General features: G+C 50.4%; 4 protein-coding genes across 6 annotated transcripts; 2 read left to right on the plus strand and 2 right to left on the minus strand.

The window, feature by feature from the left end:
* Positions 1-23,655: 23,655 nt before the first annotated feature.
* On the minus strand, positions 23,656-41,096 carry ZDHHC7 (zDHHC palmitoyltransferase 7). Of its 2 annotated transcripts, none has more exons than XM_080936725.1 (8): positions 40,880-41,096; positions 33,062-33,146; positions 29,187-29,517; positions 27,848-27,972; positions 27,345-27,441; positions 26,848-26,929; positions 25,731-25,861; positions 23,656-25,226 (listed from the first exon to the last, which is right to left on the minus strand). In XM_080936725.1, exons 3-8 carry the CDS (start codon positions 29,499-29,501, stop codon positions 25,050-25,052), a joined length of 927 nt encoding a protein of 308 aa, XP_080792851.1. In that variant the 5' UTR covers positions 29,502-29,517; positions 33,062-33,146; positions 40,880-41,096; the 3' UTR covers positions 23,656-25,049. The 2 variants fall into 2 exon arrangements, with proteins under 2 accessions (XP_080792851.1, XP_080792852.1); XM_080936726.1 differs by having other exon boundaries at positions 29,187-29,571.
* Positions 41,097-52,928: 11,832 nt separating this feature from the next.
* KIAA0513 lies at positions 52,929-98,265 on the plus strand. 2 transcript variants are annotated; one of them, XM_080936825.1, is made up of 13 exons: positions 52,929-53,069; positions 79,091-79,551; positions 83,448-83,547; positions 84,188-84,261; positions 85,255-85,325; positions 86,462-86,657; positions 87,517-87,557; positions 87,982-88,060; positions 89,565-89,642; positions 90,713-90,742; positions 93,257-93,337; positions 93,597-93,691; positions 94,470-98,265. In XM_080936825.1, exons 2-13 carry the CDS (start codon positions 79,223-79,225, stop codon positions 94,517-94,519), a joined length of 1,224 nt encoding a protein of 407 aa, XP_080792951.1. In that variant the 5' UTR covers positions 52,929-53,069; positions 79,091-79,222; the 3' UTR covers positions 94,520-98,265. The 2 variants fall into 2 exon arrangements, with proteins under 2 accessions (XP_080792951.1, XP_080792952.1); XM_080936826.1 differs by lacking the exon at positions 90,713-90,742.
* A 1,239-nt stretch (positions 98,266-99,504) lies between these two features.
* On the minus strand, positions 99,505-110,947 carry CIBAR2 (CBY1 interacting BAR domain containing 2; the record flags this gene model as incomplete). Its single annotated transcript, XM_080937151.1, has 8 exons — positions 99,505-99,621; positions 100,248-100,349; positions 101,415-101,528; positions 102,492-102,596; positions 104,480-104,581; positions 104,666-104,734; positions 107,802-108,036; positions 110,928-110,947. 8 exons carry the CDS (start codon positions 110,945-110,947, stop codon positions 99,505-99,507), a joined length of 864 nt encoding a protein of 287 aa, XP_080793277.1.
* LOC308436183 (cytochrome c-like) lies at positions 108,636-108,960 on the plus strand (the record flags this gene model as incomplete). The annotated part of the gene is made up of 1 exon (XM_080937015.1): positions 108,636-108,960. One exon carries the CDS (start codon positions 108,636-108,638, stop codon positions 108,951-108,953), a length of 318 nt encoding a protein of 105 aa, XP_080793141.1. The 3' UTR covers positions 108,954-108,960.
* Positions 110,948-141,770: the final 30,823 nt, after the last annotated feature.

Raw genomic sequence — 141,770 nt, forward strand, 5'->3', positions numbered from 1 at the left:
ACCTGCTGGTAAGAGCTGTAATGGGGAGACTGAAGACTAGGTAGTGGCTTTGATAACTGGGGATGGGGGGGCGTCCAAAATCAGGGTGCAGGTAGAGCTGGCTTCCTGGAGGCTCATGGTTCATAGTTTGTGTCTTCATGCTGTGCCGTTTATGGCAGGGCCTCTGTATGTGCCCCTGGCATCATTTCTGTAAGAACAAGTCGTGTCGTGACCCACATCCCAATATGCCCACTTCAGGGGTCAGAAGTCCAGCATACAAGGATCTATGACAGGATGTGATGAAGTCCAAAAGTGACCTATTCTTCAAAGCATGATCCCAGGGACAGCCCTGCCACCTTACTCCATGGTGGAGGTGGGCTTCAAATCCACAGACCCTGCCACCCTTCCTTCTTAGCCATGCTGTTGTATATGGATTGTACTTACCACTGTGCATGCAAACACACAACACACACACCAGCTACTCAGACAGAATGCCTGCCAGCCTCTTACCCTCTGCCCTCTGTACCAAGGGCACTGGTCAGATCACCTGAGCCAGAGACAAGAGGAAAGTCATGGAAGGACCACCCCCACCCATAACATCTTTGCCAGGGAAGAAAAAACTTTCTGGTTTCCTCTTGAGCCTTTTTTTGGCTGTTGTTTAATATTTATGCATAGTTTGATTAGTTGTTTGATAATTCTGTTGATTGATTGCTTGGTTATTTGGTTGTTTGGTGGGTTTGACTGATTGGTTAGCTGGTTGTTGGATTGATTGGTTAGTTCATTGTTTGGTTGATTGGTTGGTTGGTTAGTAGGTTTGGTTGACTGGTAAGTTGTTGATTGACTGGTCAGTTGTTGGTTGATTGATTGGTTGGTTGGCAACTTGGTTGACTGGCTGGTTGTGTGGTGGGTTTGGTTGATTGGTTGGTTGGTAACTTGTTGGATTGGTTGGTTGTGTAGTATGTTTGGTTGATTGGTTGGTTGGTAACTTGTTGGGTTGGTTGGTTGTGTGGTATGTTTGGTTGATTGGTTGGTTGGTAACTTGGTTGGCTGGTTGGTTGTGTGGTGGGTATGTTAGACTGGTTAGTTAGTTGAGGGGTTGATTGTTTAGCTGATTGACTGGTTGGATAGATGGCAGGTCTATAGTGATGGAGATTAAATCTAGGACCCTGTGCATACCACACAAGCTCTCCCGCTGAGCTGCATCCAGCCCTCAACTTTTATGTCCCTTTATACATGGGTCACACACCTAGCACACACATAGCAAAGAATCAGAGGTCAGAGAAGGAGGGCAGAAGGCATTGATGGTCACCTCTGCAGTCTGGGAAAGACTTGCCTGAGGTACTGGTGAGGAGCTGAAACCCATATGCCCCACTTTGCAGGTCTGACATTCCTCTTTGCTCACTGTGGGACACTGGGCAAGTACTGGAGCACATGTCACCTTGCCAGTCAGAGGCAGCAACAACAGTGTCTTGTTGTCAATGGTCTGGTGTGGTTATGGGTAAAATGAGGTTGACGTAAGCATCACTGAGCACATGGCAGGTGTGACAACAACTGTCACACACAGGGAGAAGCATCATTCTCCTGTGAGTGGCAGTTTCCGGTGGGTGTGTATCCCAGGGAGAGTTCACCAAGCACTGGAAAGAAAGTTCTAATGAGCAGAACCATCACATGAAAGTCACCATCCCCACCAGAGGACAGACTGCAGCTAGAGGAGCCTGGGCCTGGGTTGGAGTCCACCTTGTGGCTCCTCTTCTCCCTCGAAGCTTTCTACAGCACATTTGTCACAGTTGTGGCCTCAATGGCAGGTCTCTGCAGAGAGCCCTGCGTGCCTCACGTGTCTTGGGCATCTTCGCATCTGGAAAAGCGTGCTTGTCTTCTCTGTTCATGCTTTTGATGTGTACAGAACACTGGCAGATGGCCTGTAGAATGTGCCTTCAGCAAGACTGCAGTGTGAACTCACAGTAAGACACGGGGTGTGGACGCTGGACAGGAGCATCATGGGAGGAACACTCTGTCCTTCCTGTGTGTCACAGTGGAGGCCCAGTGTGCATCTGCTCTGCTCACTTGTTAAGAAATCCCAGATGGGAGACTCTGTTTCTTGTTTTGTTCTTATTTTGACAGTCACTCACTTTGTAGCTCAGGCTGGCCTCCAACTTGCCATGTAGCTCAGGCTGGCCTGGAACTTCTGCCAGTGTGGGTCACACAGTGAGTTTGAGGCCAGCCTGTGGAATACGAGACCCTACCTCAAAAGAGCAAAATGAAGTAAAAGGAAACAAACCGATAAAGGAATAGATCCATTGTACAGAGAAAGCTTGAGGGTGGGCATCCTGCTCTCTAGAAAACCATAGCTCATGGTTTAGCTTCTGTTGTCTCTTCCCTGAGACATCTTGCCATGACTGCAAAACAGTGGCCTTTTTACAAAAGCAGATCATTCTAGTTCTTTGTTGTTGTTGTTGTTGTATAAGAACCCTCTGTGAAACAAAAATCTTCTGTGGCCAGACATGGCGGCACATACCTTTAATCTCAGAATTTAGGAGGTGGAGGTAGGAGGACCTCTGTGAATTTGAAGCCAGGCTGGTCTACATTGCAAGAGCCTGTGATAAATTAATTGATTAAATTAAAAAAAAAACAAAACAAAAAACCTTGTTCTATGGTAGCCACAGCTGGAGCCTGGATACTCTGAGTGGATACCCTGGTGTGGGTTTCCACAAGATGGCTTGTGAGTTTCTAAAAGGGAGACTCGGTGGATATGGGGCTTTTCCAGAGGACAGAGTTCAGGTAGCTGCTGGTCTCAATGTGACGGTTTGAATGAGAATGTCCCTCATAGGCTCATACATTGGAAAGTTTAGTCACTACGCCCAGGAACTCTGAAAGGATTAGCAGGATTAGGAGGTGTGGCCTTATTGAAGGGAGTGTATCACTGGAGGTGGGTTTTGAGGTTTCAAAAGCCCATGCCAGGCCCAGTACCCCTGTCTCTGCCTGTGGATCAGGGTATGGCTTTCAGCTAATTCTCCAGCACCATGTCTTCTTGCCATGCTCCCACCACGCTCCCTGCCAGGAGGATGATGAAGTAACCCTCGGAAACAGTAAGCCACCCCCCAGTTAAATGCTTTCTTTTCGAAGAGTTGCTTTGGTTTCAGCAGCAAAACAGTGACGAAGACGGTATCTAAGATGGTCTCGGTAAAGTTGCCCAGGGTCACAGATATGTAGTAATTATCAATACAGGCCAGCAGCAGCAGCTTCTGGGAAACAGGAGCAGAGGTGATTCCAGGGTCCCTATGCAGTACCCCAGCCTTGCTCCCTGAGCAGCCTCTCTGCATGGAAACCTTGGCCCAAAAGCCTTAAACCTGGTCAGTCCACAGATGTACCACACACTCATTTAAGACACAAGGTTTCTGCTTCTGTGCTCCTGACCTTTGAGATCCTGCAAAGACTTGTAAGGCTGGACCAGTCCTACCCTAACCAGGAAGCAGAGTTCTCGGTCTGCCCTTGGCCCCTAAACTGACCATCTTCCAAACTCCAAACTTCCCCCTTCAAACAGTTATGTAAGTGTTCCTTGAGGCCTGGAAACTTCCAGATGGCTTTGAGATCCACCCCACCAGCTGCTCTGGGGATGTGAATGTTGGCTACTTCCTGAGGACATGGACCAGCTGTCAAAGATGATCAAGCATGCTGAAGGTGGACCTAGCCCAACCCCACAATAGTCTTTGTATCTTTGTGGCCCCTTGTAAAAGCCACAGAGCCCAAAAAGAGACCCAAGATGACCCCAGCATCTGGGCCACAGCCTCCACCAGCTGCCCATCAGCCTCAGGGGAAGGTGTGTGGGTGACCCCTGTGCAGCCCAAACAATGGCTCTCTTGTCCCTTCCTCTGACTGAGTATAAGTCCTGGGACCTAAGCCACCATCACCACTGTGGCCATGAGCCACAGGGCTCCCAGACTCCAGTGAGGCAGTCACTTAAAAAGTTTATGGAAGCTCCTATATGGGGACATCATTTATATGGAAGTCACAACTGGAGAGGGGCACCTGCCCAGCATGTACGAGGCCCCAAATTTGATCCCTTGCATCAAAAACAAGACAAACAAACAAACATCCAGAAATACCTAAAGGTAGAGCAAGAACCTAAAATATTGACAAGGGTCCAAGAGATTTGACCATTGCTCTTCAAAGTTTTTGGGAAGACCCTCCCCATCTCTACAAGGTAGGCGAGGACAGAGCTTTCCTGTCCTCTGGGTATGAACTTGGGATTAAAATGGTAGTCTCCCTGGGAAGAAGAGAATCAAAGATTTCTGAGCTCTCTCTCTCTCTCTCTCTCTCTCTCTCTCTCTCTCTCTCTCTCTCTCTCTCTTTCTCTCTCTCTCTCACTCTCTCACTAAAGTGCAAAGGGCTGACAGTACATCAGCCCCCCCCAATAAAAACCGAATATGAACACCCGGCTGTGAGATTCAGAACTTAGGAACAGTTAGCTTTGAGGGTCTCACACCTTCTCAATAGAGTCTATGTCTAGATGCCCAGGGCTAGGAGGCACAGAGCATCCAGGACAGTACACAAGAACCGACAGAGAGGGCAGAAGATGCCTCCTGCTGTGCCAGCTCCCTCTTCCTCCTCGCAGCTCATGACAAGTAGAACACCAGGGAAGAAGAGCTCAAGGAAGCAGCACTCTCAGTTTTCAAAGACAGGGTGTGCTGGCCGATTTTATGTTAACTTGATCCAAGGTAAAGTCATCAGGAAGGAGGGAGCCTCAGCTGAGAAAATACTTCCATAAGGCTGGGTTGTAGACAAGCCTATGGGACATTTTCTTAATTAGTTATTGATGGCAGGTGGGGGAGGGCCCAGCCCATTGTGGATGAGGTCACCCCTGGGCTGGTGGTCTTGCTTTGTATAGAAAGAGCAAGCCATGGGGAGCAATGCAGTAAGCAGCATCCCTCCATGGCCTCTGCATCAGTTACTGCCTCCAGGTTGCCGCCCTGATTGAGTTCCTGCCTTGATTCCTTCAGGGGTGGACTATAGAAGTGGTGTAAGCCAAATAAACCCTTTCTCCCTAATTTGCTTTTGGTCATGGCATTTCATCCTAGGGACAGTGACCCAAACTAAGATAGCAGGAGAGTGGGCTATTGCTTTGATAGAACCAATCATGTTGTTTCGATGAGGATTGTGGATGGGCTTTGAAAGTTTGGGCTAGAAAAGCCGTTGAGTGTTGAGAGCTCAGTGAGCCGTTCTGTGGGAGCTTGGCGGACTAGTGTGTTAGGAATAATGCAGACACGAGTCCTTTCTGGCTTGTGAGGTTGCAGAGGGAAGCAAAGGCTCTGTGGGGCCATTTGTGTGAAGAGCCTGTGGTTCCGGTCCACTGGTGCTGAAGGATCAGCTGTGACTAACAAGAGACCAGCATCACTGGGATGAGATCTTCTGGGAAGTGTTTCCTCAGGGTCAGAACACAGGAGATGTGGTCCAGAGGTGGCCAAAGTTGTACCTCATGTTGGCAGCTGGACTTGGTAATGTGTAAGAGCCACCCAGCTGGTACTGGTTTGAAGCCAGGAAGAGATCATGGAGAGATGCTGAGGTTTGGCACTGTGAGAGGCCATTTGGTGAAGGTGCAGCTGGAGCCCCAGGACAGAAGGGGTCATGGGGAAAAGCTGAGGCTTTGCACTATGAAGAAAATCCATGAGAGACTATTGCAGAAGTGCAGACCCATTGCTGCAGAAGACCCTAGTATTTCCGAGATGCCAATATCATGGGATGACCACCAAGAGCAACAGCAGCAGCAGTGGTGTAGAGCCAGCCAGAGCCTAGAAGACAGGCTATGTGTGATGCAGAGGGCGGAGAAATGACCGAACTCTTTGGAGGAGTCCCAGGAATCCCAGATACTGGATGTTGAGTTATTTACATTGTTGAAGTTTCATTTTGCTTTCTTTTGATTGTGACTATGCCTAGTTCTTCCCTCTTGAAATAAGAAAGCATTAATATTTCGAATTTTACAAGAGCCCTCAGTTAAGAAACTTAAAATTTTTTTAAAAAACTATTTATTATGTATACAGTATTCTGCCTTCATGTATGCCTGCACACCAGAAGAGGGCACCAGATCTCATTATAGATTTTTATGAGCCACCATGTGGTTGTTGGGAATTGAACTCAGGACCACTAGAACAGCCAGTGCTCTTAACTTCTAAGCCATCTCTCCAGCCCTGAGAAACTCTACATTTTTAAAAGACACTTTGGATTTTTACAGAGACTAAACTTTTGGAAGTGTTCAAATTGGTAAGGACTATAGAACTTTTAAGTTTGTAATATGTTTTAAACTTCTGATATTTATTAATCTGAGATCTTGGGGATGAACCAAAAGAAGGGTTGTATGTCTTAAAAAGTGTTATATGTCAAGCTGACAAGGTGTCAACTGTGCTGATTTTAACCAGGCTTAGAGTCACCTGACAGGAGGGAACCCTGATTGAGAAAATGCCTCCATAAGATTGGGCTGCAGCCGAGCCTAGAAAGCATGTTCTTAATTAGAGATTGATGAGGATGGCCTAGGCCATGACGGGTGGTGCTGTCCCTGCACTGGTGGTCCTGGGTCCTATAAGAAAGCAGACTGAGCAAGCCATGTGGAGCAAGCCAGCAAGCAGCATCCCTCCATGGCCTCTGCATCAGCTCCTGCCTCCAGGATCCTGCCCGGCTTGAGTTCCTGTCCTGACTTCCTCCTGTGATGAACAGTGGTATGGAAGTTGTAAGCCAAATAAACCTTTTCCTCCCTGAATAGCTGTTGGTCATGGTGTTTCATTATGGCCACAGTGACCCAAACTAAGACACAGGGCTCTTAGCTTTCTCTGCCCCCATCCCTCTCTACCCCCAAGAATCACTTGCAGCCCAGGTGTATAGGTGCAGAAAAGGGGCACAAATGAAACCTGTGCTGACAGTGAAACACAGCAACCTCTGTGTAGCTAGCTCTTTGAGCTGAACTGTTGAGGAGTAGACCTATACTTCCAGCAAGTCCTATACTAAGGTGGAAATGGAGACAGGAGTACCTGAAGCCCATAGGTCAGCTAGCCAGACTGCTATACACAATCTCAACAATAGACTTGTCTCAAACAAGGTAGGAGGTGAGGGCTAACGCCCAAGGCTGCCACATATGTGTCTGTGCACACACATGCATATACACACACACAAATACATGCATATAAACACACACAAAGAAACATAGATAGATAGATAGATAGATAGATAGATAGATAGACAAACAGACAGAAAGACAGAAAAGCAGAGATAGACAGACAAAGAGAGAACCAAACAAACATTCCTGGTTGTGGGCTGGAGAGATGGCTCAATGGTTAAGACCACTTGCTGTTCTTGCAGAGGATACAAATTTGGTTCCCAGCACCCACATTGGGTGGCTCATGACCACCCCTCCAAGGGATCCTGCTCCAGGTAGAGAGGGCGTAGACCTACCCCACGGTCACCAATATATCAGACATTTGCTTAAGGAGCAGGTTGATTTCACAGGAGTTGTGAAAATCTGGGGGTTGTGCATTTGGCAAACTTCTCTGTCAGTATCCACCCATGAGAAATGGAAACTTGTGTTCACAAAAGAGCTTGCACAAGGAGACTCACAGCCCGAGACACAAAAGCCAAGTGGACAGCTATAATCAAATGTGGAATATTATGCTGTCTATAACAAAGGAAGGCAGTCTGGCACAAGCTACCATTGCAGATGACTCTCAAAGACCCTGTGCAGTAAGAAGCCAGATATGACTCAGGCAGTGTGATACAGATGAACTATCCAGGGCAGGCAGAGTTGGGCCCTTGAAGCCCAGCAGAACAGAGCTGAGCCATCAATCGAATTGGGGGATTTTCCTCAGCCACTAGGATGGTTAATATTGACAGTCAACAGTCTAGAATTACCTAGAAGACAAGCCCCAGGCTTGTCTAGATTTAAGCCTATTGATCAGGGATTAAGCCTCTAGGCAGAGCCCACCAGCCAGGGGATAAGGAATGGTACCTTGACTGGAGGAAGAGAAGGGCACAAGACAGTCAGAATTTGAAGTGTTAGAGAGGTTAAGGGGAGCAGGGAACTTGTGAGTCAGAGCTGGTCCACCCAAGTTGGATAAACCCATAGCCACCAGGAAAGGAGAGCTATGCCCAGGCTGTGGCTGATCCCCAGAGCCCACCAGGAAGGACACAGTGAGGGCAACCTGGCCAGCACTCATGTTGACTAGGGCCCTAAGGGTCCTGTTTGTCATCCGCTCTATTGTAATTCTTCCTCGGCAGAATGCCTCGGCAGGAGCTATAACAACTACTCTGGGTCCAAAGATAAAAGTCCCGAGCAAAAGCCAGACAGGCAGCCCTGCCTGGCACCTGTCTTGCTCAAAAGTTTGTTAGGGTGTCTCTCCCTCTGCCGCTTGAACCAATATTGTATCGTAACTCGGACACGTGGCTCCAGGACTCTCTGCCTTGAATCCTGCCTGGTCCTGTGGAAATAGCTGGAGCTGTCGCTTAGGCTTTGTGCTTATCAGTCCCCCTGGGAGCTTATGGCCAATAGGAAAGCTTCTTGTCAGCTCAAGCCTTCCATGCCAGAGTCCGTGCTCTAGCAAGACCCCAGCCACCTGGTCACTTCACACTCAGGCACCTGCTCCGCTTGCTCCCCACCCCCAGGGTGACCTGAGTTTCCTGAAAAAAACTTGTCCATCCCCTGACCTGTCTGTACCAGGATCCTTGCTTCAGGCTCTGCTTCTGGGAACTCAGATTGCTACCCTATTGAGCTCCCTGGCTCCTCAGGGAAGTGGCTGGGATACTGGAGGGTCCCTGTCCTGAGCTCTATCTAAGCCTGTGCTCAATCCCGACTTTGAGTTAGAGCAACCCAGTGACAGCCTAGGCACCTCCCCAACACTTAGCTCAGTCTGCTGTTCCGCCCTGGCCCCCGTCCCCTCCAGCCAAGGTCATGGCCAGAGTGAGCAGCTGTGTCCTCAGGTGTACTGCTGGGAAGCCCTGGCCTGTGCCCATTCCATGCCCAATGCCAGACCCTTTCAAAGCCTGGTCAGCATCTTGGTGCTGGCTCTGCCTGCCTGCCTATCCTGGCTTGGTCTGGCCTTGCTTGGTTTGGAACCCACGCGCTGATCCTGGGCGCTGATTCTCGCCTGCACTTGCCCCAATGGCTTTGCTTGGCTCTGTCGATACTGACCTCAAATCACTCTCTTGGCCTCGAGCTCCGATCTCTCTCCTCTCGTTGCCACAGTGCCCTGACAACGTAATGGACTTACCAGGACGGCCCAGCACCCGGCCCTGAGTTCGGATCTGGCAGGAACCAGAGCTCAACCAGCCAGACTCAGGTCAGTGTGGACTTCCCTGGCCAGCTGGCCTGTCCCTTGGTGGCTCCATGCCAAGCTCAGGGTACCACTGGCATTTGAGTCCCAAGGTCATTGAAGGGTACAAGGCAGATGGCACCATCTTACTGCCACATGTGAGACTCACAGACCACCCTGGCTACTGGGAGACATGTGGCTGTCTGTCTGCCTCAGGTTAACCTGCTCTCTCAGCACTTGGCTGAGAGAAGGCTGAAGGTGGGCTTACCTTCCAGAAACCCCATTTCCTGTGCCTGCATCTCACCCTGCTGCAGCCCTGACTCACAGAAGGTTCTTTGGTCTATCACTTCCTAGAACTATCAAAAGACATCTGGGAAGTGGGGAAAAACAGGACGGTCTGTGAGAACAAAATGCACCCCCAATCTGTGTATGTGTGTGCACACATGTGTACCTGTGTGCGGAGGCCAGAGATCAACCTTAGGGGTCGATCTACAGACACTGTCACCACCACCACCCCTTTTGGAGAGGCATTATTTCACTAGCCTGACACTTGCCAACCAGGCTGGCTGCCAGCCCCAGGGACCCTTCTGCCTCTGGCTCCCCACTACCAGGATTTTAGATGCAGGCCACCATGTCTGTTTGAGCACTGGGGACCCAACTTAGATCCTCAGACTTGCATGAAAAACACCTTATGGGCTGCTCTGACCTTCATCTCCAGCCCCAAAGCCATTTTCTCCCCAAGGAAGAGAGGTTCAGTTTTCAGATGGAAAGAGTCTTCTGAATCGACCTCATTCATAGCTGACAGAACCCTCGATTATATGAAGCCCCCCCCCCCCATTTCCAGATAGTCTCATGTAGCACAGGCTAGCCTTGAACCCACTATGTAGCTGGAGATGGCCTTCAACTCCTGAGCCTCTTACTTCTACCCTAGTGTGGGGATGGCATGCCTGGCGCCCTCTCTGTCCGAGGTTCCTCTGTAATTATCCACCCCAGTCTCCTGCGTGTGTCCTGCCCTGCAGTCTCCAGTTCAGTTGAAGGATGATCGGTGCTTATGATGTGTGGAGCCCAACCTCAGCCGACACCTTGTGAGGTGAGCAGACTACCATTCCCACAGATAGAGAATGGCAAAGCTCAGAGAGGTTGAGTCAGTGTCCCAAGTATTCACAGCAGGCCTCGTACTAACCAGCTCTCTCATGGAGGACAGAGGTGTCCTGGTGACTCATTCAGGAATGTCTGTCTTCTTGTTGGTTTTGTTTTTCCAAAATGAGAACCAGTTGTTGTTGTTTTGGGCCGGGCTGGGTGCTGGTGACCTCGAAATGGGAAATCGGGGCCTTTCCAGAGTGCGTGGAAATGTTGACCCTATGTCTCTCAAATGTGCTCGCAGGAAATAAATCATATAGAATAACGTTAGAGAGGCTGGCTGGGCTTAACCCCCAAATTGCTTCCAGCCCTCTGGAAAACATTTTTCCTTACGTTTGTTTATTTCGACATTTTTTTCCTCTTGTGCAGAATCCCCAGACCTGGCTTTCAAGGCTGTTGACTGGGGCTTGTGAACCTACTCTGTGCTCACAAGAACTGCTGGCTCACAGTCAGCATCATGCCGGGGCAGAGAGCATCACCTGATTGTCTCACGGTTCTTAGGGTCCCTCCTGTGTTCGTGGGCGTTCTGTCATCTTAGGCCTCACAACCTTCCCTGTCAGAGTTGCCAACCCAGCCTTCTAGGGTCGTGTCCCTACTCCCCACCTCAGCTCTCTTAAGGAAATCCTGGATGGTTGGGTCCCTAAGTTCCCATTCTAGTGGACCTCATGTGACTTTACTGCACACCCAGTAGTATGTGGCTCCAACAACATCCCCATCCCCAGAGTCCCATCACTTTACATGGATAATAAAGTCGAGCTGTACAGTCAAGCCAGTGGTCATAAAGGCAGGTGGTAGTCAAGTGCACTCAGGCAGCAAAGAGAGCCTATTCATCTCCCACCATGGAAGAGAGAAGTAGGCTAAGGGTTTGGGAGTTCCTGAGGCATCAGAGCTCATTACAGATGATTGTGAGCCACCATGTGGTTGCTGGGAATTGAACTCAGGACCTCTGGAAGAGCAGTCAGTGCTCTTAACTACTGAGCCATCTCAACCACTCAGCCCGACTCAAAGTGTCTTCCCATCAATATTTCTTATTTACAAAGAGGGGAGTTGGAACTCATCAGCAGACAGACCTGGCTGATCCAGGCTCTATCAGTGACCACACTGATAACAGGTACTAGGACAAATCCCTACTATATGCTGCCTCATAAGATGCCCTAGGAGGACCCCATGACTCTCTGTGCTGGCCTTGTTTGAATACTTAAATCAGAGCTCACCTTGAAAGCTAGGCATGGTGATGCATGCTTTTAATATGAGCACTTGGAAGACAGAAGCAGGAAGACCTCTGATTTGAGGTTTGCTTGGTCTACATAGTGAGTTTCAGGACAGTCAGGGTAGTGCAGAGAAACCCTGTCTCAAAAGACAAGAAAGAAAATAAAAAAGGAAAAAAAATGCTCAGGGCATTGAGACATCTCATTCTGAGGAGAGACTGCAGAATACCTTGTCCGAACACTCAGAGATCAGTATCCCAAAGCCAAGGTGAGGACACAATAGATGGACCAGTGAGATTGCTTAGCAGGTAAGGTGCTTGTAACCAAGCCTGATGTCCAAGCAGGAAGATGTGAGTTCAATTTCCATGACTTGCATAGTGGACTGGGGGAACTGAATGACTTCCAAAAACTGCCCTTGACTTCCAGAAGCATGACCACACAGACACACACACACATACATAAATAAGTGTGAAAACTTAAAACATTTAAGAACAGGGCTGGAGAGATGGCTCAGAGGTTAAGAGCACTGACTGCTCTTCCAGAGGTCCTGAGTTCAATTCCCAGCAACCACATGGTGGCTCACAACCATCTGTAATGGATCAGATGCTCTCTTCTGATGTGGCTGAAGACAGCAATGGTGTATATATATGAAATAAATAAAATAAATATTTTTAAAAACATTTCAGAATAGAGAAGGCGAGAGCCACGTTATTTATTTTTCTAAATGGTGAGGTCATTTTTATTCCAATACTTGACAAAATACCCATAAAGTTCAAAACTTGAACCGTTATACAAAAATAGGTCTCTACAAGTGATATGTTGTCTTCATCACCAGTAGCAAATATATTGAGCAGAAACTTGTAAGTCCAAGAGTGTTGTAAGAAAAGCTAGTCATCCAGCAACACTGCATGTGAAAAAGTTTACTCTTTTCACCCATCTGATAAATACACAAAGTTTATAATTTAATCGCTTAAATTAGCATTCCACAAATATACATGTAACTTAATGATTACTGTGCATGAACACACACTCACAATGCTTATATATACAAACTCCAGTCTGTCTTCACGTGCTGCTAAGGATTTGTATACAATCATAAGCTGTGTGTGTATTGGTCCCATTGAGTATTCACAATACAAAGGCACAAAAGAGCCATTAATTTTCAAGAGGGAATCCATTTAATATTCAATTAATATTTCAAAGGATTATCCCCTCATGCCAAAATGAAATTGAGTAGTTGACCCTGACTGTATAACTCCAAGTAGCCTTTTCAGTGCCTCTAGCTGAGTGACGTAATCTGTCAGTGATTTATCAGGATTGTACTGGTGAAGTTGAGAAGAAGCCATTGAAGTAGAATTTAAGTCTCCTGGAGTACCTGGGTACCTATTCTGAAATTGTAAGGGAGACCCAGGATAGTCCAGATGGAATCTTGAGCGGTATGGTGTGTGTCTTGGTTCTCCATACAGCTCCAGCCCACCAGGAGAATGATAGAATGGATGGGTCTTTTCAATGCCTGGCCAAAGCCATCCCTGTTAATACTGATGGAATTAGTACCTGTCACTTGCTGCCACCAAAAATTTCATTCTTGAGATTGCAAGTATGTTAGGAAAAGAGGCCGCTTTCTAGGCTATTGGGATAGTTGTTCACGCCTGAGTGTGAGCTACACTACAAGCCTTTGATAATGGAACTGACTGTGGCAGTGTTGACCCCCAGTTGGTCCTTAAGCTGGGGTTTGTGAGAGGGCCTCGCTTCTTGGAGCTCTTCACAGAAGTGTCGGTGTGCAAAAGCATGTGTGGCTATGACCTGCTGTCAAGTGGCTTGTGACAAACCTATGTGTGTGAACACGTGTGTGTGTGTGTGTGTGTGTATGTGTGTGTGTGTGTGTGTGTGTGTGTGTGTGTGTGTGTGGTTGAAGGACTGCGGACAATGGTGATGATGAGATAGAGTCACAATCTAAACCTTCAGTGAGTGTGTGTGAGGCCGACTGGCCGGTTAGACTCGGTTTCTGTGAGTTTGAAATTTATCTGTGTAGCCTTTTCCTCAGAAGGGAACCGGTCCTTCCTCCAGGGAGGGCAGAGGCTCCTAAGACTCAATGACAGAAGCTTAGAAAGTTTCAAGATGTCCAAGGCTCCGCCCCATGCTTATATGAGCAAGACACAGTCTCTGGAGGACACTCTTCTGGGGAGCTGCCTTCAAGTTGCTCAGGGCCCGATGCCACCCCAGAATTCATTTTGGTGGTGAGCTGAACAGTGGGCTGCCTGAGTCACCCATGTTCTAGTGACCCCGGAAAGCTCACGCTGGACTTTGATGCCATATCTGAGGTGAACGGGTGTTTGTTCACGTTTCCTCAGGAAGTCACACAACATCAGAATATAAAGCTACTGTTTGGTTTGAACCTAAAATGTGTCTCCACCACGTTCTGAGGGCTAGGTCCCCAGCTAGTGACACTAATTTGAGGAGGTGGTAGAGCTTTTAGAGGTAAGTGTACCTGGAGGAAGTGGGGGGGGGGGATACCACTTAAAACACACCACCCTGCTGGCCTCCTGCCTCCTCCTCTTCCTGGTCAGTGTGATGTGAAGAGCCTCACTGTGTTCTCCCACAGCGATGATCCAAGCATGCTGTGCTGGCTGGTTTTGTGTCAACTTGACACAAGCTGGAGTTACCACAGAGAGAGGAACCTCAGCTGAGAAAATGCCTCCATGAGATCCAGCTGTGAGGCATTTTCTCAACTAGTGATCAAGGGGGGAGGGTCCAGCCCATTGTGGGTGGTGCCATCCCTGGGCTGGGAGACCTGGGTTCTATAAGAAAGCAGGCTGAGCAAGCCATGGGAAGCAAGTCAGTGACATCCCTCCATGGCCTCTGCATCAGCTCCTGCTTCCTGACCTGCTTGAGTCCAGTCCTGACTTCCTCTGGTGATGAACAGCAACATGGAAGTGTAAGCTGAATAAACCCTTTCCTCCCCAACTTGCTTCTTGGTCATGATATTTTGTGCAGGAATAGAAACCCTGACTAAAACACATGCCTTCTCATGTGATGGATGGAAGCCCCCATGAGCCTAACTAACGATTTCTTCCTTGATTCTGTCAGGCATTGTGGTCATAGAGATTTTTTTTTTTTTAAATCAACTAATACAGTTACCAGAAAGGAAGAAGAGAAAGGAAGCAGGGTCCTTCTGCCTCCTGGTCTGGACAAGGTCCGGAAGCTTCTCTGGCCTGGCATTGCTGCAGCCCTGTTTTCCTGAGGTTCTATTTGGGTCAGGCTATGTGTAGCCCGTAGCCACTGGCTGGAGACCTGGGCCTCTCTCCAAGTACTGTATCTTCTTCACCAAGTGGATTCAGGTTCCACTTGGGAAGACATTGTCCAGCCTGGAACAGCCCTGATCAGCTTCCTGCCCACTGCTCACTCAGCTGTGGCCTGGATCCAACACCATCCCACACATCTGTCTAAATGAGGTCCTGGCCCCACTGGCCCATCTTAGCTGCCTTTGGCCCCCTTGCCATCTGTAAGCAATCCACCACCTGCCACTCGGCTCTCATTAACAGGAGGCAAGCAGGAGGCCAGGCTACGATCCAGAGGCTGGGAGGGACCTTCCGGAACTGCTGAGCTTGGGCACAGGCTGCTTCTTTGTCTCCATCACAGTCTTGATTCTGCCTCACCCACCTGACCAGAAAGGCACGAGGCTAATGCGATGCTGTGGTGGCCCCAAGCCCACCTGTGCACCACAGGGCCTCTGTGCCAGGCGTGGGCGTGGAACCGTGCCATCTCCTTCATCTGCAGCACATCTAGCAGGCCAGACGTATGCTCCTGTGACATTTACCGAGGGGAAACCGACGCCACAGAGTCAGCCTGTGCCGTGCTGACTGAGGCAGCCAGGTGTTTTCCTCTCCCTTGTCAGGGTGAACTTATGAAGCTGCTTTTCTTTTTCTTTCTTTCTTTTTTTTTTTCCTTCTTTCTGTGCCTCAGACTCGGACCGCAGAGCTCACACATGCCACACATGTGCTCCACCAGTGAGCCCACCCTTGGTGTAATTGTTTTCCTCAAAAGCATCCGGAGCAAGTAACACACTCATTGCAGAGGTCAAAAACCCCAGGTGCCCAGCGCCCGTGATACAACTGCTAGACACTGTGGTCAGCTATAGGGGGCTCAGGGCAGAGTCCCTGCCAGTGCCTTGGGTTTCAGACACCAAAATGAGACACTCTGTACCCAGCCTGAAGCCAGTGATGCTGAGGTTGGGATGCTGAGGTTCAGATGCTGAGATGAGGATGCTGAGATGGAGATACTGAGAATGAGAAGCTGATATGGAGATACTGAGGTTCGGATACTGAGATGGAGATGTTGGGATAGAGAATTCTGAGTTGTCCAGTGTTACTGAGGTCAGTGTAGACTAAGTCCTGTCTTCAACCAGATTCTTATCCCATTATTCTCCATAAAGGAATGAGCAGACAGTGAAAGGTACAAATGGCAAGTACTTTTATTGTCATTTTATATTTAAATAAAACCAAGTGAGCTCTCAGTGGCAATGGGATGCTAGCCAGGAGCGGTTCCTGGCTGCCATGCTCACAAGTGCTATAGCTTGACCAGTAAACATCTTAAGGTCCATAGAACAACAAACAGAACCGAAAAGGAAAAAAAAAAGGAAGAAAATGGCTGGTGGGAGGCAACAATGGCTGCCTCATAAAACTAGATTTTCCCCTTTCACTGGGAGGCATGGAAGTAAGGCAGGCTTCTTAGCCTCCATTTAAAAAAGAAAAAAATTAAAGGCCCTCAAGTTTGGTGCACTCTGTCCTGTATACCCAGCACAGCTATCCTTCTGTCCTGTATACCCAGCACAGCTATCCTTCTGTCCTGTATACCCAGCACAGCTATCCCTCCATCCTGTATACCCAGCACAACTTTCCCTCTGTCCTGTACACCCAACACAGCTTTCCCCAGCCTCTCACATCACTATTCATCTCCTGACTTCCCTGGCCATCTTCAAATGCTACCCCAAGACCACCTATCAGAGGAGGTACAGACCCATTGCCTCTCCTCCATTGCTTCAGATAGGCCCCTGCTTCCCGTGTCTTGAGGAAAATACAGTGTGCATGAGAAGCCTTCTCCAAACCCTTCAATCACCCATTTGTGTTTGTTACCTTGTTATATTAAATGATCAGTTGGTGTAATAAGGTGATTAGTTCTTAGATGAGTAGAAATATTTTATGTAAGTCAGTATTATCCACTTCCAGCACAGGTGGAAGTACATACTGGCAGCACTTGGGAGATGGAGGCTGGAGGTTAGGAGTTCAGGGCCAGTCTCAGCTACATGAGAGCTACAAGAGACTGTCTCAAAATAACAAAACATCAAAACAAGAAATCAAAGTTATCTTCTTAAAGAATGCTTAACAGTGCTTTTCCAGACACGGTGTCAGGCATGGTAGGAACAGGAACCTGTACAGTACTTGGCAAGCTCTGTTCTCTGACCTCTGAGTGCCCAACATGAGCTTGGTATTATACCAACTCCAGCTGTCCCTAGACCACAGTACCCAGCAGCCTTCCTCAGCCCAGGTTTCTGGGCCCCATACCTCACTATTCTTGCCTCAGACAGAAAATGGGGCATCTCCTGGGAACACCCCCAAACTTGCCCACTCTCTGTAGCTGAGACAGTAAATATCTGAAGGTTCTGTGTTCTCCAGGTTGGGGGCAGCCCAGCAGAGGACATGACACCTGCCCATGTGACTTCACTGGAGGTGTTTTGAGAGACTCCTTTTGGAAAACCTAAAGAACACCTGGTGTCCTGTGGGCAAACAGATATTGTATGCAAGAGTCCCATGCCTGCTGAAAGCCAGTGTTGCTGCTACACAGCCCTCCAAGGGCAGGGACAATGTAGTTTTGAACCACGACCTCTGGTGGCTGTGTGGCAGTGCACCCTCAATGCTGGCAGTATTTGGGCTGTAGGAAAGCAGTCTGGATAGGGACTGACCTTCACCACTACAAGTGTCACAAAGATGCTGTCACAGGGATGGCAGGTGAACAAAGCTCACAGAGGCAGCCTCTGCACAGAGGCAACACCTGCACCTTACCTGCAGAAGATGTCCAAGAGAGCTGCGCCAATCTGTTCTCTGGGCAGCCTGGTACTCCTCAGCTGCTCTGAGCATTCCCAGACAGAAGGTCTGGCTGCTCCTTAGTCATCTTCCCCCTCCTTGCCCCCAATGCTCCTTGAGTCGGCCCTCTGAAGTTGAGCAAGGAGCAAGTGGAATGTAATTACCTTCCCAAGCCGTTCTGGAGGGGTTAGTTATGAGCCTCAGACTTTCAACGCACATGTGTATGGTTTATGTCCAGACAGATAGATGAAGGGATGGTTGAGCTATCCACCTTACAGGCCCTGCTGACCTGCCCTCTTACAGGCAGGCCTGGCTCTGTCTGAAGTCACAAAAGCTTATCACTGCTTGAGAGAGGCATTAGTCACTCCTTGGCATGCCCTCAAAGCCCGGCTTCAAGCAGAAGATGCCTATCTGCCCCTCTGCTGCCCCAGAGACCTGTAACTGGAACCAGTCAGATCTTCTGGAAAGTGAGGCAGGCGGGTTTGGATGTAGATCCAAGACCTGGTTCCTTTGATGCCAGGGCCTGGTTCTCTCCCCTTCCTACCCTGGGTGTCCTCCTGTGGTGAAGGTTTGAGAGACTCCATGACTTCCCCTGCAGCCCTCCTTTGAATACACATCTGTCCCCGTGCACAAGGGATCCAGCTCTGAGTCCTGTTGTAAATGGCTCCATTCCGAGGGAACTGAAGTCAGACATGCTGATGTTGGGTAGTGGGACAAATGGGTTGTCACCACATTGCACTCTCAAAAACAGATGTTCTGGGGGCTATAGCCAGGGCAGGGTGACAGGCTAGTCTCCCAAGCTGACCCCTATGGTCCTGGGCCAGGGTCAAGTCACCCCACCCACCCAGCAGGACACCCAAGTGCCTCTAGGTTTGATAGAAAAAAAAAAAAAAACAAACCAGAGAAAGGCACATCCTACAAGATTGATGGGCAGCAGGAGGCCTAGGGCTGCAAGTAGTTTGAGTCTTCCTGAGAAGAGGGAGAGGAGGAGAGGGAGAGGGCGGGGCCTGTGGAAATTTCCCAGGACTGTGCACTGGGAAGTAGGGGTTTGGCAGGCCTGCCTGTTTCCTCGGCCGGCTGCACAAGGTTTCATTGAATAGAATCAGAAACAGCAGGAAGATGGAAATGTCTGGGGGCACTGGTTCTGGTAGGATCAGAGGCAGAGACAAGAGTCAAGGGCCCAGGAATATAGGCCTTATGTGATCTGGGGCAGGGAAGGTCAGGGCTCCCAGCAGAAATGGGTCCTACCCATACCTGGAAGTCAGCCCTGGGGTGATATGCTTGCTGGACCCTGAGTCTGAGCATTGCTAGGCAAATAGCCACCAGCTCTCCCTACAGCCATCAACAGCAAACTCAACCGCAGCTCTCTGGTGCAGGTCCGGAGATGCCAGCCTCATCCTGGAGAACACCAAGTCTCTGGGAGATGGGCTGACACATCTAGCTAGCCTGAGGAGGTGGGAACCCTGAGCCACTGAGCACCCCCCGCCCACTGCTCCAAGGAAAGGGGGTACGCAGCCCTGCAAGGGGAAGAGTGGGTAGGTAGGGCTGACCTGGAGTGTTCGGTCAAAATTTCTCTGTCCTGTCCTCTTGTCCCAAGCATCACCCAAGCCTTGGAATGAGGCTGTGGGTGAGTGGCAGCTTTCTGTCCCTGTGACAAGACACCTGAGGACAACAGTCCACAGGAAGAAAGGTGTATTTGGCCAGGAGTGAGGGTCAGGATGTCTTTAATTCTAGAGCTTGGGAGGCAATCGGTGGATCTCTGAGTTTGAGGCCAGTTTGGTCGACACAGTGAGTTCCAGACCATCTAGGGATGCCCAATGAGACCCTGTCTTAAAATACATAAATACAACGTATTTGGGTTCCTGTTTCAGAGGGTTGGCCCAGCAGCAGCATGGTTGGAGCGTGAGTTGACTGGCAGGCCTCACGGCAGCTCAGGACACATGTGGAAAGGCTGGAGACAAGGTGTGCTTTGAGGGCACACCTCCCAGGGGCTTACATCTTCCAACTGAGACCCACTTAAAGTTAATGTGATCAGATCATGAGCCCCAAGGGGTGAGCCTGCTGACAAGGCACTTCCCCAGAGCCCCAGCCTGAAGGCAGCAGTGAAGCCCAAGCCGGCAGCGTAGGAGCCGACGGCAGGCATTCCATGAGTGGTCACCATAACTGAGTGTCCTCCAGGTAAGGACAATGTTTTGTACTGTCGCGTCATTTTTATTTTATTTTTTGTTTTTTGAGAGAGGGTTTCTCTGTGCAGCCCTAGCTGTCCTGAAACGTACTCTGTAGACAAGGCTGAACTCGGACTCTAATATCTGCCTGCCTCGGCCTCCAAGTACCGGGATTAAAGGTGCCATTTGTTTTTTTCTTTTAAGACTTCGTTTCATGTGCATGGGAGTTTTCTTGGCACACATGCCTGGGGCCTGCAGAGACCAGAAGAGGGCGCTGGATTCTCTGGGATTGAAGTTAAGTCTTGGTGTGGGCGCTAGACATTGCCTTCTGGAAGAGAGTGCTCTTAACTGCTGAGCCATCTCGCTAGCCTCCTGCCCCATAAGTGTCACTTAAAAATGGCTGCTCTTACACCATGCGAACTTTACTCCAGTTAGTTTTTTAAAAACCTGCTGAGACCCTGTCCTGGGAGATTCTGTCCGGGGACAACAGGACAGGGAGGCTATGGTCTGAATCCCTCATTTGCAGACCTTAGTGACCAATGGGAGGTATTAACACTTTGGGGACAGATCAGAGTCTTGGTTATCACTGTGCAACCTCAGCTAGAGATGACTGGGGTCATGTGGGGGCTGCCACACCTCGATCCTCAGCTGTGAGGACAGGGAGGAAGGTAGAAATGGAAAAGTACCTCGGCTCCAGAGGAGGGGCAGGGCAGGGCTGTGGTTTTCGATCTGCAGGACCTCAGCCAGAGGGAGATGCTCTCCAGGAGACCACAAATGTTAGCCCTGCTGGCGTGTGTTGTGAGTAGATTTGGTTTTGTTTAGTTGGTTGAATTTTTATTTACTTTTTCAAAAACCCACAAAAACCCTGACAGAACCATCTTCAATGAGGACACCATGTTACCAGGGAAGGCTGAGTTCACAAAGGCTGAGCTGGGCAGGTGGGGGTGGGGACCCACACACACCACCTCAGGTAGGAGCTGTAGGGAACCCCTCAGCCATCACTGGCTCGGGTTTCTTGAGTCTGCTGTGTGCCAGAGGTCCCCTTAGTTGTCTGTGCCTTCTTGTTTCTGACCCCAATAGCTGCCAAGGCAGGAGCTCTCTTGTGTCACTTTACAAAGGAATACGTTTTTGGCAGAGAAGCCAAGGAGCTCACCCTGAGTCACACAGCCAGGGAGCGGCAGATAGGCAGCCAGGTTTGCCCATTTCAGGCTGTAGAGATCTCAGAAGGCCTGCTGCCTGCGCCCAGGAACTGCCAGAGCCATTGTTTCTAACCGAATACTTTTCCCACAGATTGCAGCTCAGGAGGTCAGGGTGGCCTTTCTCACACTTGCCAGTGCCTGTGCCACCAACCTAGGGATCCCAGGGAGAGGAAAATGGGGAAATGCATCCTAGAAGGAAGCAGTGAGCTTGTTCACATCAAGGTGAGGTGGCTGATGGTTTGGTGCAGGAGATTCTCCAGGCAGGTGTGGTGCTTAGGGAGGGGAGATAAGGAAACACAAGAAACAGATGTTTTGTCCCTAGTGTAAGGGCTAAGGTCCCACGAGGAGCTCTGCAGCTCTGGTTGGGCTGCCTGTGGGCCAGCTGGGGTTAGCCTCCAAGGTCACCCAGATGAGCACTTGTCCCTGTGCCTCAGATGATTGGTTCTCCCATAAGTAGAGTCCTGAGGGCAGCTACTATCCACCCATGGACTTGGTACCAATAAAGTGAACATCCCAGCACCTCTGGTTTGAGAGAATTTCCCAGCTCTTATCCAGTGTTCTGAGGTCCCAACTATTCCAGATTCCACATGGGTGGGTGGACTACCACTTAGAACCCTCGCAGCCACAGCCTAGGGACTCCTCATCTGGCCCTCAAAGCTCTGCCTCACACTGAGGACCCAGCTGATGTACCCACTACTGTTTCAGTCCTGCACGTAACCTCTTCTTTTAGTGTTCTCACAAGCCTGAATTCTTGTGTGTGTGTGTGTACATTGGTGTTTTGCCTACAAGTGTGTCTGCAGAAGAGTGTCAGATCCCCTGGAGCTGGAGTTAGACAGTGGTGAGCTGCCATGTGAGGGCTGGGAATTGAACCCAGGTCCTCTGGAAGAACAGTCAGTGTTCTTAATCACTGAGCCATCTCTCCAGCTCCTCTCCCCCCCCCCCTTTTTTTAAAAAAAGATCTTAAGATTTATTTTACGTACACGCGTGCTTTTCATGGCTTCATATATGTGTGAGAGCCTGACCCCTGTGGAAACTAGCAAAAGGCTTTATCCCCTGGACCTGAAGTTACAGATGGTTGTGAGCCATCATGTGGGTCTGGGAATCAAGCCCAGGTCGGTCGTCCCTCCACAAGAGCACAAATGTTCCTAACTACTGAGCCATCTCTCCAGCCCCTCTCTCCCCTGCTCCCCTTTAAAGTTTTATTTATTTTCACCTTCTGTGCATGGATACTTAACCTGCTTGTATGTACATGCACCACTGTGTGCTTTGAGGAAGCCAGAAGAGGCCATCAGTGTCCCTGGAACCATAGTTACATATAGTGATGAAATGCACATGGGAGCTGGGACTTGAACCCAGGTCCTCTGAAAGTGCTAAACCAAGTGGCCTCTCTGCAAGGCCTGGTTTAATCTGGAGAGGTAGCTGGTTAGTTAAGAGCACTTGTGGCTCTCTAGAGGACCCGAGTGGATCCCTGCCAATCAGAGATCTCTACAGGGTCCACGCTCTCTCTGGTCTCTGCAGGCGCCCACACGCACAACACACATCCACATACATAACCAGAAAAGAGAAAACTCTCAGGGGTCTGAGAAGAATGCAGGCACATGCTGTCTCCATGTGCCCCCTGGTGGACACCATCTAGCTCTGTACAACCCACTTTCTTCCTGCTTGTTCCCAGAGGGAGGAATGTACCCACCCTTTCTGCATGTACTATCAGCCTTTAGGGTTTTCCTTTAGATCACTGTACATTTGCTTATGTGGGATGGAGGCACGTACACACATCACAGCATGTATACGGGGTCAGAGGACATTTTCCCCCCTTTAAAAACGTATATACGTAGGTACCTATGGAGGCCAGAGGAGGTGGGTGTCCGGTCTCCTGGGGCCAGATTTAAAATGGGCATGAGCCACCTTATGTGAATGGTGGAATCCAAACTCGGGTCCTCTGGAGCAGCAGTAAGCACCCTTAGCCACTGAGCCTTCTCTCCAGCCACAGAAAGATTGTAAAAATCAAGTTGTAAGGCCCTGGGCTTGGGACATACCTGCTATCCCAGCCCTTGAGAGGGGAAGGAATGCTTTTAAGGTCAAGGCCAATTTAGGAAGACCCTGTGTCTCAAAAACTGGATGCCTGTTTCTTGTTTGGTTGTTTTTTGTTTTGTTGAGACAGCATCTCTCTATGCAGCTCTTGCTATTCTTGAACTCATGTAGACCAGGCTGGCTTCCAGCTTTGAGAAATCCATCTGCCTCTGACTGCCCAGTGCTAAAAGGTTTGTGAAATATTTGCTCACCTGTTTGAGACAAACCCTGTAGGCAGACTAGCTGCAAAGGCATAGCAATCCATCCCTCTGTCCTAGTCCTGGGGCTGAGGCTGCATTCATTAGTTCCTCTGCTCAGAGCCAGTTTCATTTTAAAGAACATTTTAAAAGTTCCTCAAAGTTAATTGAGAGAAGTTAAGGGATCTTAGGGCGAATCCTAACTGGGTAACATCTACATGGGTGACACTGGGAGCTGTACCCAGATGCCCAGGTCCCCTCACAGGCACATAGCAGGTCCTGGAAAAGCAAGGCAGGCCACCAGGAAGAAGAGGGCTGCAGGAGGGTGAGAACTGTGGATGGGTTACTTTATTTCATATAAAATCACACCGAGGAATTGAAAAGTCAAGTATACTCAGCTTGGATTCACCGCCATGGACTCCACACTGGAGGGTGAGACCACCGGAGCCTATGTTCCCAGATACATGTGCAAAGGAACGCAGAGACAATCTGAGGCCCCACTGTTTGCTCACTGCATGAGGGCTAGGCTCAGGTCCCTGGGGTTCACCTCAGTAGCATAGGAGCCCAGATAAGGGCAGGGCACAAGCAACTGACACCAAAAGAACAGTCATGGTGTCACGGGGACAGAAAGGCAGCTGGTCCCAGAAGGGAAACACTGGTGTCTGACTGGGAAAAGACTCTCAGGAAGTCCCCAGTTTCTGTCAGACTGCTTTCACCCAGCAGCAAAGGAACAACCTACAAGTTTAAGGCAAGTCCCCTGAGGGAAGCTGTTTGTGTACTGACATTATCTAAGCCTGCACCAAGGCTCCCCTGACTGAAGTGCCATGGGCAGAGAAATAGTCACATGTCACCACTCTGACAGCTCAGGCACCACCGGGCTGTCTCACCCTGAAGCACCTGCCCAAAGGGGCCCAAGGCGGCTTGCTTCTCATGCTGAGCTCCCCACAGCCCCTTCCCACAGTGCTGGGCCTCAGCACAGGGCTACCACTTTCCTTGTTGAGAAACTGTTGCAGTTTGGCTGGAACAAGAAAACCCCAGCTCCACGCCCTCAAACACTAAATTTTCAGTGAAATAAAAGCAGGAGGCCGGGCCCATGCGCAGGCATGCCTGTTCTTTGGATCTGGACACTGTAGGATACATTCATAGTAGGCCAGCAAGGGCCAGCAGTGCGTCCCACTTCCCTGAAACACTGGAGTCTGAAAGACAGCTTGTCTACCACACACGTGCCTGAACAACACTGCTGATTCTGACACATGCGCACGCACACACAGCACACACACACACAATGAGCACACACAGACTTGCTGGAAGGGTCAAAGGATGGCCGTTCCGGGACAGCAGGGAGTGTTCTGGAAGCCGCTTTCGCTGTTCAGTGCTAGGTGTCGGAGCCCTCCCAGCCACAGTCTCTGTGGAGGGTGTGCTGGGGATGAGCCAGCAGGACTCCCAGCAGCTGCTGTGCTGGCTTCTTCATGACTGAGAAGCAGCTCCACCTGTGGGTGCTCACGGCCCACGTGACGTCCCAAGGGTCAGGATGGTGAGAGGATGGCCTCTTGGGACTGCATGCTTCTCCTTACAGTACACACAAGAAATGACAAGTGCCTGTGGCCCTAGGTCCATGAAGCTGCTCATGGCCCCATCAGCTGGCCCGCTCCATCTGCCCACAAGGCTGCTGTGCTTGCAGGCCACTGAGCATGGACGTCTGCAGACATTCCTGCCCTGAAGGCTCATACAGAGAACTCGGGGCCTCCTTTCCTGGTCCTCATCTGCAGCCGCCTGAATCGGAAGCCAACAAAGGGGTTCATCCAGAGGAGGGAGGGAGGGCCTCCGAAGACAGACTTCATCCCTTCCCACCGCAGCCTCCGCTCCCACGTGGGCTTCTCGCTCTTCAGCCTCTCGATCTCCTGGGAGCAGAAGGCAGAGTAGCAGTGAGAAGAGACCCTCAGACAGCCTGTGGCCACACATGGCTACACACGGCATGCTGTAGGCCTCCAAAGCCTGTGTGGAGCTGGGCACTCCTCCCTGTCTCGCACACACAGCCAAGCTGCAGCCATCTACATGGATCAGCCTCAAGGTCAACCTGGCTGTGGCTCTTATGGCACAGTGGCCTTTAGATGGGACCAACACTTTGCTTGAATTTCTACTTGATCTGTATTTAGGCAGCACCTTCTCCAGGCCTGCAAGAGTAGGAGGGCCTTCACGTTTCTGAGACCCAGAGTTCTGACCAGGAGCCTGCCTGGTTTTACCAACTTAAACCAATCCTAGGCCCAGAAACTATGCTGTCCCAATGGACAGAGCAGCAAAAATGGGCCTGGGAGCTCAACATCGGAGATGTCACATGTACATGTGGGCTGTTGCTGCTGACAGTGCCCCCCAGCCACCCCCTGCAGACACAGGACAAGACTCACTGTTTCGTCATTGCATATTGAGTGGATCTGGGTGCCGAACATGACTGCAGTGAATGTGAAGAACAGGAGGCCCTCAAGGCACAGGAAGACCAACAGGATTACAGTTATGGGAGGAGAGAAGTCGCTGCACTCTGTGGATGAGAGTGAGGTGCTCAGTGTATAGGAGGCCCTGCATAAGTGTCCTAGAAGAAACGTGTTTCTCCTACATAAGGCCCATTCCAGCTTTCTAAGAAGTTGGCACATAGCCCTGCCAGCCTGGCACACGGCCTCACCATCCTTGCCAGCCAGCAGTCTCACCTCCCCTGAAGTTTCTTACTGCACTGGGGACTATACCCAGGGCTTTACAAATGCCAGGCAAATACTCTACCTTCTCCCACTGTATACACCCAGACCTCTTTGTACTTTGATAAGGTATCACTAAGTTGCCCAGCTAGCCTTGAACTCTCCTGCTTCAGCCACCTGAGCAGCTGTGCATGTGTCCCCTGACTATGCAACTGTCCTGAAAGGACCTTCCTGTGTCTACACTGTGTGGCTACATGGGACATTCTACACTAGAGGCACTGCGACAGGAGTCTAGCCCCTCTTGCCTTTCTGTAGGTGCCAACAAATGCCTGTCTAGGGCACACCTCTCTGGACACCCTAGCAGGCCACGTCAAGACCGATGTGAACAGGGATCAACTAGGCGAGTCAGAAAGCAAACCCAAGGCGGATGCTAACAGTGGCAACCCTGCCTACCTCTAGTGTCAAAAGTCTGCAAATACCAGAAGTGATTTATCACAAGTTAGCCATGCACTGAGTGAGGCGTCAGCCAATGAGCAGGCTGGCAGGGATAAAGCTGCCACATTCTGATCTTAAGAAATGTTAACTCTTTACTGCCAAGGTGGCTTATACCTGTTACCCCAACACTTGGGAAGCTGAGGGAGAAGAATCATCCCTGAGTTCGAAGCCAAAGCTAGACTACAAAGTGAGACCTATTTCAAAATAAGAACCAAAAAAACTAAAACCAAGCCAACATCAGGTTATTAAGAGTAAGGCCTCTCTCCCATTCAGGGGCCCAGCTCTGCCTTGGGGTCTCCTCATACTGCAGGACTTTCAGAAATGACAGAGTCTTAGTTACCTGTCCACTGCCCTCGGACACAAGAGATGAACTGAAGCCCACAGAGAATCAGAGCATGGACTGAAGACAGAGCTATGTACATCTAGGAGGAGAGAGGCGGGTTAGCCATTGTCAACAATTTGTCATCCTGTAAGCAGGGGCTGGCCATACTTACTCACACACACCTCCCACCCACAACGAGGAAAACTGGCACGGCGGAGTAAACTGTAGGCAGTGGCAGCTGATCCGGCCACAGGGAGCAAGCCCAAGAGCCACACAACAGAGCAGAGGGGAAATGAGCTCTGTGCATAAAGGAGGCCCTGTGTATGACAATGGTGACAGAGAGGGACAAACCTACAGGCTACAGGTGATGCAACACAGTGGCATGGTCGCCCCTGGACTGTGCTCTGCATGTGCCAACACAGCCATTACCTGTGGCTAAATACCTCCCCCAACTCCAGCAGGTTCAATTCTCAGGACCTTCAGTTCAGTGCAATCTCCAGAAAATGTGCACTCACGGTGAAGAGCACGAAGAACCGCTGATTCCTCTCTCCTACGCAGTTGTTCACCCACGGGCAGTGATGGTCCATCTTTCGAATGCATCTCTTGCAAATACTACAAAGGAGAGGACACTTTTCAGCCTTGTGTTCTGGAAATACTGGTGACACCAAAGGAAATCCAAGGTGGGACAGGTTAAGGACATCTCTCTGCGCAACACCTATGACAAGTCTCTATGCAGCACAGGCTAGCATCAAACTCATGGGAATTCTCCTGTCTCAGTCTCTTCAGTGCTAGGATTGTAAGCATGTATTGTACCTTTTTCTAGTTTTTTTTCTGTTCTTGCCTAACTTTCCTGCCAACTGCATTTTGAAACAGTTTTCATCGCTGAGTGTATCCAGTGAGTACTTGGCTCTCCAGACTTCATAACCAGACCACTGTCAGACCTAGTTTGTTTTGCACGCCTCCCAATGCACCTGCCAACCCAAGAGCTTCCAAACTGTGCCCAGCTCATCTCCATCACCTGCAGTGGTGGGCACGCTCCGGCTTGATGCAGCAACACTTGGGGCACTTGTAGATCACCTCGCCCGGCTTCAGCTGCAAGCTCTCCATGTATTCCTTCGTGGCGTTGCCTTTGGGAACAGCCCCCTGTCCACACAGATTGAGTTCAGGTTGGGTCAAAGAAGTTAGAAAAACAAAACAAGGCTCAACCCATAACTCTAGCACTCTTGAGGCAGGATGCCAGCCTGGTCTACATAGTGAGTTGCAGGCTAGCTAGAGCTACACTGAACTACCCTTTTTTCTTTTTTAATATTTATTTATTTATTGTGTATGAGTACACTGTAGCTGTCTTCAGACACACCACAAGAGGGCATCAGATTCCACTATAGGTGGTTGTGAGTCACCATGTGGTGGTTGGGAATTGAACTCAGAACCTCTGGAAGAACAGTCAGTGCTCTTAACCACTGAGCCATCTCTCCAGCCCCTGGAATACCCTTTCTTAACTCCCCCACATACTACAAAAGATCTACAAAATATGTCCATAATCCTCAGCACTGGGGAGGCAGATGCAGGAGGATGGCTGGGCTTGAAGCCAGCCTGGGCTATTCAGTGAAACTCTGTTTCAGGAAAACAAAAGGCTCCTGCAGCCTGAGTGTACGGAATTTGAGGAAGGCAGTTAGAATGATCAGAGGCCTCACAGGCAACTCAGGTCTGGCAAACAGTGCACCACAGGATGAGGCCTATGGCACAGCTTTGGTCCCTTGCATAGGCTAGCCAAGGCCACCTTAAGTCAAGAGAGAAAGCAAAGGTTAAGCTGTGGATTCTAACAAATCAGGGAGGCAGTCTGAGGCCAGGCAGCCTTGCCTCCATCTTAGAAGGCAACACAAGCTTACAGCAATGCTTTTAATGCTACAACCCTTAACTGGCAGACACAAGCACAGTCACTCTGTGTGCACAGACCAGGGATCCATGCCAGGGTCATAGTGCTGATAAGAAGCTAAGAACTTTCTTAGAATCAACACATGCCTCATACGCCCACATTGGCTGCCTATAGGGACTACTCTAATGAGGCCTTCAGACTGCCTCTGCCTGAAGGAAGCCCTGGCCCTGGTTCTGGGGTAGTTACAAAAAGAGTGTCTCAAATTTCTGAGAAGCAGCTATCCCTAATCTGGAAGCTCTGAATTCACCTTCACCACATCAGGAACCGAAGAGCTGAAGTTCATGTCTGCCTCATGTACTTCACCCACCCAACCCAATGGGAATCTGCCCCAGACAGGAGCCCATGTGTGTGCTCATCTGTGCCAATGCTGTGTGCTGCTCCTTAAAGCCCCTGCTCTAAGCTGGAGAGCCTGGGTACCCACCGGGTCAGTGAGCATGGTCCTTAGGTGGGAGGACAGCGCGAGCACCGCCAAGCAGTTGAAGAGGACTCCGTTCACCACGGAGTACCAGAAGTCTTTGGAAGGCAGCAGCATGACGAAGGTCACCACGAAGTCTGCATAGACGACGAGAAGCCATGTCATGACAGCACAGACCATGCCACAACCATCTCGGATGAACCACACCCTGTCTGCCATATCAGCCTCGGAGGATGAGGAGGATGCAGAGTCGTAATTGTCATTGTCAGTCAGGAGAGGATGGTGCTCGATGTCCCGGAGCCTGTGTCCTGACGGCTGCATGATTCCCTGACACACCCTGCAGAGGTGGCGAGAGTGGGTGAGGCTCCAGGGCAAAAACACGCATCCACATCTACAATTAACAGGAAGAGCCACATGTGTAAAGTCAGCTCAAAGACACTGACAGTAATATAAGCACCAAACTAGCCAAGGGCTCGGGCTCTGCTCCCTTCACCACCGTCCGGCGTGTGAGACCCAGTGGGCCCCATACTGTGAGTGTGCCTGTGCATGCAAAGCTGTCACCTACCACACAGAATATGAAAGGCATGAGCAGTACAGAATCACAGCACTGCACCCCACACAGCAGAGAGGACCTTGTTGGATACTGCTGTCCCCAGAGACCTGACCTGTCTGTGCTCTAGACTCAATGCAGATGTCACGAAGGCATAGGGAAGAAAGTGTGGTCGAAGAACATTCTGTCCTCTCACTTTTAGGGGCTCACCAGGCTGAGCACCCCCCTGGTTTCCCTCCACCAGGTTAATGCGGGTGTGTGAGTGCTTCTGTGGAGGGCTTCCTCTTTGCCTCTAGATTCCGCAATCATCTAGCATATCATTTTAACCTTTGTAATGTGTCCTCTGTTGATGAATCCATTTTTATTTCCAGACTTTTCCCTTTCTTCCTGAGGTCCCTCACTGCCAAGAAGACATAGGTCAGAGAAACTAAAGAATTGGGCTCTTTAGTAGGAACTGCTCCGCCCACAGCACCTGGCCTGCCAGGCTTGTCCTCTTATCGTGTTTGCTAAGGGTGGGAACACTCCTGATAGGCACAGGGAGGGAGGGAAAGTGCCTTGGCCTTAGTACACGAAGAGGAAACACCGACAGGCACCAAGGTGACCTGAGCCTCCACAGCAGTATGGAGGTGGGCAAGAGAGGGAGGGTGTTCTTAAGGCTCCAGCAAGCAGCAGCATGGCTTTTAAAGTTTGGACACATTTCTAAATTGCAATTGAAACACACTTGCTGGTGGGAGTCCCACTTGCAGGGTACGGAGTTTCCAGCAGCACAGACCAAGACAAAAAGGCATGTCAGTGTTTCCAGAGCCAGAGAAGAATCAGAGCAAAAGATCTTCATGATGATCCTGAGTGCAGTAGAGGGCAGGAGAAAAGGGCATCTGCACAGCCCGCCTCACATGTTCCATGTGCAGCTTTTCCAGGCTAGCCCCTGTAAGCCACACAGGCCCTTGCTTCTCTTGTCTGCAAACACCCTGCATAGTTTCTCTCTCCTGGACACCATGACTAAGGTCTCAGAACCTCAAGTACCATTGGCTGAGCCTAGTTTTGAGAGGCCAACAAGAGGCTGGGTGGCTCTGCTACACCTGAGCCTTGTCTGTCCACCAGCCAGCCTCCATCCACCTCCTATGACACCTGTCCCTGCCTGACATCAACCTGCTGGAGATGTGTCCCCTCCGAGATACCTGCAAGGTCTGTCTGCTTAAAGGCAAATGTGATAGAACCCTTGCCCCCCAACCCCGGTTAAACAGTCTCCTATGATTCCCAGTATCTTCCCCCGCCCCTGCTTTATCTTTTTAAAACACAATCACAGTATAGCCCCTGCTAACCCGGAACTAGTTCTATAGACCAGCCTGACCTCAGTTCCACACAGATCTGCCTACTTCTGCCTCCAAAGTGCTGGAACTAATGGCACATAGCACCACACTCAGCTAATTTCCAATGCTTTAGGTAAATGGTAATTGGGCACAGGGAATATCAAGGTCCCCAGCCAAAGGAGTCTACAGGCCAGGAGCCTTTTGCTTCCTGGTTTCCCTTGCAAGATGTGCTGTGAGAAACCTCCTGGCTGACATGTAGGGGCGAGAGGTTTTGGGTGGAAATTCCACCTTAACAGTCTGAGCTCTCCACAGAAGGCAGGACACTGCAAGTCAGGGGTCACAGCCACTACTGAGTGACACCAGCTCTGTTGTGCTTCCTGGCTTAGGTCCCATAAGAGCTGCCAGAGCATGGGATGTCCTGCTCCTACTGGGGTATCTATACAAGAATGGCATACCTAACAACAACCACAGCAGGCTGCAACGTGAAACATGCGCGTATGTACTGGAGAAGTGCCTGCAAAATCCATGGACATCGAGGGATTAAACAGCCCAAGATCCAGGTATCACTTCCTTTTCCTTTTTGTTTTTTTTTTTTCTTTGAATGAGTCAAGGTTTCATGTAGTTCAGGCTGTCCAAGAACTGACCCTCCAGCCCCTACACCAAGTGCTAGAATGACAAGCACGTGCTGCCAGGCTTGTAACTAATCGGGAAGAAGGCAGTCACTGAAGACAGGGACTGCAGCTGTCTATGAGTGTGTCCCACCCCAAGTCACTGCGTCACTGCCATTAGTGCGGTGGCAAAGGAGACAAAGAGCACAAGACAGCACCCACAAATGTGATGCTGAGCCACACGACCCACGGGAGCCATGACCCACAAAAAATATTAGTATCCGCTGGTCCACACTCTTGATAGTCAGTTCTGGAGAAGCCCTGAGAACACTGGCATATTAGGGTTCTCTAGAGTCAAGGAACATATGGACTGTCTCTATATGTTAAGGAAATATATTATAATGACTTACAGTCTGCAGTCCAACTACCCCAACAATGGGCAAATATGAATGGGAGTCCAAGAGTCTAGTTGCTCAGTCCCAGGAGGCTGGTTATTTCACCTGCTCTTCTGTAGAAGCTGGAATCCTGAAGAAGCAGGTTCTAACAGATGTGCTGGCAAGTTAAGTGCAAGCAGGCGAAGAAGGGCCAATCTTCCTTATTCCAATGTCCTTATGTGGGTCTCCAACAGAAGGTATGGCCCAGATTAAAGGTGTGTACCATAAGCCTGGATCTAAACTGTCCTTTACTTGGAACTTGTTCTGTCCCAGGAAGGTCTTGAACTCACATCTACTTATCTCTGGGATTAAAGGCGTGTATCACCTTGCGTGGGCCTAAGATTTTCATGGCCATTGTGCTTCAAGATCTGGATCAAAGCCCGTGTCTTTGACTCAAGATTGACTCAAGATCAGGTGTGCCTTCCATTTCTGGACTGTTGTTCATTCCAGGTACAGTCAAGTTGACAACTGGGAATAGCCATCACAACTCGTGTTTGTGAGGTGACAGAGACCACACCATCTTCCATGTCCATCAAGTTAGTGAGGCAACCTGCTCATGAGCCTGTACTCCACACAGAGTAAAGCTCATTGTTCCCGCTGGAGTAAAGCACAGACTCCTGGGACATTACAATTAACATCACAGATCTCCATCTGTGCTGGTCACAGCCATATCTGCAGCCCTTCCTCTTCCCTTGTAGTGTGGCTGGTAGTGCTGGCCAAAGGCTAAGGAGTCCATCAGCAGACTCCTCCCTGGGGCAAAGGCAAGCAGATGGGTGGAACGGAAGCCTGGCCTGCAGCTGCCTCTGGGCTTGACTACACACACCTTACCTGTTCTGCACCCCACAGCTACATCACAGTGAGCTGACCGGTGGCTTGTGCCCACACCCCAGCACTCAGGAGCCTTCGACAAGAGAATGGTCAGTTTTGAAGTCAGTTTGAGCTAGAGTGATACCCTGCCATACACCGGCTACACACTCACCTTACAAGTTGCTTCTAAGCATCATGGGAGCACTTGTGCCTTTTCTTCAGGACTGTAAGCCGCATGCTGTCCTGTTTGATGTGGCCTGCAAGATAAGAAACCCGATGACAGGTTACCTGCTGTGTGAGAGAGCAGCATATGCCGTGAAAGCTGGAGATCCCTGGATGCCACACACAGCCTACAAAAGCACTGTGGCTCTGCACCTGGGAACAACAAAATCACTGGGCTTCAGAGTTCTTGTCACCAGCAAATTAACCCTGGAATCAAAATTATTATTCTGTTACTTACGATTTTATTATTTATGATTTTGAGATAAGGTTTAATAGGTTGCCCAGGGTGGCCTCCAACTCATGGGCTCAACTATCAAACCATAACGCTAGAATCAGGACACACACTACTACAGCCAACCACAGCTGAGAGACATGGGCACATGAACTTATCAAAGCAAAGTTCACAGAGTAGCCTACTGTGGTGATACCTCAAGTTTGAGGTCAGCCTGGGCTACATAGTACGTCTAAAAAGAAATTTATTAAGTTTCTTTAATAAGTATGATTCCCTGTGTCTCTATGAGGAAGGAAGAGGGCTAACATGCCCGTGCAGCGTCTGGGGCAGTGCTGGAGGGAAAAGCTTCAGTAGACACGCATTCATGAGCCAAGGCTGCCTTCCTTTACTTCACTGTGACTTCCTCCTCTGCAGTCATGTGCACGTAAGCAGAAGGAACTCAAGAACTGGTATCTTTTGGTGATGGGTTCTGCTAAGGACCAGGAAGGGACATGACATCTAACCCTGTAATACCCTGAGTGCCTGCCTGGGACCCTGGCCTCATACTGAGCTAATCGCAGGGAAAGTTATGTCTGTTATCATCACATAAAACCAGTGCCCTACATACAGAAACAAAGCAGACCTGCACAAAGATAACCTTATCACCTGGGGCTAGGCATCCAAGTGCTAGCCTCTGTACAAAACCCCAGCGATGTGAACCCAAGGCCAGAGCTTCCTCTGCAGGGTTCCCAAACAATGTGCTGATTGATTCCAAACCAAGAGTAAAGGGATCAGAGAGACAGTGACAGTTCCTCTGGCTGGAAACCAGGGTGATGAGGAAAGATGACTGCCACAGAGCCTGAGAGACATGAAGTGGGAAGGGTACGACACATGAGAAGGGACTGTGAGGGAGCTGTGACCTAGGACAGGCGTTCTGAAGAGGCAGCACACAAACAGTACTTGAATCAAGGCAGGGTGAGGTTGGCAGGAGAAGCCTGTCACCAGAAGCTTATTGGCTCCTCTCACCCAAGCAAAGATGAACAGAGAGCCGGAAGAGTGGGGCCTGAGGAACCACTGTGCAGTCACAGGAAGAGGAGCAAGACAGTGAGGGAGGGCCAGGCTCACTGGCCTCTGGGACGAGGGAATTGCTGGCTGCTGGGGAGAGATGACGTGAGCTCACTGACCATGGGATGTTACACCGAGAATGTGAGCAGTCCAGGGAAGAGGCAGGGCAGGAAAGGGAACCAGGAGGGCTGGAGCAGTCAGCCACCACAGACAAAAGTTACTGGGCCACCAGGGACCTTGTCCTGGTACTTTCAGTGAACTGCTAAGAGCCTGGGGACTGCTAAGAAGGTTACAACCTTTTCCAGGGCCTCATGCATAGTAGGCAAGAAAAATGCAAACTTTTCACTGCAGTCACGAGAGGCATCTGAGGCTAGAAGGAGAAGAGGAAAACTCTGATTTTCAATCTCCCCAGGGTCCCCTCCTTCCACACTAGCAGGAGCACGGAAGACACTCTTGATCTCCCTACCTTAAGAAGAGCTTCTCCACACCCACAGCACCTTGCTATGACCATGCCACATTTTGCCAAAAAAGAACAGAAGCCAAGTAAGCCGACTAAGCCACTGGACGGAGCATGAGATAAGGCTTATCCCAGAGGCCCTTTTCTTTTGTCCTTGCTTTGATTTGTCTTATGGCTATCAAAGTGGTGCAGACTCACAACAGTTCTAATTATGAAGGAAGGGCGCTCACGTGTGCAGGCTCAGGGACCGAAGCCTCAAAGGAAAGAGAAGACAAGGAAAAAGGCAACCGTTAGAGGGTAGAAGGTGTGCCTCGCCCTGAGGAAACCTCACATCTACAACTTTAAGTGATCTAAAGCAGCAATCCCACAGATCCCTGCACGGAACATGCACAGCGTAGGTCCTCAGTGCTGAAGGGCAGAAGTCACCATGCACCCAAAAGGTGAGTGAAAGGCTGTCTGTGTCCCCATGATGCAGCTGGAAGACAATGTGTTCATGGAGACTCTCAAGAACAGTGTTAAGTGCACAGAAAAAGTGACCGCTGTCACACACTGAGCAAAGCAGAAAGCCCAGCTAACTAAACAGACCAGTAGCTACACAGGCTGGAGGGGTGGGTAGTGTGACCGTCCTCCCTCAGACTGGGATGGTGGCATGTAGCCACAGGACTTGGCTGTGAACTTGCTAAAATGTACAGTTGGAGGTGGCAGTACATGCCTTAATCCCAACACCCAGGAACAGAGTCAGAGGGTCACTCCAAGTTCAAAACCATTATAGTCTACTTTGCAAACTTCAGGTCTCCTAGAACTGACTGCAAAGAGACCCTTTCTCAAATAAGCAAACCCCAATACAACAGCCTTTGGCTGCCAGAAGAAGGGTCTGAAGAGATGCAGGGTGAGTGGGGCTAAAGCAGCCCACTCTCAGAGAAGCGGGCTGGGAGGCCAAGTAGAGCGAGGTTCAGGTACAGCCATGGAGCCCAGCATTCAGAGAACCCACGGTGGTCAGAAAGCACTGTGAAGGGCTGGCCTCTGCCAAAGGCCTTGCCAGGGCTCATGAAAGTCTAAAAAGGTGGCTGGCTAACAAGGAGCTGGTGACAGGAAAGTAGGTGTTGAAGGTAAGACTTAGTCTAGAGTTGCAAAACAGAGTTCAGGAGGGAGAGGCAAAGGCTCAAAACCTGGGCCGCTGACAACTTGAAATTGCTCAGGTTCCAAGGAGACCCAGCAGCAGATTCAGAGTGAAGGAAAATAGGAGTCCTTAAGACGAGGTGGACGTGGGAATCCTGGGCATTCAGAGGTACGTACCAGCACAACAGACTCCTGTGGTCAAGTAAACCTATGCCTCTAACAAGCTTCCTGGGCATGTCGCCAGCCAGGTGAGAAGGGCACCTGAGTCAAGGTGGAGACAACTTCAAAAGGAGACAATCCTCAATGTGCAACCTAGAACAGTGCTCATGGAACGTGCTTCCAAAGTGTCCTTCATTCCAGTGTGCAGTCACCGGTGTGGGGCTGTCCTCCCACGCCATGCTGATCACCTCTGCACACGACTCTATTATTTTCTCCTCTAATTACTAAGTCTAAAAACTATTAACCTTAAAGAAAATATACACACACCCAACCAAAGCCAAGTGTCAACACATTTGCAAGGGCTATACACTGCAAGCCGTAAGTAGCCCAATTTAACCTTTCTAGAAGTGTCTTTTAAATGCTTAGTCACGATAAAACAGCAGTTGGAACCCCAGGCCACAATGGGGAAAGGTGGAGAACACAGGCACAGAAGCAGGGGTGAGAGGCACCATTGGAAAAAGTCACCTCAGGGGTGGGGCACACCACTGCGCTTTTCCCTCAGCAGCCACACTTGCCCACAGGTCTTCAGCCCAGGAGCACCCAGGATAGAGCCTGACTTCTCTCCCTCTGTGTTCTCTTAAGTGACTTCTTGGGGACGTTGGGAAGGAGAACTCAACCTTACAAATACCCACACTGGTGGCATCATTGTCTAGTCAACTGGCTACTAGCAAATTGCACTGCTGGAAGGTAGGAGCAGAATCCCACTATTAAATCTCATCTCTCATTTCAATAAGCACACCCCCTTCCTAGTCACCACAGTCAAATGCTAAGAACTCAACTTTGCTGGCCTCTTCCTCCAGGTCCCACGTCTAAGTTGTGAGTTAAGTTCTGGGGTCTTGATCTCCAGTACCATCCTAAATCTGACCACATCTTCCCCTGCCCTGCCCACAAAGATCCTGGGACTGTGCATTCAGCTTGCCTCCCAGCCTCCTACAGACTCAGTGCCTCTATCTACCTAAGCAGCCTGCCCCATTCGCATGCAGTACGCTTGAGGATTAATCCCGTGGGCCTGTCAATACCTACAGAGGAAGGTACCTCTCAGGAAAGCTGTCTGCCACAGACACAGCTGTCTACTACCATGAAGCCTGCCTACTGGTCACTGTCCACTCTCACCTTCAAGAGTGTCCCACACTATGTAGTGTCTCATCTGAACTCTTTCCCCAGGGAAAACAAGGAGCCCAGAGCAAGATTCCAGTATCAAGAGTTATTGTTCAAAACCACAGCTCAGTTCCCCAAATCTCCCCAGTCCCCTCAGTGCTGCCTTACTGAGCTCTCCTCCAGGCTGCTCTAGGCTCAGTCCTTCCACCTCTCCCACAAGGTGCTTCCTCCAGTTAAAATTCACTTTCATTCTCTCTGCCTAGCACAAGTATTCATTCACCATTTTCAAGCAGCCACTACATTCAAGACTGATTAGATACGGTATTGTTTAAAATAAGTCATGGTACACAGTCTGGATTCATTCAAGAAGTAACCGAATTCTTCGAAGGAATGGAACTCAGCTGTAAGCAGGGCTCGGAGCAGCAAGACAAGAAATGTTTGCAGACAGCAGCAAAAATGCAATGTGGAGATTGAAGAAGCCAGATGAAGACCTACGGTGCTGCTCAGGCTAGCCTCAAACTCCTGGGCCCAAGGGATCCTTTGTCTCAGCCTCTGGTGCCAGGACTAAGACATAAACTACCAGAGCCTACGTCAGAAGCTTTTGGATAGAAGGGACTGGAATGGACACACCTCTCTTGCTGTCTTAGTCAGGGTTGCACTGCTGTGAACAGACACCACGGCCAAGGCAACTCTTAGAAACACAGCATTTAACTGGGGCTGGCTGACAGGTTCAGAGGTTCAGTTGATTATTGTCAAGGTGGGAGCATGGCAGTGCCCAGGTAGGCATGGTGCAGGAGGAGCTGAGAGTTCATTTTGTTCAAAAGACAAACAGGAGACTGGCTCCCACATGGCTAGGATTAGGGTCTTAAAGCCTACCCCACAGTGACACCCTTCTTTCAATGAAGCCACACTACTCCAACAAGGCCACACCTCCTAATAGTGCCACTCCCCAGGCAAAGCATAATCAAACCACCACACTCACTGATCCCGTGTCCTCCACAATTTGGAGGGGACAGTTACCAGTCGGTGGCAAATCAAAGCCTTTCATTTTCAAGTAGGAAGAGTTGAAAAAACTAACAGTGTGTAAGTTGTGAGGCTGTGCCACAGTATCCACCGGCCTGGAAGGAATGCCACCTATTACACCATTAACCAACACGCCTCTGCGTTAGAGGAGGCTTGAGTTGGCAATACTCCATTTACTGTCGCACAGCAATGTCGGGGAGCTGAGACCCAATGGAGGACAGAGGAAGCTGATACTGAGACTTCTCTAGCTTCTGTTCTTCTCCCCTGGCCAGGTATAATTTGCAGTCTTTTTCTGTATTAAACCAACTGACTGCCATTCCTTTCCGGGAGCTCTGAGTCCTTCCTGTGAACCATGACCAAGCTGATGGCTTTGGAAAACCCCACCCCAACTTGCAATGTGGACGGTGAGGTTATTCCTTCTAAACTTTGTATCTCGGCAATGCTCATGGAGAACTTGGAACTCTCAGCTGGCACAACTGAAGCGTCCCATGGCAAGGTGCCAGCATTCACCTGCCCTGGAGTCCAGTCTAGGGGATAAGAACTTGATTGATAGTTTTGATTTTATGCATCTGTTCTGTCCTTGTGCTTAAAGCATTCTTTTAAACGTGTATATAGGCTGGAGAGATGGCTCGGTGGTTAAGAGCACATGCAATTTTCCCAGAGGGCTTGAGTTCAGTTCTTAGCTTACAACCACCTGTAGCTCCATTTCCATGGTGTCTGATGCTCCCTTCCCCCCCCCACACACACACACATACACACGTTTATACACAAACAAACAAATTCTTTCTTAAAACATGTTACTGGGGTTTTTTGTTTTGTTCTTTGTTTTTCCAAGACAGGGTTTTTCTTCTATGTAGCTCTGGCTACCCTGGAACACACTCTGTAGACCAGGCAGGCCTTGAACTCAGATAGCTGCCTGCTTTTGTCTCCCAAGTGCTGGAATTAAAAGCGTGGGCCAACAATGCCCAGCACATATGTTACTTTTATAATCAAAACATTTCTTTTAAAAAGTATCCCTCAAGACCTACCTTTAGTAAATCATTTCATATCACCACTCAGCAGGTACTGAAGCCAGGAAGTTCTGGAGTGACTAAAACCCACTTCCAATGCACCCAGAAGTCGCTTTTGTAGTGACTGACTTCCATGCAGGTGAATAGCTATCACACTGTCTTATATCTCTGACACCCAAGTGAGAAAATAGTAATTCCAGTAAGAGTGTAAAACCCTGCCTGTGCTTTTGACTAATCCAAACATTCACTTCACATATACTTTTGAATTGAGGGCCATCCCGGCTATATCTACCTACTCTTCCATTCTTGAAAAAGGCTTGGTTTTATAGCTGATTAGCAAGGCTACAGAACCCTAATTTGTTTGTTGTTGTTTTGAGACAGGGCTTCTCTGTGTAACCTTGGCTGTCCTGGAACTCACTACATAGTCCAGGCTGGCCTTGAACTCACAGAGATCACCTGCCTCTACCTCTTAAGTATTGGAACTAAAAGTATGCACCCACTATGTCCAGCATAGAGTTTGTTTATTTTTTTAATATATCAACCAATCAACCAAGCTGAGATACTCAAGAGTCAAATGTTGTTGAATAAATTCTGAGTGAAATTACCTCTTCATCTTTTTCCACTCTCGACCCAGAAGCCAGTGTGCCTTACCAGTAACTCCACAAAGTACATAATGCATGTTCAAATCAGCCTATTTTGTGCATTGTTCAAAAAAATCAAATTTAGTTAACACTCCCATTAGCCCATTTTGTAAAATATTTCCAAGGACCTTTCTCTTTAACTAATTTTGCAGGGGCAAATATCACAAGGTCTCTTTTTTTCCCCCCTAAATGTAGCTTTAGGTAAATGAAAGTTATAAACAACTTTGGGAAGATCAGAGTTCTGTGATTGGCAGATTGAAGGAGAAATATAAATGACCACTCACCCAAATCAGTAAAACAAGCGCATTCACTAAGGGGATAGCAAAGCAGACTGTAGCTTGGATTTGGACAGCACCACACACAGCAGTGAAAGCCACTATAGAGTAGACAGCTGCGACTCTGATTACTCCAATTTAATTGCCACAATAAACTGGCTGTTCACGAGCTAATAAAATGTGCCTATTTAATAGCTAGAAGGGACTTAGTTCTAGAAATGATGACAGCTCAAAAGAGTTGAACCTTATTGCCCTGAAAAGCTGACCTGCTTATTCCAGATGCCCTTCCGGGTAACTACCCTCCTAACACCATGGCCAGGGGCTTGAGGGACGAGAAGGAAGACCGGCAAAGAATAGATGAGAGACAACAGAATTGCAGAAGACAGACGTGCGACAAAGCGTGGCCATAAAAACTTCACAGCTCACAGATGGATGACAGCACTTTATGACAGCAACCCTGACATTAGCCACAGAGAACGCTTGACTCTGGAGCGGGCTGTCGCGCCCGAGGTCAGGCAAAAGGCTGCAGGTGCAAATGGGGTCCGATTCTGCGAGGTCCGCAGAGAAGACAGGAGACCCCCAGGGGGACTGGAGCGAGGAGGCCGCGGGGAGCCGCCTGGGGTCGCGGCCGCCACTCTCAATGCACTCACCCGAGGCCCGGGCGGGGTCGCCCAGTGCAGAGGCTCCTCGCGGCCGGCGGCTGCAGCGGCGCGGGCGGCGACGCATCATGCGGCAGCGCTCATGGCCGGACCGGGTGGACCCGGATCCGCTCGGTTCCGTTCGGGTCGGCTCGGCCGGGCAGCTGTGCGGGACGCAGCAGACCAGCAGAAGCGGGCGCCCGACGCGGAGCTGAAACAGTCGAGCGGAACGACCCCGGAACTGGACCGGGCGAGGTCAAGACGCTGCGCCTGCGTCCTTCCGGCCGCGCCGCCCGGGGCTTCCGGGAGGAGGCTCGTGAGGAGACTACGGCGATTTCGTCCAAGACCGGAGCTCCCAAAAACTCGGCGGTTCTTGGAAAGGAAGTAGCAGCATTTACAGCAAGACTACTAAACGGAGAGCTCCCCGCCCCCGAGAAGAGTGGCCCGGAAGGGAACCTCAGTGCCTACGGGGCGCCGCGAGGGCCACGCTGCGTCGCCATTCGTGTGCACTCAGCCGATAATGCTGCCCGCCGCACAGTAGATGAACTTAGTGGCGACTCATAATCTCTCTCAAGGCTAGCCTGTGCCAAGTGGAGAAGAGAGAGCTACGGAGACGGAGGACAGAGGCGCGGGGGTGGAAGCAACTGAGTCAGGGGGCGTTTGGGAGCCCGAGGAAGCACCCTGGACCTGGGATGGGGCGCCTGGGTCCAGGCTTGCACAGTTCCACACCCAGGTCGTTAAAGTGTCGCTGCGACCCCTTCCTGATGACCGGCCTGTCTGTTTTACAAAGGTAGAAACGAGTTGGTTTTTTTTTTTTTTTTTTTTTAAATAAGCCCCCGTCCTCGTCCCCTGTGCCATAGGTCCCCCGACAGACTTGGCACAGTTTGTTGCACAATTTGTCCAGGGCAGAGAAGTGTTTGGTAGTTAAACTGGCAAACGCAGGAAGTGCTGAAAAATTTTAAAGACTATAATGACAGTTCGGGGATCTAGACCGTTGGGCTCTGCACGCTATCTTCGCTGGGTTTGCCATCCCTGCGTCCAGAAACTGCTATTCAAGCCAGACTTTTGGAAGTAAGGGTGCATTAAATTAACTTTTCCAAAATTACAGCTTTAAAGGTTAGGCATGGAGGCGCAAGTCTAAGTCCCAGCACTTAGAGGCTGAGGCGAAAGGATTCTGAGTTCAAGACCACTCTAGACTACATAGTAATGCCATCATTTTAAAGTGCATCTGTTGGTTTAAAAATTTGTGGTTACATCTTTTTAATTTTATGTTTATGTCTGTGGATGTTTGCCCGCATATATACCCGAGTACCCGAATACATGCAGTGCTCTAGGGGGCCAGCGGAGGGCACCCTGGAATTAGCATTAGCAGTTTTGAGTTGTCTTATGGGTGCTGGGGAATCCAACCTAGATATTCTGGAAGGGCCACCAGCCCCCTTTGTAGTTAAACCTTGTGCTCTATATGTCCACTATGACACCAGCCTTCCAGTCACCCCCTGTTTGGCCCACCCTGGGTAGCTATTTCCTCAGGATGGAAATATTTGCTCTTAGAGGGAAAGGGAGGATTGGGACACTCACAAGAGTGTCCTTCTGGATCGTGTAAGGAGCACACTGTTGCTGGTTAGAAGAGACTTTCTGGAGCCTTGCAGGCTGTGTCATGAACTCCAGTGAGCATGTTTTCCCATGGTGGACTTCTCGGTGTTGGCGCTGCCTCAGTTACCCATAAATAGCCATGCACTTGTAGGTAACCCAATGAACTAACTCAGCAGTTCACTGAGGTGGACCTGAATGGAATTGAGGCAGACTAGAAAGACTGGGACATGAAAGCACGTGGGAACAGAAAGAAGACCCTTACACTGGGAGCTAGCTAACCTTTCTTACTGGCTAAGAGTCTAGAAGCCAGCAAAGTTGATAAAGTCCAGAGATAGTGTGCTTTCTTCAAGACAACACAAACAGGATGTTAAAAACAGGAAATAAATTGTGCACACTCACGGCCAGAGTGTTTGTGTGCATTCAGTTTAGCTGAATAACAAAATCACCCAATTCAGCAAGAGACCCTGCCCTGAAAATGCTCCAATCTCTTGAGGACCTCCGGCCTTTAATTACCCAGGCAGACATGCACACGCATGCACACACAAGAATAAAATATAAGTTAGACTTGGAGCTGGCTGGAAAGATGGCTCAGTAATTAATAGCATTTGCTGCTTTTGCAGAAGACCCAAGTTTGGTTCCCAACATTCATACAACAGCTAACAACCACCTGTGCTACAGTTCCAAGGGATATGATACCCTCTTCTGACCTTTGGGAGCACATGGTGCACATACACACACACACATACATGTATGCAAAGCACACATACATAAAGTCAAAAATTTTAAGTTACAAACTCATAAATTTTGCTTAACATTTACTTATTTAGTTATTTTGAGGCAGGATCTTATATAGTCCAGGTTAGCTCCCAACTTACCATGAAGCCTTGGGTTCTATCCCCTGTACTGTATAAACATGGGTGTGGTGGTGGTCATGATAACTCATGCTTGTAATTTCAACACTTGGAAAGTGAATGTGGGAAGATCAGAAGTTCAAGGCCATCCTAAACCCTTACTATACTTTAAGCTTTGATTAATCTTTAAAGCTTGTAACGACATCTTTTGGAAAGTGTAACTTAAGAGGCTGTAGGTTCCTATGTGTGGCCACTGTGAAGACAGCTAAGTACAGCTTTCTGGAAAAGCCTACACACCGGCCTTGAGAGTGTGTATTATCCTTCTCTGTGACTGTCTCCATACTTAATAAACTCACTAACTTAGCTCTGTCTGCCTCATTCTGAATTCTTTCCTACAGCCAAGTCCTTGTGTTGAGAGCCCTGAGCAGGAAGGGAACTCCCCGGGCTGATGCCAGCTGCTGGTTTATCTCCTACAATTGTTCTTTGGTCTGTTGTTGGTGTGCTATCTAGGGCGAGCAGATACTTGTTCGTGTCTCTCCAGAAAACGTCATACCAGCAGCCTGCTGTCCTGGTAGTTTTTGACTCCATGACACTAGCTTGTGGCCAGGCTTTTCTGTATCTAGTCAGGAATGAAGGTGTTGTTCCTCTGACACCAAGGCTGAGTGGCCACTGTAAGCAGCGTGTATTTTCAAAGAGCAAGGTGAGAAGCTTTTCATTCTACAAAGGCAGTACCCCGGTTTGTACAAAGTGCTATGAGCACACGTCAGCGTTCAGTGCGCTCAGAGAAGGCTCAAGAAGACAAACACATGAGTCCTTCATCCGGAATGCTGAGATGAATTGCTTTCAGCAAATAGAAAACTGATTTTCGGGGGAGGGAGAGGCCGGCTAAACCTGCATATGACTGATTCTTCTGTATGTCTGATGTCTGCGGACAAGAATCTTCCGTGACTGGGGATGCAGCTCACTGATGTAATCCTAGCAGGAATTACATTAGGATAAGGCAGGGAGATTGCTGTTAATTTGAGTCTACTCTGTGCTATCTCAAAGAAGCCACAAAATGAGTAGCAAATGTGATAAGAATCTTTGCACTAGCAATCTGAGAGAACTCCACCCAACCAGGGACCTAGAGAGGCATTGCAGACAACGCTTTCTCAAGATACCTTAAAGAGATCAGAACACGTCACCCCAAAATACACCTAATGTCAAGTTTATTTTGAGCCAATGGTCACTGAAAAGCTCTCTGCCTCCCCCACTGCCTGCCTAATGACAGTGAAGTCATGACTGGAGGCTTTAGACTCCTTCACCCAGGAGATTGCAGAGGAGCCTCCCGTGCATCGCTGAGAGGACAAATGACCTGTCTGACCTGCTGCCTTGAACCCCAAAAGAGCTCTCCTTCATCCTGCCCTCCTGCGTATGTATTCTTCATAGATAGTGGTAGAAAAGCCCTTCTTGGGTTTTCTGCAAGTGTCAAGTGAGGTCCGTGAAGATAGATGCCTCCCTGTTTTTCCCCTGGCAGTCTTTGTTTCAGGGCTCCAGCCCAGACCTTAGGAGGAGGAAGGAAAGGGCTTTCTTCCTCTCCTATGTCCCCACCCTTTGGACCCATCCCAGCATTTGCACAAAAATATGGAGATTGAAAGGGTCATCCTCTTAGCCTTGTGAGTCACACTCTTTGAGAGCCAGAAACCTCTAAAGTAAAAAGTGTGGTGCCCTCTTAGAAATGCCAGCCAGAAGGAGATGCAGTTTCTGGGGCAGGTTCCCCCAACACCTGGTCTCGGTCAGCAAATGTTCCCCTGGACCTGAATTAAACTTTTTATTTGTTTTTCATTTATTTATTTTGTTTTACGAGAAGGAACACAGTTTCTCTGTGTAGTCCTGGCTATCCTCAAGTGCTGGGATTTAAGGCTCACACATGTAATCCCAGCCACCATCACCCAGATAGCTTTTTTTTTTTTACTGAGGTAGGATCTTACTTGCTACCCTTGGCCAGACTCAACTTGCTATGTAAACCTAATGATCTGTGCATGCGTGTGCATTCGTGTGTGTGTGTGTGTGTGTGTGTGTGTGTGTGTGTGTGTAGGCCAGAAGGACAAACTTTGGTGTCATTTCTCAGGAGCCATCCACCTTGTTTTGGGAGACAGTCTTTCCTAGATCTGAAACTCATGACTTGGCTAGAGCCAATGAACCCCAGGGGATCCTCCTCTTTGTCACCCCTCCCCCAGCATTGGGTTCCCAGGCATGCCTACACCTGACTGCAGCGGCTTCCAGTGATGGGACTCTCATCCTCATCCTGGTACAGCATCCACTTTATCAGTGAGGCTGCTACGAGCCCAACTCATCACCTCTAGCTCATTCTCAGCATCGATATCTGAGCTGCCAGTCACTTCCCACTCCTAGCCAGAGCATTTTAAAGGGGCCAGACAAAGCTCCACAGCCAAGGGTGAGACTTGATTCCTAAGGCTTCTTCTAGTTTTGTGACTGTGGTCTATTAGTCTCATTGAGTCCTCTGAGGGCCTTGGGGCTGAGACCCACTTTTTAATGTGTGTGTGTGTCTTGTGTGTTGGTATGCACACTTGTATGGCACACCCAGTATCCCCTGAAGCTGGAGTTAGAGGGAGCTGTGTCTTGCCCTTGATGTGTGTGCTGGGAACCAAACTTGGGTCTTCTGCAACAGCAAGTGTTCTTACGGGCTCTTCCGCCTAGGACCCCATAATGTTGACACTGGCAGAAATGACAAGCAGGGTTTCCTTCTGATAGGTGACTCTTGTTTACTGGTTCAACAAACAAGAACTGGTCCCCAGCAGAGGGGCCTTCCCACTCCCTTCCCCTGCCCCAAACAACCTTTTGAGGTCCCATTCAACAGTAGAGGGAGGCAGGACAGTGTACTATTGGACAGCATAGACAGAAAGGTTCATGGTACCCTGTGCTGGCAAGACAGGCTGTTAAGATTTGTTCATCTCTCCAGAGAATGCTAGTAAGAGGACTTCCCAGAATGTGAGCGTGCACACCCTTTGATCCAGCTCCTGGGAATTAATGTGTAGAAACACTTCTGTTTGCTTAAATGTGTTCACCAGAGTACCATCAGCCGCATCCCATGTGCCCGTCAGCATGTCAGTGTGTTGCGCTCACTCCAGGGTCTAGACAAGCCTTAAAGGCAGCTGTTGTCATGAGTTGATATTTATGGTCCTAAAGATACCTTAATTCTGTCATATAAAGCTGTCTTTGTGTGAAAAGAGGAAATGAGAGATATGCATGCTATATAGTCATAGAATGCCTAGGGAAAGATGTAAGAAGTAAGCCTGAGGCAAGAGAGATGGCTCAGTGGATAAAGGGATAAGAGGCCAAGCCCAACAGCCTGAATTTCAGTCTCTGAACCCACATGGGGCATAGAACTGATTCCCTTGGGTTGTCCACTGACCTCATTCTACACTTGCTGTGGCATATGCATGAACACACATGCACACACACATACACATTTTTTAAAAAGGGAATAGGCCTGTAATGTCAAGTAGATATAGATAACTTGATGTCTAAAATCTAGTAGCTGGAAAGATGGTTCAGTGGTTAAAAGCATTTGCTGCTCTGACAGAGGAGCAGGGTCAGATTCCCACCATCCACATAATGGTTCACAATCCTTATACCCGCTCCAACGCCCTCTCTCCTGACCTCGAGTACCAGGCACACATGTGGTACATATACATTCAGTGAGGCAAACACTCATGAACATAAATATTTTTTTCAATCTAGGATCCACAAATGAGAGAAAACATACAATGTCTAGACCGGTGTGACTAACTTTTAATGTGACCGTCCCCGTTGTAAGCATTTTTCTGAAAATAATGTGGCTTTACTCTTTATGGCTGAACGCAGTTCCACTGTGTGAACCCACATCATCCTTAGCTGTCTTTGGTTCTTGCACACCTAGGTGGTCCATTATGGAGTTGCTAACAGTGCTACAATAAACTTGTGTACGTGTGTCTGTACGTGTGTCTGGGACCCATTGACATGGAGTCATTTGAGTCATGAGTAGTGTAGGGGGACTTCCACACAGGCTGAGAAGCCTTCATTGCCAGCGGTACATATGGCCTCCTATTGTCCACATCCTCTCCACCGTTTCTTGTTTTCTTAATGACTGCCATTCTGGCTGGGGTGAGATGGACTTCCCCTGTACTTTGGGTTTGAGTTCCTCAGATGGATAGTGAGGTTGGACATTTTTTTCATGTGCTTATTGGCCAGCTTTTAAGTGTGTTTTTGAACCATGTAGGGAGGGGCATGTGGGAGATGGAACCAAGTGCTCTGCCCATGAGTTCCACCAAACCCTTTTTAAAAAACTATTTATACATATGTGTTTGTGTAGATCAGCTTTCGAGAGTTGGATGTCTCCTTCTACCATATGGAACCCAAGGATTGAACTCACGTGGTCTGGCTTGGTGGGAAGCCCCTTTACCTTCATGCCATCTCACTGGTCCAGAGCCTATTTTAAAATGCTTCATATGAATAAGAAGCCAGACAGAGCTATTGGCCAAACTTGAACAGGTCATCTCAGAAGAGGCATTTCGAAGACACTACCTGGTACTCACTTTTGTCAGCCAAACTCCAACCACAGTGAAGCTTCGATCACATCACTCCAGAAAGACCTCGATGAAAACCACAGGGACAGCAGCAACCGGAGCTTCTGCTTTCTGCTGGTGGGAACAAAACACTGCCCCTAAGTTCCCCATGTGTGACATAACCTAAAGTCCCCGAAGTGCAGGGAAGATAAAGAAACTTCTGTCAGTTGTATGGTAGACATCATAAAAAATGTAGAAATAGTCTACAGTGAGGAGAAGGTGACAGCATGAATCACAAGATGTGATGTTTTGTAGAAGCTAAGTGCCAAGAATGCGTACAGCATTCCTTTCAAAAACCCGCAAAAATGGCCTCAACAAAGCCAAGGCTGTTGTGGCTCCATTGGAGGAGAAGATGCAGGACACAGGGTGCTCTGCCCTTTGGCCTGGGTGTTAGGAACAGTGTTGTCTTGATGAGAACCCACTAGGCATTGGGGTTTGTAGCTCCTGTAAGCAAATGCTAAGGAGACAGCCCTAAAGACAGCACCGTGGGGAAGCAGAAATGTGTTCTGGAAAGGTGCCTGGCTTGTTTGACATTTTCCACTGGGTTTGTGGAGGTAAATTTGTCAACAGCCAGATTAGGAAGGCCCGGTGACTGAAACTCCACACCCCACAGTGTTGAGCAAGGCCCCGGAAGCCAAAACCCTGAAGTGAGGCAATGTGTTCCTCAAATCTTTTGTTCTGAGCACTTCACCTCACCCGTGGGCAGCGGCTGCTAGGAGCGGCCAGCTTGGCTTAGGTGCTGGATGAGATGGGTCCTTAGAGGGATGCGTGCTTAGGAGTACTTAGGTTGGGTACTTAGGAGGGCAGGTGTTTGGTTGAACCATGTATGCTTGGGGCTAGGAATGACTGCTCACTGAAAGTTGAGCCTGTCCTTGTCATTCTTCCTTTCATGCCACTCACTGACACGTCCCTTAAGGGTGGACTAGAGTGCTCTCCTGCCTGACCACCTGTAGAATTCCCCTCCCCCAGTCTCACTCCTGAAACATTTCATTCCAATCCCAGAATTCTCTGCCTTTGAACCTGTCATCTCTGGTCACCACCATTACCTTATTCCTTTCTTCCCTACCACACAAGTCTCACAGAGGCTATGGAGAGGTTAGAACCTTAGTCAGCACGCTGTCCTAGGTAGCTGTGCCTGCCCCTGCCCTCTTCCGGCAAGAACACCTCTATTTCCTGGAAATCACCTTTCCCTTACACCAGTCAGCGTAGTGGGGCTGGCCCATGCCGCTCTTCAGATTCATCCAGTCCCGTTGTCCTGGTGAGCTGGCCCTAGGGACAGGCTCTAAGGATGGCTCACTCCCACCAAATTATGGGATTTTGCTGGAAGAATCAAAAGAGAAAACCCTTTTGTCCACTGGGCTGCCAAGGTGAGACAGTATAATCCTGGAGCTGCTTGGCCATATATGAAAAGAGCCTGATCTGGGGAGGAAGTCAATCTAGGCAGTGTCTTGGTTAGAGTTTCTATTGCTGGAATGAAAACCATGATCAAAAACAACCACATTAGCACATCGATGAAGAAAACCAGGGCAGGAACCTGGAAGCAGGAACTGAAACAGAAACCCTGGTGGAGTGCTGATTACTGGCCTGTTCCTGGCTCCCTCTGCCTACTGTTCTAGAGTTCCCAGGACCACCTGCCCAGGGGTGTCACCTCCCACAATGACCTGGGGCCTTGCACGTCAATCCAAAACTGCCTCACAGGCCAATCTGGTGTGGGTGTTTTTCAACCGAGATTCCTACTTCCCAAATGACTAGCTTGTGTCAGGTGACATAAAATTGACCAGCACAGGTAAGACAGAAAGAGATGTGTTCTAGTATCTTTTGTGCAGCTAGATCCTGTTGGGCTTTTTAATTATGGTACCCCAAAGAGGCCTCTTCAAAGGGGCAATTTGAATAGAGTCCCCACTCCATAGACTCATGTGTTTGAATGCTTGGCCCACAGGAAGTGGGACCATTAGGAGGCATGGCCTTGTTGGAAAAAGTGCATCACTGTGGGGACTGGGTTTGAGGTTTCCTGTACTTAAGCTGTGCCCAGTGTGGAATTCCAGTCTCTTCTTGGCTGCCTTCAGATCAAGACATAGAACTTCAGCACCAAGTTCACCTGCACGCAGCCATGCTTCCCACCATGATGATGATGGACTGAACCTCTGATCCCTTGCTCATGCTGTCTCTTCATAGCAATAGATCCCTAAGACCTGCTTATAGAGCGCAAAAAACTCTAATAACTGTCCTTTAAGGCAAAGAACCCTGGCAGGTCCCATCTGTCAGTCAAGAGTTCTCAGAGGAGCAGAACAGAATATGGGCTACACGGAGGTTTGTTAGGTTGCCTTATGTGACAGGGCCTGGACGGCCTGACAGTGGTCATCTGCATGCTAGAAAGTCTGAGATCTTGGTGGCTGATCAGTCCTTGAGGCTGGGTGCTTCACCAGTCCCAATCTGACATTGAAGGCTGCTGGTCTTCAGTCCATATTTGAAGGCCAGAGAAGCCAGGTTCTGACATCAGCAAAGGCTGGTGGCAGCAATAGCATAGATGTGCTCACCAGCAAGCGACAGAGGCAGAAGCAGAGCCATTTCTCTCCCTGTGTCTTAACTGGTCCCCGCATAGAAGATGCCACCCATGCTGTAAGAAGGGCTTTCCTCCTAAGTTAATCCTTTCTAGAAAAACCCTTATACCTGGCCAGAAGTCTGTCTCTCTTAGTTGATCCCAGATCCAAGTAAGCTGGCAGCCAAGGTTAACTATCCTGCCTTTGTTTGGAGATGGCATTCCCACCGCAGCCCCTTATCTGTATGGTCACAACAGGAAATAAAGCAAACCAACCACCAAACAAACAAAGCAAACAAAACACGTGGTTTTGCTTTGACATTGTTGCTGTGACAAGGCTCTTGTCTTCTCAAAGGAAAGAATTCAGTCAAGAGACACAGACAGTTTAAGTAAAAAATTTATCCAGCAAAGCAAAGCCATACTTCAGAGAAAGATTGGAGTGGGCTGTCCCAATGGGTCTGCATTATGGATTTAAAGATCTTATGATTTTTTTAATGTATTATTTTTTTATTTATTTGTTTTTGTTTTTTTGAGACAGGGTTTCTTTGTTTAGTGTTGGCTCTCCTAAAACTGGCCTCAAACTCACAGACATGCCCCTGCTTCTGCCTCCCAAGAGCTGGGATTAAAGGCATGTACCACCTCTGCCTGGCCGATTTTATGATGATAAGGTATGAAGTCTCTTTTCCATTACCAAATCATGATTGGCCAGATATCCCTTTTAAGATATTCCCATGATCCTCTTGAAGAGCCCACAGAGAGGCACACCACCATAACATAAATGACAGCATGATAAAGTGGGGGTCTGAAGATGCAGACCTCTGTTAATGCCCACATGTGGCAACCTTAGTTTCTGACAAAATGGAGGCCCTATCTGCACATTCAAGGATGTTTACCTGCAGAGGAGCATCTTGACCACCGGAGAACTTAGCTGCCAAGATACAGCCCCAGCCTCCTTTGTTCTTCATATCTAGCTCCCTGTGACTCCTGTCTCTGTGCTTCATTTTCAGAGGGTCACAGATACATGTTCTGAGTCATCCGCCCTGAACACTTCCCAGGTTGACACCAAGTTCACCAGACTGTGGCTTACAGAAGGTCCTTCCTCGTTCTTAAATGTCATGTCATCTGCCTCTCTCCAACTTCCTGAGGAGGTCAGAGGCCTGTTAGAAGGCAGTGCAGGTGCCACTGAATCTCATAAGGGGAAATGGGATTTAACATGACCCCTTAGTGAGTTCATTTGTTTTCAGTGCTCCTCAACAGTTGTCTGGGTGAGGTCAGGGTTACAGAACTTGGTGCCTAGTGCCATCTTCCCTCACTGAAGCAGGGAAGGGTTCCCTCAGCCCTGGGGCTGTCCTCTTACATTCTACAAGTTTTCTGAGCCTCATCTATAGTCTGCTGGAATCTGCAGAGCACTGTCTCAGTGTCCACACAAGGATGAAGGCTATCAGCCACCCTTCTCCTCCAGACCTAGCACCAAGCTCTCACACCCAGAGGTCTAGGTATGAGACCTTCTCCTGGGGTGGCCACGTGTACCCGGAAGGTTCTAAACTCTCCAAGAACTGCAGCTCCCAGCGTTTTTCTCAGGATATCTTGAACTTTCCCAAGAAGTCTTAGTGGGATAGATCTTTCCATCTTTTGCCAGCAAAGAGCAGGTGCTTGGTTACCACCACCTAGATCATCTTCCTGATTGGCAGAACCCCATTCCCCCTGCCTAACCCTCACGGCTTCAGAAAAATCCCTGAAGCTCGACCTTGGTTTTCTTTTAATATTTCTTTTCCTCCCTGGCACTGGGCATGGGAGCCAGGACCTTGGCCACGCAGAGCTGCTGAGCTCCACCCCCGGCCTCTTTGTGTTTCTTTATTGAAGAGATGTGGGAGAAGCTGAATGGTTGGACGTTGTGCCCACTCCTATTTATGAAAAGAGCCAAATCTACTGGCCTCTTAAAGACACGCCTTTCGGAAGACGAGCGGGACTCAGCCTGCCACTGGCACCTTCAAAGGCGTCTCGGTCTCTGGGACTCTGCTACCTCAGACAAGACCAGCCTTGAGGGACATTTTCCTCTCCCAAACCACTCTTGCGCGCAAAAAGGCCGCGCCCTGGTCATCCTCTGCTGGAACTCTATTCTGGAGCGAACCCGCGCGGCTGTTGGAGACTCAGGGAAGAAGGGGCGCTCCTGCGCCTGCGTACCGGAGCTAAGCGAGGCCCGGCGCTCCCTGCAAAAGTGACAGCTCGCGAGTCACGTGGTGCTCTGGAGGCGGGGCTCCCGGCTGGCTCCAGGGCTCTGGAGAACTCGCACGTCACGCGGCGGAGGAGGGTGGGACTGGGCGGGGCGCTCCCTGCTGACTGACAGCTCTCTCTGCGACTCTACAGAAGGATCCGGCTGCTCGCGCGTCACGTGCTGCTAAAGGGGCGGGGCGAGCCCCGCCGACTGACAGCTCGCTCCACCGAGCCTCAGAAGGACCGGGCACGGCTCATCGCGCGCGGCGCATCCGCGGCAGCTGCGGCCCCGACGGCGTCCGCCCCCTGCCGGGTCCTGCGGGCCGCCGCGGCGAGAGGGCCTCGGGCTGCGGTGCTGCGCTCGCGAGGGGCTGTGCGGTGTGGCTGCGCGGGGACCGGTGAGGAGGGGTCGCGGGCGGCGTGGGCGGGTCGGCTGGACGGCCGGTGCGGCGGGCAGGACTGTCACTCCGCCGGCCTCGGACTGGCCAGAGGCCACGACCGCGCCAGGGCCTCCAGGGACCCCGAGGATTTGGGAAGACCGGACCCAGTCTTGCACTGGTCTGCGCTGTCCGGAGTTGCGGGTTGATGAGACGTGGGAAGGTGACAAGGGGAGGAGGAAGCAAGGCTCGGCGGTCCAGTGCCGCACACGGGTGCGACCCACGAAGAGAGCGGGAGCGCGGCTCTGCCGGCGCAGGTGCGCTAGCACGGGCTGGGTCCCCGACGTGGAGCTGTCCCGGTGGTGAGTCAGAGGTAGAGGTGAGCTGGCAGCTGTCAGGCCTGGCTACACCTCGCCCCAGCTGGGATCTAGCCTGTAACCCGATGCTGAGGTCTGATTCATTCCCTTGGATCTGCCTCCTCCCTAATTCTGAAAACAGGACAGCGACACAGCATGAACCCCAGTTAGTGAGCCACATCCCTTCCCTCTTTCCCACGCTGTGGTCAGAAGTAGGGATCCTTCAGCCTTTGAGGACCAAGATGGCAATCTGTTTCGACGGGCTCAGTGGAAAAAGTTGACACCTGAGATTTTTTCCCCCTCAAACACTGGTGATTTCTAGTTGGTGATGATGGAATATCTCAGTCTCTGTTGCAATACAGAAATTTCATAGAATGGTTGTCTTTTGGATGGTCTGTGTCAGTTCATGTGGAGTGGATTCTTATCTCTTGAGAATGTCACTAGTATAGCCAAATCACAAGTCTTAAAGAAATTTAGCATCTCCATGGATGCTAATGCAGTTCTAGCTTCATGAAAATGTTTGTTTCTTCAAAGGTAAGTGGTTCTCTAAGAACCCCAAATGACGCTGAAGGAGCTCCTTTTAGGACAACTCCCCAACCCCCTGCATCTCTAGGGAGCTATAGAGTGAGTGGGCAAGTCATATGAATACCTGGCTCTCTTTCCCTTTCTCCCTTTGCCGTATTCCTTTCACAAAAAGACAATCATCGGGTTAAAAGAACCGTCATCAACAGGCTGGACAGAATACATACTGATCTTTGAAAGGACCAGAGTTCAGTTCCCAACACCCACCTTAGGGGACTTCCAGCCACCTGTAACCCTAGCTTCACAGAATCTGATGCTCTCTTCTTGCCTCCTCAGCGCCTACTCACATGCATACAAAAATGTTAAAAAATAAAAACAACCAAAGAATGAAATTTAAAACCAGATGAACTGGTATGGGCTTATACTGTTAGTATTAAATCTGAGGCAGGAGTATCATGGGTTTGAGGCTACCCTGAACTGTGTAACAAAACCAAGTCTAAAGAGGGATCAAAACTGAATGACAGCCCACTTCAGGAAGGAAAAGCAACAGGAGGATGACTTCCACTGTCATGGTGTTCACTTTCTTTGGTAGCTTAAAGAGTACTTGCAACAGGATCTCCTTGTTCATCTTCACCATTAATTTGGGAGTGGCAGGTGTCATTCTTCCTGTGACATAGATGAAGAAGCCAAGACTCGCTTGTCTAGGGCCACTTAACTGTTGGAGGCAAAGAAAGTTCCACAATAAGTTCTTTGCTAAAAGTGCTGGGTATAATAGATTATCACCCAAGAGGACATGAGATGGGCTGGAGGGCTGAGTGGAGCATCCTTCTCTGCTCTCCTTGCCTCACTGACAATCAGCCTGGCTGGCCAACCAGCATCACCATACTGTTACATCTCCCTATACCCTCTGTGGCAACTCAGATTTGTTTCTAGGCTTTGAGAAAGCCAGTAGGAAGTGCATTGCAGAGCATCTTTGCTCAAGTGCTTAGTTTCCAAACAGGTCAGGTGTCCTCAGCTATGATGCAAGACAGCATGGCAGTTCCAGGGAGACCTGCCCCGATGATTTTTGTTTTTATCTCCCAACTGGAAGAGATGCATGGTGAAATCGATGGAGCTGCTGCTGACTCTGCTACATCCACCTAGACTTTGTACGTGGCATTGTTTGAGGTTTTGTAGATTTTTTTTTCTATTTTTAGCCTACACAGCTGTTCTTGTTAGGGAAGAACAAGCTTTTTATCCCATTCTCTAAATCTGGGCAGCACCACAGGACTGCAGGGGGTTACCTTACGGCTGTCTCTGAAGATCAGTGGTTCAGGCCAGACTGAAAGCCAAAACAGTCTTGGGTTCATGTATCAAAGCCAAGGTCTGACCTGAAAGGTTTCATTTACTGCATGCCTCCAGGACTGTGTTCTTTTCTGGATAACACATTTAATGAAGGTCACAGGAAGCCATTCAGAGTACTCATTGTAAGTTGCTACAGAGGTGCAGGAATTCAAGCTGGTAAGCCAGGAACATCTTGATGGCCAGAATTACAGAACATTCAGGGCTGTTACTGGTAAGATCCCAAGAAGCAAAGGACAAACAGTACAGTTAGAGAGGCTTGTTTGAAGAATGCTGTGGTCTCCCAGGATGCAGTTCAGACTTCTCTTAGGCTGCCAAGTAGTGAGACAGGTGCTGACTGATCTCACCTGTATCTCCAGTGTCAGCAGCTACCCCAGTCACTCCCAGAAGTCCCCCCTTAAGCATGCCTAGTTTGCCATGCCACAGGGACTGTACACTGGGTGTTCCTCCTTCCAGATTTCCTTGTAGGTACCTCCCTGTCATTCAGGTAACCACTCCTATGTCACATGTTAAGTGAGACCTTCCCTGATAATCAAAATGATCTTCCTGTTTCCTCTGGTCCCCAGCCCCACTCCCTTCAGCACCTTGCAGTATTCTTTATCTGTATTAGAAATAACCTTGTTTCTTTGAGAATATTCTTATTATCTGCCCACTGTTTTCTGCTGTATCAACATTCCCAGAACAGTGGCTGGCTTGTAGAAGTACTCCGTGCATACTTACTGTAGGACTGTCTATACTGAAGCCTGCAGGAGGTGCTACCGAGGTGGGCACTGAATGGGCTTCTCTAGTGGGAGATAGCAGCCTAGCAGCTGACCAGTGGGCTTAAGAGTTCAGGCATGGTGAATGGGGAAAGAAGCCAAGCGATGGGCTGTCAGCCTCCTGGAGGAGCTAGCTATAACAAAGTCCCATAAACTGGGTAGGTATTTCAAAACAATAAAAACGTATTCTCTCAGAGGTTCACAGACCAGAAGCCCAAAGTTGAGGCATTAACAGGACTGTTTCCTTTTCATTGACTCAGACTGCATGTGTCTTTCAGCTGCTAGTGGTTGCTGGTGAGCCCAGGTATCCCTTCCCTTATAGCTGAAGCACTCTAGCTAGCCTCTGCCTCTGGTCACATGGTTGTCTCCTCTTGTCTCTGGGCCTTCTCTTAGAAGGGCACCAATTAGACTGCAGTTGGGGTCTATTATATTTTATAGTTGTCTCAACAAGTCACATCCATAATTATCCTTTCCAAATAAATTTACACTCACACATCTGGGAATGAAACTTCAACTGACATTTTTTTTTTTTTTTTTTTTTTTTTTTTTTTGGTGTGGGCATAATTTAACCTCCTACAGCTACAAGATCTAGTGATCTTTAGTTGGATGCAGTGGTGCTCACCTAGCACTTGGGAGGCTGAGGCAGGAGGATTGCAACAAGTTTGAGACCAGTTTCTTAGTTTGAAGTCAGCACTATTTCAAAACACTAACAAGCAAATAAACTAAATAACAACAAAACAAAAAGCCCACAAAATATAGTGACATTTTAACAGGACAAATTTGTGGAAGGTGCTTGGCAATGTTTAGGAACAGTGACAGTGATTTAGATGCTTTCTTGGAATGCGTCCATGATTCTCCCATCTTCAGAAGAAGGATGCATGTATGCTTCATGGCAGGTCCTGGGACAGGATTTCCTTCCTTGGCTTTTTGCTGGATTCTGTCCAATGGAGTACAAATAGCTTGTCAGTGTCTAGCAGGTAAAGATATTCTATCCCTGTTCTGTTCACTGTGGATGTCACACCTCTGTGTGGAGGAGGCACTGATGCCAGGGAAGCTGTCCCCTCCCTGTGTCATTCCCAAAGACAGCTACCAAGCCTGTTGGGACAGGCAGTCTCTGACCTTGACCCTTGACTTAAGTACAAACTCTTCAGGAGTTTCTGACAGGATGATGTGTAGTTTGTGGTGAAAGAACCTTGCCCTTCTCTCACTGGCTTTCTAAATCCTTATCCTGTTTCACTTTGAGATGGGATCTTGCTGTGTAGCCCAGGCTAGCCTATTGCTCACAATCCCCCCCTCAGTCTTCTAAGTGCTAGGATCACAAATCTGTGCTACAATGTCTAGGTTGCTGGGGTTTTGTTGTTGTTGTTGTTCTTTGTTTTGTTTTGTTTGTGATTGGATAACCCATGTGGCTGGTATCAAATTCAAATGACATGCCAAGATGTTAGTGAAAAGTTGCTCTAATCTTTCTGCTGTTTCCTCACCCTCACCTCTACAGGAACTATTACTGTCAGCATCTTGGGGCCCCCTCCAGAGACCTGATGCTCTTTTTATGCTTTTGTTCCCAGTCACCACAGGGCTGCTGTTGTCTCTCCTTCCAGCCTTCTTTCCTCTTGCCTCTTCTGTGCTCAGTGGACTGGCTTGTTCCTATGTGTTCAGAGATGATGACAGTATCCCTGCCAGGAGTTCTATATTGAGAAGGAAAGTGCTAGAAGAAATGATTCAGTGATGCCACATTTGAGACAAATGTGAGGAAGTGCTCCTCTGGAGGGGTGGTTTTCAGTGTCCTGTTTCTTCACCCTCATTAGCTAGGTTAGTGCTGACAGGAGTGAGGAACCAGACCCTGTGAGCAGGGACAGCTGATCTTATGTTCCAAGTGTGTGAAGCTATCCAGAGCCTTATTATAGCTGGTGATTATTATAGGGTATATCTGCCGTGACAAGCGTCATGCCCAGCCTTATAGGGTTGTCATGTCAATCCTCAAAAAAACAGTCTGAGTAGCCACTGGTAATATCCCAATTTACAGTTGAGATTCTAGGTATACAGAAGGCAAGAAATTTGCAAATCTAAGTTCCCTGGCTCTAAATCTGGCCCCTCAGCTTGTCTAATCTGCTGCTGCCCTGGGCTAAGCCCAAGTCACCTGTGAGAGTCCCTGTTGGTTTGCTTCTGATGGGTGCTGGAGACTACACTAGTCCTCTGTTCTCTGTCCCTGGGCATTCCTAGTGCCCTGTGAGCCCTGGGATTTAGTCTCAAGGCCTTATGGACCCCTCCCCATCAAGAGCACTGTCTCACCTTCTTCACTCACCCACCCTACTCACTCTTTGCCTGCCCTCAGCACTCCCTAGCACTTTGGGGATGTGGAAGCTGAGGGTGGGAGGCTTGAAAGCTCTGACCTCTCAGAGCCTGGTTGCTGGCTTACAGCCCAATTCCTACTGTGAAGATGCTTATCTCTGGACTTCAGATCTAAGAGTTCACTCACTCCTCACCTTCCTTCACCCTCTCTTTGCATAGACTTTAAATAGCCTCCTCCCTCCCTTCTTTCTGTTCTGTCTCCTCCTTTCTTTAGGAGCTTGTAGAAGTACATTTTACACATTATAGAATCTACCCATTTCACGATTCAGTTATTTTTAGTAATGCTACTGAGTGATAAGACCATCATCATAGTCTAATTTTAGACCATTTCCATCACCCCCCAAAAAAAGCAAGTCGCTAGTGATAGCAATTACTCTTTGTCCTATCTCCCTCCCAGGAGCCATCATTTTGCATCCTTGCCATGGTTCTGCCTATTTTGGGCACTGGGCAGTAGGTGGTCCTTTGTGACAAGTGTCTTTTCTAGCTAAACCCTCTTGGAGCATGGTGAAATATGGACCAATCTTTGCTCCCATTCGGCCATTATTTTGTCCTGAGAAAGTGTGGTGCTTTCTGTCCCTCTGTCTTCCAGCATCATCTGCTTGAAGATATGCCTCCACAGATGAATGAGGGTGCCCTTAATGTTCTCACTGACTCAGCTGTGGATGTTAATTTGGGTTTTGGTCTAACATCCATGTATCTCTGGCTGGTTTGAACCCATGATCCTCCTGCCTCAGCCTCCCCAGTGCTGGGAGCACAGGCAGGTGGCACTAGCCTGGCTCAGACCTTGTTTGAATTGCTTAAGTTTGTCCATGAAAATCTTCTTTCTGTCCCAGGATCCTAGTTAGACTCTCTGTTGAATTTCTGACATACTCCCCTATGCTGGAACCTTTTTCTGGACTGTACACAGGCACACACACACACACACACACAGAGAGAGAGAGAGAGAGAGAGAGAGAGAGAGAGAGAGACAGAGACAGAGACAGAGACAGAGAGACAGAGAGGGAGAGAGAGACACACAGAGACAGAGAAACAGAGACAGAAAGAGACAGAGAGAATCAGAGAGGGGGTGGGGAGAATGGTAGTGCCTGTGAGAATCAGCAGCTCTGGAAAAGGAAAGGGACACTAAGACTGTACCTGAAGCTATCTGCTGCACTATGAAGGAAGGACTGTCAGGAATAGAAGCTACTGTGGCTCTTGGCCATGTAGGCTCCCACCAGAGCCCTGTCCAGCCTCAAAAGCCAGAATTGAGTGGCCAAGACCCATTGCAGGGCAAGGGTTGTCTTGCTCTTCGTTACTGCCCCCACCCAGGCTATTGTGCTGTGTGCAGACCATAGGCAGGGGCTCATGCACAGACAGGTGTGCTAGAGCCAGTTCCCTGGCCTTTTCATCTTAGGCAGGCATGATTCACAGCAGATGAGTCACAGCTGCAAAGTGGCCACCGAGTTTGCAGGGAATGGGGCACTGGAAAGAGCAGATCCAATGCAGATGGAAAATACCAAAGTAGAAAGGCACTAGTGGCTGGTTTGAGCCAATATGCTTGAGCTGGGAGGGGTGAGCTAAAACTGGGGTGCAGAGGTGGGGTTCCTGAGAAAGGTATGAAGGCCCTGGAAGAACAGGAACCCATTCTGATTAATTATAAATATTAAGGATGGAGAAAAGACTTAAATGAAATCCAAGCAGCCCCAAACTGAAATGTTCTCCACTGGTATTTTAGTTTGGATGATCCAAAGGAAATGGAAAGCCAGCTAATAGACAAACTTACTGCTGCTTTTATTCTGGGACCAAGAGCATGCTTATACCTGGGCATGGTAGCGCATGCCTATGACCCTGGCACTCCCAGCACCGCAGGTCTAGGCTCAGTGCCTCTTCTTTGTAGTCCTGATTTTGTTCTGCTAACATGCAGCCTGCTCCATGAGCCTGGGTCCTTTAGTCTAGCCTCCAGAACTAGCCTAGATCCCTCACAGCCCCAGTTCCTGCCCCAGGCCTTTGCCTCACAGGCAGGTTCCTTGCCTTCTCATGCTGGGGTCTCCCTGCCCAGCCAGTCCTTCTCACTCAGCACCATTCAGCAGAAATTCAAGGTAAGCCACATGAGTAAATAGTTCTAGAGCCACAGTAAGCTTCCTTAAATAAAAGAAACAGTGAAATGAATTTAAGATTTCTATGTATAACCAACATTATTTTCACATGATATAGTTCTTTATAGGGCTATTTATTTTTATGTGTACGGGTGTTTGCCTATATGTATGTCTGTGCATACATGTGGCCTGAGGCCCTCAGAGGCCAGAGGAGGATATCACATTACAGGCTGTTGTGAGCTACCACATATCCAGATGCTAGGAATCAAACCTTGGTCCTCTGGCTTTTAATGCCTAAGCCATCTCTCCAGTCCCAGAATAGAGGCTTCTGGGGGGTTTGTTGTTTTATTTTATTTTATTTTATTTTATTTTATTTTATTTTATTTTATTTTATTTTATTTTATTGTTCTTTTGAGCTAAGATCTTATTATGTAGTCCAAGTACTGAGATTCCAGGTGACATCACCGCAACCACCTTATGATAATAATTACAGAAAGACTTTAAACTCCTTTCTTTTTCTTGTGTGAAGTTAGAAATCCGATGGCCAGGATATCTCAGCTTAGGCAGGCACATGTTGTTACCCTGCAGCTCAGATGTGATCTGTTCAGATTCTTGTCTCATTCACAGCACTTACAGTAGTGCTGTGAGGTCTGCTTATTCTTTGGTGCCTCCAACTGAAGCAGAAGCTCCCTGTTTGTCTTGTCCCTTTCAGACAAAGCATGTCCTCCTGTAAGTGCGGAGCGAATTCTGCTCAGTAGCCCAGTGGGTGTGCAGCCAAGCACATACAGTCTCCACTCAGCCTGGAGTCAGCTCAGTGGTCAGTGCCGTTGATGACTTTTCTAACAGGGCAGCTTAATGTCCAGGCTTCCTTGTCACCAAAAAAGTACTACCCATTTTGCATAACAGTTGTATCGAGGACCTCCTGATTACTCTGCTCTTGAGGTTTTGGGGAACAGCAAAACTAGGGAAAAGTTCAACTTGGAACAACTCAAAGGGTCGGGGTTCTTTGGTGTATCTGTTGCTTAGGGCTAACAAAAATCAGGAAAACCTGCCTCGGGCAGTGCTTTGAGACATGTGTAATGTCACAGTGGCTCTAAGCACCCAACACTAGACTATACTGCTCTACAGACCACTCTGCTGAAGGCACACCATGCTACAGTGAGAAGCCTAGCTGTGATCACAGGAGAGTGACAGACAGATCCAGTGTACTGTGGAGAGATGCCCACTCTGCTGTAATCCATTGTGCCTGCTGTCACCTCTGCTGTCACCTCTGCTGACTGGGGAAGTCCTTATCTAGGAGTTTGGCAACTCCATGCAGACCCACATTCTCACTTTTGTCCCAGGTTGGGGTCTCCCAACCCAATGTTTCTTTCTCTCAGAGAACAGAGCCAATAGGAGCAACCTCCACTGAGAGCAGTTGAGCTAAGAGAAGGGAAGCCACCTGTAAACTGAATTAGCTTCTGCCACAGGCAGTAGAGGGGCTGCGTCTGTGCACAGAGTTGTCCTTGCACTATTTAGGTGTCCTGAGTGTTGGGATGACAGGACCCTTCTTTCTCATTCACCAGCCAGTGGCACTTGCCAGTTCTGTGCCTTCATGTTTCTGCAGAACATGTGAAAGAAGACTGGGGACTGACTCTTGTTTAGCTTTTGTCATATATGATTACCTGTAAGAGAGGTCCAAGCTGATTTTATTATGGTTAAGACAGTTGTCAGTTATGTATACAGTGAACTGTACAGTTTGGGGAATACTTCCAAATGTAAACTGGAGCTGTGCTAGGCTTCCAGTATTTATCCCTCCAATTCTCCACCTACATCTGAGTGAGTCTGCATTAGCTGTACGGGGGCTGTCCGTCCACCTCAGTCTTCTTGCTGCTGTGTGCCATCTGCTTTTGTGGCCTTAAATATCTTCTTGTGTCCAGCATGCTCAACTCAAGAAATGTAATTCATTCTCTCTCTCTCTCTCTCTCTCTCTCTCTCTCTCTCTCTCTCTCTCTCTCTGTGTGTGTGTGTGTGTGTGTGTGTGTCCATCCCCATGTTGATGTGTGAGTGTAGTGCCGTGGTCCTCACATGGAGGTCAGAGGACAACTTAGGTGTTAATCTTCACCTTCCACTCTGTTTGAGACAGGACGTTGTTAGTGTACATGCCAAGTTAGCTACCCACAAGCTTCCAGAAAGTCTCCACCCTTCATCTCGCCATAGAAACACTGGGATTTTAATTGCACACTACTTCTCATGGCTTTCTATAGATTCTGAGGTCCTCCTGCTTTGAACTGAGTTGGTGAGGCAAATGCTTTACCCACTGAACTAGGCAAATGAGGCTCTTAAGATTCCCCAAGGCAAAAATCAAGCTTCCACATCTGTGTTGCCATTAACATCTGCATCTAGAATGGTGGCATTTGTCAGGAGCTAAGATATTTCTGGAATGTCTCTGAGACCATTTCCCATTTATCTTCACATCCTTGGGGCCAGCAAGGACCTAATCAATTATTGTCAAACAAATTGCCTGATCTCTGGAGTAGTACCCGTATCCTCCCATCTGTGGAAAGGAAGGGAAGTGACATCAAGGCAGCAACTCTAGAACAGGACTGCTCTGTATCAACCAGAGTTGACTGCCAGTCCAGAGCAGGAACAGTCTCTCCTGTTAGTGTTCCACAGACTGGGGCCGCCAGCTCATCCCAGTGTTGAGGCCGACTGAAGGGTCCTTGTCTGTGATCATCAGCTTCCATTACTGAAGCACAGTACCAAAGGCAACTAGATAAAGAGGAAGGTTTGTTCAGCTCACAGGTTTAAGGCTGGGCCACATTGTTGGCTCAGCCTTTAGTGAGAGGAACATACCATGGCAGAGCCTATGCAGAGAGAGTGGTCTCACTTTTAGCCTGAGTAGGACAGGATGAACAGAGTCCTGATGACCTGAGTACCTCCCATTATGTCTGTCTCAAGACCATTCCCAGCCCCTTCCATATTGCCAGCCTGTGGCCTAAGCTTGGAACAAGACATATTCCTTGGAGGAATACAAAGTCCACCTAGCTGTAGTGACATCCACAGTCCCGCATAGCAAGGCTGTGCAGGCTCTGCCAGCTCTATTGGGACGTCTGCAGTAGCTGTTTGGCCCCAGGCAGCCGTGTAGCTTTCTAAACCTTAAGGATTCTACACGCACAGACTGATATAGCAGGGGATCTGGCCTGTGTGGCTTGGTGCCTGGAGGGTTGTGACAGCACAGCGTTAGTTGCCATTACTTTTAATAACCAAATATCTCTTTATAATCCAGAAGCCCTTGCCACTGCAGCAGTATGAGCTGCAGCTGGCTTTGACTCTGGGGTGACTGGTGATCTGTTTACACAGCATGCAGAGGAGTACCCACGTCACACAGTCCTGAAAACAATGCAGCAGGGTCTCCCATCAACCCATTCTTCCATCAGGTGCAGTTTATCCAAAATATAAAGAACTATAACTGAGCGACATAAACATCTTTGAAATGTTTAATAAGGGAAATGTAACGTGCTGGTACACAGCTGTGGTTTCAGCTACTGAGGAGCCTTAGGTATTAGAAACACTAAAATGATTGAGTTCAAGACACATAGTGAGACCTTGTCTTCTCTGAAAATCCAGAATTCAATAGTATCTCAGATACCAAGTGCTGGTAAGCAGTAAAGTTCCTGTTCTCTGTCTCCATTTGTGTGTTTCTAACTCTCTCTCTCTCTCTCTCGTGTGTGTGTGTGTGTGTGTGTGTGTGTGTGTGTGTGTGTGTGTGTGTGTGTTCTTTCTAGCTACTGGTATGGCTGGCTAAGAAGTCTGGTCTTATCAGAAGCATGTAGAGAACTGGCCCTCTCCACTCCTCCACACCGTGTTACAGGGATTCTGACCCATGACGTCTCTGGTATCAAGCTGTCTAAAGGATCTGGTGTGGCATCTTAGGAAGGTGTGAAAAGGAGCTCTGTCCCCACCCTGGAATCAGTACAGGACATGGAGATTTATTATCCCTAAATCCCTAAAGGGGTAGGGGGCTTGGCTGCAAAGTCAGCTGCAGAAGCAGCAAGCGAGCAAGGAAGAGCAACAACAATAGAAGGAAAAAACCAGAGGAAAGGGGGGAGTCCATGCTAGGGCTAGTCAGTAAAACCTGACTGGACATATTAGGCAAATAATGAATTTTGACTGTTGGACATTGGTGTCTAGTCTCAGGCATGAGTCAGTGGCCAAATAATCAAATAGACCTTGGTGGCTAGCTTTAGGAATGCATCTGTTCTCAGCAAGGGAGAAAGGGGGTAAAAGGGCAAAACCTGCCTGAGGTGTCTTCCATGCTCAGGTCTGAGGCCCTTCAAGTCGTCTAAATTTAGTATTCTCCAGCAAGAGGCATCACACTGGGGTGGATCACTCCAGGAAAAGCTTATAGAAAATGAGACCAGTGGGGCAGGAAGGCAGGCATAGACTGTTAGACTTAGGCCTCTGTTCCTGAGCCTTGCTGAACCCTGCCTGCTGTGACTGCTCAGGACCCAGCCCCAGTGTGGAGCCGGTAGTGCAGCTCCTCTGCCAAACAAATGCCTCCCCAAAAGGACTAGGGTGCTCTGGTGTCTTGCCTGGCCATTCTTGCTCTTTTCTTTGAGTTGTTCTGCCTCACTCCTGTGGAGGTGTTTGAACAAATGAAGTGCAGTGGACAGGCACAGCATTCTCCAACACACTTCCCCAGTGGATGAGGCAGAGGCAAGTTCTGTGTTGCTTATCATTGTCTGTGGCTCTTACTCTTGGGCAATCAGGGGTGAAGGCTGTGTCAGTGGTGTTGGTATGGGGAAGGAAGGGGATGGGTGGACGCCTGGCACAATGCAGGAAATCACAGTGACCTTCCGTGACAACCACGGTGGGCCGTGGTATTCAAGGAGCTGGCTGGAAATGGAGCTCCTCCCAGGAGCCTGCAACATATGTTGTTGCTCCTGGTGAGGACTGAAGCTCCTGCTGCCCCAGCAGCTCTAAAAGCATCTGTTCTCCCACCCTGAGAGAATAACACTCATCCTTGAAGTAGTTCCCCTTCGCATCCTGTCAACAGTCGGTGGTGCTAGGACTCATCTGTGACACAGGAGCCCTGGAGACGCCTGGCACAGCTTACTGCTCTGACCCCCACACTTAGTGTGGACTTTCTGTGCTGCTCTGGACTCATAGTTGAGCCACTGATGCTGAAGGAAGACAGCCAGCGGGGGAATAGCCTGTAGACTGTCTAGCGGGGGTGTTACAGTGTCAGTGTGCAGGGTGGCTTCTCAGACTCAAGCTGGTTACGGTCCTGGCAATGGTGTATCTAGCCCGTCAAGTAAAAGAGGTATTTCTCTTGTTAGCCCTGTGTCGTTGGCACTTCCTAAAGAAGCCTGGTGGGACTCATTCTTGTCCTTGTGAGTTTTGCCCCTCATTCTCTCACTCTGCATCTTTCTTACTGTGCAATGCTACCTCTTGTATGCAGCCACCTTCTCTGAAGTTGCCTGCCTGTTCTGTTCAAATCTAGTCCACTTCTGAGCATGGATGCTTCCCTCCCCATTGGCAGAGGATGAGAACTCTGGCATGGGGAGCATCAGCTCTCCTCCCTCCTCCCAATCCAACCTCCAACCCACCTGGCAGGGAACTTGTAATTGACCTTCCTCATTTCCAGCCCCTCTCCAGCTTCCAGACCTTCACTGAGCTCCAGTGTTGTTATGAGCAAGGGAGACTGTAGGCGGGAACATCTTTGTTCTTTGTGGGGCTGCTGATGACGGAGCCTGAGGTGACACATACTCTCAGAGGACCAGGGTTAGAACAGCCTGTCAGGGAGGGCTGTAGCTGAGGTCGCTCAGGACAGTGGAAACCTGGGAGAAAGCTGGGTCTGAGTACCAAGTCCAGGTCCCATGTGGGTGGGCATATGGTGAAAGTGTGCAGCTAGCTGCAGATTCTGGGCTCTCTAGAGCCCCTCTTTCTCTTTGTTCATTTTTTCTTCTAACTTTATTTTGTGATACTAGGTAAGTACTCTCCTACTCCTCCAGACTCCAGCCATTTTCCTAAGAAAAGGGAACTGCTCAACCTAGGCTATGTCTTGGGCACTCAGCTGCCTTTGCTGATCCTCTTCCTTATAATTATCATGCAGTATAGTAGACATCTTTTGGAGTATATTTTAAAACACATAGACTCATGCAGTCACTGCCAGATTCAACTAGGAAGCCATTTCTATCACCCTAAACTCCCGATGACAATGCCCCTTCCCATCTCTTCCCAGCAATGACACCTCTCTGTCTTTCAGAAAATGTCTCACAGATAAAATCAGGTGAACTGTCAAGGAGACTCCCTTCATCCTGCTGAGGCTCACTGAGGTGTTAGTGCCTGTAGTCTGGAGTGAGGGCATGCCCAAGTGTCCACCTGGCCACTTGGTGGTAGGACCTTTCTGTTTCTAGCTCTTAGCATGAACACTGCTGAGCAGATCTGTGAATGTGCTATTCCCCTCAGAACAGGGCACACCTCTGACTGGAGTGATCTTGCCAGGCTCTACCATCACTGTGTTTAGCTCTGCAAGATAACCAGGCTTCCCATGCAGAAATCCCCAGAGACCTATACAGATGATCTGTTCTGTGTGGGTAGCATGTCCATCATGCCTCTCAGGCAGGCCATGAGCAAAACAGAAGAGATAAGACATTAATTCCTGTGGCTCAGCAGTTAAGAGCATCTGTTGCTTTACAGAGGACTGTGGTTTAGTTCCCAGCACCTGTGCTGGGTGGCTCACCCCATCTTAACTCCAACAGATCTGATGTTCTCTTCTGGACTCCACAGGCACCTATGTACACATAGTACACATGTAGACCCCTACCCCAACACACACACACACACACACACACACACAGAGAGAGAGAGAGAGAGAGAGAGAGAGAGAGAGAGAGAGAGAGAGAGAGAAAGGAGAGAGAGAGAGACTGAGATTGAGATAGAGACAGATTGAATGAATGAATGTAATTCTGCACAGGAGAAGCCTGGCACAGGACACAGCAGCTGCCCAAGGCCACCATACATTCAAGGCAAGTGTAGTGAGAGAGAAATGACTTGCTCCAAAGTCTACTCACTGCATCCCAAGGCTATTTCTTTTCCTCTCTTTGGATTTTTGGCAACAGGGTCTCACATCCTCAGACTCAGCTGAGGATGCCCTTGAGCTTTTGATCTCCCTGCCTGTACCCCCCAAGTGCTGAGATAACTATAGGCATGTGCTACTGTGTGATTCGTCCATCTGCTTACCTGTGCTTTCATGCTCCTTGAGATGTCCTCTTCTACTGTTGGATTATATGTGTGTGATGCATGTATTGTGTGTGGGTGTAAAGGGGGTATGAAATGGATTCTCTCGAATTAGTCAGCTTTTTGGCTCTATGTAAGCCATAGCTTTGGGTGTTTTTTTTTGTTTTGTTTTGTTTTGTTTTGTTTTGTTTTTCCTCTCTGTCTGTCTGTTTCGTGCTGTCTTCCTTTCCAGCACACACATATTGGACCCTTTGATGCTGTCCCTTGGCTCCAGGCTCAGCTCATTTCCTCCGCTTTTCTCTGTTGCTGGGATCAGGCGCTTGCTGACCTTTTGGTGTTCACTGATTCTGCTGTGTTGTCCTGTTCTACTGCTGAGCCTCTCCAGTGAGTTTTTAATTCTCCATCTACAAGTTCTGTTTGATTTCCCTTTATCTTCTCCTCCCCTGAGACTTTTAAATTTTTCCTTCAGGACCACCCTGCTTTGCTTCCTGGAATAGTTTTTAATAATAGCTATTCAGAAACCTCTCAGCTGATTCCAGTCCTGGTGCCCTTTCAGGTGGTCTGAGCGTTTTCACTCCTGTCAACTTTCCCATTTCTTTGTTTGCTGGGTAATTTGTGATTAACCCTGAGTGTTCCCCATGTTAAGTTTTAAGAAGACTCCAAGTCGGGTTTAACTCTCAGGGAGTGTTGGTATCTTGGCTTCAGCAGGCATTAGCCCCTGCAGGTTTTACATTGGGCTGTGTTTCCCAAGACTTTGCCCAGTTGTTCTGATCTTCCCTAGCCAATATCTCCATACATTTGTTCTCACTGATGCCTAAACCCCTAATGCTATCAAACCTAAAGCTTGCCTTATAAGTCAGGCACTCCAAGAGACTAACATCAGCAGTACAGTGAGCAGTTCCACAGCGCTGTAATGAATGGCCAGCATGTGGCCTTTTTACTTGGAGGCCATTACTGAATAAAATAAAGGCCATTGAGACGCAGGACTGGGTCCTAACATGGTGGATCTGATAAACAACAGGGCTATCGAGTGACATCGAGTGGGTAGTAGAGACAGTCTGGGATGCTGGATCTCTCAAGGAGATGGAACAGTATGTCAGGAGGTCCTAGCACACCATTCAGAACAACACACAGTTTAAAAACAGGAATTTTATTTCTGAACATTTCTATTTGATGTTTTCAGACTGTAGTTTACTGAGGGCAACAAGGACAGCACAGATAAAGGGAGGCCTCTGAGTTGTCCTCCCCTCTACTGTCCTTCAGGGGCAGGGCCTTACCAGGCTTCGTTGTGTTTTTCCTGCCTTTGTGCTTACTTCCTTGTCCCAGTAGACTTAGAGGAAAAACAGTGGGGTTTCCACCCATTTAGACTTTTCTAACAGAAAGGGCTGAGGGACCTGGACACAGGCTACCTGCTGCTTAGAAATGGCCTGGGGACTGGGCCACTGGAGAGAAGAAAATAGAGACAAGGCAGCAGGGAAACCTTGGGATTTGGCTCTCGGCCTGGGAAGCAAGCCACCTTACTTCTACCCCTAAGTCAGAATGGGATGGTCAGACCCCTTCCTCCCCATGCTTCTTCCAGGTAGTGGGCTATATTTAGTCTAGGCTGAGGACAGCAGGGGCAGAAATGACAGCCTCCTGCCACTCTGGTGGTAGTCACATATTGATCTCTTCTCTGCCTGATTGGCCAGAATTAGATTTTCAGAGGTACCAATCCATATTCTCTGCAGGTATCAGAGGCATATTTGTGGTGAGGCAGGTGACCAGGCACTTGTCCAAAAGTACAAGGAACCTAGAAGCCCCAGCCTGCATAGCATGGAACAGAGAACCTGGACTGAATAAAGAGAAGGGATGTCACTGCATGCCTGGCCAGGAACAGTGTGGCTTATGTGGGGGAAGAGAAGCAGGGTGGATGGTTGGACAACGCTAAGTGTTGTGCTGCTGCTCAGGGGCTCTCTCCAGCTCCTTTGTGAGACAGCAGCTTTTGTCTTCACTGAGTGAGCAGCCTTCTGGGCTAAGCTAGTGAGTGATACCAAATGAGCCTCCTGCATGATCTGGAAATCTAAAATCCCCAGTCCTTCAAACTCTAATACCTTCGACACCAATGAGACACTAGAGCAGACCTTAACCTCATGTGAGGGTTCAAGTCAAACACAGGCACACAGAAATACTGTATACAGTTACCTTTGGGCTATGTATGTAAGGCACATGTGGAAAACGCACATATTCAAAGGCATGACGAATCTCAGATCAGCCGCAGGCAGCCTATAGTAGACAGTTTTAGGTGGAGATGTTGGGAAACTTCTGAGAATGAAGACTTGAACCCAAGATTAGGCCAGTCTAGCTCTATAAAGAAACCAGTATCTCGCCAGCACTGGAGAAGGTATGGCAGGTGGTTTCCAGGTTAACCTAGGCTGCAGAATGAGATCCTGTCAACAACAGCAACAATAATAAAAGTTCTCAGTGTGCTTGTACATGCCTGTACTCCCTCTTCTGGATTTTTTTTTCTTTTTTCTTTTTTAATTCTCAAAAAGCCAAGCTAAAGTTGGGTGTGATGGTGCACATTTACATTATATGTAAGGGAAGAGGATAGTCCCTTTGAGGTTGGCCTGAGCTACCTACCAAGTAGCTAGGCCCACCTTGACTAACTACAGTGTGCAATCTCACCTTAAAACAAAAAAATAGCAGACAACCAAGAAACAACCAAAAGCCCAGGGTAGCCTAGTCGGTAGAGTGCTTCTTAGCACGTTTAAAGCCTACATGAAACCCTATCTCAAATTGGGGGCGGCAGCTTTTAGTCAAGAACAATTCTCACTGGTTTATAAAACGCTCTGAAGCACTGTATTCAGTCCCCATCAGTGAATAGTCACCTGCACATATTTCCCATAGCTGTAGGGTTCTCCTCACTGGATTCTCACAAAGAGCCCCCTTCGGGCACCAAGCATTAGCATGCTGCTGAGTATTAGCTCTTGGACAGGCCTCCTCCACACCCATTTGATCCCTACAGCAACCTACGAAGGCAGCCAGGCTGCAGGGGCTGTGGTCCCCCTTTGAGCCCTTTGAGTTGTAGTCTCATTTTCATTCAGCATTAACATTTTCCTTAATGCCCTGCTGTCAATGTTGCCCTCCTATTTCAATGAAGCACCAGAATTAATGGAACAATGTTTACACAGTGTTTTTATTGCACGTTTTGGTTACTTTCCCATCTTCGATGTGTGTTTAGGTTATTGCCCTAAGATAGACTGAGCATGCAAGCGTGGTGACATGAGGTTGTCAGAGGCCCCCATGTGAGGTTTCTGCATGTGGTAGAGCAGGCTTCCACATAGCTAGGGATTTAGCTAGAGGGAGAGGCAAACTAGGAGAGGAAGACTGGCTTGAAGGTCGGGATGTACAGTAGTGAAGTGGTGAAGGTTCAGAGTTGCTCAAGTACCTGCCTGAGGTTGTTTCTGAATAGTAACATCTCTGCCTTTGTCCCTGGGGAGCTGTGTGGGCAGCTTTGACAGAGATGACAGGTGTCCTGAGTAGGCGGAGGTGGACACTAGTGGCCTTTCCACAGAGGACTTCAGGCAGCCTGCCAGGGCTTCCTGCTTTCAGGACAGTAGCTTAATCTTTCCCCTCCCACGGGACACAGATGTCCTCTACACATGCACAGCTTTGTGTTTGACCCTTCCTGGGCCAGAAGATATCACTGAATCTGAAGAAAATAAACCATCATTCAATCCCATCATGCCCTCCCATCATGCCTTCCCATCATGCTCTCCCATCATGCCCTCCAGTGGGATTTTTAGGAAGGCATAATTTAAATCCCATGGGAGGCAGTGTGTCTCCATCTGATGATGGCCAGCTCTTCTCTCCATACCAAAAGGCAGACACCATACATTTATTTTGCCAAATTATCCAAAAGGATGGAAAGTCAAGCCAATCAGCCTGAATTGCATCCAGCTGTTCCAGTTGTTAGTTTTTCCTGTTAAAAATTTGTGGCTGGCCAGGCACTATGGCACACACCTTTAATCCCTGCACTTAAAAGCCAGAGACAGGTACATCTGAGTTCAAGGAAGCCTGGTCTATATAGCAAGCTCCAGACCACCTAGAGATACAGAGTGAAAGACCCTGTCTCAAACAAACCAAACAAACCCAGTAGCTGTTTACAGAGGCAAGACTGACTGGAGCATGTGGTTATTGTGAAAACAGTGGAGTTGAGAAACAACAGATGTGCCTAAGATAACAAAACCATCACCTCATGAGTTTTAAATGGCACACAGAAGCCCAGGGCTCAAACTTGAAGGAGCTAATGCTTGTAATCATAATTCCCATCTTCTGCTTCATGGCCACTTGGGTTGTTAGACTTCTAGATCATTCTGAATAGTGGCTGTGGGGTAGTGTTTGTTCTAGAACTTTCAATGGTCACAAAATCAAGAAAAAGGGAGCCTACCTCGGTCATGCCACACTCCCAGCCTGTGGCACAAATCCTGGTTCATGTAGGCATGGACCATGGCTGTTCATGGAGAATATTACTTATCATTTTCTCCCTCTAGATTAGAGACCAACAGTCAGGCCTCTCTTTTTCCCATGGCCTTGAAAATATGTTAGCCAACTCCTTCCTAGAGATACTAAACTTAACACCCCTTTGCATGTAACATGATGAGGGAAAAGCTGGGTTGATTTTCACAGAGAAACATCTCAGAGTACAACAGGCGCTCCTCCCTGTTGAAACCTTCCTGTGGGCTTTCCTGGAAAGACAACCCAATGTTCAGGACCATACTGTTCAATGAGCCAGCCTTACCCTGTTTGAACCCCACAAGCCACGAAGAGCAGTCTGGTTTCTCCTGTCCAATCCTTCACAGATGGAAGGCCACAGTCTCATCTCCAAATAGCTGTCCCCAACCATGAGATCCACTTTTTCTCTGGTGTTCCTGTGACATGATCCAGCCCCATGGCAGCTCAGCGTGGTGTCACATCAATGTCTTTGGATGCTAGCAGCTCTCTGCTTTAGCCTTTCATCTTTTTAAAGTCTTGTAAATGTATCAAACTAAAATACCTTTGAAAATCCACTATTCTGTAAAATTGATGGCTCCAGGGTTACTCCGGACTCGGGGTGGAGGTTAACAACGTATACAGATAGGCCCTGGCTGCATACAGTATTCCCATGGAAAGAAAGCTGATTGCTCCTTCCAAGGTGTTTTTAGCATCACAAGCAACATTGTTACCTGGCTTTCCATCAGAGGCTTGTCAATGCATCTCAAGATGGATCTTGTGGCTGTTGCCCCCACACATGGGTTTACCATAATGATGTCATCCCACTTTGAGTACCTTTCAGTGTGGTATTTCTTCATGAGCCTTGGCTGTTCTGTCCTTGTGGGACTCTCTTGGCAGTGTGGTTAGAGTTTGTATGCTTTATTTATTTTTACTTAAGAAATAAGTGAATTCTTGTCACCACACTGTGACAGGCACTTCATGATGGGTCTGGGGTGATGTAATTCCACATTAAAGTAAAAGACGTTTCTGTTTCAGAGCTCCTTTTTATGAGAATGAGATCTTTATGAGAATGTATCCATAAATCACTTAATCACAGTGTTATTTGTTGTTGCTGCTGTCCTATCGTGAGTCTGCCACTTAAGTTCTAAGCCTGATGTGCTGTTTCCGAGGCAGTGGGCTATGGCCTATGTGTGGGCAGCACACTCAAACCATTGGCCTTCCCAGATCTTACCACTCCCCCTTTGTACTCACTGCTCTTCCTTGACGTGACTTATTCTGAGATTCTACCTGAACCCTACACAGGTCCTCTCCTACCCATGCTTCTCCCCTTGCCTGAGAGGAAAAGGTGCTCTGTGTGACCCACCAGGGGCCAGCTCTGGCTCCTGACTAGCTGTGGTCACAGTTCCATGCCAACCTTAACTGGGCTCTGAGAACAGCTGCCACTGCTCTGTGCCCTAGACCTGCCTGCTCCCCCATCTCCTCCAATGTGTCCAGCTCTTGTGTTGTCCTGTACATGCCTCTGGTTCATGACCTTCACCCACTTCTTGAACCTCCCTGGAGCTACTGCCATGTTTCACCTTCAGCCTCATACTCAGGACCATCGCTGTGCTGTGGTGGGTGGTATGTCAGTCTCCAGTTCAGATCCAGGACCCTGAATGAAGACCCTGAACTGGCTAACTCCTCACAAGGCATATTGCAGTTAGTTCTCTTTTGCATGGCTACTTCTTAGCACTTCCCCGTACAGTCTCTAGTTTTCAGTGGAGCCCATGACACAGTTGCTCACAAGGTCACTCTGCAGCGGCAGCCCTTGCTAACACTGTTTCAGGCCCACTTATGGGCATTGTCACATCCTAGATGTTATTCCCTCTCTGTCTTTCCTTACCACAAAGTGACCCAGCTGGTTGATGCTATTCATGGTCTTCCCTGAGATCTTTTCTCATGTGCTCCTGGCCTCTCCTCAGTCTCCTTTTCCCAAGCCTATTCATAGTGACAGCCTCTTTGCCCTGCTGCCCATTATGTAGATCATTGCATTGTCCCCACCAGTAGTGTGCCTTTGGAGGCTGGGAGTGAGGTAGATGTCGGGAGTGTTTTCTTCTACCCTCCTCCACATACGAGTGTTCCCTACAGATGTATAAGGTGTTGTTGATGTCTGGGGACATGGCCAAATTCCTACTTTCACAGCCTCATGGTGGCTCCTTCCCTAGCAACTACAGCACCACTCCTGTTTTGGCTACCACCTTACTGAGCTGGCACTGGAAACACTCTGAGAATGCCAGCATGAGACATCTGGCACCTAATGGGAGGCTCACAAAATGCCTTTCATGTCTTCCGGCCTAGAGGCAGTCTCCAGCCAGGCAGATCCCCATTCCAAAGACACAGGAATTGGGTGCCTGCTGCTCTCTAGACTCATTTAAAGGTGCATTTTTGTCTCTGCCTTGTTAGAGATTTTGTTATTGAGACAACCAGGATCTTTGTACAGAGAGGGAGGGAAGCAGGGAGGCTCAGCAGGTACTTGGAGAAAGTGACTGTGGGCCTCTGGCAGGATAAGAGTCTCAGCACAGCATGTGTCACCTTTGGCTGGGCCACCAAGAAACTCATCTGTCACTTAAGGGCAGCAATGGGTTTATGTGATTCTATAAGTCTATAAATTGCCATGAAGCCATATTAACTGGGTATAACTATAAACAGCTACAAGTACACCCCTGCATCTAAAAGAACATTAATAATATTCTACATGCTTACATTCATGGGAACAACTTCTGTTTCCTAGCCCAGACAGCTACTACTTCCCACCTCAACTAGCCATAGGTCCTCTCCCGGTTCCACAGTCTCTTCTCCTCAATGAGGAGCTGATTGGTTGGCCAAGATCTTTGGAGGACCAAGGAAGCTGAGGTGCCTACTTAGCATGTCAAAGCAAGTGAATGCCCGCTGCCACTTCTCTCTGCATTGTCAGTCCCTACCTGTTACATGGCTCTCCTGGCTGGCATACCTGCCTCCTACCCTAAACTCCAGCCCAGAGGCTGAGAAGAGCTGCCTTTCCCCGTCTGCTCTTCTCTATATAAGCCAACCATTTTGGTTACTCTGCTCTCTTTGGGCCTCCTGGCTGCTGCACCTGGTTCCCTCCTCTCCTCTTCCTTCCCCTTCCCCTCCTCACATGCATCAGAGCCATGTCCACTCTGGACTCTCCCAGATGTCTCTGCTTTCCCTCTTACCCACAATGAACTTTCTCCTCCACCATATCTAGGAGCAGTCATGTCCTTTTCTTTTTTCTTTTTCTTAAATTCAGGTTGAACTCATTAGCTGGCAGAGTTGAGAGTCCTCTTTTGGTCTTAATGTAGGTGGCTTGTTTTTTAACTTCTCCAGTGACTGCCATCTGGTTGGGGTACTGCTCCCCAGGGCTTTGTCAGGGACTGTGTCATGGCACTGTGTCACAGCCTTCTGGGGTCCTTATTAGGTCAGGATGGGTGTAAGGGGAGGCTGTAGGAGTGTATGTCCAGAAAACACAGGAGTCACAGGTAGCAGTGTTGGCAGCAGGCTGGCTGTGTGTATGGCTGAACTGAGGTCCTGTGAGCCTTGTGACAATTTCTGTTCTCCCCTGCTGTGCTTGCTGTGGTGTACAGCTGTCCAGAGCATCTCAACTGCTCTCTGTTGCTGTGATAAAATAGCAGACAAAAGCAATGTAAGGGAGAAAAGACTTAGTGCAGTTACAGCTCATTGCAACAGAGAAACCAAGGCAACAGGAACTTAAAGCACCTAACAGACTGAATGAAATAAATGCTGGTGCTCAGCTCACATTTAGTCTGACACCTCAGCCAAAGGAATGCTGCTGCCCACTAAAGTGGGCATTCTCTTTTCTCCTAACCTAATCAAGAAAATCCCTCACATCTTGCCAGAGGTTAACCTAGTCTAGATAATCTGTCACAGGTATACCAGAGACTTATCTCATGAGTGCTTCTAAGTCCTATAAAGGTAACAATTGCACAAGGTCATCACTCAAGGTGAGTAGGTTAAGCACCTGAAGGAAGCAAGATGTTGGACTCAGGTTTCTGTTCCAGGAGTCTGCCAACAACTACATTTACATCCAGATCAGCATAGTCAGTTCCCAAAAAAGCCCCTTGCAGGGCATCAGGGAACACTGTTCAGACAGGGCCACTGGTGTGTTTGCAGAGAGAAACAGCCACTAGCTGGAGGCAGAAGATTCAGTTGTCTTCTAGTGTTGAGCAGGACAGGCAATGGGTACAGGCCGGAAGGAACAGGCAGAGGGGGAGGGCAAGTTGCCTTCCTGCCTCCCAGGTGCACTGTCCAGTGTTTAAGGAAGGCACTGGAAGTCTTTAGAGTCTCCAGAGCTTGAGTGGCCAATCGGGGGAAGCAGCTTTTACGGGCCACTATAGAAGCCTGTTAGAGCCCCACACACGTTGGAAAGGGGATTGTGATAGGAACCAGTCGGGCTCAACTTTCAAACTGCCTTCAGGTCTCAGTAGCTTTTTCTCTGGTTCCCTGGGGGTACAAGAAATACCCAGATGTCTATACCTGACAGGTATTTCTGTGCTAACATCTGTCTTCCTTCCTTATTGCTATTGGAACAAATGACTGTGTGCTCAGTGGCTTTAAAGCAGCTCACATTTACTGCTTTACTGCTGTGAAATACAGTTTTCAGATGGTTTATTGGGATAGTCAAGGTGCTCGAAAGATTCCTTCTCAAGGCTGCATATGTTTTCCTGCTTCCCCGGCTTCCCATGGCATCTCCCCACCCTGCTTGGCTTTTAGTTTTTCTTTATCATCAACCCAGCAGCCTAGAGTCATCCTCTCTTTTCCTGACTCTGACCACCCTTATTTCTAAGGTCCCTGGTGATGACAACAGGCCACCTTCATAACCCAGGACCATGATGCAACCTTGCCAGCCCGCTTCTACTTATAGAGATTTACCTGCCTCTGCCTCCTGAGTGCTGGGATTAAAGGCATGCTAGATTGCAGTTTTAAAATTTTTGTACCTTGGTGCATAAGTGTTCTAATTTGTGTGATTTAAATTATTTTTCAGACAGGGTCAAATATAGTGACCTCAAATTCACTTTTTAGCTGAACTAAAAAGTAGCTTTTTACTCTGGATCTTTGTGTTTCTACCTGGGATTACAGGCATGAGCCATCACATCTAAAAATTTTGCATGCTTCTCTGTGGTGATTGAGACTTGTCTAAGCATTTAGTGACTGGGCTTCCTCTTGTGTGTTCATCTGAGTGGTTTGTGTATTAGTGAGAATAAAAGAATGAATCTACAGTGTGGTAGGATAGATTAACAGTGTCCCTGACCTAGTCGCTGCAAATGCTTTTCTTGTATGTTCTTCATGGGTAGCTACAGTCATGTGGCCATGAGTGTGGATTTTTGTTCTTTGGATAGTAGTAATGCAGTTCTACATCTAACCCAGTCTTGCTGCCTCACACAGGGAGACCTCCCCAGAAAGCAGGGCCATAGATAGGTAGCAGATGTTACTGGGAGAGGGAATCCTAGTGCCCTGCCCCCTCTTTACCCCATTCTCTTTGAGATGCCACACACTACCTTCTGACCTTATGGGCCCTTGCTATCGTCCTGGTCTAGACAAGAAGCCAGAGCCAAGGTTTGTGAGCTTCTTCTGCATCGAGGAAGGCTTTGTGGGCTCTTCTGCACGTGTACCACTGCCCTGGGCATGTGTGCATGGGGATGGTGGCCAGAGCCAGCTCTTCTGTCTTTCTGACTCAGAGAATCTAAAAATATCTTGGGCTGTGTGTTTAGAGGGAATCTATGATCAACCTGTGAGTGTGAAGCTCTCAGGAGTCAGCATGTGTGGGTTTAGACTGCACTTCCTCCAGAAGATGCAGTAATTACAGCGGAACAGATGGCAGTCCTGCCCCCTGCAGTTGCCTCCTGGGTATCTTGTCTGATAGGCCTGAGGAAGAGTGAGGATGCTCCCTCTACCCCCAAGCAGCACGGCTATCCTAGGTCTTTGCCATTTGGCTGCTGCTCCTTGCTCCTTAGTACTGATAAGAATGGCTTCTGAACCAGCACCAGAAACTGGGTTTGAAAGCTGAAATCTCTATCACAGCTCTCTGTTCTGTGTGACCTGCATCCCATGCTCTCTCAGCTCCACGAGCGTGTTCCCACTGAAGTGTGCTCATTCATGCACCAGATGCTCAGTAAGAGTCTGCATTTGCTCATACACATGTCTAGAAGAAATTGTAGTGCCAGGTCAGCAGGGACCATAATTAGTTTTGAATTGCTGTGGAGAGAAGCCTCTCAAAAAGATGGACACGTGAGCTTGGCCTTCAGGGTAAGCAGGACTCTGCAGTGGGAATAGGGAGGGAGGGAAAGGGGGAAGGAAGAGAGGAACAAAGGAGGGAGAAGAGGAGGAACTGCAGGCTTCATGATCAAAACACAGGAGGTGACTTACCATTGATATCCAGGTGGCCACAGCACAAGAAACCACTAAGAGACTGAGAAGCAGCCAGAAGCTTGGGCAGGCTTCAGGTCTGGAGGGAAGACTTAAGAGAAAGGAGCTCTGGGATAATGGCTTAGCAGGGTGCCGCTTCCACAGCTACTGAGGCCAGTGAGCCAACAGGAGCACTGTACCTGGTCAGTGTTTGCTGCCAGTGAAAATGGCAATCCTTAGCTCTGCTCTGCTTAGCTGGAGCATGTAGAGGTGTAGTGTGCTGCTTAGCCGGGAGGGATCCTGATGCTGGTGTCCCTGGGCTCCTTTAGTTAGCAAGTGCCTGCGCCATGTTTCTTCATAGCAGCAAAATGGACATGAGAAACAGACACTGGCTGTTGGCATCCTGGCTTCTGTAGGTACAGAGATTATCATCTGTGTAGGAAAAGTGTGACTCATGCTTTCCTCAATTCTATTTGTGCTCAGCAACTTTCCTTGGGGAACTGTCCTTCTCATAGTGACAGTGTTTATGTCTGTTTCTATCCCAGATGCCATAGGGCCTTTGAGCTGCTAGAGACTTCAGCCTTGGTGGCCAGAGGCTCCCAACACATCGCACGTGCTTGCAGCTTCAGGAAGCTGCTTCTCGGGCTGTGTACATCATCTTTGGCAGCCGGGCTATCATGGAGGCCCCAGAAGTCCCTGTGGGCTCCCTGATTGACTTTGGGACTGAACCACCTACCTCCCCTCCTTTGGAAGCAGCACCTTCAACACTGCAGGACCCAGATGGCTCCCTGGGTGATGGTGCATCTGAGAGTGAGACCACTGAATCTGCAGACAGTGAGAATGACATGGGCGAGTCACCGTCACACCCATCCTGGGACCAGGACCGACGCTCGTCCTCCAATGAGTCCTTCTCCTCCAATCAGAGTGCTGATTCAGCCCCAGATGAGGAGACCCTGGCACTTCGAGAGTTCATGCGCAGCTACGTAGAGAAGATCTTCTCTGGAGGGTAGGCCTTCTGTGGGATGGAGGGTAGGCCCTCTATGGGACGGATAGTTTCTCTGTGGGATGGAAGGTAGACTCACTATGGAATGGACAGTAGACTCTGTGAGGAGGGTGGGCCCTCTTTAGAATGGGGGTTAAGCCTTCTTTGGGCTGCAGAGTAGGTCTTTTAAGGACACGAGCCTGTTGTCAGGTCCCAGGGACCTGCTGTTTACTATAGGCTACAGTGGCTCTTTGCCATCCTAGGCTGCCTATAAAGTGACATTGGGAGGTTTTAAAAAGTTCCCATTCCTGGAGGGTAGGGGATTTAGCTTAGTGTTAGTTAGGGTTTCTATTGCTGTGAAGAGACTACAGCAATTCTTATTTTTAAAAAAATATTTAATTGGGGCTGGCTTACAGTTTCAGAGGTTTAGTCCATTATTATCATGGTGAAAACATGGTGGCATACTGTTGATGTAAATATTAAAAATGGATGGCTTAACCTTTTATTGGCTCCCGTGATCTCGCTCCATGGATGCCGCTGAAGTATAGAGCTGAAAGCATGGACTCTGTCACTCGGTCTGCAAGCTACACTCTCCATGAGATTCCCTTCATAGGCAGTTCACTCCACCTGCCCTGTTGCTTCTGTCTCGGGTGGATATGACCACCCCAGAGTGTTTCTTTACCCCACTGCCTAGCACAAACATGACTCTAAATCTTCATGGAAGGTTTATATATTAAATTCCCAACCCACAAACCCTCTACACAATAAGATTACATCCAATGGACAAAGATACAAACTGCCCTTTTAAATGAGCTAAAAAGACCTATAGACTCCCTTAAAAATATTTATATATACCTATTGCCAATTAAGTCTGCCTGGATCTAGGTCTGCTTTCTCCAGCTTCATCTTGTTTCTCTCCTGGAATCTCCTCCTCTTCCATTTTCTTCCCTTTTCACCACCTACCTCTCCACTGTCCAATCATATATCACCTTAACATCAATTCACAGCATACAGGCAGACATGGTGCTGAAGAAGGAGCTAAGAATTCTACATCTCGATCTGCAGGCAGCAGAAGGAAGACAGTGAGACATACTTGACATAGCTTGAGCACATGAGACCTCAAAGCCCACCCCCGCAGTCACACACTTCAACTCCTAAAAGGCCACACCTACTCCAACAAGGTCATACCTCTTAATAATTGCCACCCACTATGGGAGGCCCTACAGAGGCCATTTTTATTCCAAAGTGGTAGAGTGCTTGCTTCATAAGTTCAAGGCCCCAGGTTTTGTCCTTAGCTCTGGAAAACAACAAAAGATAAAGAGTTTCCAGTCCTGGGCTCCACCTTGGACCAACTAAGGCCTGTTTCCTGGAGCAGCAGGTCACGTCCCTACAAGCTGTCCAGCATTGTTTGGAAGACAGCTTACTGACAGCTGGTAGGTGGGATGCCAACACCAAGGGTGGCCACAGAGGGGATGGTCCTCAGACCTCTGCTCCCTGCTTATCCAGGTTGGCTCTGGAACAAAGGCTCAGAGTAGCTACTTCACCCATGTCCTCTTAGTTTTCTCACATGACTCCATTTCATGAGTGGCCTCCTGGGGCCTAAGGAGCCAGAAAAGAGACTGCCCACCGTGGTGTCCTCAGTAGCTTATAAGGTATGACTGCACTCCTGTTGCCACTTAGGCAAAAGATGCTGTAGAAAAACAATGACATGCTCTGTTAGGAGCTTATATACTCATTCCATTTACATCTTGGGACATAAGAACAAGGCATCTAGAGCTACCTGGGAATAGTGTGAGCATTTGAACCTCAGAGCCCAGCCCCAGTGACACATCATCTCCAACACACACTATGCATTTAAATATATTAGCCTATGGGGGCCATTGTCATTCAAACCACCACAGGGATAGGGTGTCTTTGCTAGGCAAGTGCCTTGCTGCTAAGCTACATCCACAGCCCCTCTACCTTTGTGTGTGTGTGTGTGTGTGTGTGTGTGTGTGTGTGTGTGTGTGTGTGCATGCAGGTGTGCATGCCTGAGAGGGGGCAGGGGCCAGAAGCTGATGTTGGCTATCTTCCCTATTCATTCTTCACCTCTTTGAGAGAGGGTCTCTTCTGAACCTGAGGATCCTTGGCTTGTCTAGTCTAGCTGGCCAGTGAGCCCTCAAGATGCCTTGTCCTCAGCACTGGAGTTACAGATACATTCTTTCGAATTCAGCTTTTATGTTGGTGCTGGGATCTAAACTCAAATTGTCTGCTTACCAGCTGGGCCACTTCCCAGCCCTGCTCTTTGTGCCCTACTATGCTCTGCTGCTGTCTGTGGGCTTGCTTCTGCACTCTTGGCTCCACTGACATCTGTCTCACCTTGTTGTTGCTTTGGCCCCCCCGGCCACCTGATGTGTCCAGGGAAGCTTCTCCAGCTGTCTCAGGTCCTAGCTGGCCTGGAGGCTGCACTTCCTGCTGTAACTGAATTCAGAATGATAAAGGAAACAAAATCTGGTCACCCAGCCCTGGTGGGCTGTGCAGGCAGCTGATTCCTAAGTAGCTGTTTCCTCTGAGTCTCTCCCAGAACTTCTCTGTAGCCTCTATATTGTGGTTCTTTTCTAATTAATTAAGAGTCAGTGGGTTGGTGCATTTGGTGTGTGTGTGTGTGTGTGTGTGTGTGTGTGTGTCACAGAATAACTTTCAGGAGTCAGTTCTCACTTCTACCTTGCTGAGGCAGGCTCTCTTTTGTAATGCGGCTGTGAGGCTTACTCCAGACCATCTGACCCATCGCATCCAGCTTTTTACATGACTTCCAGGAATCAACTCAAGTCATCATGCTTGCACACGTAGGATTAGAATCTAGCCTAAGCAGGGATTCATGGGTGGGCTGTAGCTCTACCTGTCCACGTTACTGTTATGGGTACCTCATCTGGGACAGAGAGGTAGGTGCCAGCCCAGACTTAGAGGGTCCAGGGTCTAGTCACTGGTCCACAGCTACAGCAGCTCACCTGAACTTAGATTCATTTTGGATATTAGCATCTCCTGAGCTCGTGGAGATATAGAACTTAAGGCACTGTAGCTCCTTTGGGTGTGTACCTGGATTCTATCAAGCCTATTCCTATGGGGACAATCTGCCCACAGCTATAGCCTCGAGGAACCTGGTTTACAGTATGATTATCCACTTTCATTAAAAGCAAATGTTGACCCATTTGGCTATGGCTATGGCTTTTCTAGCAAAGTGCTTGCCCAGTGTACATGAGCCCAATGTACATTTAATCCTGAACAATGCAGAAACCAAACGTAGTGGCATATAGTTGTAATCCCAGCAGTTGGGAGGTGGAGGCAGGAGGTTGAAGAGGTCAAGGTCACCAAGGCAACATAGCAAATTTGAGACAAAGAAATCTATATATAAATATATTCTTAGTATATTTTGCATATTTATATTTTAGACATGTTTATGTTATAATATATTTAATATGCTATTTATTGATATATCAATTAACATATGGTAATATATTATTGTTTATATAATTAATATTATTATTGTCTGGTACAAATTATGTAAGCTGGCCAATCTCAAGCTTTCTGCCTCATTGTCATCTCTAAACTTGAAGAAATTATTTTGCTATTTGCAGGTAAGTAAGGGCTCTTAGGGATTGTGCCCTCATCAGGGCTCAGATCACCTGAGCAGGAGGCCTGCAGCAGAGAAGAAGATAAAATTCTCACTGGACAGGTCCCATTTGACACTCAAGCCATACATATATGGACCTTGAAGTCAGTCTGGTTTCAGAAATAGAGACACTGTTCCCTGGCTTTGTTCCTTGGAAGGTGCTGAGAGTTAGAAACAGCACCCCACTATCCTCCCCCCTCCCCATCCCATTTCCTCCTTGAGTTTTTGTTCTAGGAACTAGATCTTTGTTTTTGTTCTGCCCTTCCCCCAGGGAGGATTTGGACCAGGAAGAGAAAGCAAAGTTTGGGGAGTACTGCAGCGGAGAAGATGGGAAAGGCCGGGAGTGGTTCGCACGCTTTGTGAGCGCACAGGTGAATGCAGTGCAAGGGGGTGAGGGGACCGACAACCTGGTTAGTGCGACTCTGGTGACAAGAGTGGAGGGTACTAACCAGGAGAATGAGGTCAAAGACAGCTGGGGCAGGAAATAAAGGTCTTCCCCTAACTGGAAGCTCTACTTTGAAAGGCAAGCTTGAGAAGCCTCCCCCACTCCAATTTCTTTTCCAGAGACAAGCACATGGGCTGTATCCATGCATGTTTTTATTAAGTAACCTCTAGCATTCAAATAACATGGTCAAGATTGTGAAAAACCAGGCAAAAACCAAAGGTATGGGGAAAGCTCGGGAAAGAATCACATCTTGCATGTTTCTACTTGTAGGGATGTGTTCTTCATGGAGAAATTAGAAGATGCACAAAAAAGTAATTAACAAACTCAGAAATAGCCAGTGTTGTCATTTGGGGTTTTGGATCTCTATACTTCTTTCTTCCCACGGGGAAGCTGGATGTGAGGATGACACAGAATACCTTCTGGTCTCCAAGGCAGAGGGCCCTGGGGAGTATCTGTGTCCTTCCCAGAGTGCTTGTCGAGGGGAAGTGGCCATTAGGACCCTTCCAAGTGCATGGAGACATACAGGGTGACGAGTCCCACTGACATGCCTGACTCTTTTTGCACAGCGCTGCAAGTCCAAGTGTGTGTCCGAGCCAACCTTCTACCGCCTGGTGCAGTCCTTTGCAGTGGTGCTGTTTGAGTGAGTAATGTCCTCTCCACAGCCTCCTGCAGCTGTCCTTTCCACCTTTCCCACCCCTGATGAGCCAGTTCTGAGTAAGGGCCACAACAGATGTCACCAACTCAGGGTAGAATCTGTGACCAGCATCTTCTGGGAGCTTTCCTGCCCCAATGGGAGATGAGGTCATTCTGTTTGCCCTTCTGAATCACAGTACAGCATCTCTAACTGGACTTGTAGAATTTCGTCCTTTTAAAGCTTCTTTCTCTCCTCTTGTTTGCTGAGTTGAATGGCTTTGTGAATGTCCCATTAATAGTTGGCTGTACTCTTTAGCATAGTACAATACAGTAAAATAGTCCCTTTTCAGAGTAAGAAAGGCATGCTGCTTTCTTGCATGCAGTAGTTTGTTTTGATTTTTCAACAAGTAATGTGAAAGAAATGAATATTTACCCTCTTATAGCTCACGAGTACTGCCCCTTCACCAGGAGTAGGAATAACAGTGGTCTGGGGTCTTAGGAGGTATACATATTCTTACCCCACACAATCACTGAATCAAGCCTGGGGTTATCCAGTGGTTCATGTCCTAACAGCCCTCCAGGAGACCTGAGGCTCCTTTGAGGGACAGCACTGAACATCCTGATGGGCCCTGAGAAACAGGAGCAATGGCCAAATAGTCTGCATTAGTGATGTGGGACCAAGGCTTGAGGTGACTTCTAGTCCTGCCCTGCTGGGATGCACTGGGCTGAGCTTCCTGGGTCTTGATTTGATCATAATGTGAAAGAGAGCAGGCCGAGGGCCACAGACACCTTACCACACCTACAGCCAGGCCGTGCATTTGCAGTGGCTCCCTGACCACTGGTTCAGTCATCACTGTGGCAGCATCTTGGTCCTGCTTCGCTGACTTGCAAGGGTTCGGGCCAGGGAGGCACACGCCTTTAATCTCAGCACTCAGGAAGCAGAGGCAGGTGAATCTCTGGGAGTCGGGGCTCTAGCCAGCCAATCTTGCTCCCACCCCAGATGCCACCAGATGGATGACTTCGGGCCTGCCAAGAACCTCATGACCATGTGCTTCACCTACTACCATCTGGGTGAGTAAGCCTGAGCAGAGCAGCTGCCCTGGCGTGGGAACTACGTGTCCTTTATTAACAGCGGGTGCTGGGTGGCATCCAGAGAGAAGGAGCTGATGTTGGGAGGAGGACAGCAGGCAGGAGACTCCCAGGGTGGGAGGAGACATGGGATGCACTTGGGGTCAGGGCATGGCTGTCCATGCTGCAACAAAAATGACAGGAGGCAGGAGTGCTCCATGTGGGGTCTCAGCTTTCCACTCCAGCAAAGCGGGATTCAGCCGACTATCCTGGGGAGCAGCCTAGGCGTATATCCTGGGAAGAGTCCAGGGAGGCTGGGGATGACCAAGCAAAGATACAGAGGCAGGAAGTCTCTTTTGGCTCATGATGTTGAAAGAGTCAGTACTCGGGAGCTCCAGGGTTTCTTGTGTTGAGCTCTACAGCCAGCCAGGAGAGACCAGTTCAGCTCTTCAAGGAGGGGCCTGGGCCTGGTAATCGGGTGGTCCCTCACAGCCACTGTTGCACCACTCTCATGGTGCAGCCCCTCCCTCCGCACCTGCCCAGGTCTCCTGCTCCTAGCATCCCCAAATGGCCTGATTACTACAGATCATAGCAGGCTGTGTGCTTGACGGCTACATCAAGTCTAATGGTGAGGTTTATCGTTTTCAGCCAGTCAGCATCCATGGTTTCTTTCACTCACTGCCCTAAGGAAGGAATTCTGGAATGCCCACCCACCTCTCCCCAACCCTTCTCTCCCATATTTACCTGATAAAGGCCTGTTCCAGATCCTTTGAGACAGGTCTGAGTCTCTACCCTGTACTCCACCCAAGACAGCCCCTTCTCCCGTTGCCAGTCTCTCAGATCTGCTGTGTGGCTCTCAGTGTAGACTTCTCGTATCTTCTTCCCAGATGCCAGTTCCTTCAGCCACTTCTCCCCCCTCACGGTTTTTGCCCACTTTTCTGTGTAGGCTGTGCTTACTGAACACCCCAGAGAGGCCTTGCCTGGGGAGCTTGCTGAGCACCGGCTGCTTCTGAGCACCCTGTGGAGGAGACTGAGGGCAGCACCTTCTGTCTGCAGTCCCTTGGAAGCCCCCTCAGGCATCCTCTCTCTCCTGGCAGAGCTGCAAACTGCTTCTTACTCAGCTTCTCTCCACTTTCAAGGCAAGCCACACCTGCCCCCTACGGAGCCCAGGGAGAAGCCAGCAGGCAGCATCGACTCCTACCTGAAGTCCGCTAACAGCTGGCTGGCAGAGAAGAAGGACATTGCTGAGCGGCTGCTGAAGAACACGGAGAACATGAAAGGCTTCTTCGGGGGGCTGGAGACCAAGCTGAAAGGACCACTGGCCAGGAAAAATGAGTGAGTGTGTGCACAGGCCTGAGCTTACTGGGGATGGGTTTGGGAGATGCAGGCGGCTTGCCTAGTCTTGGCCCTGCAGCTGTTCTTGAGTTGCACAGCTGACAGCCCAGCACGAGTCTGCACTCCCGGAACATCCCATGGCTTCCACATGCTGTCTGCTCATTGACACACGGGGTTCAGGAACCGTGTTTCTTGGGCTGACAGGAGCATATGGCTGTGCAGTTGGCAACAGGAAGTTGAACACTCTGTCCCTCCTTCCTCCTGTCACTGCCAGGCAAGTTAATGTGAGCAGGACCAGGTAGGCCTTGGGTTCCAGTGCCTCCAGGAGAGGCTGCTCTGGCAGACAGAGAATTTTTGTTGTTGTCGGTTTTGTTTGAGTCAAGGTCTCCATGTGGCTCAGGCTGTTCTAGAGTTTTCTCTGTAGAGCAGCCTGGCCTTGAACTCACAGAGATCCACCTGCCTCTGCCTCCCTCTCTGCTGAGATTAAAGTCATGAGCTACCAGACCTGGCCCCAGAGAGCTCTTGATATGAGTGCATTGGTCACAGGGGTGCTGAAGCTGAGACGGACACCTTGAAGACAGGACACAACAGTACAAGGGCAACCATCCAGGGTCCTGCATCGCTTGAGGCTCGGTTATAACCAGGGTACACAACCTGTCCCTCCATGTCCACACAGTAGGCCCACTGAAAAAGGAACCATGCAGTCTCAACACCACATTCCTCAGTTCCCAGATCTGCCGATTGACACTGTGCCACTGACCCCCAACCTCTCTTCAGAGGAGCTGCACAGAGAATTGGGCAGCATCTGCATGTGTGTGGTATGGGCTCCTTTTCACTGCTGTGGTCTCTCTCCCTCCAGGGAAGATGAGAACAAACCTAAGGACAGACAGACGAAGACTGGTAAGAACTCAGCTCTCTGGGCTACCTACGGGGTGGGACCTGGGGGTGATGCCCAGGACGAAGGGGTACCTGAAAAGGAAGGCAGAGCCTACCTCTCTAGTAACCATGACACACCATCCAGGACTCAAACTGGCTCACCATTAGCCAGCAAAAAACAAGCAAGTTGCAAATGAAAGGGCTTTGTTGCCTTTCTAAGCAAACTATGAAAATGCAAACTCCTTAGCCCCAAGGGAGTTAAACAAGATGTTAAGGGAGGGAGCCACTCCATGGACCACACAGGAAAGAAGCCCTAAACTAAGGCTGGCAGAAAGCTTCGTGGACTTTGGACAGTGTAACCTGATGTCTTGGGAGAAGCAGAACATTCAGAGGGGCTGCCCGTGGGGAGCCCAGCCCAGGCTGCCCTCAGATCTCCTTACTCCTGCAGTGACCGTGATCAGCCCCGAAGATGAACAGAAGGGGGAGAAGGTTTACCTGTACACGCACCTGAGGCAGCAGCCTATCTGGTAAGGCCCATGGGTAATGTCCATGCATGTACCCACACGGAAATAGGTATGGAGCTTTATAGCACACTGGTCAGAACAGTCCCAAATGGGCAAGGCCAGCTGGCCCTAACATGAGCGTGATGTGGTCTCGCCACATTGTGACATGTGGTGTAAGCCACACACAGATCACTACACAGTGCCCCACAAGCCGTTGTGCTGGTAAAGAAGGCAGACAGAGAAGAGTGTGAGTCATCCGATCCTGTTTGTGTGGAGTGAAGGGAACGTGGAGCCACAGTCGGTAAGCAGCAGAGACGGCTCTGACTGACTCCTTATGGGGCTGTGTACGTGCTCTGGGCTTACACAGCTGAGAGAGCTGCACAGTGGAATATACTTTAAAAAAATCACTAAATTGCAGTTCATGCTTACTTCTTTATTCAACTTTCTAAATTATTGTTATGAGTGCATGGGTGTCTTGCTTGTATGTATGTCTGTGTACCATATGTGGGCCTGGTGCCCTGGGAGGCTAGACTTGAGCACTGATCCCCTAGAACTGGAGTCACATTACAGAAGATTGTGTGCTGCCATGCTGGGAATCAGCCGTCAGGGCCTCTGAAAGTAGTAAGTGCTGTTGAGACCCTCTAACCATAAATCTTAAATCAAATCTTTTCTTTATATATCATTGTGCTAACACCAGCAGGTGTTAGACCAAGACAGCAGCAGTTAGGAGCCTTTTACTGTTTGGAGCCCTGGGATCCTCCCACCTCACATTCACTCACCAGTGAGGAGCAACTCTAACGTGGAACAGAACACCCCCACAACATCATCATGCCCCCTCCCTCAAAGGTCACAGTCCAACAAGAGATGTGTGGCTAAGAAATGCCATGGTCACCCCCAGGGCAAAGGGTGGAGTCTGGCAGAGGTCAGCACAGGGAAGCTGGACTTGAGTTAACTGGAGATGCCATGCAGCAGAGAAGGGAGGAGCTCACTGGGTCTGTGTTACCTCAGTGACTATACTGGGCCCTCAGGTTCCTAAAGTTGGTGTAACAAAGGGCCAGAAGCCATTCATGTGGACCCTGGGCCACAAGGTCTCTGTTCTCCCATATACTGTCTGGTGGAGTCCAAGCTGCTATGTGGAACCTTCATGTGTAGATGTAGACTGTAGGAGACCCCTGATCTTCCACAGAAGAACTTACTGATTCCATGTTCCTGTGACTGTGTCTCTATGACTGCCATGGTGTGCGGCTGCTGGGCTCCTATGCTGAGGAAATCCCGTTCAGCAGAGCAGGGGTCTAGTTGTCCACTTTCTCTTGGAAGCAGCATTGCTACCTACCTGAGCAACTGAGCTAGACGGCCTACTCCATCTTCCCACAGGCCTTTACAACTCTTCCATCCCCTGCCAGGTCCCCAGGGCAACACTTGATTCACATCTCAGGCTTCCCAGACACTCACAATATGAGAAGCTGTTGCTTCTGGTGTGGAGGGAAAAGAGAACCTGGGCAGATCTTTACCATGTCTCATCCTGCAGGCACACACTGAGGTTCTGGAATGCGGCCTTTTTTGATGCTGTCCACTGTGAGAGGCGGAAGCGATCCCCCACCACCAGGTAGGAGCCAAGAGTGTCTCCTCCAACCTTGGGGGAGAGGACCAAGTCTTGGCTCAGTCTCCCAAGTAGTCCTTGGGAGCCAGCAAAATGGCTGAGCTGCTGTTAATGGTTTCTTCCACCCATGTGTCCCAGAGCCCTGCAAGCTGCCTGAGGGGTCGGTGCTCACAGCTTTGGGGGTGGGGTGCTCAGCTTGCATGGTGCTTCCTGTTTTGGGACTCTGGCATGATATGGCCTGATCCTCCTTAAAATGCTACCTCTGCCCAAGGGAGACCACTGGCCTCCACTCCACCCCTCTGTTCACTGTTAGAATCAGGCCTGGCAGTGCAGCTGCCCCCTGGGCCTATTGCTGAAGCCTAAGCAAACCTTCCAAGCTGTGCCCGAGATAGTCCTGCATCTCACAAGCACTGTGGGACCCTGTTCAGAAAGCATGGGAAGGAACAAGGACTTGTCACCAGTAGCACAGAGTTCCTCTTTGTGTGGAATGGGCATGAGTTGCTACCCACCCAGTCAGCTACAGGCAGCAGCAGTCCTGTGGAAGCCAGGCTGGCCCTACTGGACCACCAAGTGTGGGACTTTGTAGCCAGTATTTCAGAGCTTCAGTTGACTATCACTAGGGAGGCCCTGGGCTTTAGCTGTGTTAGGGAGGGAGCCAATGAGCAGTGTCATCTGGCCATGGCTCCTCTGCTGACCAGTGATTATTTGAGGTAGAACCCTTCGTCAGAGGAGCAGCTGAGGCTAGCGGGAATGAGGCGGCTTGCCTTGAGTCCCATGACTGTCTGGTGGGACTGTTTCCTGGGGAAGCAGAGGGAGCAGGGGTGGGTAAGGCCCTAGACTTCCAGAAGACTCTGGGGGAGTTCCACTGTGTCTGGAGGCTTGGCAGCCTCCAGGCATGCCATTGGCTTCTTGCTGAGCTTTCCCAGCTCCTAGGGATCCATCTGTTCTGGGCTCCCTGTCTCTCTGTCCTCTCTGCTCCCACCTAGGATAATCCTCTCTGCTTGTTCTTTTCCATCCACATATCTTGCATGACGTTGACATGTGCCTTTGTTTACCTGTTTCTGCTGCCGCTCCAGAGGGGATGCTGGAGAGCAGGAGGAGAAGAGGTGTGTGTCCACGTGACTTTGCTCTGTTTACAGCTCTGGGTTTCTTCCAAGGCCTCTACCAGGAGGGGAGGGTACCCCTGGGGAGGCATGGCCTGTGCTAGGTAGGCTGGTGACAAGGCATGGCCTAAGACAGATTAGAACTTGCCAGGATCACAGCACCCCAAGATACTCAGAAAACAGGACACTGTGAGCTATTCAAGAGGGAACATGGCACTGTCCATGGCCCCCCTTGACCTGGGTCAGACACAGGAATTAATTCCACTTGCATGAAGTGACAGTTGGAGTGGAGAAGCTTCTTGTTTGCAGTTTCTCCCACTCTCACTGGAAGGGAGTATCACCTGATCTAGGGTCACATGAAAGGTCGGCTATCCCCTCTTCTTCAGCCACTGGATGGCCAGAAGAGCTGGGTGGTGGGCTGCCTTTGAGCCTACAGGGGCCTGATTCATGTTTCCTAGAATCTCCTTTGACACATATTTAGAGTAAAAGCCACACCCGTTATAAAGCATTTTGAACCCGGGTATGTTCCCTTGGAGCCTGAGTGTCCGTCATGTTTCATGGTTCAGAGCTGAGCTACTCTGATGAGCCTTGCTGCTGTAGCTTCACAGCAGCTGTGAGGAACACAGGTCTGTCATCCCCTCACAGTAGCAGGCCCTCACCATTTCTCAGAGTCCTAAGACAAACCACCTTCCAAGGAACAGCTCTGGCCAGTCAAAGCCTCCCCAGACAACTGAGCTGGCTCGTGCTTCTTGGTCCAGTGACCTATTCTGAATCCAGCTGAAGAAACTGCCAGCTGCCTGGGCTTCACAGGCCTCCTCACAGGAGCCCAAGCAACTAACTGGCCAGCTACTGGAGGGTAGCTCGTGTCCCCCACGCTCCAGGAGCCATCTTTTTCAGTGACATCTACTAACTGCACATTCCCTTCCATCACCCAGTCTCAGGGGTTTCCATCAAGTGCTGGACACGCACACATACACACATACACTTAGACACAAGTGTAGATTTGTGATCAATGTTCCATTGAAGGGACCTGAACTCAGCGCCCAGGAAGCAACTAGATAGCAGGCACCAGCCAGACCAAGTTCTCATAACCTTCTACTCTTTCATCAGAAGTCAGGTGACACCTTAGTTTTCTCCTTTCCATGACAAGGAGAGTCACTTCATCATGGGGTCAGGCATGCAGGATCAGGGCCAGTTTGCCACACTCGGAGAGCACTGTACTGTGCACATGTGCACGTGGCAGGGTACTGGGTGGTACACGGTTGTTTGTACCTAAACGGTCTCACAGCAAACGTTGGAAGGCTGCACCGTACCTCCAGTGCATTCTGGGATCTTTATAGACGTGCTGCCTGAGCTTGCAGAGGCCGCAGGTGAACTCCATCCTGCTGAACTGTGGCAGTCAGTGGCCTGGGCCAGGAGGAGCCAGGCCCGGGCTTTTGTCCCTTTGCTTTGTTCTCTCCCTCCCTTCCTTCCTTCTGCTTCTCCATGACTGGCCGCTCCTTCCTCCATGCTCCGTCTTCTCTCCCTGTGCTTTAATCATCTCTTGACCTGACCTTAGTTAGAGTCATCCATCCTGATGCTTTTCTTCGGAGGAGGTGGGCCAAAATGAGCTCCTCCTCCTCTCTGAAGCTGTGTATCTATCTCTGAGTACCAGGGTCTGACTTCACATGGGCAATGAGCACAGACACAGGGGGTTTCTAGGCCCTCTGAGGAAGTGGCTGCTCCAGAAGCCTCACCAGGAAGTGGAAAAGCCAGGGTAATGTGTGACATGTGACATGTCTTTCTGAGGTACTGGCAGGGTTGTTAACATAGACACCTTCCTGTCCTACTCCTGGGCCTTCCCTCTACTCAGGGCAGGTGGATGCCCCAGAGAACACTCCAACAGTACCCAAGTACCCATCCCATGCCGCCACCTGCTCAGTGCAGAGAACAGAAAGAGTTCTTAGAGGCTGTCCACCACTCTACTACTGAACTGGGCTCTAGAGTTTGGGCTGGCTTCATAATGGCCATGTGATCACAGGCCAGTGCTAGGAGGTCTATAGGAAAAGTGTGGAGTGTCTCCTCCATGGCATAGAGGGCAGGAAACAGCCATGTTGTGAGACAGGCAGAGTCTGTGTGGAAGGGATATTGTAGCTGTCATATATTTTAAGGCTCCCCATTGTTATGTCTTCAGTAGATGCTACCTTGTACATCTGGTCCCAGGACACTAGGCAAGGCCCTAGTCCCTCTGAGTCTCCTGGACCATTGGGTGAAACAAGTCCTTGGGAAGGTTGTGAGTGGTCAAGTCCCTCCCAGGTCTCTAGGACAATTAGAATGTTGTTAGCTTTGTTTTAGGCAGAGAATAAATGCCTAAAGATGTTTGGGACTCCCCGGGCAAGTGGCAGGCTCTGGTGCAAATTACCTGCCAAGGCAGATTCCTATGTGTTCAAGAGGCAGTGCAGACTACTAGCTCCACAGAGCAGGGAGGGAGGGTCTCAGGTCTTTCTGAAGCCCATCCTGTCCTTCCTGTGCCCACAGGGAGAAATGGTGCCACATGACCCAGGAAGAACGGGATGACAGCCTTCGGTTCAATGAGAACATCACCTTCGGGCAGCTGGGGTGAGAGCCAAGCTGTGAAGCCAGCCTGGGCCACCTATCGGGATGGGCGGTGTAGTGGGTCTAACTTCTTAGAAGCACAGGACTGGGTGCTCAGTCCTCCTCTCAATCCTGCGGGGCAACGTCCAGTTAAAAAGTATGGGTGGAGCTTTCGCCTGATACTGTTCCAGGTTCCAGGCATCCCGCAGTGTTAGGGCCCAGCACTGTGGCTCCCTCTCCTGGGCTGGCAGGAGGATAATGGTCACCGGTGTTTCTCCTCCAGCACATTCACCCACAACATGCTGGCCTTTGGCTTGAACAAGAAGCTATGCAGCGACTTCCTGAAGAAGCAGGCTGTGATCGGCAATCTGGATGAGGGTGAGCTGTGCCAGGGGTACTATGTGTGGGGAGTGGGAGCCAGGGCAAGAAGCCTACTAGTGCTTCCCACCCTATCAGAGGAGGGTGTCCGTCACTGAAACCTGTCTCCCTGGCTTGCCCTCTTCCCCAAACCCATGGAACGTGTACTCTGGCTGTACCACTGGAGGTGGTTTCTGCTGAGGGGTAGGGGGTGGCATGTGACACAGCCAGGTCAGAGATGAGCCTGTGCCACTTGTGCACAGCAAAGCCCTGGCCACGAGCTGGTACCTTCTAGAGTGCTGCTTGTTTTGCAGCACACCATCAGGGCAGCAGGGCAGCATGGGGGAATTCTGAGCTTGCCCTCTGGCCTCGGTGCTGCCACTACAGCCAGGTTTGTGTGTCACCATTTGCTGCTGCTGCTTTTGGGCCTTTTACTTAGACCTGTGTTCTGATGAAACAGTAACTCGGCCCTGCCCTCGTCCCCAGCCTGGAAGAGAAGCTGTGTGGGAGAAGGACATTTGCAGCCACTGGGCAGCCTCAGTGCCACAGCCCTCTCCAGGTGGCCATCAGAGCTCAGCATGCCTTCTTTTGGCTGCTCGGGGCCACACCCCACACATGGCACCATTCCTGTAAAGCCCATGTTCCTGAGAACAAATGCCCGCTTCCAAGATCCTGGACACACTCAGTGCGCTGGTGACATAGCCAGCAGCCTCATCTCTGACCTGTGACCTGTGAACACACTGAGCCAAGCCATTCCTGAATGCCATCTCCTCTGGAATAATCCTGTTCTCTTTTCCAGAGCAATACAAGCTGCTAAGTGACCACATTGAGCAAATGGCCACAGAGTAGGAGATCAGCACATGCTCTTCTCCCAGGAGCTGTCACCCCAGTGATGACCCTGCATGACACCAGCAGCACCCAGAGCCGCTCCTGCTGCCCTAGAACTAGCAGTTAAAAACTCCAGAAGCCTGTCTTCCCCTGCCTGTGTCTGCTCTCCCTCTATGTATAGTGTCCCTCGGGTTACACAGCTAAAGTGAGGGACCCTCTACCCCCACCCGTCCTTGAGCACCAGGCATATGAGATGAGACAGAGGATGGAGGAAGAGGTCATGAGGTATGGTCTCCGCAGCTCCTGCTGAGAGCCAGGGATATGTGGACACTGAGGTGCAGGAGGGGATCCATACAGCTGTAATATGAGGTCAAAATCAGTACTGTGGGTGACAGCCTGCCACTCCCTGCCACAGGACTTCCTGTGAGCATAAGCTATTTAGAAGGACCATGGAGCCTTCCTGAAAGGTCTTACCTATCTGCTCTTCTCCACCTCCTCATGTGACAGGAACTGAAAGAGAACTCAAGGGTTGTCACTTTCCTAGGGGTGTGAGCGTTCTGCCAGCCACAACCATGTCTCAGATTCAAGAGTTCTGTCAACGGAACCTATAAACTGTCCACTCAACACTGTCTCTCTCCTTCAGAGAAAGTCTTTCCGCTCCCAGGCAGCAGCGATATATGTTGTGGAATGCAAGAAGCATGGGGAAAGTTCTCTTCGGGAGCTCTGGGGCGACACCCTTGCTAAAAGCAGTGGCTCAGCCCGAGCACACAGAATGGATCTGTCTGGCTCAGGGAGGGCACCATGAGGAAGCAAAGTTGCCTGGTAGCTCCAGCCCGCAGTCCTCTCCTTCTGAAATACCCAGTGATCTGCCTCCTCTCCATCCTTGTACCAGGTCTGACCCTCAGCAACCAGTGTGCTGGCTCCAGAGCTGCCTGTTCCCATCCACCCCAGTGGCCTTGGTCCCTTCTGTGACAGCCATTCTGGTCACTGACCTTGAACTAGGCCTGCAGGCTCTCCTGTCACCCTATATCACCTCATCCTTCTCTATCCCTCAGCCTTCAGTCACATTTAGTCAGAGACTGCCTGTGAGCACAGCGGCTCTCTCCTGACAGCTGGGAACTCAGCTGGTGTGGGCGAGCCTTTCCTGTGGGAGGAGCCTCCCTAGGATGTCCAAAGAAGAGCAGGACAGAAGAGTGGGGTGACTGAGGCAGTACAGCAATCACTGAGCTGTTCAAGCAAATGCTGACAGGCAGATCAGCCCCTGATGGCATAGTATGTGTCACCGGAGCCAACTGGTACACCTAAACCAGCGTTAAGGTCCTATAGCCATGCCTGTCTCCACTGTTTTAGGGAAGTGACATAAAGTGAGACTGCCCTTGCTAAGTCCTGCTGTCCTCTCTAGAGCCTTCCTCAGTTGTGCAAGCATGGTAGCCTCTCTTTGCTCCTCCCAGCCTGCACCGGCACGAGTTTCAGATGTAGTAATACATGACTCCAAGGTGCTGTGAGATGCATTGTTCTTAAACAGCAGCACCTTTATGGTCTGACCTCTGCCCTGCCCCCATGAAGCTCTGTACTGCCTTAAGGGCAAGAGTGCTGATGGTTCCGACATGGACTTCAGAAGTGATTTTGAGACTGTCCCTACTGACCTTTTGAGATAGCCCCTTAAGGAAGACGGAAGGGTGGCTCTATTTTTTCTGTCTCTTGTTACTTATTGTTGCAGATCCAGCTCCACAGTCAGAAAATTCTGACCCACATTAGACCCACATGCACTGCTAAGGACATGGTAACCCCCTGGTGTCAGGGTGCCCCTTGATGGGAACAAAGCTTGCAGGTTCCTGGAGGTAGTCTCACCATTGCCTGCAGATGTCCTCTGTTCACAGCTAGGTTTAGTGAGCATTTCATGTCTGGAAGCCTCTGGCCAGTGTCTCTTGGAGGTCACTAACCCACCTGAGGTGTCCTGTTTTCCTGTCACCTCTCTCCTAGGGCCCACTAAGCAAGCGTGAACCGGGTTTACTGGCAAGCACTTCTCACATGCCCTGCTCACATAAACCACACACAGTTCAGATTACCTGGATGATCCCAAGTAGTATCTCCAGTCTTGGCTGGTAGTGGCCCAGATCTGCACAGGCCTATTAGCACACATTCAAACCTTCCTGGGTTGTGACCTTCAAGGCTGTATGAATCAGTGTCAAGTGAATTATTACATTTGCCCTCACAGGAAAAAGGCTGATTTTCAAGACTCATCTACACAGGAAGGAGGTCTTCCTAGCTGAGCCTATTGTTCATCTGCATTTCCTAGCTCAGGAGGTGGAGGCAGGAGGATCAGGAGTTCAAGGTTATCCTCAGTTACATAGGCGGTTCAAAGCCAGCCTGGACCCAATGAAACCTGGTCTCAAGGAAATAAAAAGGAAAAAAAGAAAAAGAAAAAGAAAAAACCACAATCAAATGAGGTCCTAAGAATGCAGGGTGGGCTTGGAGTCAGTGCCCCAGTGTCCCAGCTTCAGACCTGGCCTGATGCACAAACCTGCCTTGTCCCTATTCACCTGAGAGGAAGCACTGGGGGTTCTGTCCCTGTTTCTGCAGCCCAGGGACACAGGAGGCCTCAGGGACAGTGCCGGACTTAGAAACACCTGCCACTCTAGGGACCCAGGCTTCTGTGGTAAGTATGTAGAAAGCTGAGGTCTAATTGTGGTGACATTAGCAGTCCCAGGCCACAAGCTCACACCCAACCTTGACCTTTCTGGGTCACACTGAGCAGTTGGTTTTCCTGTTAGGGAGGAAAGGTCTGGGCCTGCTCAGTTAGAGCAGCTTTCTTCTGGTTTGCAGATTATATTCAGACTACACTCTAGGAGATAGTGCTGGCCCCACACCCTCAGGGAAATGACAGGACCCTTCTCAGCAGAGATTCCTTGGTCCCAGGCTCCTGCCTCAACTCCTCCCACCTTCCAAGCCAACTGCAGAGCACTCACTAAGGGCTGAGCTTGCCTCCCAGTCACTGCCTCAGGTCTATTTAGCTTGAGTAGCTACAAGTGGATACCCATGTTCATGGACCTCCCGTGAAAGATGGTGATTTGGAGACCAGCCTCACTGCAGACTCCAGGTTCTGACAGGCAATGGCATGGGCCCAGCTGCAAGCCATGAGCTATAACTCCAGTGACTTTGCACTTTATCTAGAAAGGACCCTTCCCCATGGATTGCCTGGGCTTTGACCCTGAGCTAAGACTGGCCCTATCCCATCCTTACCCCTAGATGATGGGTGTGTTAATGGGAGGAAGAAACGAGACCCTGCCTGGGGAAGAAGGTTGGCTCATAGCCACCCTTGCAAGAAGTGCTGGTTTAGGGTCAGCCAGGGGGAAGAGCCCTGGTCAGTGGCCTTGGATTGTCACTTCATTCAGGATAAAGATCCCTTGGGAGGGATGAATTGGCCAGTTAATGACTAGGATACTAGGGGCTCAGACAGTGGGCATATATCCCCATGGGGAATATGTGAGAACTTGGAGCGTCAGCTGCCTAGGCTATACCCAGTTTTTAATGTAGCTTTCTGTAGAGATTCTACCTGCGGTCTGTTCTTTCTCGGGGTTCCACATCCGTTTCTTGCCAGCAGCTCCCAGTGATGCTGCGTTTTGTATGTTAGTTACACAACTTTGTGTCCTGCCAGGTCATGTTCTAAAATTAAGGCTGAGAACAGTGTGAGGTTGAAGATCTCAGGCAGTGCTGTTTCCTGCGAAGAAAAAAAAAAGTGTGTGTGTGTTCATAGATATAGTACTTTGTCTTGTCAGGAGGTGAAAACTGAAATAAATTATCTTTTAAAAAGAAGTCAGATTCACAAAATGTGTGGTCACGTCACTGGCCTTGCAGAAGTAGATGCCCCACCCCCACTCTGACAGTCCAGAGGCTAGGTTAGGGTTTGCCTGAGGACAGAGTGTGGCCTGCTACATGGACAGGTGGGCCTCACTGGACCTGATCGCTACCTGTCATGTGACCAGAATTGGTGTCTGATACCTGTCACTCCCCAGGTGGGAGAGGGGAGTGTTTTGGCTCAGAGAGGAGGCAGGGTCAGGAGGCACCTTAATGGTGGTGACCAAACCTGACAGCTCACCCAAGTTGTCTATGGAACGAAGTTGCAAAGGACAGAGACATCTCTTCAAGTCTACAGCCCTGGGCATGTTCGTGAAGCCCTCGCACTTCCTAGGGAGCAAATCCTCCAGACACCCTGAAAAGTGTGCCAAAGGTTCACTTCACATGTGCTCCTGGTGACTGCCACCCATCCTCTGTCTACCCCCATTTCAGATCTCTGTGTGTCCATAGCCCCATGGCCATCGTATATATCATGGCACGTCTGTGTCATGGCTGAGTTCAGTACTCATCTGCCAACTTCATGTACCAGAGAGTTAAGCCCTGGGGTGAAGAGCCAGCCTATGGATGGTTTTTGTGAAGGGCTTGGAAGGCAGCCACTCTAGGGACCCTGATCTTGCAGAGGGGGCATTTGAGCACAGACCTTTGTGCTCATGGGAAGAACAGTATGTAGAATCAAAAGCAGACAGTGGGCATCATGGCCACAGGAACGGGCTGAGTATGACTGCACTTGCCAGAGGTCTGCACAGCCCCTCCTCCCTAGCCTTAGGACCTCCGACACCTGACACAGCTTGTGGCTTGCCCTCTGATACCTGATGTGGCTTGTGGCCTTCAGGCTGGAAGGTCCATGCTTCTGCAGCGTTAGCAGTACTTGACCAGGAAGACCTTAGAAACCAACCCACCATGCTTTCAGCATTAACACGTGTGTCCACTCCTGTCCCCCAGATGAAATAAAAACACAGACAAAGCACATGGATGCAGTTGAGATTCTCGTAGCTTTTACTGACTCGGGGAATATGGGTCTGCAGAGCAGCCTACTGTGCTGATAGAGTGAGGCTTCAGGGATCCCTGACCCGAGAACACAAGCAGAATGCACCAAGGTCCAGGCCAGCCCAGCCATTCCACCTGCCACTGAGATCCTCTTCCTAGTCTCAGTGTCCTTGCTGCTGTCCCTTGAGGTCCTCCAGGGGGATCTCCTCCACGGAGTCAGCCTCGCTCTCCTCATCTCCAGCCTCCTTCCCCTGGCGGGCCATAGTACTCTGAGCACTCTAAATGACAGAAAGAAAAGTCACAACCACAACACACAAACCAGGAGTGACAGTGGGTTGGAGAGGTGGCTCTCCTATACCACTACGAGCTGCTAGGCAGATGAAGCCAAGAGAGGGTGAGACTGCCTGACAGGGAAAGGGAGTTTGGAGAGAACCCAAATCCTTTGCCATGCTTGGAAAAGACCTTTCTGAAGCTCAGTGACAGACCCTTGCACTGGTCACCTCCCCTCACAATGGCCACCTCACTGTGACTCTGGGGCAATGCCTGCCCTAGCCACATCTTACTTGCAGGCACTGCTGGTTTCCCTGAGGTTGTTGGCCTAAGGCTGATAAGAGCAAGCCTTTCCCGACAGATGACGCTTGCTGAGCGTGCCTTATTCCTAACATCGGAGAAGTTCTGACTCTGCCCAGGTGAAATAAAGTCAGATCTGTCATGGTGTCAGAGCTCCCACCCCCACTCCACCGCACTCCCCTCAGTTGCCTCTGAGGTGACGAGCACACACATGTGGACGTGACAGACCCCCCCCCCCAAGCAGTGCCACCTGCTGCAGCAGCTGTCATCTACCCACTTCCCTGGTTTCTTCCCTTTGTCCCCAGATTAACTCCAGTGATGTGTAAATGCTCACCTGGCTGATGAGAGGCCAGGGCACAGATGGAGAAGGGTTGGTGTCTGTGAGTGGCCCAACTCCGCTGTACCCATAAATTCCATGCATCTTGGCTCTGAAGTCCTGCCAAGGAAAGATCAGGGTGACTGGATAGTCTAAAAGCACAGGAATGGGGTAGGAAGCAGATAAGAGGCTGTGAGGCCTCTCTGGGCACTTCCTGTTTGCTACTTCATGAACCCCAAAGCTGTCCCCCTGATCCTAATCCCCTCAAAGAGATGGGAAAACCGAGGTCTAAAGACACTAGGTAACAGTCGCACAGGGAAATTGCTGGTTGAGAACCCCTGAAAGAATATTGTAGAGCCACACGCCTGCAACCCTGGCTCTGGGGAGGCTAAGGCCAGGGGGATCATGATTAAGGCTATCATGGACCCTAGAGATGAATGAAACTTGGGAGAATATGTGTGTGTGTTTTTTTTTTTTTTTTCTATAGCCTTCTGTGTGGTTTTGAAGCTTATGTGCAAACCCTTTGGTGGATCTTTCATCTCACGCTCTGTTCTTGAGTGCCAGACTTAGTGGGCCAGCTGTACATCCCAACAGAAATGTACAGAGTAACTTCTTCTTGCTCCCCTCCCCCAAGGCTTTAATGCTCCCCGGCTGCTGGCTGGTGTGAACAATCCACCACAGGTGAACCTGGAGCACATGCCAGGCTGTGGGCTTTGTAGGCTCCGGTCACTAAGCTCTATACCTGTAAAACCCCACACTGCCTCCTAAGGCACCTTTCCCTTTGCAACAGAGGACAGCTACCTCCCACCACTATTTGCACACCCAGGAAGAGGCCTTTGAAACAGCCCTGCTCCAGACTAAGACACAAAGCCACAAGATAAAAACGGCAGGTGATTGGCTCCCAGCAGCGGGTTTGGGCCTGAGCTCTGCAGATGAAGCTTGCTTCGGATCTAATCCGTGGTGGCTTTGTGCTGAAAGCTAAGTGCCAGCCACAGAGGCTTTTATTCCCGCTGTTCCTCTTCACTACTAAACAGTCCTGTGATGCTGAGCAGATGACATCCCGGGTAACTAGAGGAAGAGTCCCCGACAGGGGTGGCACCCGGACCAGGTGTTTGAAATAGCTCAGCAGAGCGAGCTAGAGAGAAACCCACAAATGCCCAGCCAGCCTGCGCAGATTAGGCCCACCTGCAGGTCTCTTTCCAGGTTGTAATTCTCCAGAGTCTGGAAAGCATTGGAATACACCTCCACCGCCTTTGCGTGGAAAACCATCTCGATGGTCACAAAGTCAGAGAAAATTTTCTGTGGAAGAAAAGCCCATGTTGGTGGAGCAGCATCATAAGGGTCACACCATGGACCCCAAACCTGTTTTGGGCCATAACCCTGTACCTAAGGGCAAGAAGACCCCACAGGTACCTTTCACATTGCACCAACTGTGACCTTTTGGAAGGCCTCCCATCTAAGCCCGTACCAGTCCCTAGCTTCATTCATTTATATGCTCATTCATTCCACAAATAATTCCCAAATACCCACCACATATCCCAAGCCCTGGGTCTAGAGGCCAGGTGGTCTGGGGTCTAGCTGATTTTCTGGACAAACCCAATATAGGGAGCCTGACCCAGGACAAAGCCCTCTCTGAGACTAGGAGGAGCTTGGCTTTTGAGCCTGCTGGGCTGGGGAGCACAGGAGCCAGAAAGGCATGGGATGCTCCCTTGGGAGGCATTGTTCTTTGATCTTAGGACAAGGTGAGCCACCACAGAGTGACCCATCAGAGCTGTTGGTTGAGGGTGAAGAGTGGACAAGAGCAAACTGGAGAATGGGGCAGACAAGGACATCCATGATCAATCAGTCCTGCAAGAACTAATTCCTTGATACCTCTTACCTAGTCTTGACCTAGCCTTCCAGTGTTGGGGTCGGGGCGGTCTGGTGGAGACAAAGGGGACTCAGCTTGCCTCACAGCACCTCAGCACGCGGCTGCTTTCTAAAGGGTGTCTGGAGTCTGAGGGCATAGCTAGGATTTCTTGTGGACACAGGTGAGCAAGAAGAGCAGGTGCAGGCAGGGGACGATGGGGCAGAAGTGTACCTCAGCGTTCTCCTGGTCGGGAGCTGTTTCCAGAGCACCAAGGTGAGGAAGGATGGCCTGCCCTGAGCAGACAGCCTCTCGGCTGCAGCTGGGTCAACTCTCCCACAGCTGAAGGCAGTGTGGTCACAACACTGCGTGAGAACAACATGCGCACGCATTCGCACAAAGCTGCCACTGCCTACCCGGAGATCCTTCAGCTTTTGTTCCTGGAAGGCATCCACGGTCTCTGCCAGGTGGTGGGTAGAACGGTTCGTGTCCACCGAGGCTCTCTGCGCACTGGTCTCCGCCTGGCCTCGGGGTCACAAGAGGTAGAAAGTGTTACAGGGTGGTCCCAGTCCCCAGGTACTTACTATTCTGGGTGGTTCTTGGTCTTCTTTGGGGCAGGCTCTTCTGCCTCATGGGGTTTCTTGCTAACTTAGTCAGTGGAGAAATGGTCAGGCAGTACCATGGTAAAAAGGTGGTCATGGGTTGGACAGACCTGCTCCATTGCTGTATGACCCTCAGACGTCACTTAACTTCTCTGAACTTCAGTTCCCTTGCCTATAACTGGGAGATGGTGATGTTTTCAAAGTTGGGAGAATGAGATGTAAGAAGGTGAGGGGCCACTTCACAGTGTAGCCAGTGCTTTGCATGTGAAAAGCCTCGAGGGCCCCAAACCCATCCCCAGTCCCGCTAACAATTGTCATTCCAAGGTGGGCACCTGCAGGTCTGAGCTTTATTTCATGGGGCCTCCATATTCTCAGTAACTGGTCCTGCCCATGAACAGTTGTGGGTGAACGGCTTGTTCCCTTCTTACAGAGTCAAGCCACCTGCATGCCAAGCCCAGTGCCTGAGCAGCGTTCACTGGAACTGAGCTCTGCGTTTGGCATTTAAGGCCTTGTATGACACTGAGGAAGACACCTTCATGACACTCACTTTCCTCTTCTTTAGAATGTGGCCCTGACATCAAGTAAATGCTTGTGAAACGGTGGGAAGGGGGAGTGAGGGGCTGGCACCCAGAAGGTCCCCAACAGAGGAGGAGCTCTGGGCTCTAAACAGATGGGTGACCAGGAGGCAGAGTTCCTGGCAGGGGCTAGGATGAAATTGGGAAGTGCTCACTCCAGACTGAAAGCCATGCCTGACCCCCTTGCTTCTGACATGGTGTTCTTCATGTTACAGAATAGACACCAGGATGGTGGAATCAAAGATGTCTGCCTTCTAAGCCCTGCACCCTGCCCACAGGTCACCAGACATGGTAAAGCACATTGTAGGCTGAATCGGCTGGTGGACTGCTGAGTCACCTGACCTCGGTGCGTAGTGATCCTGAATTCTCTGCTAAACCAACAGGAGTGAGCTGGAAGGGAGCTAGAGAAAGGCATGACAGCAGAGGAAGGAGGGGACAAGGACTGAGGAGCCCAGAAGGGGTGTGGCTGGGACCAATACCCTAGATTCCCAGAGGAGTGGCCTGCCTCCCCGTGATGATGCCAGAGGGTTCCACAGTGGATTCTGACTCCAATTCTGTGATGTAAGCCAGCTAGACTGTGACTGTCTGTCACAGTGACACCCTCTATCGCCAAGCATGAAAGCAAAACTATGAAGGGCTACTCTGAATGAGGCCCATTCTTCTAGTGACAAGCAGGGCACAGGGCAGAGGTGACAAGTCCTCACAGCTCTGCGCCCGATTCATAGACAGGCAGGAGCCATGGAGAGAGGGTGGTACCACATCTCAGTGGGACTAACATTCATACCCAGCTTCTCTGAGCTTGGTAGGGCACAGGGCTGGGGATGGCAGTAGCTACCCTGGCATCAGGATGCGGACAACCCCACGACTGGGTGGCTCATTGGGCAGAGCCCAAATCTCCTGGCCTAAGCAACCACCACCCCCCTTTATCCTGCTGCACCACCCCCACACCCCCTTACCCCCGTGCGCTGGCCTCACCTGGAAAATCTGGCCTGCTCTTCCATGAGGTTATTTTTACCTGTCTAAAATGCCGAAAGGAAAGGCTGCCTGCCCGATACAATAATGTGACACATGACACTCACCTGGGACTGAGGAGTACTGTTAAGGATTCAGGTGAAGCCAGGTGGCCTGCAGGTGGCACCCCTTAGCAACCCCTGCCTAGTGGGTCCCGGTCCCCAAGCCCTTCAGTGCACCACGTGGAATGGCCACCCTGCCCAGCAGGAAGGATACGATCATTTGTCGATCTGAGGGTGACTTCTGCCTCAACTTCTCCAGCTTTTCCAGTTGCTTAATCTCATTATTTTGGACACGTTTACATTTCTTGATATCCGCCTACACAGAAAAAGAGAGCCGTTTCCTGGGCATCCTAAGGGGCCAGGCCCCACCCCTGTACGCCTTAAGGTGCACCCAGCTTACCCGGGTCTGCTTTATTTGGATGCCATAGAGCTTCAGGGGGCTGATGACCTTGGCTTCCAGCCTCTCAACCTTCAGGGCAGATGTGGCAGGGGGAGAAAGGCAGAGAAGACAGCTTTCATAAGCAGCGTCTGCACTGGGGGGGGGGGGGGTGACTCATGCTCTGGAACCCGAGCACCAGGCCTGGCTCTACCCTCAAGGGCTCTGGCCATGTTAGTGTCTAAGTTAGTGTCCCCATCTGCATGCTGGGACAGGGACTGTGCCCCAAGGCTGTCTCAGCAGGTCAGTAGGACATGCACAGAGTCTAAGAGGACAACACCAAGCACGGAACTTTGGGATGCGTGGCATGTTCTGGGAATCGTTTGGGTGGAGGGTCCCAGCATGACAGAGAGATGACTTCAGACCCTTCTCGTTCCTGGGTCCAGACTGCCTCACAGTGTGTACATGCTTGGAAGATGGAGGTTGCAGAAAGTAAAGAGTGGAGTAGGACTCCGAGCTGGGTTACTCTTCCTAACCAGTGCGTGCAGGAAGAAATGCAAGACCCTCAGACCTCTGGCACCATCCGGGCTTCAGATTCCAGAATCCCTTAGCAGCCGACAGCTCAGGAAGGAGAGAGAAAGGACAAGGTCCCCCTCTAGCCTCTAGCCCGTGGCAGTTTACATTGATTATCAACTTGACGGGACCTAGAAGACAAACTCCGGCCACATCTGTGGGGGCAGTTTCTAGGTTGGATTAGATTGAGACGGGAAGACCTACCCTACCAGTGGGTGCCCCGTTTCAAGGGCTGGAGTCTGGAAATGAAGAAAGAGGAAAGTGAGATGAGCAACAGCTTCTGCCACTCTGCTTCCTGACTGCAGAGGCAACGTGACGGGCTGCCTCACATTAGTCACTGTGACTTGACTTTCCCACCACGTGAGCCAGGATAAATGCTCCTTCCTTAGGTGTGCGGTGCTTGACCTTAGCAACCACGAGCTAACACGCTCGCAGTACCCCACAGGATAAGGCGATGTTCTGCCCTCCTGTCATGGCTCCTAGCATCTCCGCTGCTGGGCTTGCCAAAGGAGTGGGAGTGGCAGGAGCCCCCCCGCCCCCCCCACTAGACTACTCCTTTCCGGCCCCCTGATCCTTGAGAGGGATGATGACATGCTAAAGGATCATGGGAGACACAGCCCATCCTCTCCTCACATTCAGAAAACTCATTTGCAATTTCTTTCTCGGTCCCTTTGACGTCCTAAAGGTTTAGGAACAGAATGTTCTTCCGAGTGGCTGTATGTGCTCTTTCTCAGGCTCAGGGCCAGCTCTCAGCATGGAAGGTGGGGGAGAAGCCAGGCTCTGAAGCAGAGTGGGGAAGCTGGGTGAGGATGCTGAGGTGGGGATTCTGGGTGGGGATGCTGAGGTGAGATGCTGAGGTGGGGATGCTGAGGTGGGGATGCTGAGGTGGGGATGCTGAGGTGGGGATGCTGAGGTGGGGATGCTGAGTGGGGATGCTGGGTGAGGATACTGAGGTAGGAATGCTTAGGTGGGGATGCTTAGGTGGGGATGCTGAGGTGGGGATGCTGAGGTGGGGATGCTGGGTGGGGATGCTGAGGTGGGGATGCTGAGGTGGGGATGCTGAGGTGGGGATGCTGGGTGGGAATGCTGAGTGGGGATGCTGGGTGAGGATGCTGAGGTGGGGATGCTGAGGTGGGGATGCTGAGTGGGGATGCTGAGGTGGGGATGCTGAGGTGGGGATGCTGGGTGGGGATGCTGAGGTGAGATGCTGAGGTGGGGATGCTGGGTGGGGATGCTGAGGTGGGGATGCTGAGGTGGGGATGCTGGGTGGGGATGCTGAGGTGAGATGCTGAGGTGGGGATGCTGGGTGGGGATGCTGAGTGGGGATGCTGGGTGAGGATACTGAGGTAGGGATGCTGAGGTGAGATGCTGAGGTGGGGATGCTGAGGTGAGATGCTGAGGTGGGGATGCTGGGTGGGGATGCTGAGTGGGGATGCTGGGTGAGGATACTGAGGTAGGGATGCTGAGGTGGGGATGCTAAGGTGGGGATGCTGGGTGGGGATGCTGAGGTTGGAATGCTGAGGTGGGGATGCTGGGTGGGAATGCTGAGGTGGGAATGCTGAGGTGGGGATGCTGGGTGGGAATGCTGAGTGGGGATGCTGGGTGGGAATGCTGAGTGGGGATGCTGGGTGAGGATGCTGAGGTGGGGATGCTGAGGTGGGATGCTGAGGTGGGGATGCTGAGGTGGAGATGCTGGGTGGGGATGCTGAGGTGGAGATGCTGAGGTGGAGATGCTGGGTGGGGATGCTGGGTGGGGATGCTGAGGTGGAGATGCTGGGTGGGGATGCTGAGGTGGAGATGCTGGGTGGGGATGCTGAGGTGGGGATGCTGAGGTGGAGATGCTGGGTGGGGATGCTGAGGTGGAGATGCTGGGTGGGGATGCTGAGGTGGGGATGCTGAGGTGGAGATGCTGGGTGGGGATGCTGAGGTGGGGATTCTGCATGGGAATGCTGAGGTTGGGAAGCTAAGTGGCACTCAACTGCCCAGCATGGAACTGAAAGCTTCAATTCTTTCCCCACTGGTTAGACCAAGGAAGGATGCCTCATACCTGAAATCCTGGCACCTAAGAGGCCAAGGCAGGGGGCTGGCCTTGAGATCCAGACCAAACTGTATTACAGACTGATCGTGTCCCCACCAAAAAGACAGTGGGCATAGGCAGTCACCCAGGTGATCACATGACATCTCCAGGCACAGCTACCTCTTTCAGGGACAGTCACCCTCCGTCCCAAGAACTTGCACCTGCCTGGCTATGTGTGGGCGTAGCAGGAGCTGTCTGTCACACAACCTGTGTCGTGTGCACCCTCCCTGTAATGCTTGGCCACAGGGAACCTGAGCATTCTTCTCGGCCAGGCATACAGGGTGTTTCTGAAAAGTTATCTATTACTCTGCCACCATCTCCTTCACCCTCTAGATGGCACCTGGGAATCTATGGCTTTCACAGGGCTCCCAATAGGCTTCCAGGTCCCTTGACTCAAGTGGCCCTCACCCAACACTGTGAAGCCTCCTAGCTCTCTACCCTGTCACCAGCTTGACCACAAGGGGAGGGAATGTCCCAGCTCTCACCCCTGCCCAGAGCTGCCATGCTCACCTCCGCCTGCCGATAATCCTGCACTTTGGCCAGGTCCTCGGCGAAGTCTCGAATGGTGGTCCGCAGCTCAGGGTTCTCCGTGTTGGCGAAGTCGATCAGCTGCTTCACCAGCTGGTCCGCCTTGTCACGCAGCCGGGCCGTCTTGCGCGTGTAGGAGGCCAGCAGTGAGCAGAACTGACCGAAATACCTCTCTGCATTCGTCACCGTGTTCTCCATGGCTCTCACCTGGCTGTCCCTGGGTGGGGGTAATACTGCTAAGTGCAGAAAGGCCACTGTCACTGGAACCACCATACCTGCCTGTCCAGTGTGCAAGTCTGGTCCAAGTGTCTGGTCCCTGGGAAGTTCTGAGGGGTATCTTGGTCCCAGTGAGGCAGGAGACAAGACCTGTCTGTGCCCCATGGCTTAGCAAGAGTGGAGGATGGATCAGATAGGGCCTTAGTTCAAACCTGGCCTCTGTCCCTGGGGCTTGTGAAGGGCTGCAGCACCCCACACTCTCAGCCTCAGCTACAGAGGCTTCTCCTCCAACCCCCTCCACTCCCATGGGCCCATCCCATGCTCCTCCTCTTTCTCCCTTCTTAAAAGCTTTTGGGTTAAATGAATGACCCTTCAGGAGTCTATTTGAAGCTGACAGATATTTCAAGGGTCCAGGGAATCAGCTCAGTGGTAGAGGTGGGGTGGTGAATGCCACAAAAACTTGGAGACCTGAGTTCAGATCCCCACCACCTGTGTTAAATGGGGAGGGGGCACTAAAGAGCTGGCTCGGGAGAGGGCAGCGGGACGTCTGGCTGAGAGGCTGAGCGGTTGTGCTGTTGGCCAGCCTGGAGTGAATTTAAAATGGGTGATGTTGAAAAAGGCAAGAAGATTTTTGTTCAGAAGCGTGCTCAGTGCCACACCGTGGAAAAGGGAGGCAAGCATAAGACTGGACTAAATCGCCACAGTCTGTTTGGGCGGAAGACAGGTCAGGCTGCTGGATTCTCTTCCACAGATGCCAACAAGAACAAAGGCATCACCTGGGGAGAGGATACCCTGATGGAGTATTTGGAGAATCCCAAAAAGTACATCCCTGGGACAAAAATGATCTTCGCTGGAATTAAGAAGAAGGGAGAAAGGGCAGACCTAATAGCTTATCTTAAAAAGGCTACAAATGAGTAATTTCACTGCCTTAACAAAACAAATGTCTCATGGCTTTTAATGTGAACCATAATTTAATTCATACACCAAATTCAGATCATGAATGGCTAACAATGTTTTTGTTGGACAGTCCTGATTTAAGTAAAACTGACTTGTGGTTAAAAAAAAAAAAAAAAAAAAAAAAAGCTGGCTCAGCTTAAGCATGGCTGTTGTTCTTGTAGAAACACCCAAATTCAGTTCTCAGGCTCAGAACCACCTGTAACCGCAGCTCCGGGGAACCTGATACCCTCCACAGGCCTCCGCAGACACCTGTACTCCTGTGTACAAATCCACCTCTGTATATACATTTATACATTACTGAACATTTAAAATGTGAACTGGGCATAGTCAGGTATGCTTTTAATCCCAGTACTGGTGAGGCAGAGACAGGCAGATGATCTCTGTGAATTTGAGGCCAACCTGGTCTACACAGAGTTCCAGGACAGCCAGGACTACATAGAAAAACTCTACATCAAAAACAAAACAAGGCAAAATGCACGCACGCACGCGCGCGTGTGCACACACACACACACACACACACACACACACCATCTTTAACAAAAAGATCAGGATTGGCCCCTACAGGCACCCGTAAGTAACTCCTGCATTGTGGGACATGGAGACAGGAGGATGCCTAATTTGATCTCTGCCAGCCCAGCTCCTGATTCAGTGAGAGGTCCTGTCACAATAACTAAGGCAGAGAGCAATAGAGGGGACACCCAGTGTCTGCCTGTGTCCTCCACAGTGTGCACAGTGTGTTATAGACACATAAATACATGACTCATTTATACTTATAATTAAATGTATACTTAATTTTTAAGAGGACTGTTTTCACACCCTCTCCCCTTCCCAGTATCTTGTTTCTTGCAGTCCATTTGGTACCAGGGATGCTCCAATAGGGAGGTGTTGCTGTGGGTAGCTGTGATGGCTCCCACTGGGTGCAACATGGTGCCAGACGACCCCACCAAGCTCCCTGCAGGGTATTTGGGTCCTCTATCACCCTTACTCCTCTAAACAGTCTCTCCTCTCCCACCCATCCTGGGCTTCTCCACAGAGCACCTTGCAGACCACTGAGCACCGCACTCTTGCCCTCTCTGACACACCTCATGGCTCATGCCACCTCCCACACCCCACAACCTGCCCACAGCCAGCGTTCAGTGACAACCTGTGTGCTCAGTCTTCAGAAGAATGCCGGAGACTGTTGAAGTATCTGCCTCCTTAGGCCTCCTGCCACCTTCCCCTCCCCTCTGCCCCAGGTTCCTTTCCCTTGCTGCCCTCCCTCTCTAGAACCCAAGCCCCTCCTCCTACGCCCTCTAGTGATGCCCCGCCCCCTCAGCAGAACCTATGAGGGGCATTGTCTCAAGCCTGCTAAGAAGCTTCCACTTTGTAGTTTGCAAATGTAATGTTCACACTTCCCTAGAAGAGATTGCTGTTGACATTTTAAAATCAAGTAAACAGAATCCCAGAGAGGCAAAGCATCCTGCCCAAGGGCATACAGCAGACCAGACCCCAGGACTTCATCACTCAGATACAGTTATTCAGGTCTCAGGCTCTGGAAATCCGGCCCCATGGGGTAAGGCTGAAAGCCAGCTTTTAAGGAGCACTCTGGGTGCATCCAGGACACCCAAAGTCTGAGTCACAGGGAGACAGTCAGAGAGGGCAGGTGACAGTGAGTCTGGGGCCATTAGGCAGAGCAGTGGCAAGGTCTGGGGCCTTGAGTTTTTGAAGGAGTTTTTAGAAGGGACGTGAAAGCAGGGAACAGACCAGCGAGTGACTACAACTGGTCTTCAGGCAGCAAAGGTGAGGCAGACAGATTGGATTCTGATAACCTCTGTGGTTCAAGCCCTCCCTCCACTTAGAAAAGGGATGGCAGGGAGCTCACCTGCCCTCCTCCCAGATGTGGCAGACCGTGAGAATCCCACCTGCAGACCCCTCCCAGCAGCGCAGGCTGCTCACCTGGAGAGGACGACGTTCATTGTGGACAGAGGCACCTGCTGCCTGGGTCTTGGGGAATAAGGACAGGTCCCCAGGGGTCCACCAGTCAGAGAGAAACCAGCTAGTACTGGGCCCAGCTGTGTGGTCTGGCTAGGCTCAAAGGACTCCGCAGCCTGGTTGCCAGGCAACGGGCCATCCCCAGGCAAGCCCTGGGAGGAGCCCAGCTGGTTGCTAGGCAACCAGGGCCTCCCCTGCGGGGTGAGAAGGGCCAGCCTTGCCCAGGGGCTTAACTGCTCTCTGAAATGAATTGGAAGTGGGTCATAGAGCCTCCACATGCCTTTGAATATGGTGTTCTTGGGGTTCAAAGTGCTTGTATCAACCAGGAGGGGACAGGGAGATCCCTGAAGGCAGCTTGCCTGAGACTTCACCCTGGGCCCCGCTGTGTAGGCGAGTCCCCCCAAGGCAGAAGGCCAGGTGGGCGGGGCCTAGGAGCCAGTGTCACTGAGCGGGTAAAGGAAAGGGCGAAGGGAAGGGGAAGAAGTCAACCGAGGGAGTGAGGGGGCAGGCAGCAGCCTAGTGGATCAGGCGGTCCTGGGTCTCCCTGAGTATGCAACTCCCATTGTTAGATTTGGGGAAGATGACCCCAGCGTCAGAGAACTAAAACCCCCACTGACCCGGCTTATTTTACTCATGGTGAGGGGTCTGCGGGTCACAGACCCGCATTTCACTTGAGGTACAAAGCAGAACCTGGTGGTGGAAGCAGAGATCACAAGGCAAGATGTCAATAGCTCCCCCGGACGCCTGTCACGCTGGGTCGTTTGTGTGTGTGTGAGTGTGTATGTGAGTGTGTGTGTGTGTGTGTGTGAGTGTGTATGTGAGTGTACGTGTGTGTGAGTGTGTATGTGAGTGTGCGTGTGTGTGTGAGTGTGTATGTGAGTATGTGTGTATGTGAGTGTGTGTGTGTATGTGAGTGTGTATGTGAGTGTGTGTGAGTGTGTGTGCGCGCGCGCGGACAGTCCAGCTCCCTCATGCTGGGATTTGTTTGAAACACTTAGTAAGGCAGAGAGGTGTTAAGGTCAGCTGCTCCAGATTCAAATCCCACGCACCAGATTCAAATCCCACCCCCACAGCTCTGCTGTGTGGCCTGAAGCAAAGCGCTGATCTCTCTAGTCTCCCGTCTGCCCTGTAGTATAGCATGTGACCACCAGAGGGCGACAGAGACCATACTCGGGTCCTCCTGCTTAGGTGGAGGGACTGGGAGGGTCTGCAGAGGACACAGGAGACTAGAGACACATATGTCCACACATAGGTGTGGAGAAGAGAACGTGTGAGTTCTCGTCATTGGCTCTCTTGGAATCCTTGAAAAACCTTATGAATTTTGAAAAAATGAAATTTGTCTTGGGTGGTTCAGAACCAAGACATCTGGTAGCCCTAGAGCATTGGGTAAGTGGGGGGGGGGGGGGGGGGTGGTCTCCAGTAGCCAACCCGCATAGTCCAGGGTGGCCACTGGAGGGCGCATGTTCTCTGTCCTTGTCTGGTTCTCTGCAGTCTGTCTGTCTCTCCCTGTGACTCCTTGTTTGTTTGTCTCTCTCTCTGCTTCTCTGTGTCTGTCTCTGCCACTGTCTCTCTGCCTCTCTATCTCCCCTCCCACTACAGATGAACATCTTTCTGAGCCATGTGGGTCAGGTACACAGGGCATGAGGCCCACCCTGTATTTCAGTAGTCATGTTCACAGCCATGCATGCTACGTGGGACCCTGTCATAGCTGTAGAAGGTTTTCCCTCTACTACCAGGGGCATGTCACATGGTTGTCCAGGTGTCCCCTCTTGTTCCTGGGCCCCTGTGGTGTCTGTGAGGCAATCTCTGGTGGCTATGTTCTTGAACAACTAGGAAAAAAGAGGGAGAAACTCAGGTCGTGTCTACTTTGAAAACCCATTGGCAAGTCACAGTCCACAAACCGTAAACCCAGGAAGACTCAGTGAACAGAACCTGAGGACTCCGGTGCCTCTCGGTTAGGCTTTGCCCTTGGGTGTGTTGTGTGACTTGGACAATCACTGTCCCCTCTGGGAAGCTCTGTGAGGCTGTGGGATAGGAGCCACGGTCTTGGAGCTCTGGAGGTTGCTTCTGGTACCTGCTATGTGGCCTCCTGCCCTCTGTCAGCTGACCTTGCCGTCAGAGTCACCTCCCATTAAGAAGAACTTAAATAGTCAAGAGAAACTGGGCTGCGTGATGTGTATGCCTGTCATCTGGGTCCTGGTGGGCATTGTTTGAGGACAGGCCCATCCTACTGGTCCATCCCAGGCCAAATGCTTGAATGTGATCTGTCACTGGAGGAATATAAACTAAGTGGCTACTGTGTGCACAGCCATTGTCGGGCACTTGGGCCATGTCTGTAAGAGAACAGGCACATGGCACTGTGTTCACTCAGAGAACATTCTGTCTGGGAAAGCAGGAGAAGCCAGCAGACAAGATGCTCCTTCAAACAGTAACACAGGGCCTCAGTCTTTCTCCAGAGGCACCGTAAAGGGGGAAGGTCTTCCTGGCAACTCCCTGATAGTATGCTGGAACCACTTCCTCAGAATGAGGTCAGAGAGCTGTCCCCAGCCAGCAGAGGGCCAGAGCCAGGACTGTATACGCTGCCCAGTGTTGGGGCATTCCTCCATAGCCAGGAGCCAGGCAGGGAAGGGGAAATACACGGAGCCCCACACAAGAGACCCTACTGTGTGAGTTCACAGTGTCTTTCCCTGGTGTTGGTATGTGTTAGACAGTGTCTCCCTCTGTAGTCCAGGCTGACCCTGGTACCCGAGATCATCTTACCTCAGTTTTCAAGTGCTGGTCGGAAGCCGGCCAGGCTCTTGCTCTGTTTAGGTTGGCCCTGTGGCTCCCCCTGCTGGCAGGTGGTGGTGACTGTGGAGTTTTGGGTTATTTTTTGAGACAGGATCTCAGGTATGCCAGACTGATCTCGAACTCACTAGGTAGCTAAGGATAACCTGGAACTGCTGATCCTCCTACGTCTAAATACAAGATGACAGGTAGTGTGCAATGTGTAACTGTGACCTGGGACTCAGAAGGAGAACTCTCTCAGCAGACACACAGACACACACCACTGTCCAGCAGTGAAACAAACAGGGGCCCCACTTGGTACCACACAAAACTCAGCACCCTCCCGTGAGTCCCAGAATGAGGCAGGGGAACCTCCAAGTCTATCCTGGAGCTCAGTTCCCACCTGCCTACTTGAGGACCCCACAAGCAAACTGTTTGGTTCTAATCCCAGCTCTGGAGCTAATGAGATAAACAAAGGAGCCTACAGCCAAATATGGTGACCTGAGCTCTGCTCTGTAGCCCTAACCATGTTGGAAGGAGAGAACCAACTCCCACAAGTTATACTCTGTGGTGTGTATGCACCCCGCACACACATACAATAAATACATGTAATCAAAATTTTAAATCCCACCTCTATTGCCTCACAGCTGGAGACTGTGGCCAGCGCTGTCTATGGGCCTCAGTTTCTTCATCTGTGATATGGGACTGATCAGATGTCTCTCTTCCCTTGGAGAAGTGGACAGTGCCTGGCATTCAGATAGTCCTGGGTTCAGTCCCTGCTCTATCCACAACACTGTATGGTGACATCTTTGATGTATCTCCCTGTATCCCTAAGCTGGAGTCAGAGTACAGCCAGTTTGGGCAGGAAACAGGGGACAGTGCCCAAGATAAGGTCTACTGATTCCGGTGGCTGCTGCAGAGGCTACTGTCCAAGCCACCTGTATCAGAGGGAACAAAGGGTGACCTCCCTCAGGCCTGTCTGCACAGGAATATCTCCTATCCTGAGGCTTTACACAAGTTGTCCTTCGAACTGCAAATGCCCTATGGCTGGGCCTCTTCCTCACTGGCCAGGTTGGCTTGTCCATTAGGGGAGCAAGTCACCATGCTAGGTTCAATGACACCTAGGACCAGGGCCACAGCCAGGTCAGTACACCAGACTAACCCTACTCTGCCTATCCCAGGGCCAAGTCTTACCTCGGAGGATGGAGTCTGGACAACAAACAGGCTAATAACCGATTGTCAGAGCTTAGAAATGCCCCAGGACAGAGGGCTTGGTGTGGTACTAGAGTGTCAGGTGACAAAGGGTCTTTAGCTCTTAAAGCAGTTAAGGGCAGCTCTGACCAACATGATGACGCTTTAGGAAGTTCCCATCTTTATCTTTCAGTGTGTTGCTGTTAACCAGAGCCCCGCACTCAGCCTGGGAACAGCAACATGCAGGGCAGCTGTGTGCCTTCACGTTTGTCTTCGCCACTGTGTAGGCCTGGTCTCAAATAGTCTATATCCCAGACTAGCCCAGAACTCACAATCCTCCTGCCTCAGCTTCCCAAGCGCCGGGCTCCCAGGCCAGCACCCTAGGCCCAGCTGTCCTCAGGCCTCGAAGAATCCATGTGCTCACCATCTTGTAACATTTGTAGCTGCAACTGATGCTCTGTACATTTATGTGTTGGGTATCTGTGTGCACAGTGCAAACAGAGGTCAGAGGAAGGCACTGAGTGTTGACTCTATTTTTTTCTAAGTATCTATCTATGTATCTATGTATCTATCTTGTATCTTTGTATCTATCTGTGTATATGTATCTATCTATCTATGTATCTATTTATCATCTATCTGCCTTGTTCTCTTGAGACAGGGTTTCTCACTGAACCTGGGATACATTACTTTTCATCTAAGCTGGCTGTCTACACACACACACACACACACACACACACACACACACACCGTTAATGCCATGGTTATAAGCATGCAGGGCCACACCTACCTATCTTTCACAGGGTTACCGGAGATCCGAACTCAGGTCCTCTTGCTTTAGTAGTCAGTGCCCTTATTTGTTGACCTGTCATGTGCTCCTTCCCTCTGTTTCTGACAGAATATCTTGTGTATGTATGGATGGAGCATCTGTCAATAATAAATTTGATAGCCTATGGCTTAGGCAGGAAATAGAAGGGTGGGACATCCAAAAGACTAAAAGGGTTCTGGAAGAGTGCCAGGTGGGAGATTTGCCTGGGGAGACGTGACAAGATCGGCTGTGTGGTACCTGAGCACAGGTAACCAACCACGAGGCCAACTGTAGATTGGGGTAATTGGGTTAAGTTATGATCTAGTCAGAGGACAGCCTAGATATACCACCAAGGTATCTGTAAATGTGTTTTGAATCTTAGTCTCATTTCTGGGAGCATGGGGCTGGGAAGAAGAAACTTCTGCACTCGATCTTAGCCAAAAGGCTGAGAAGCGATAAGACCAAACTTCTGTTTCTGCACTTGGCACTTGTGTTCCATTGCTGGTCCATTTGTAGAACAGTTGTTTCTCCACCTACCCAGACACCAGGGATCTGCCATGATCTACCTCCCTGTCCCTACAATCCCCAGTGCCTGGAAGTGACCACCTACAACAGAAGTGTATTTGCAGACATGAAGGAGTGGTTGAATTTGCCTTCATGCCAGGTGCTAAGCAGAGACCTCGGAACCATCCGAGGAAGGCCCAAAGGCCCCTCCCTCGGGTGGAAGCTCAGTATTAGCTACATAGGGTCAGCATCTCCCTGGGAGGTCTGCCCTGAGGTTGGGTGGCAAACAGCCCAGAAGGGGCCTCAGGGTGGGGATGGCCCCTCCCACTCGGCCACCTTGCCGCCTAGGCTTTCCCCAGCTGGCCCTATCCATCTCAGGCTCCCCAGCCACCAGGGAGCTCTAAGTAGCATGGCTCACCTTTCACACAGGGACTCCCTCCTTTGCAGCCTTTTGGCACCCCCCTCCCCCTCCTCTCTAGTTACATTCTACTCACAATCTGGACTGCAGGAGGGAAAAGGGAGGTGGGAAAAAATGTGTGTGTGTGTCCCGGTGTGGTAACGGGGTGGGCTAGCTGAGACAGGACTTAGGATGTTGAATGCCACTCTTCCCACCCACAGGCTTACCCCTGGCCAGGTGAGGAGCCATCCCACAGACTGCAACTGCCAGGCAGGGGGCCAGGGCCAGGCCACTGAGCCAGAGACAAAAGACAGGAGTGGAGGCCCTCAGTATTCTTCTGAGTTATTTCTCCTCACCCAGGGTGACTAGGTACCACTGGGGAGGTGGTTAACTCTGCAAGGGAACCTGGCTCCACTTTACTGGCTCTGTTGCCTTCCCTGGGCTTCTGTCTACCCTCAAGGGTATCTTTTTCTCACAAACATACAGCGACACTGTGCAGGCTAGCGACCTGGCTCCTGGATCTTCGCTACTCTGAGACTCTCCACGGCTCCAAGAAGAGCAGCATCACCCTGTCTTGAACACAGTTGGTGGCTGGCGGGTACTGAGGGCCTGTGTACACACTGCCCCTCTCCCACTCTTTCTAGCCCGTGAAGCCTGGGACACAGCTGCACCAGATAATGAATTGTGAGTGCTCCGGAGGGATCTCCTGCTAGCTCCCACGCCAAGGCAGTCCTGAGGAGGGGGCTGTGTCCCTGCACCATCCAGGGGGCAGCTGTGCTCTGAGCTAGAGGACCAGTCTAGACCCCATCCTTACTTCTCCCATTCAGACAGGAATCCTGTTGCTACGGCCTTAGTTTTCCCAGCTGAAGAATGGGTGACCATCCTGCCAAGTCATTCAGGGACATGTTGACACACAGTAGGCATTCAGGTGCATCTTCCTGAAGATTTGCAGGTAAACTGTAGGTACTCAATAAGTGTTCTCTTCTGTCTTCTTGTTGCTGTGACAGATGAAGGCACAGAACACACCATAGGCACTCATATGCCCTCCTCCTTGTCTTCATGTTCTGTGGCATTAGGCGCAGACACTCTAGAGCGCGGTTCTCAGGAACCTTTCCCACTCTCACGGTGACCCTGGGCCTTGTCCTGCACTGGGATATTTCCCCGCTTCATCTGTTGGTGTCATGAATATCAAGGCAGAGAGAAATCCTGCCCCAGACTTGACGTCAGCACCCAGCTAATTGGTCCTGGAGCCTTGGGAGTCTCTGGCTGTCCAGTGTGCCGAGCCCGTGGTGGCGGTGGGAGGCGAGGGTTGTTTGCACCCGTGGCTTGAAGTGAAGGCTTTGTCTTCATGGCTCTTGGCACAGACGCCTTGCCCTGGGCACTCTCTCTCTCTCTCTGGTGTAGAAATCTGACTTATCACTTTCTTGGGGGGAGAGAGAGGCATGAATATTTAATTACCTCACTGCCAAGAGGCCTGGTGGAGCCGGTGAATGAAGAACAGGCTTTCTCTTCTGGACAGGCCACTCTGGGTGCTGCCTGCCAGCTCCTCCCCTCCTGCCTTTTTCATCACTGAGAGGCCCTAAGCCATCGAGCCTGTAGCCTGATGTCTTGGGGTGCTGTCTCAGCTCCCAGGCACACCGTGTTTTCTTTACAAGAGACTTGGGCAGCAGTGTCAATGGGTGGTGGCAGGTCAAGTCCCCTGGCCAAGAAGGAAGGCCTGTGGCTGCTGGCTAGAACATTCTACCCCATGCGAGCCAAGAAATTCCAAAAGAAACACCACAGTGTCCAGCCTGGGAGAGACGGAAGGGGACTTCCTCTCTGCCTCTGAGGTCTCAGGACTTGATTGGAGGGCGGGGGGTTCTAACAGCCAGAACAGGGGGCGGGTGCAGACACAGCAAATGGGGTCACAGCTCCAGGGACCTCCAAATTGGGAGACACTCAGGGCTAAGTGTCTCAGGTCTGCTATCTTCCCTTGTGGGAGATCTTGCAGCTAGCTATGTTTTGCTTCTTGAGTGGGTAAACTGAGGTACCAAGATGCCCTCTCTATGTCCCAATTTACAAAGCAATCTTGCAGCACATCTGAATGTCCCAGCCTCAGATGTAACACCAGTACCCTTAGCACACCAAAGACTCACTAGACAGACAGACAGACAGACAGACAGACAGACAGGGGACAAGCTCAGGCAGGCAACATTTGTAAGTTACCCTGTGATTCATATGCTATCCACAACAGCAGAGCTCACCTGAAGTGCTGTGTACAGTAGATCATGAACTAAGAGAAGAAACCAGGCTGTGTGTGTATGTGTGTGTGCACACAGGTGCACACAGAGGCCAGAGGAGGGTGTCATACCCCTTAGTGCTGCAGTTACAGGTAGTTGTGAACTATATGACAAGGGTTCTGGGAACCACACTTGGGTCCTCTGAAGAGCAGTCTCCAGGCCAGGCATTCTCGGGAGTATCTTTGTTGTTACATGTGTGTGTGCACAGATGTGCACACACAGCGCATTTACATGCAGGGCATGTGTGACACAATGGGAGTGTGGAGATAAGTGGACAGTCTTGTGGGGTTGCTTCTCTTCTTTACCTTCAGGTAGGTCTCAGGAATTGAACTCAGGTTGTCAGACTTACATAGCAAGCTCTTTACCCATTGAGCCCTCTCACTAACCCTGGCCTCTATCTTTAAGGACACTCATAAATTCTGATAGGTAACTTTGTTCCAAAATGTTCCCACAGGTCTCAGCTTCATGCACAGCCCATCCCCCCCCCCAGAAACCTAAATCCCACCAGACTGAGGTTCATGCACAGCCCATCCCCCCCAGGAACCTAAATCCCACCAGACTGAGGTTCATGCACAGCCCATCCCCCCCAGAAACCTAAATCCTACCAGACTGAGGTTCATGCACAGCCCATCCCCCCCCCAGAAACCTAAATCCTACCAGACTGAGGTTCATGCACAGCCCATCCCCCCAAAAAACCTAAATCCCACCAGACTGAGGTCCACAGCCCAGACACCCTCCTGGACCCTGTCATCTGGGCTCTAAGTCCTTACACTGGTTTCTGCCTGATGTCTGGTTAGATTGCTGGTTCTAAGGACAGTGCTTCTCCATCCCCAGCCAAGAAAGGGTCCCTGTCCTCTCCCTTGCTGGCTGAGGGGCCTAGGCAGATCTTGGTAGTATGGTGCGTTCATATGTAGCACCTTGACCATAGCTGGAATAGGCGCCACAGCCTAGCCCCTCTTTTATCTTCTTCCTGGAGTCTCTTCGAAGGAGCAAGGCCATGTTCACAGCACGTCTTTGCATGTGCTGTTTTGTGGACTGGAAGACCTATTCCCCTGCCACCCTAGCCTGGTAGGCTCTTGGTTGTTATGCCTCAGTTTCCCCACCCATCTTCTACCCTGGACTTGTACTCCTCCAGTGTTTTCTCAAGAAGCCAGTTTCTGAGATGCTTAAGTCACAGCACCCCAGTGGCCACACTGGGAGCGCCCAACGGACCAGAGACACTACTGATCCCACTTGTGGCTGTCTCCCCAAGGCCTGGGGCTTGGCACTTATGGAACCCCATCAGGAATGGCAGGGGGAGGTGTGAAGAGGAAGTGTGTCCACCCCTACACTCCACTGTACAGTGCCAGCTCGGAGCTGGTGGCTGCTGGTGAGGCCACAACCCCACTTGCGACTGAGTCAGGCGTTCAAAAGCAGTTCCCACAGCTCCCCACACATCAGACTGTGTGAACACCACTGGCCAGAGCCTCTTGTAATCAGGGACAATGCTTGGCCCATTGTCCCGAAGGACACCCCTGGGTCTCTGGAGGCCTGTGACCCTGCCCAGCCACCTGGCCCTGTGCCTGCAGGCAGCCTGCCCAGGGCGGCCACCTGGAGACTCCTTCCTTCCAGCTGTAGTCCTGGCTCCAGGGATTCCGGCCACACCTTTCCTCTGACACCCCTCCAGGGCCCTGTCCCCACCCTGAGCCTCCACCCTACCGCAGGCTTGCTCCTGAACAACAGAAGGGAGTGCTGGACAGTGGTGCCACTCAAGGTTAGGGCAGGTGACATGTGCTTTTCCTCGGCAGACACTAGGCTCCATCCACCAACCTGATGCCAAGAGTCACTGTTGCCACTTTGAGGATGGAGAAACTGAGGCTCTGGGAGGTTAGGAGGCTTGACAAGTTCACACCACTAAACCCACAGTAAAGAGAGGATGGTGCTGGGAGGTGGTGGCATACACCTTTAATCCTAGCACCGGAGGCAGAGGCAGGTGGATTTCTGAGAGTTCAAGGTCAGCCTGGTCTACAGAGTAAGTTCAAGAGAACCAAGGCTATGTAAAGAGAAGCCCTCTTGAAAAAAAATCAAAAGAGAGAGGAAGGGAGGAATGGAAGGAAGGAGGGGAGGGAGGAAGGGAGCGAGAGGGACACAGAGAGAGAGACAGACAGACAGACAGACACTATGGGAGTTCAGAACCTTGCATCAAGCAGGTCCCACTACCTCTGAGCCTCTTTGGTTTGCATAGAGCGAGTACAGTTGGGGAGTTCTAACTCATGGTTCTTGATCCTCTAGGGGTGGTTGTGACCAGTTACAGCTAGATCAGAGGTCCTAACACTGTCCTCAGAGTGAAGAGGCTTCTTCAGGACACCCCCAGGGGGAAGAGGCATGCGTGTCACCACCCACAACCTGGGAGAGATGTCTGTGAATTTACCACAGTTAGACAGAAGGTGGAAGCCAAGAGGAGGGAGGGTAGGGAGAGGCTTGGGAGACCACTGCTGGACAAGGAGTGTGAGGGGCAACATCTGGGGATGTGGTCGCTGCCCTGGTGTCTGGCCATTGAGCTGGGTCAGGAGGAAAGAGCTGGCCTGTGGCCAGCCAGATTCCAGACTCGTCAGTCTCGGGGAGGGGGGGTGTCACTGGGATCCTAAGTCTCCTCCTCTGTGAACAAAATAGCTTCTGCCCGAATAAAGAATGAAATAAAAGGGGACATGATCGTTCCCAGGCATGGCGGAGGACAAGGCTTACTGTAGGTAAAAGTAGACCATAACTAGAGGCAGGGAGATCTGGGAGAGTCCAGAGTGAACCTGACCCTGTGAGAAGAGGGAGGGGCAGAGCCCTGAGAGTGAGGGGAGAAACAGGTGCAGCAGTCACGTGGACAACAGGGGTCAAAGGGTCTGGGAACCAAAATAGCTGGCTATATACGGAATGAGCCACTGGGGGGAGGGGCAGCCTAACCCCAGGGCTGGAGAATTTAGGGTAGGGGGCAGGGTATGACAGCCATACCCCGTAACAGGACTGAGGGATGTTGGGAGGACGTAGCCACCGGGTGCGCTCTGATGTGCTGAAAAGTCACCTCAAGTTAACCATTTGTCCGGGTTTGAGATATAACGTCGGCCCACAGGGCTGTCATGAGTAGCAGACATCAGGAAGAACTTCATGCAGAGAAAGAAGGTGAAGACCCAGAGAGGCGAGTCGAGGGTCAGCACCTCCACCTCCTCCAAGGCCGGACCTTGGCTTGGGTCTGCTTCCTATTTGAATTTGCCGGCGGGCCTGCTCTCCTGTGACCCCTTCCAGACCCTCCTTCCCAGGGAATATACTTCAGGGTACAGGGCCCGGTGGGAAGGGCCCATCGTGGGCTCCTGTTGTGGCCTCCCGCAGCAGCCATGATTTCCCGGCTCTGGTGCTATAGTCACTGGGTTGCCCTGTGTGTCACTCTCTCCATTCCAGTGGCTGGGCCATCTGAGCCACCTGCCTTGGCCAGCGGTATAGACCCAGTTAGCCCTAGTCTCATCAGGGAACCAGACAGACAGAGAGGAGGCCGAAGAGTAGTTGTCTAGGGGTGCTGTTCCCAGGTCTGATCTACCTGGGTTCACCTAGAAAAATCTCAGGGAAACACACTGATTGGTCCTGTTTTGGTCACATGTCTACCTCTGTACCAATCATAGTTGCTGAGAGAATGGGGACCTACAATTGGCTGGAGATGGGCCATGTTTCCCCTTGTTGCTAAGGCACAGGGGCAGACTACTGAGCTGGGCATTTGCCCAGAAGCTGGGGGCAGCTGGGGAACAGTTCCTGGTCAGGAGCACCACCTCTGAGTAAGGAGCAGGATTTGGGGTGCTGCTGACTCCACAAGTCCAACGCCCTGCAGGGTTGAAGGGAGGCCAGCCAGGGGAAGTGGTCCTGCACTGTGTCCAGGAGAGGGCGCAGAGACTCCCCCTGTGTACCCTGGGCCTGTCACCAGAGCGCATGTTGCAGCCATCTGGCCAGCCTGCTGCTGGGGGTCCCCTCCCAGAGCCCTGCTGCTGACAGGAACCAGCGTCTTTTACAGCCGCCAGCGCATCTGGGAACGCTCTGGCCTCCAGGCTGGAGCCGAGTCCCAGCCACTCCGGGGAGCAACCCCCACCCCGGCCCCCACGTGATAGCCCATTGGACGCAGGCCACCACCGTTGTGTAACCAGCCTTGTCCAGGAGAGAGGCGAGGCTGCAGGGCAGGACTCCAGCTGGGGCTGCCGCCAGGTCCCCAGCAGGCCTGGGGTGGCTGGGGACACCCGTGGCAAGGGCACTGCCCCTTTCTTTCGACGCTTTTCTTAGCCCTCCTGGTCTCCCTGCCTCTTTTCTCAGTCTTTCTTCTCTGGCCCCATGACTTGCCTTTCCTGCTGTTTTCTGCCTTACCACCTCTTCCCTCTTTTTCTTCCTCTCCTCCCTCATTCTCCTGACTTTCTCCAACTCCAGGAGCCCATTCCTAGGATCCCCTTGGAGGTGGGGGCCTGCATACATTACAGGGCTCTCCACAGACCCTGTGTCTACTTCGGAGGACAAGCACTGGGGTGTGGCTGTGAACCACCCGACCTTCCTACCCCCAGCAACTCCGCACCATGTCACACACTCTCACGGGCCTTTTAAGGACAAGAGCAGCTTGGTGGCAGGCATCCAGCTTTGGAATAGGGATCATGGGCATTTGCTACCAGAGTGATATGGGATAAAAGGGGTTTCCTCAGCCTCAGACTGTGGGCTATATAGCAGCCCCTTTAGTTCCTGCCTCAAATCCACTTGCTCTCCAAATAGGGACCTAGGACTGGAGACCTCTGCCTACCCATCTGCCTGTGGTTCCTTCCTATATCCACTTGGTTCTGTAAGGAGCAGATTAATGCTCCAGGGAACAAGAAGGGCATGTGCAAAGTCCCCGGGGGAAAGAGCAGCTTGGTGGACTCATGGGTCTAAAAAGAAGCCCTTCTGGCCTCAGTAAGGGGAGCCCAAAGGATGTGGAGGGACAGTATCTGGGCATGGCGAAGGGGAAGGCACCCTGTGGGCCGAAGCAGGAGCATGCCAAAAGTGGTTTCCTTGTCATATGGAAAAGACCCAAGGACAGGCAGGGCAGAGGGAGAGAAGGACTGAGGTTGTTGAGGCAGGAAGGGATGGTACTGAAGGTGGGCTTCTGGGAGGAGAGATGAGAAGGGGAGAGAGGGTGCTCCCCACAGGGCACTGGACTGTATTCAGAGATGTAAAACCCTCAGGGACCTTGGAGACTGGGTTTCCTCGGGTCAGGTGAGGAGATGCAGGGCAGGGCTATGGTATGCCTGGAGTCAGAGAAGTGGAGAACTTTGGGATCCCTGAAGTTCGAGAAAGTGTGAGCTCTTGCTGCTGGTGGCAAGAAAGGTGGGGGGACAGTCTGGAAGGAGGCTTTGTCCTGACGGACTCTGTGCCAGTAGCTTTAACTGTCAACCTATCCCAACCTAGAATCCCTTGAGGAGTTATCTGGATCAGGTTTGCATGTCCATTGGGAGACTGTCTAGACGGTTAATTGACACAGTTCATGGTGGGTGGTGCCATTCTCTAGGCCAGGCCCTGAACTGTATCTGAGTAAAGAGAGCTGGCTGAGCATGAAGCCAGCAAGCAGACAGCACGGGGCCATCATTTTTCTCTGCTCTTTCCTATAGTGGTGATGTGCCTAGCTGCTTAAATTCCTGCCTTGAGTTGATTCCTGGATGCGCTGTGACCAGAAGTGTAGCATCACTAACCCTTTCTACGTCTGTGCTGTGCTTGGGATATTTTCTCACAGCAGCAGAGATAAAACCAGGCCCTGTGAAGTATCCCTGGACCAAGTGTTAACCTAGCTTAGTGCTACCAGACAGCTATGCTCCTTTCTGGTCACATGACCCCCAGGAGAGTTGTGGGACTCTGGGCTTCAGTTTCTTCACCAGCAGGCCAGGAACAGCCCTCTACTTGGCCTCTAGGAGGGTACAGTGGGGTTGTCCGTGACAGGCTTGGATATCACGGGGAGCCAATTGGCTGCCCTTCGTCTCCTGATCACCAACACAGCATTGGTCAGAGAGGTGGTTTCAAGGCCCCAATTCCACATTAGTCCTGAAGAGACTCTGGGTTCTGGCTTGAGCCTTGTGATCACACGGAGATGGGAAGCCTGAGAACATAGGACAGGGTTCAGAGATGGAGCCCAAGGTGAGTGGAGGGAGTACTGACTTTGGAGCTGAGCTGTCTCCCGGTGCTCAGGGTGACCCAGGTCCCACCTCAGCCTTCAGAAGGACAATCCCAGGAACAGAACCTTCCATTTAAGAAGCATTTTAATTTGTGCATGCGTGTGTGTGTGTGCATGCATGTGTGTGCACGTGTGTGTGTGTGTGTGTGTGTGTGTGTGATGTTACAGCATGCATCTGGAGGTCCGCAGATAACTCTGGTCAAGTCGTCTGTGGTCTTTTTCCCACCTTTACACTGATTCTCGAAATCAAAAGGGGGTCATCAGGCCTTCTGGGCAAAAACACTTTTCCCTCACTTTCTGTCAACTTTGGGGGTTGTAGCAATGAGGAGGCGGTGTCCCTCCTGGAACACACAGTACTATGGCAGAAACGACACACCTTGAAGAACACTTTTACTTTTTTCTGTGTCTTCTGGAGAGAGTGTCACTATGTAGCCCAGGTTAGCCTTGAACCCTCCATCCTTCCAGCTCAGTCGCTCAGGTGCCGAGGTTGCAGGCTAGATTCCATAAGGTCCGGCCTGTGAAGGGTTAACTTATGTAGATTCCTTCATGTACAGTGTCACTTCTTTCTGCTCCTCTCTTCGAGGAATATTGGTGAGGTCCCCACTGTCCTAACATGCCTTTGAGGTGAAGCCAGCTTCGGAGCTAGGCACTGTGGCCACCAAGTTGGATTCTTCAGGCTCTGAGTGTATGTGGTTTCCTAGAGCTGGGTCCCTGGCCTCTGCCCACTGTATACCCACAGCCACCATGGTTCTTCCCTTCTTCCAAATAATAACAAATAGATCACCTCCCCGCCGTGTTAACTGTCCCCTAAGGGCAAATCACTCTGAGAGAGAAGTGCTGGAATGGGAGGGGGTGACAGCATTAGGGGGGTACTTGCATTTGTTTGATACTCAACCATGCTGGCCCAGGTCCCAGGATGGGCCATGAGAGGCTAATGCGAACAGATGGAGCAGCACCAGGCATGGCCCTTGGAGGGACAGTGAGACGTGAACAGCCCCCATTAAGGACCGGTATCCCAGCCTGCACCCTCAGGACCTAGAGTCCCTGAGTTCTTCTGCCACTGTGGGGTTCCCAGCACTTGGAGTGGGCGGGTTCTGTCTACACATGGAAGACACTGAGATGTAAGTGACATGTGTCCATTTGTCAGGGGAGTGCCCTTGAAAGTGCAACCTTAGGTGACACCCCTCCCCAGGATCCCTTGGAGGTAGGTTATCCCTCAGGGTCATCCTTGGCTACATCAACATGGGTGGCTTTTATGAGCCTGCCGTGGTAGGTACTAGAGCGTGGGCTTCCCGGATACTGTTTTGACCTTGTGTGAACTGGCTCTTGTGGGTGACAGCTGAGTGTTGTCTGCTCACAGTGTGTCCTCATAGAAGGGTCTGGCCTGCCTCTCTGTCACTCTAGTAAACTTTCCTGCCAGCAGAGATGGGGTATTCCAAAGTGCATGTTTGGATGGAGGGGGTTGAGAGCTCAGCCTATAGGGAGGCATATGGAAGAGGAGGGACTTGGTCAGCAGGGGACTGAGTCAGCTGGAAAGTGGTCTCTCTTGGAGGCTTTTGTTACTGGCTGCCAGGTTTAATTTGTGTACCCCACCCCCATGCCTCTAAGTGTACAGTTCAGCACTTCCCAGTGTAGCTGTGGAGGCCAGCAGCCTGGCCACTATTGAATCCTAAAGTGTTTTCATAGCCTCACCCTGTGACCCCCAAGCGGTCTCTCTCTCTCCCTCCACCTCCCTGCCCCAGCTTCCCTCACCCCTGGCCCAGCCATGGATGCTTTTATTCTAAACAACTCCTGAAGATGGGTCCTACAAACCGTGCCACCTGCATCTGGTTTCTCTCACACTGGTCTGGGGTTTTCCCTGTTGTAGCTCCTACCCCAGACCTCGCTCCTTTTTTATGGCTGAGTAATATTCCCACGCACAGAGAGATCATGTGGAATTTGCTCGTGAATTGTTGGTGGCTTCTCGGTTGCTTCCACTTCTGACAGTTTGACTGATGCTGCTGTGGATATGTGTGTGTGTGTGTGTGTGTGTGTGTGTGTGTGTGTGTGCGCGTGTGTGCGTCCCACATCCAGTAGAGAACCGGCTGGCTCCAGCAGCGGCGTCAACCTTGTGAGGAACCCCCCAGACTCATCCCTCACAAGCCCCTGCCTTTCACTTGCTGTCCTTACCATAGTGACCAATGTCCTTCCTGGTCAGTTGTCTTTCAAAGTATTTAATTATTTTCCTCATTTTTTAATCAGGTTACTGACTTTTTGCTATGAAGCTGTAAACGTGTGCTCTAGATTTCCTTATTCTGTAGTCTGTCTTTTGACTCAACGCTCGCCCGCTATAGGATGAAATTCAGGGCCTCCTAAAGAGGAGCTATTTCTGATACTCTCTTCCCCCACCACCTCTAAATGGTTTATTTTTATTTTATGTGCATTGGCGTTTTGCCAGCATGTGTGTCTGTGTGAGGGTGTCGGACCACTCGGAGCTGGATGGATTCCAGACAGTTGTGAGTTTCCATGTGGGTGCTGGGATTTGAACTCAGGACCTCTGGAAGAGCAGTCAGTGCTCTTAACCACTGAGCCATCTCTCCAGCCCTCCTCTTTTCACTGTTGTTGTTATTGTTTAAAGACAGGTTCTCACACTGAAGCATATGCAGCTGTTGAACTTGTAATCCTCCTGCCTCCGTCTCCTGAGCAACTGAGATGACGACAAACCTGTGCCAACAAAGTTGCCAGCTTACTTGATTTAGTGTATGTGTGTATGCGTATGTGTGTTTTACATTATATATTTCTCCCATGCCTGGTGTCCCTGGAGACCAGAGAGGGTATCAGATGCCCTGAACCGGGAGCTCTGCAGATGGTTATAAGCTGCCATGTGGGTGCCGGGAACTAAACCCAGGTCTTTGCAAAAACAGCAAGTGCTTTTAACCACCGAGCCATCCTCCTGGTGCCTCTTCTTTGTGGAGGATTCTCTAGGTACCCATCCTTTTTAAACCTTGACCAAAACTCAGTTACTTTGTCACCTTTCCTGTGACCACAGCGCCCTCCTGGTGGATTGATTCTAAGCACACTTTCTCACACAGATCTCTACCCCGCCCTCACTCAGCACCCACACAAACACAAGCATTCACAGCAGCTACGCATGTGAGGTAGGGACCCAACTCCATCCTTCTGTGCCTAGATGGTTGTTTGTCCCTGACCCACCACTGACTGAAAGGATGGTCTGTCCTTCTTGACAGATCTTGGATGGTCAAGGCCACAGAACTGGGACAGAGGTTAGGGCTCTCATGGGTTAGCCCTGTGCCTGGGGACCCCTGGGAACCTCTGGGGACCCCTGCATAGCCAGCTATAATGAATCATACACTGGTCTCAGGATTTCCTGCTGCAGCCCAGGGCTGGGATGTATCTTTGTAGAACCTCTCCACCCAGGGAGCCCCATGCCTTCGGGTCAAGGACAGGGACAGGGAGCAGAGGCAAAGAGGCCATTAATTCAGCAAATAAAGCCTGGGACAGGAGTGCTTGGGACAGGATATTCTCTGCATTTTAGGGAAGGAGTCAGAGGACTCTTGGGAGCCACTTTCTCCAGCCTGTTCCCCATCCTCTGGCACTCGGCCACCTCCCAGTGTGTTCTGGACTCAGGGCTCCTCCCATGCTGTGGGGTGACAGGTGCTAGCTGGCGTGTTCTCTCTGAAGTGGGTAGCTGTTTTCTCGGCCAGTGGTTCCTCTGCATTTGAGCCAGCACATAAAACACGAGTCCAGACACAACCTGATCCGGCTGTGACCCTTCACCTGAGGGTCCTTTTATACCCTCCCTCCCCATGGCTCTGGGACACCACCCTTGTACTAAGGACATGGCAAGAGAAGAGAGCTGCAATGGGTTTCTCCACTCCCCGCCCCACCTCTCCCAGGATGGCCAAGTCTTGTTTTCTCAGCCCTTTAGCTGAAGTCGGCACATTCACCACCCGAAACTGGATTAGATGATACCGTGTCCGCCCAGAGCCTGTAGATAGATGGGCTCTGCTCAGGGTGTTAGGGGCAGCCAGCCAAGGAGGGAGAAAGAGTCCCTGCCAGCCCTGGGGACCAAAGCCCTTCCCGCTCTCATCTCATTGAAGGCTTCAATGGCTGAATACCCAGAGCACAGCCAGCTGAAGGCCACAGCCTGGAAAACCATCCAAGGCCACACAGCATTCATTTCCTGTTACTGAGCTTCCGATACATGTTCCCTGTGGCCTGAATCCAAACCCACCCAGAGATTCCATGGGAAAGCCTCAGAGGGCCCCAGGGGTGGGGGTGGGGCCTTGGCCAGGGCAGGAGTCAGGCCTGAGGTCTGTTCTAAGGGTACAGGAGGCCTTTAGGTTCTTCTGTGTGTCCCAGCGTGGGGAACACATTTTCTCAACATGCGCCACAGCTCTGGGAACACTGGCAATGGCGAATGGGTTCACGGTCTCTGTCACCTGTGAGGTGCTCATGGGCCTGATCCCCTGCTGTTGGCCACAGTGGACCCAAGCAGCACGGGCCGGTCTGAGGTCTGAGACAGTGATATGACCCTGAGCATAGGAGCAGTCCCACAGATCAGTTACCTGGCTAACAGGTGGCTGTACCCTCCCCAAAGCGGTGGCACACAGCTAGCCCCACCTTGGTGAAGGTAGACTGGGTGTTTGGAGTTCAGTCTTCTATTGTCTGGGGAGCAACTTATAAAATGTAACCACCTCTCTCCAGGCCCTGGGTCCTGGGCACACTTTGGTAGTTGTGAGATAGCCCAGGAGCATGAGATGGGCATCTCCTGGGTAAGCCTGTAGCAGGCCTAGACAGAATGCTTTTACTGGACTCAGGTTCTTTGAGGCAGGTTCTGTAGTAGAAAGGTGGCAGGCCCAGGGAGGGGACATGGCTGGGCAAAGTCTCTCGGCTGGCCAGGTGGGACTGAGCTAGAAGCCAGAATGCTTTTACCCAGCAGTCTTTGCACGCCCAATTGGTGGCCATTCCTGGGACACAGCATAGGAAAACAGCTGTACTCAAAGATTCTAGAAGGGCTGGAGAGATGGTTCAGTGGTTAGATCACTGGCTGCTCCTCCAGGGGGCCTGAGTTCAATTCCCAGCAACCACATGGTGGCTCACAGCCATCTGTAATGGAATCTGATGCCCTCTTCTGGTGTGTCTGAAGACAGCGACAGTGTACTCACACATATAAAATAAAACTTAAAAAAAAAAAAAAAAAAAAAAAAAAAAAAGGATTCTGGAAAAAAATGTCAAACCCCAAGATGACATAGCTTCTAGGTAAAAGGTAGGACTCAGAGTGCCTCTCAGAAAGAGGACAATGGCCACCAGCGTCAAGGGGCGTCTGGGAGCTCTGCAGGGATGGGAGACAGGACAGGCTGGTGGAAACTGCACTGTTCAGTGCTTTAGCCTGCCTTGGGCTCCTCCTTCACACCAGGGTCTGGGTGCTACAAAGATGCCTGAATGGGGCTTCCTGCCTTTGAGGAAACTGCAGTCTGACTAGAGGTGAGGCTCTGCAGTGATGGCTGACTCACTGGCTGGGGGCGGCCAAGGCCTCCCACAGGACTCTGTGTTGGGTCTGGGTAGTGCCACGCTGAGCCAGCCTGGGGGTGGGGATAGTTGGGACTCGGTACAGCAGTAGGCCAGGCCAGGAAACGTGTCAATGGAGTTTCCTGGCAACGTTGTAACAATCGAGTCCACGGGGCTTACACCTGTTAAGTCAGGAGCTGAAGGAAGAGGAATGTTGTGGGTTCCAGGCCAGCACCGGTTACACAGTGAGTTCCAGGACCGTCTGGACTGCAGAGAGAGACCCTGTCTCGGAAGAAGGACAACAGAGAAGATGGAGAAGCGTCCCACATTTATTCTATCAGGCGTGGGGAGCGGAAGTCTGAGGTGCAAGGCATAGGTCAGTTGGTGGGTACCTACCTGGTGTGCATGGGACAAAGAGAAGGAAGAGGAGGAAGAAGAGATTTCTGGTGTTGAGCTGGATCCCGCTGGAGTTCTGGGAAGCAAACTGGCTCCTGACTGTTTGACCTACTGGCTTCCTTTGGCTGTAGTGCCTGCAGGGCCAGTGCGTCTAGATCTGGTGCTTCCCCCTCCCATTTGGGTAATATTAGATTTGGAGCTTGGTTTGGTGGTCCCTAGAGACCTATCCCCAGTGTAGATAGAAAGTGGTTGGGGGTTGGGGTCAGAAAGGCTAATATGCAGACAACAGGGAAGCTGGGCATGTGGGGTGTTTAGGAATCAGGACAGGGGCTGGAGAGATGGCTCAGCGGTTAAGAGCACTGGCTGCTCTTCCAGAGGTCCTGAGTTCAATTCCCAGCAACCACACGGTGGCTCGCAACCATCTATAGGGGGATCTGCCGCCCTCTTCGGACAGGTAGATGTACATGCAGCAGAGCACTCGTACATTAAATAGAATTAAAAAGAAAAAAAGAATCAAGACACATTCGACCCTGTGATGATTCTTGTCAACTTAACCAAATTCAGCATTGCTATAGAGACACACCTCTGGGTGTATCTGTCGGGGGCATTTCCAGACATGATGGCCTGAAGAGAGAAGATGTACCCTGAATGTGGTGACACGTCATCCCACCGGCCGGGGTTCCAGGCTGAGTAGAAAGGAGAAAGCAAGCTGAGCACTAGCAGGCACCTCTCTCTGCCTCCTGACATGTGTGACACCTGTGTGACTAGTCACCCCACACTTCTGCCACCATCACTCCCTACCATCAGCTCTTCATCCCAGAAGTTGCTTTTGTTGGATGTTTGTGTCACAGCTAACCCAGTGCCGGAGGATGAGAGTCCTGAGTCAGGGAAGGCACTGGGCCACGGGTTCTACAGCCAGCAGAGGCGGAATGGACACCTCTCTGGTTTTCTGTGCTTTTCTCATTTCTCCCTGCAGCCTAGATCCATATGGGCCTGTCTTCTGCTCACAGGGGACATGGTGTACTCACATGGGCCCAACCAGTCATGGCCCCACATTCCCGGAACCCAACCGGGGTCTGGCACTGGGGCCCTGGCTCTGTAGCCAAGCTGGTGGGTGAGTCTTCACCTAATGACACTGGAGCCCACTCACCTGGCCTCTTGGCTGACCCTGGATGGGTCCCTGAGCCCCCGCTGGCTTCCTGCTCTGTAAACATGACTAGATTAATGGTAAGGAATTGTCAGAGAATCCCATCGGATGGGACTGTTTGGAAGATGTCTTGAAGATAAAGGCAGGAAGGCCAGCGGTGCCGCCAGCACACCGCAGTATGTTTTCCTGGCAGGGTTTTTCACGGGGCCTCAGGAAGCCATAGTCATAAAGTTAATTATGCCTGATTAACCCACATCTGCTGGGAAGATAAATTGCCAGGAGGTGTTCTGTGGGGTTGAGGGAAAGTGGGGAATACACATGACTCCCCAAACCTGAGACTTTCTCATCAGGGACTCTGTACCCAGATTTCTGCCATTGGCCTCACAGCTACTGTTCCCATCAAGACGCCTCTGCACTCTGGGCTATCCTCAGTTTGTGTTCTATATTAATTTTATGTAAAGCTTATTTTCAAGATAGGACCTTACTTGTGGCCCAGCTTGGTTTTGACCTTTTTCTGGCTTCAACTGGTCCTTTTGAGTAGCTGAAACTACAGCTGTATGCTGTCTCTTTTTCGAAAATTAAACATATGTCAGACACAGTGGCACACACCTTCCTTCCCAGCACTTGAGAAGCAGAGCAGGCAGATCTCTTGAGTTTGAGCCAGCCTGGTCTAAGGAGCAAATTCTGGGTCAGCCAAGACTACACAGTGAAACCCTGTCTCAGAAAACAAAACCAAAAAAAAAAAAAAACCCATGTTTATTTATTTGAGAAGGGATATGCATGTGGAGGTCAGAAGACAGCTTGCAGAAGTCAATTCTCTCTTACCCCATGAGTCCTGGGGACTGAGCTTAGGTTATCAAGTTTGGTGGTAAGCACGTTCACCTGCTGAGCCACCTTGCCGGCCCAGTCCCCACCTTTAGTATTTATAGCAAACTTAATATAAAACTCAACGTTTCCAGCCAGGTGTGGGGAAAGCAGGGGAGGGGTGGTCAGATGTTAGGCTTGCCCTCAGTTATATTGGGAGTTCTAGGCTGGCTTGAGCTACCTGAGTCCCTGATTCAAAAACATACCGTAAATAATAAAGTCAATGACAAATGAAGTCCCCTTACTGCCACCGCCATGGGCTCACGATCCCACGGCTGTTAGTAAAGTCACAGGGCTGGGCTGCTACAGGCTAATCTCTTCCCAGTGTACATTCAGCCCCTAAAAGAAGTCTGTCCTCAGCGGTGGCTCTTTCCTGTCTGTAATCAGACAGACCAGGGTCCTCCAGCATCCTGCCTTGAGACCTCATTCTTTTCCACAGCTGAACAGTGTTCCCAGTGTGTCTTGTTAGACAGTGCTAATAAGCATTGTGATCACTTGCCCTTATTGCTTGGTTTTGCTTTGTTTTTTTTTTCAAGACAGGGTCACACTGCAGCCCTGGCTGTCCTGGAACTCCCTCTGTAGAGCAAGCTGGCATCGAACTCACAAAGGCATGTACCACTCTGCCCAGGTTTTCCCCCTCCCCTCATTATTTTATCTTATTTCTTTATTTGATGTTTATGAGTGCACTGTCGCTGTCTTCAGACACACCAGAAGAGGGCATCAGATCCCATTACAGATGGTTATGAGCCACCATGTGGTTGCTGGGAATTGAACTCAGGACCTCTGGAAGAACTTAACCACTGAGCCATCTCTCTAGCTACCCCCCCCCCATTTTATCTCCTCATATTACAGTCCTAAATAGGGCCAGGCTGTCCTGGAACTCCCCAGGTAGCTGAGAGTGACCTTAAAAACTGATCCTCTAGACTTCACCTCCCGAGTGGTAGGATTGCAGACATGGGCGACCACACCCAGTTACTGCAGTTCTGGGTGGAAGCCAGGGCTTCTCACATGCTAGGTAAGTGCCTCACTACTGAGCGTGTCCAGGTTCTTTTCTCTCCGGTGTAGAGAGGAGCACAGCTACTAGTCAAGGTCTCTCCTGACTCTCAACACAGTAACTCCACTTTTAGGTATTAATATTCACCCACAGAAGCAACAACCGGCCCCAGGGCACGAATGTCCCCAGCGGCCTTGGTATAACAGTTCCACACTTGGGATTCCCGGGTTCCCCCATCCCCCTCTCGCCACCCGGGTCGTCACAGATCAGAGCACCACTTGTCAAGTTTGGTAGCAAGCAGGAAAAAGAACGACAGGACACAGCAACTTGGGAGAGCTTCAGAAAGAATGGACAGAAGCCAGACCCGCTATGGAAACTCTGGGTAGAAAGGGCTTTCTAAGAAGAGAGAAGTCTGCTGCAGATGGCCCAGCTGTGGCCGGGGAGGTGGGACAGGGAAGATTCCAAGGTGCTGGGGACACAGATGACTCTGACCGAGGTGTGTCTCTGGGTGGCACAGTCATTTCAAATGGGCTGGGGCTGCCCAGGTAGGACATGACAAACAGGCCGGGTCTGGTCTGAGCAGAGGCATGTGGGAGCCGGTGGGCACACTGTGGCTGTGTACAGATCTCAGTGTAACTGTCGGGAGTCTCTCTTCTCTGCCTTGCGTCATCTCTTCGATTCTGTCTCTGAGAATCCCTATCCCTGTGGGTCTGCGAGTCTCCCACTGAATGAGCCATCCTGGCCCCTGGTGTGCTGCAGGGTGTGTGTCTGTCTCTGCTGGTCCGCACACAGCCTGAGGGACTCCTCCTGCCTCTGGGCTCCTGACCAATTCAAGAAAACAAGCCCCCTCTTGGGCCTCGCTCCAGAAGGCGCCTCGTACTCTTCTCCCCCTCCTCCCCCTCCGCTCCCAAGCTTTGCTCAGGCACTCTGGCACCTCCAGTGGCCGGAGACTATCATCTCCGAAGCCTGGGAGGGGCAGGCTATTCTAGGGTAGAGTCGGTCCCTTTGCCAAGCAGGGCTGGACGTCCAAACGGACTGTCTGGGTGGATCTCAGAATCTTCTTGCTCTTTCGCCAGTTACTTCTCAGTCCTAAGTGTCAGACGGGAGATTAGAGGATGGTAGGAATCCCCACCCTTCTCTTGGGCTACAAGGCTGCCTGGGATTTTCTAACCTTCTCCCAGCTGCGATTCTTGACCTCTGTTTAAAAATGAGGAACCCCAAGCAGCTTGAGGGTAGAGCTTACTGGGCAGACCCAGGAAGGTTCAGCGCCAGAACCACACTGGCCTAACAAGCCACCAGCTCAGAATAGCTGTATTTGCCAAAACCCCTAATGTCTCAGTGGGTCCAAGTGAGGTTTCACAATCAGCCATAGGGCCACAGCCTAGCTCCCCATGCCTCCAAGTTCAAGGTTATCACTACCACGTAGAAGCCAGAGCTTCAGCTCCCACGGGAGAGTCACGGTAATGCCTGAGTCATCATTCCAGGATGGTGGACACCCCCTAGGGACTTCTGCTCCTTAGAAAACGGAAAGCCTGCTGGCCATGGTAGTGCATGTCTTTAATCCCAGCACTTGGGAGGCAGTGGCAGGTGTATCTCTGTGAGTTCAGGGCTAGTGTAGGCTACATGAGTCCAGGACAGCCAGGGCTCTGTTACACAGAGAAACTCAAAAAAACAGAACAAAACCCACAAAACCATAACAACAAAACCCTCACGGTTTTCAGGTAGCTCACAAAATGTCATCAGAGAACATGCACACTAGAACTGCTGTATCCCATCACAGGCATGTGGCTCTCACCCTGAGTGCTCCATGTGGACGGGTCACGGGGGATGGTCACAGGAGGGTTGGAAGACGGGCCCGAGGGGTCCAGCTGTCTGACTTCCCTGGCTTCCCTGGCATGTGTGTGTGTGTGTGTGTGTGTGTGAAGTCTCAGCTTCATCCTGCCACTAGGTGCCACATGCCAGGGTCCTGGCTGTTGGCAAGGGTAACAGCTGTGTCCTGCCTCAGGGGACAGGCTCTAGCACGTCCCTTAGGGAGTGGGTGGCCAACTGCAGATCCCACTGACCAGGTCCTAGCCTAGGCTTGTCCTGCACATGCTGTAAGTGACTCAATCATGCAGGCTAGCTATGCTGACAGCGTGGGGTACTGGGCCACTAAGGCAAAAGCGGAAAGGAGTGTGCTGAATTTGAACACAAAGACACGTTGGGTACAGTGGTCTCTTTCTCTGAAGCAGCCTTTTGGGGGTTCAAGCCATCACTCCCCACTCACAGCCAAAACCTAGGTCAGAGTCTTGGGAGAAAACCCTCCCTGGTGGGTGGTAGGGCTGGACAGTTATGCAGCTCTCTGATTTAAAGACACCAGGGCCTCATTTTGGCACCCGACAGGACCCTAAGAGTCAATGAGTGGCTAAGCTGTGTGGCCGCAGGCAGGTCCTCCACCTCTTGGCTTATCCAGTACTGTAAAAGGTGGGTGCATCTGTCTATGGCCTATCCAATCAAACTGCTCTCTTTCCCAGTGAGGAAAGAGAGAGGGGTCAAGGGTGGAGGGCGTAGCTCAGTTGGTAGAATGCTTGTATAGTGTACACAAGGCCCTGGGTTTGAGCCCCAGCCCTGCATTAGCTGGGAGTGGTTGTGTACACCTGTAATCCCAGCAGAAGGTGGAGGCGGGAGAATCCGAAGTTCAAAGTCATCCTCAAGTTCATAGGGAGTCCAGGCCAGCCTGGGCTAAAAGAGATAAAGACACATAGACAGAAAGAGAGAGGTAGGGAGACACAGAGACAGAGTATGAGAGACAAAGAGACACAGAGAGTCAGAGAGAGGCTGAGACAAAGAGACAGAAACAAAGAGACAGTGCGAGAGACTGAGAGAGTCAGAAACACCGTCAGACACAGAGGTGACTGAGACAAAGAGACAGAGGCAGAGAGACACACAGAGAGACTGTGAGAGACAGAGAGAGATAGAGTCAGAGAGAGACACACACACAAAGTGTGAGAGACAGAGTCAGAGAAGGAGAGAGGAAGGTCAGGGCCAAAACACAGGGACTTTCCAAGGTCCCTGGTCATTTTTAGCTTCCCTCCCTGGGGCAAGTGACCTGCACTCTGTCCTCTGGCCCCATAGCTCAAACCAGATTCTTTTTCTGTCTCTATGAACTCAGGCTGAGTCCTCAGCCAAGGCTAAACTCAAGAGGGTTGGACACGTGGCTTGGGCCACGAGCCCAAGCAGATGGCAGGCCACCTGTTGCAGGGGTGGCTGAGAACCAGCAACCGTGCTGTGGTACCACGGCTGCCTGTGGTCCCCCACTGTCCCCGCCTGTCTCTCTGCCTGCCCAGCAAGCCTGGCCATTCTCTCTGCCCCAAGCCCCTGGGGTATCTACAGAGGAGGAGATTCAGAAACTGGAGGTTTTGTCCTCTGAGGATGGGAACAACCCCTGAGCCGTCCACACCTGCTGCTCTGTTGACTGAACAGAGGTTCCCCTCCTAGATGTTTTGGGATTCCAAGGTTTGGTTCATTTCAAAATAAGGTTGAGATGTGTAGCCCACTTTGGCCTGGAGCTCCAGAGGCTCCTGCCTCAACCCCCAGGTACTGGGATTACTGGTGTGGGATGTCACATCTGGTTTACAGGTTGTTAAACTATAATTATTTTATTGACATATTTATCTATTGTTGTTTGGTGTTTTTGAGACAAGGTCTGTCTATATAGCTCTGACTGTCCTGGAACTCACTATATATAAAGCAGTCTGGCCTTGAACTCACAGAGTTTCATCTGCCTCTGTCTCCCAAATATTGGGATTAAAGGCATGTACCACCACACCTGGCTAAACGATTGTTTTTAAACAAAACTCCCAGAGGGGCCACATGTACCCCTAGTTCAGGCTGAAGCATTTGGTCATTCAGGAACAAACTGCACGTGGTATCATCTACCTATAATCCCAGCACTTTGCATATGAGGAAGGGGGATGGTTGGGAGTTCAAATCCATCCTGGGCTGCATGGTGAGGTTTTTTTTTTTTTTTTTTTTTTTGGTCTCATAAAAATCAGCAGAAGAAACCCACCCCATATGTAGAAAAACACACTCAGCTGGTCTCCAGGGAGTGGGCCTGAGGCCAGCTCCATAGAATTTTTAAGCCTATTACTGTACTGTACTGTGTGTGTGTGTGTGTGTGTGTGTGTGTGTGTGTAGTGGGGCAGTATTAACTGACTTCCTGTCAGAAGTTGGATAAATTTTTCTCCTACAGCATCATCGAAAGGACATCTTTATGCAGGGCTCCCTGATCTGCAACTCCAGAATCAAAAATGCTTACACACACACACACACACACTTTTTTGCACAACTTTTTGGCCACAGAAATCTGCCCTAAGCGGACATCGGGCTATTTATAATGTCTGCTTTCTCCCACTCAGCACTGAGATCCACATCCCAGCTGCAGCAATGCCCATGTGTTTGGTTAAGGGTTGGCCTTAGGTAGTGTTTTTTTGTTTTTGTTTTTTTAACGGTGCTCAAATCCACAGATCTGAACTCTAGACCACTCTGGCAGGATTGCAGCTATGCAGAGGATTCCTGCTTGGCTGGCCATGCGCAGGGCTTGTCTGCTGGATTCTCTTTGCAAACCGGTGCCATCTGCAAGTGTCCATGGACAAGCTGGGGCTCTCAGAGCCTCTGGAGGAGTGAAGCCCGAGGGCTGGGTGTGGCTCCTCCCCTTCTTGCCTCATGCTGACCTCCAGTTCCTGATGGTCCTCAGCCCCCAGAGTGCACTGGGATCTGTAAACCCAGTGTGTACCTGTGTGTGTGCGTCTGTCTGTTTGCATGTGTGCAACAGATAAGTGTGTGTGGGGAGGACATGTGTGCTTTTTTATATGAAGGCCAGAGACTGACATGAGGTGTCTTTCTGGATCAGTCCCCACTTCGTCCTAGGAAACAGGCTCTTAAACTGAACTCAGAGCTTGCTGCCCCTCTAGTACAGTTAGCCATCTTGTCCCAGGATCTTGTTTCAACGCCCCGGAGCTCTGAGATTACAAGTGTCCAGTATGCCTGCCCAGCTTTTCCTGTGGGCCCTTTGGATCTGAACTGCTGGGCTTGCTTGCCAAGCTTTTTATTGACTGAGTCACTTTCCCAGACCCTACAATTCTTTCAGACACACCGAGAAGGTCCTGGCTACTCATGGCAACCACAGCTCTGGCCTCAGCACAGGCCTCCTTCGTTCACGTCTAGCAGACTCAGCCCCATTCTGTGGATCGTAAGGCTCTAGACTTTCTGTCCAGCCTGGAGTCAGGGTAAAGGGAACAGACGACCATATCCTACCTGGCCCTCACTGTCTCAAGAGCAGCTCGTGCCCCTCCACAGGTACACGGCTGTCAGCTTCTCCCTGGTTGTCTCAGAATGGCTCTCAACCAAATCATTAATCTTGGTCAACACAGTGAGCACCACTTGGACCTGAAACCACCTCCACCCCCACCCCACCCACCCCCCACCTTCTGGCACACTTCACAGAACACAGCAAGCATTCCCAGAAGCCTCTACTCCAGAGAGCATTTAGCTTTTGTCTAAATTCAACCTACCTATCTTTCCTATTACATATATCAAGATAGGGTTTCCTGTAGCCCAGGTTGGCCTTAAATTTGCTACATAGCCGAAGATGAGCTTGAACTCTTTTGATTCTTTGGCCTCCACTTTCCAAGTGCTGGGATCAGAAGTCGTGGGCCACCATAATCAACTACCACCACACATTCTTCAAGTGTTAGGTATTTTCTTCCATTTATCCACCCACTTGTCTGCCCACCCAACTACCCACCTGCCAATCCATACATCCACGCCCTCCCTCCCTCCGGATTCTAGAAACTCTGAAGTTTTTCTAAGCAGCCGCTTCAGCTGGGACAAGGGAAGCTTCTCCGTGCAGGAGCTGGGCCGTAAGCTCCTCCCATTTTTATTTACATATAAGCTTTCTCATTTGCATACATGCTGGCCCGGCAGCCGTGCTCACTCCAAGCCCCAGCAGCAGGCTCTCTCCTGTGTTGCTAGACGGACAGTATTGAGCAAAAACAGATGCTGGCAGCTCACTCCATGGAATTTGTCAGTTTGGAGGAGACAGATGTGAATCAAGTAACCACACTCTTGAAACCATAATCACAAACAGCCCAGCCCAGGCCTCAGCCAGGAGGCTCCTGGGAGGTGGGGACAACCAGAAACCAAAAGGTCTATAAGAGCATCTACCAGAGAAAAGTACCCTACCCTGCTGTAGGGGTGCTGAAAGTTGGGGTGCTTAAAAGAGAATATGACAGGAAGCAGGTGGCTTAGCTTAAGAACTAAGATGAGGTCAACAATAGACACAGGCCCAGTGACATAGTTGCTGGTGGGAGCTGAAGAAAAGCTAGGACAGGGACATTGCTCATGGAGCAGGGAGTGGTAAGGGGATAATTTAAGCCCACAGCAGGCCAGAGGGTCCCTCTAGTTTTTCCTGTCCTTCCCGTTGACTGTCCCAAGCAGGGAAGGGGGGCAGAGTCAGAGGCAAGGGAGTCTGGGAAATAGAGTTTATTGCAGAGGGGGAGTGAGGGATGACTTAGGCATAGTGAGGGAGGTGCAAAGACTGAGGTTTGGTATGCATGGTGCCTCTTGGATGGGGGGGGGGGTTACAAGGAACCCGAGTCTCCCCTCAGCAGTGTGCAGAACGGTGATGCCTAATGAAGTAAGTCTAAGACAGAGCCCAGCACCATAGCTGTGCTTTGAAAAAGAGTATGCTTAGCTGATGGGTGAGCAGGTGTCAGGCCCAAGAGAGGAGAAAGCAGGCAGGCACTTGCTGTCCTGCTCAACCCGTACCCTAGGCCCAGGTTCTTTCAATCTGTTTCCACCCCACAAACACCAGCAGCAGAATAAAGGCTCAGCAGTATAGAGAGGGTCCAGCCACAAGGCAACCATCTGCCAAATGGCCCGCTGTGCTCTGTGGTCAGAGTCCTGACCACCTTCTCCCGGCCTAGGCCCCTTGGGCCCCCAGCCAGTTTGCAGGGGCCACTATATGGTCTATGTTCACCTCTGTTAGCTGTCAGCTCCCCTTTCCAGTCTGATCAATATTAATAGCTTCACAGTCGGGAGGGTACATCTAGGTACCCAGCTGGAGATGTTGGAGTCTCTGAGATGCAACCTTTTTCTGCTTCTCTCAGGGTGATGGTTGACCTTGCTTGAACCAAACCTCTAGGTCGCCTATATTACGTTTTGTTTATTGTGTGTGTGTGTGTGTGTGTGTAAGTGTGTGTGTGTATATATATGAGTGCACATAAATGCACGTATGTGGCACAGCACTGGTGGTGGTTTGAATAGGCCCACAGAGAGTGGTACTGTTAGGGGGTGTGGCCTTGCTGGGGGCGGGCTTTGGAGGTCTCCTCCTATGCTCAGGCTCCACCCATTGAGGAAGAGAGCTTCCTTCTAGTTGCCTGAGGATGCCAGGCATCCTCCTTCTGGCTGCCCTCAGAACAAGAACTAGAACTCTCAGCATCTCTTGCGTTGTGCCAGGCCTGCCTGGGTGCTGCCATGCTTCCTACCATGATGATGATGGACAGAACCTCTGAACCTGTGAGCCAGCCTCAATGAAATGTTTGCCTTCATAATAGTTGCCTTGGTCAGTAAAATCCTAACTAAGACAGCACTCCTGACAAAATCAGAAGACAACCTTCAGGAATCACTTCTCTCCTTCTACCAGGGATGAAACTCAGGTCGTCAGGCCTAGCGGCAGGTGCCTTCACCGTCAGAGCCATCTTGCTCACACAAGGAAAGTT

This window comes from Micromys minutus (genome assembly GCF_963924665.1).
Source record: "Micromys minutus genome assembly, chromosome: 24".
Taxonomy (NCBI): Eukaryota; Metazoa; Chordata; class Mammalia; order Rodentia; family Muridae; genus Micromys; species Micromys minutus.

Bases quoted from the DNA above. Each gene is read 5' to 3' on its own strand.
- KIAA0513 (XM_080936825.1), top strand. From the start codon at position 79,223: ATGGAGGCCCCAGAAGTCCCTGTGGGCTCCCTGATTGACTTTGGGACT. The intron at 89,643-90,712 runs GTAGGAGCCAAG...CTGCCGCTCCAG, and splicing joins AAGCGATCCCCCACCACCAG to AGGGGATGCTGGAGAGCAGG. The intron at 93,338-93,596 runs GTGAGAGCCAAG...TTTCTCCTCCAG, and splicing joins ATCACCTTCGGGCAGCTGGG to CACATTCACCCACAACATGC.
- ZDHHC7 (XM_080936725.1), bottom strand. From the start codon at position 29,501: ATGCAGCCGTCAGGACACAGGCTCCGGGACATCGAGCACCATCCTCTC. The intron at 27,973-29,186 runs GTGGGTACCCAG...CTGTGTGGACAG, and splicing joins GGACCATGCTCACTGACCCG to GGGGCTGTTCCCAAAGGCAA. The intron at 27,442-27,847 runs GTGATGGAGATG...TCTCCTTTGTAG, and splicing joins GAGCGTGCCCACCACTGCAG to TATTTGCAAGAGATGCATTC.